Raw genomic sequence first — 134754 nt, 5'->3', positions numbered from 1 at the left:
ACCTTCCCTGATGTTCCCAACCCTACTTTAAACTCTTGTAATGTAGTCTCTATATTATTCACTTAGCCTGATGTTGGTCATTTTCCCCCCCCTGGAAATGTCCTCTCCCCATGGTTCCCCTTGAGAGCAGAAACTATGCAAGATAGTTCTCTGAATGCTACAGAGCTCAGTATTTTGTCTATAAATGCCATGAAATAAATACATGCTATTTTTCTGATCTACCTGGTTATCTGTTACCTGTTGTCCAGCTCTGACTCCTCGTCTAGGATTTAGATGTCAATCCCTGGCCAGCCTCTGAGAAGTTCCAACATCATGTTCGTGTATGCAAACAAAGGGTTGTCTCTCAAAGCCCTCCCTATTCACCTCTCTTCACAAGGCTCCAGGTGTCTTGCCATCTCCTGTCATGGCCATTCGTGGCAGTGTCACACAGATACACCCATCACTGCCATGGGATGGAATCCCTCATCATGTGGAAGAGATGGCCCACTAGGCAGCCCAAAACTCTATCAACAGTGCAGAAGGAACATCTGGAGTAGGGCACCAAGTGTTCCATAGCTCAGTGGTAGAAGCCAGAGAGTTTGGGAGCTAGAAGTCCAGCATGGTATGGGGGTCATGGGAAGAAGAATATAACAGGCTAACTAGTAAAAAGCTAACATTTTTTAGTGTTTACTGTGTGCCACGTGCATGTACTATAACCATCCTCTTAAAATAGGGAAATTAAGTGAAGTGAGTTGGTAAATGTCAGAGCACGCATGTGAATGAAGGCTTCCAGACTCCAAAGCCCATTCCTAAATTACTCTAGGGAGAGGTTAATCCCAGTTATGAACATAACTCTCTAGGTCAGCTAGCCTCTACTCCAAACTATCCCAGATGCACTCATTCAAGCTGCTCTTTCTTCTTGGCTGCCATTTGGCTGTGCGTCAGAGAAGCCCTGAAGGAGAGCTTTGTTGGTCACATTCCTGGAGAGACAAATGTCTGTGATAAGAATGAAGGCATGCTGAGGGCTAAAAGCTTGATTTTAGGTAGGAGACTCTTCATAATTTCAACTATGTCTATTTTTAAAAAGGATTCCAAGTGGCTACCACAGATGTATGTATATAATCTATATATATAAAAGCCTAATGTGCTAATTGTCCCTTTGACTATTTGACCATTTGACCAGTTGCTATCATGCACACTGACCACCAGGGGATAGATGCTCCGACCAATCAGTTAGCTTGCTGCTGGGGTCCGGCCAATCAGGACTGGGTGAGATGGGCTGGACACGCCCTGGAGCCCTTCTGGGGTCCCTCCCCGGCCCTGATCGTGCACAGGGACCTCTTGGGAGATGTTGGAGAGCTGGTTTCAGCCTGATCCTCGCAGCCCAGACCAAGGGACCCCACTGATGCATGAATCGGTGCACCAGGCCTCTAGTATAGATAGTATCCTATATAATAAAAGGCTAATATGCAAATCAACCTAATGGCAGAATGACCAGTTGCTATGATGCACACCAACCACCAGGGGGCAGATGCTCAATGCAGGAGCTGCCCTCTGGTAGTCAGTGTGCTCCCATAGGGGGAATGCTGCTCAGCCAGAAGCTGGGCTCATGGCTGGCGAGCAGTGCTAAGGATGTCTGACTGCTGTGGGGAGCTGGCCTAAGCTGTCAGTTGGACATCACCTGAGGGCTCTGGGACCGTGAGAGGGTGCAGGCCGGACTGAGGAACCCCCCCCCCAACCAAGTGCACGAATTTTGTGCATCAGGCCTCTAGTAATTAACATAAAGATTAAAAAGAAGTTAGAAACCAGGTAAAAGGTGAAGATAATTTTATCAGGAACTTGAAAATTTTATCAGGATACTTCCTGAAACTGAACACTGCATTCACTATCTCAGTCTGGCTTCACTCTAACCACTCCACCAAAATGGCTCTGGATGACATTACTCATGAATGTCATAATTTACAAATCCAAACTTCCTAGCAACACAGACACACACACATACACACTAGATTTTGTATTTTTCCTTTTGTAGTAACAGAAAATATAAGAGATTGTTTGGAGAGAAATTTTTTCTTGTGTGTCCATTCCAAAAGGATCAAGGAGTGGATGAAAACTTAGACAAAAGCATGATTGGAAACAACCAGACAGTTATGAATATGCTTTAAAAGTCATCTAAAGAGCCGAAACCGGTTTGGCTCAGTGGATAGGGCGTCGATCTGCGGACTGAAGGGTCCCAGGTTCGATTCTGGTCAAGGGCATGTACATTGGTTGCGGGCATATCCCCGGTAGGGGGTGTGCAGGAGGCAGCTGGTCGATGTTTCTCTCTCATCGCTGTTTCTGGCTCTCTGTCCCTCTTCCTTCCTCTCTGTGAAAAATCAATAAAATATGTTTTAAAAAAAAAGTCATCTAAAGAATGAATGAATGAATGAACTTTTATTGTACAACAAACCACCCCAAAAAGCAGTGGCTTAAAACCACAAAGATTATTTCTTACAATTCCATGAGTCATCTAGACTGCCTTGGCTGGAGCTGAATGATCCAGGATAGTCTCATCACTCATCGGATGCCTCAGCCGGACTTGGTGGAACGGCGGGGCCCCTCTCTATGTGGTTTCTCAATCTCCAATAGCCAGCCCAGGCTTGTTCACATGGTGGCAGAGGGATTCCCAGTGTTAGGACAGAAGATGCAAGGCCACTTGCAGTTCAGGTTGAGGTTTAGAAATTGCACAATATCGCTTACATCACCTTCAAAGCATGTCATAAGGCCAGTCCAGATGCAGGGATGAGGAAATACCCTCCACCTCTTGATAGAAGAAGCTGCAAAGAATTTCTGTGGTATTTGTTTGTTTGTTTGTTTGTTTGTTTGTTGTTGTAAATGTACTACGATGGGTGTGTGCATGAATTGGTGAGGCGAAAAGTTCAACTTCAGTGTTTGGTTAAGTCCTTTTTATACTTTCTGCTTTTCCCAGAAGCAGCTGCTGATCACACCACACCATTCCCTCCAAACTCCCAGAAGAGGGCAGCATTTATTCACAGAGAAAGCAAAGACCATTGTTCAGCTATCTCTGCTTCAAGATACCTTACCTGAGAACTCGGCAGCATCTGCACCCAGAGCCACCTCCAGGAGAGGAGCAGTCCCTTGCCCACTCCTACCAGACATTTCCTTTATATCTTTTTGCTGATTCCTTTTCATAAGTTTTCATTCAGTATCTCAGTCTGGCTTCCACTCTAACCACTCCACAAAAATGGCTCTGGATGACATGGCACATGAATGTCTTAAATGGCAAATCCAAAAGACACGTAGTGCTCATCTTACTTGACCATTCAGAAGCACCTGACATTCCTTCTTGAAACTTGCATTCCATACCCTCTCCCTTGGATTCCTAAACCACAAACAGCTCTGTTCTCTACTTAATGCCTACTTCCCTCGCAGTCCCCTTCGAGGGCTCCTCTTCCTCCTCATGCTCATTTATTAATCTAAACAAAAACATCTTTTTTTGTCAAATGTCATTGGTCATGAGAACATTTCAAAAATAAAAATTACAACCAGGCCAGTGTGGCTCCGTTGGTTGAGTGTCATCCCATGCACTGAAAGGTCACCGGTTTGACTTCCGGTCAGGGCAGATGCTCAGGTTGCAGATTTAGTCCCTAGTCAAGGTATGTATGGGAGGCAACTGATTGATATTTCTCTTTTGCATCCATGTTTCTCTCTCTCTCTCTCTCCCTCTCCCTTCCTCTCTCTCTAAAAATCAATAAAAATATATAGAAAAATAAAAGGTACAAAGAACAATAATGCAACAAATACCTATGTCCTCACCACCCAGTTTAAGAAAGATGCTTTGTCATTACTTGGAAGTCCCCTTATGTTTTTCTCTAGTCCTGTCCCTTTCTTGGCCCTTCAGGGGTAACCACTATCTTTTATTTTAAAATATGTTTTTATTGATTTCAGAGAGAAGGAGGGAGAAGGAGAAAGGGATAGAAACATCAATGATGAGAGAGAATCATTGGTCAGCTGACTCCTGCATGCCCCCCACTGGGGATCGAGCCTGAAACCCAGGCAATGACTGGGGATTGAACCCCGACCTCCTGGTTCATGGGTAGATGTTCAACCACTGAGCACACCGGCTGGATACAGCCACTATCTTGAATGGGATGTTTAACATTTCCTTGATTTTTTTTTTTTTTGGTAGTTTTACCACAATTGCATTTCTACACAATTTTATACTTTATATAAATAAAGGATTAATTTTATACTTTATGTAAATAAATCATATTGTAAATATTCTTCCACAACTTGCTTTTTTCATAAATATTATGATCCTGAGATTTATTCATTTATTGTGGGTAGCTGCAATAATGTGTAGTAATTAATTTTATGGAAAACTACATAATGTTGGGAAAACTGAATATCCACATGCAAAAGAATGAAATTGGACCCTTGCCTTAAACCATACACAAAAATTAATTTAAAATGAATTAAAGACTTAAAAAACATAAAACTCTTAGAAGAAAACATAGAGACAAAACTCCTTGACATTGATCTTGGTCATGATTTTTTGGATATGATACCAAAAGCAAATGCAATAGAAGCAAACATAAATAAGTGTGACTACATTGAGCCAAAAAGTTTCTGCACAGCAAAGGAAACAATCAAAATGAAGAAGTAATGTTTGAAATGGCAGAAAGTACTTGCAAACTACACTGAGTGCCAGATTATTATGATCTCTGAACGCATAATAATCTGGCCCCTCAGTGTATGTATCTGATAAGCATCTAATATTCAAAATATATAAGGAACTCATACAATTCAATAGCCAAAAATCACCCCCCAAAAAACAATTTAAAAATTGACAAATACCCTAGCCGGTTTGGCTCAGTATATAGAGTGTCATCCTGCAAACTGAATGGTCCCGGGTTCTATTCCAGTCGAGGACACATGCCAGGGTTGTGGACTCAGTCCCCAGTGTGAGGTGTGCAGGAGGCAGCTGATCAATGATTCTGTCTCATCATTGATGTTTCTATCTGTTTCTCCCCCTCCCTCTCTGAAATCAATAAGTATATATATATATATATATATATATATATATATATATATAATATTTTATTGATTTTTTAGAGAGGAAGGGAGAGGGATAGAGAGTTAGAAACATCGATGAGAGAGAAACATTGATCAGCTGCCTCCTGCACACCTCCTACTGGGGATGTGCCCGCAACCAAGGTACATGCCCTTGACCAGAATCAAACCTGAGACCTGTCAGTCTGCAGGCCAATGCTCTATCCACTGAGCCAAACCGGTTAGGGCCATTGGTTGATTTTTGTACATGCCCTGACTGGAGATCGAACCCACAATCTTGGCATATTGGGACAATGCTATAACCAACTGAGCTACCTAGCCAGGGCTGGGCTCTCCATTTTGTTCCATTGACCTATTTGTCTGTTCTTTCACCAATACAACACTGTTTTGAATATTGAAGCTTTATAGTAAGCATTGAAGTAGACTGGGGTCAGTCCTCCAACTTTGTTTTTCTCCTTCAATATTGTGTTGGCTACTCTGCATCTTGCCTATCCATATAAGCTCTAGAATAAGTTTGTCAATGTCCATAAAATAACTTGCTGGAATTTTTAATTAGAATTGCATTGAATCTATAGATAAAGTAGGGGAAAACTGACATCTTGACAATATTAAGTCTTATTATCCACAAATATGAAATATCGCTCCATTTATTTAGTTCTTGATTTTGTTCATCAGAGTTTTATAATTTTTCTCATATAAATCTGTATATAGTTTGTTAGAGTTATACCTAAGTACTTCATTTTTAAAAAAAAATATATTTTATTGATTTTTCACAGAGAGGAAGAGAGAGGGATAGAGAGTTAGAAACATCGATGATAGAGAAACATCAATCAGCTGCCTCCTGCACACCTCCTACTGAGGATGTGCCCGCAACCAATGTACATGCCCTCGACCGGAAACGAACCTAGGACCTTTCAGTCCGCAGGCTGACGCTCTATCCACTGAGCCAAACCGGTTTCGGCCTAAGTACTTCATTTTTGAGGGGGGTGCTAATGTCAATGTATTATGCTTTAAATTTCAAATTCTACTTATTCATTGTTGTTATGTAAGAAATCAATTGACTTTTATATATTAATCTTATAACCTGAAACCTTGCTATAATCATTTAATAGGTCCATGAGGGTCTTTTTAAAAAAAATTAATTTCTTTATTGATTAAGGTATCACATATTTGTCCTCATCCCCTCATTCCCATCCCACACCCCTCCCCACGCATGCCCCCAACCCCCTGTTGTCCTTAACCACTGGTTAGGCTCATATGCATGCACACAAGTCCTTTGGTTGATCTCTCCCCTTTACCCCCTCCCTCCCCTACCCTCCCTCTGAGGCCCGACGGTCTGATTCATGTCTCCTTGTTTCTGGGTCTGTTCTTGTTCATCAGTCTATGTTGTTCATTATTTCCCCTAGATGAGTGAGATCATGTGCTATTAGAAATACACTTATAAGAACCAAAAATGAGACAAGCAATAATGGTTATGCTGACAGGCAAATGAATCAGTCTGTAGTGAGTTTCTTTCTGGGCCAACAGTTCTTTTGAGACCCAATTTCAATGTCAAACAGTTCTTTATGTGTACATGTCAGCAATGACATTTCAGTTCTGGATGGTGGACAAATGGTGGTAATGCAGGTCCGACTCTCTCTGGTTTGGTCCTGGGCAACCTGCAGTGACGCACAGCTCCTAACTGCTAGTATGGCAAGGCGACGTCGGTATCTTCCATCTCTGGACTGCTTCTCTTCTGTCTTCATGGCTGGAGTAGTCCTGTCAATTCCTCTCTGTTGCTGGAATCCACATGGTCTTGGAGTTGTTTTCTGAAAATATACAAACATGTTCTCGACCAAAAGTTAATAAAGGAATATTTTCTATAAATTTGACTTGGGATCCTATTTCTTTTTTTGCCCAAATGATTTTCCTCTGGCTTGTTTTGACACCTTGTGTGTTTTTCATGGGTGTCTTGCTTTTAGCCTTACAATTAATTTTCTAAAGTATTAATTTTCTAGATGTAATTTACTTACAGGATATTTTTCCTTACATGATATTCTTCTACTATCCCCCCTTTTTTGATTTAAATATTAGAGGGCTTTTGAAAATTTTATAATGTAGTCTTGATGGCTTTAAAATTTTATTTTTTTGCACTATAATATTACTGTTTTAGGTTCATTACATGGTGCGCAATTTTATCATGAGATGAACTACCAATAAAAATTTTAGTTAACACTTTAGGAACACCTTTTTGTCCAGTACAATTAATTTTTCTAGAATATTTGCTTGTTTCAACTAGCCAATTTAAATTTGCCTGAAAACTTGACTACTATTTTACTGACAAATTTATTACTCTAACAACAATCTTATTTTACCCTGTAAATATTAGTGGAAAGAATTATTTGCCTTCTTGAGTAGGTCCTGAGCATTCCTGGTGGTAGGCTGGATTTAGATATCATAAACCCACTTCCCCACACCATGGGTACAAGACAACTCCAACAATTCTTGTTGGAGTGAGAGGGCAGCTGCTGTCAGCCAAGTCTCTGTCTGTTACCCGGGTCCCGATTTGAGCTGGGCATGGAACGTTAAGCAGCCCTGGGGGCAGGAGACTTCCTTCAGAAGGGGTGAGTGTTCAGGCCCTTGCAAAGTTGAGGGGTGAGTGTCTGTGCCCCACCTCTGTTGACCCCCAGGTTCTCTCCTGATGGCCCCTCTGCGACTGTGCCTGTCTTAGGTTGTTCCTTCCCTGAGGAATCTTACCCGTCTCTGGCTAATCAGCCATCCCCATGAGGGTCTTTTAGTTTGTTGTTGTTCATAAGGGTCTTTGTGTGTGTGTGTGTGTGTGTGTGTGTGTGTGTGTGTGTGTGTGTGTGAATTCTTTCAACTTTTCTATGTGGGCTATCATGTCATTTGCAACAAAGTCTGAGGAAAAAGAGGCTAGAATGGTGCCAAAGGGCAGGCTCGTGGTGGGCACAGAAGGACCTGGATCCCAGGAGCTACTGCCTCCGGAGGCTGGTAGTGTACCCCCTGACGATGAAACCTCCAGTGAACTGAACCTGTAGCAACTCATGGAAGATGTTGGGAGAAGAGTTGGAACAGAGGGTGAAGCCACAGCATAGAGATGATTCAGAGTTCAGCATGGCCTTCTTTGAGGAGTCCTTTTGTGCTGTTTTGCTCTCTTAATCTCTTTCTCCAGAACAGGGGGAGAACCTCTCAGAAGGAACTTAGCACTGGTAAGTGTTGGGGTTAGTCATTGGCTACAAGGTGAATTGGCTAAATTAAACCAGTTTATATGTTAACTAAACCGGTTACTGGTTTACTTGGCTTGGTCATTTCTAAGTAGATGCTTCCTTTTGGCTTCTCTCCCTCCTCCTCCACGTCACTAACATCATTGTTTCTGTGGGAGGCCTGTACAGTGTAGGAATCTGGGAAGGCAATGACATCTTAGTCCTGGGAGAAGGACATCAAGAAGAGAAGGAATAAGTTCAAATCCTGGCTCGCCATTTGCTAGCTGTGTGGCCTTGGGAAAAGCACTGTAACTGTTCCGGTTCTTCATTTCATGTCTCAGATGAGTACATCCTATGCCATATAGGGTTGCTTATGTTTAAATGAGGTGATGCATGTAAAGGCTTAATTGATGTCAGTTATTATTTTAAGGGAAGTAGAGTGGTTGGGCTGGAGGGCACACCTTGGGTTACAGGCTGCCTAACAGTGTTCAGGGACTTGCAGTCACTGAACAGAAGCACTAGAGGAGGGATCTTGGGCATGAGCTATGTATTGTAGTTTATTTTTGGCAAGAAGGACAGAAGCTGAAATCAATTTTTTTCTTAGATGCATGCAGGCTAATCCTGCAGGTACTTTTATTTTTGTCAGCAAGGGAACGAGGCGAAGAGGGAACTGGAGCAGATGGCTATTTTTCTTAGGTCCTTGGTGGCCTTCGACCCCAGCTGGCTTCTGAGTCATCTGTGTCTGGCTGGGATTATCATGGGAAGTGGTGATCTCTCTGTGCAGCTTACTCTAAGGAGGTCATCATTCAGTCATACTCCTTAGGTCTTTAAGATAGAGTATAGGGTCTCCTCCTGGGGGCTCTCATGGAGAAGGTGGCTAACAGGTGAGGGTGAGGTCAAATTGGAGAAGGTAAGGGAGGCATAGAGGATGCCATCAACCTGTGTGAGAACAGAAAGAGAAGGGGGTTAGAAATGGAGGGGGAGCTGACCTCATCTTACATCAGTGATCTCATACCTGAGTGCCCTGCTGATACCACAGTCCCTCTATTCTTTCCACCCCTTCTTCTCCAAGCTTCTCTTTAATTCGTTCAGGCTCTAGTCTGAACTTCTCACTTTTGGGTCTGGCTTGGGGTTTCTATGTAGTCCTAGAAAAAACACACACACCAAGATGTATCAGGGTCAGATGGCATGGCAGCCAGGGTAGAGAAATGGGCAGAGGGCTCAGTAGTGAGGTCATCTGCTAGGTCAGGATCAGGGTCCGTGGGAGGGATGGGTGAGGCATGGGAAAGAGGAAAACACTGAAGGGCACGTGTGGGGAGAGAGTGTGTAAGGAAGAAGGAAGGGCCAAGGTGGAGAGTGGGGAGTGATGGTGGCAGAATTGACCTTTATGCCCCATGTTCTCGTTCTTCTCCTCAGTGTTATGGAAGGACCCCCTGCATGGGGAGGAAAGGGTGGGAAATGTGTTAGAGGCTGGGCAGAAAGGAGTCAAAACCTGCATCAGGCTGGTTCTCTTGGGGGCTCTGCGACCTGCTTGGACCCACTCAGAAGGTAGGAAATGGTTTGAGGCTCTCAGAAAGAGGCCGCCTGGACGAGCTTTGAGAGGCAGTTTGTGGTGTAGCCCAGGAGGGGCCCCTGAGTGCCACCTGAAGGACTGTTCTAGGGAACCGCTGTTGTAGGAAGGGGCACAGGAGGAGAAATCAGAGGGGTGAATTCCTGTCCTCTCTGCTGGCACTGCCTCGGTTAAAACTGGAGAAGGGCATCGAAACCGGTTTGGCTCAGTGGATAGAGTGTCGGCCTGCGGACTGGAAGGTCCCATGTTGGATTCCGGTCAAGGGCATGTACCTTGGTTGCGGGCACATCCCCAGTAGGGGGTGTGCAGGAGGCAGCTGATGGATGTTTCTCTCTCATCGATGTTTCTAACTCTCTATCCCTCTCTCTTCCTCTCTGTAAAAAATCAGTAAAATATATTTAAAAACAAACAAGCAAACAAACAAACAAAAAACTGGAGAAGGAAAACCAGTGACGCTCATCTCACAGCCTCTGGGTGGGTTCTCAGGCCTTTGTCCCCAGGAGGAGACACCATCCTGGGATGGGACCTGAGTAAGGCAGCTGGCAAAAGTCAGGGAGGGAGAGAAAAGTGGGAGGGGGTTTAGGGAAGGGAAAGTGTAGAAATGTGAGGAAGGATGGAGAAAAGGAAACTGGTGGGAGGGTGCGGAGGACCAGTGCTCAGGGCAGGAAGGAGATCCCAGCACAGAGGAGAGGAGGCCAGGCTGGGAGCTGAGGGGGAAGGTGCTCTGAGAAAAGGCAGACGGTAGAGGTGATGGAGGCAGATGATTCTGTGGCCACTATGCGCGCCTCACCAGGGGAAAAGGCAGATTGGACAATGAGCAAAAAGAGGAAAAATGTGGGAAAGATAGATGTGTTCCAGAAGGATGATGTCCAAGATGGAAAGGAAATAGGATGAACAGAAGGAAAAACTTAGGAAGGGGGACAAAAGAAGGTGAAAGAGGATACCAGAGAAAGAGAAAAGGGTGACATTCTGGGAAAGAATCAGAGAAAGTAATTAGATCCTCTGTTCTTAGTAAGAGAAGTGCGACCTGTTATGGAACGTAAGAAAATGTGGATGGGAAAGCGGAAGATGAGAGCAGCTGTGAAAGGCTTTCTAGCGCTGTTCTCATAAGGATACTTCCTGTTTCCTAAGTCACCCGCGCCCCCCCCCCCCGCCCCGCCCCCAAACCCCTATGTCTCACTTTGAAGACAAACACTCACCTAGCTGGCTCTGGCTTTAGTTCACAGACCTGTAGAAGAACCAACAGTGTGCCATCCACGAACAGCATCTCTCCTGCCTTTTCTGCTCCATCCTACTCTGAGACCGTCCTTGGATAAACCAGGGCAGCAGAGCAGCTCTGCTGAAACCCACGTTGGAAGGGCCTAGGACTCAGAGTGGCACCAGCTGGCATCCTGAGGCTGCCCACACCTCTCCTGCTTTTGTCCTCAACACCAAATCAGGAGAGCAGCTCTTCTCTGCACCCTGTGCCCCCTTCACCCTGCCCTCTCTCCCTAACTTTCCCTCTGCTTCCTTCCACTTTCCTTGGACTCCCTGCAATCCCTCAACCTTCTCCTCCCACTGCTGAGCCTGGCCCACCTTCCCTCCCCTCCCCCATCTTGTCACAGGCACCATCGCTCCTCCTGCTGTGACAAACCAGCCTCTTATGCTTTCCTTGGAGTGGTGGCTGTTTCTCTCTCCACCTCTGAACCTCAGGGCTGGAATCTGTTTACTCTCTTCCACCGAGGACTCTGTTGTTCTCCCCACATCCCTGCACTCCCCCCCTCCACCTCCTTCTCAAGTCTCTACAGCATTTCCCAAGCATTTGGCCCTGGTTCACACACATCCCCTCCACCACTGCCCACTTCCTGTGAGGTCTCATCATCCACAGAGACAATCCTCTCAGGCACTGATTGGACTCACCCATCCCCCAACTCCAGTGACCTCCACTCCATTCCACCATACCCTGAACATTATTTTTTTTGATCACTGGGAATGAAAACTCTGAAATATTAAATGCTAGTATTATTTTTATGCTTTAGATCTCTTTCCTCCCAGCCCTCTTTTGTCATCACCACCCACCAAACACACCTGTGCTTTGACCTCCCTGAATTCTTGTCCCCTGATAATCCACTTTCTTTCAGGTTATCCAGGCTGACTCAGAGTCCTCCACTCTCCACTTGTGCCCTTTCACCAGCTTCTTATCCTCCTGATTCCCCTGTCGGGCCACACTGAGCTGACAAATCGCCAGTCCTGCATGTGTCTATGGCACGGAATGCTGCTTGCTTACCCAATATCCACTCACCTCCTTTTATTCAGTAACAGAACCTTGATTTTATTTGGAGTGGCAGTGTGCTCCTCTACAGATAGGTGTGGGACATATGACTGAATTCTGGCCAATAATGCCCCACCGGCATGGCTCAGTGGTTGAGCGTTGACCTATGAACCAGGAGGTTACGGTTTGATGCCAGGTCAGGGCACGTGCCCAGGGTGTGGCTCGATCCCCTTTGAGGAGCATTCAGGAGGCAGCCAACCAATTATTATCTCTCATCATTGATATTTCTACCTTTCTCTCCCTCTCCCTTTCTCTCTGAAATCAATAAATTAAAAAAAAAAATTCTGGCCCATCAGATATAAGGGAAGTCTGGGTATGACTTTCAAAAAGGCTCTTTAAAAGGAGAACAGACAGAACTTCCTTCTGTTTCCTACTTGAATTCAGAAATGATGGCCAGAGTCTTAGCAGCCACCTTGGACCAGGAGACAACCTTCAGAATAGAAGCCAGTATCCAGGACAGTTAGCCGAAAGGGAGGAGCCTGAGTGCCTAGGGACAGTGGCCTCTGTTTTCTGTCTCCAGGTTCTTTTTTTATGAGAGAAAAACAATAAACTCTGTGTTATTTATTTTATTTTATTTTATTTTAAAATTATGCGGGCATCCTGGTATAGTTAACAACAGAGTTGGTAGGAACCAGGCCCAGGATGCCAGCCAGCTTCCGGCTGCTGTTCTCCCAACAGTGTAACACTTACCTAGGTACAAGGCAACCTAGGCAGCTGCTTACGGCTGGGGGACTCTGTGTTATTTAAGCTATGGTTGCTTCTGATCTCTGATGCTAGCTGCTAACCAGAAGTCCTAATTGACAGGTCCTACAGGTTTCTAAACTGCATGGGTGAATACTGCTGGGGAAAAACACGGTCATGTGCAAGGATGCTTCTACCGATTCACAGCTTCTCATCCGAGTTGAATCCTTAAACACTATCTTCCCTTTCCTCAGTGATTATGTCACATTTTCTCATCATCTTCAACCCTCATCCTCACTCAGGAGACAACCACGGTGTTTTTTGCACTGCAAAGTTTAAACACAATTTGTATGTAGTTGAACTTACAAATATTTTTATTCATGGCTTTTGGGTTTTATGTCTTACTTAAGGGGGTCATTTCCACCCCATGATTATAAAATAGTCTCACATGCTTCCTTCTAGTACTAGGGTTATTTTTCTTCTTTGAATCTTTGATCTTCATGAAATTTATTTTGGTGCAAATGATAAGGTAGGGAGATAATGTTATTTTTCTCAAATGGCTATGCAATTGTTCTACTAATATGTATTGATTAGACATGCTACCTTTTAACCTACTAAATTCCTGCATATATTTGGGTCTACTAGTATTTTTATCCTGCCAATATTTGAATTTTTTTTCTTTTCTTCCATTACTTTATGTTTTGTGCCATACCAGCACAGCCAAGGGTTTGGTGAGCCTGAGGAGGGGCAGTGAAGGATTAAAGAAAGGACAGACAAGAGAATACAGCTGGGGCTCCACCGATCTCCGGTGCCTGGATGAGGCCAAGGCTTTATTTTATAGTGAGATCAAAACAAGGGTAGTGGTCAACATGTTTACAATGTTCTTGTGAATTTCACCTTGTTTTGGCAGCACTTGCTGTACCTCCCACAGCCCATTGGCTACCTAGGAAGGAACTAGGGAGGGCTATAAGGTTAAGCTTAATTATGCTAGGAGAGCTCTGCCCTCAAGCTGGGACTTGTTTGTGGCCCCGCCACAGGTCAATCTGAGGCTTGACCCGATAGCCCCTCCCTACAATCTTTTATCTTTTTTTAATGCTAGTAGTGCATCACTTTAATTATTGTAGCTTAATAATTATAAGTGCTGATGCTCATCTAGTTGAAGAATCATTTTTCTCCCTGAACCATGGTCTTTGACCTTTTATGTTCCCTAATTCACTTGTTGGTTTCATCATAGCCTGTTCACCAAGCTGTAAACATGGGACTTCTGCTCATACCTACTTCAATCCAACCCCCATATCTTACTTGTTCCTTCTTAACCTTTTCCAAAATCTGGCTCTCTCTCCTTCCACTCAAGCTGCCACTGCATTAGACTGACCCTAGTCTGGCCCATGTCTGGTTCCTCCACTGCAATACCAAGTGAGGTTGCTTCACATAGCCTTTGGGATCTAAGGCTCTTGGATGTGATTTACAAGGTCCTCTTTTCCCATCTCCTGCCTCCTCCATAGCGCTGACCTGCTTACAGTTCCACAAATAGTTTCCTTCTCCTGAAAGAACAGTGATCTCTACACCACCCGGCTAATTGCCACTTGCCTGGCTAATTCTTTTTTATTCTTTGAGACTTTTTGCAGGTGTCACTTCCTCTGGGAAGTCCTCCTTGATTACCCCCTCCTTTATCACAACTACTTTAAGCTCTTTCCAAATGAATCGATAAGCCCTTCAGGCAACTGCCCCTCCCCTCCCCTCCCCAATTAGTTCCATGAAGGGGGTCTCTGCTTTATTTACTTTTGTGTTTCGAAATTACAAGTCAGGCCCTAGAAAACAGGTATCCCACCAATGCTTGCTGAGCTCAGTCAACTTCCTGTTTCTTCTTCTCTCTCCTTAATTTTTCATGGCAGACCCTCCCTCTCCATGAACAAAAAGGTGAGGACTGATGAGAAATGATTAAGTCAAGAAAAGTTTTGGAGAGGGGCTGGTTTAGAGCCATGATTTTGACTCCCAGACAGCACTTGAGATCATTAACAATGAAGATTCCCAAGACTAGACCTCATCCCAGCAGGGATCTGCAATCATCCTGGTGCAGGTGATTATGAGAAACACCCAGCTGGGAAGCCTGGGGAGAGAGCAGGGTGCTGGACCACTCACCTTGGCTTCTCTTCCACCTGAGGTAGACCATCAGTCCCAAAATTGCAATTTTGAGCACAGTGCTGGCCACTGCCATGCTGACCACAACTTCCTTACTCAAAGGCCAAAACCCTGATCTCCCTTTGTCCCCCGAGACACTGAGGCCATCTGTGGTGGTGGTGCTGGTGGGGTCCGTGGTGGTTTTCTCGGTGGCTGAGAAGACAGGAGAAACAAGCAAATTCTTCCTTAGAGGATTGGAGGTATCTGGGTGAAACTGTCACATCCTGTTCCCTAGGTTGGGGAATATTGCGGGTGGGGAGCAACCCGCTGAAGCTCTCACACCAGGAGGGGAGTAACAAGGTGAAGTGCTGAAGGCTGAGAATCCACATTACTCAGTGCAAATCCTGAATCTACCACCCATCAGTGGTGTGACCTCAGAACCTCATTTCATCACCTACAAATAGGGATAACTAGATCACAGGATTTAAAAAAACCATTTATTGTGGTCAAAGACACACAACATAAAATTTACCATTTTAACCATATTTAAGTCAATTTAGTGGCAGTAAGTACATTTACATTGTTGTGAAACTCTTACCACCATACACTTCTTTCCCAAATAAAACTCCATCCCATTTAAACAACTCCCCATTCTCTCCTTCCTCAGCCTCTGGCAACCACTATTCCACTTTCTGTTTTTATGAATTTGACTATTCTAGATACCTCACATAAGTGGAATCACCCAGTATTTGCCCTGGAGACAGGAAAACCCATGTTTAAGATTCCATGCCTCACTAACTAATATAGGAAGGACTGTTAATGCAACACACCCCATATTGGGTTAAAAATAGGTCAGGATAACAAGATGATAAAGTCAATAGATGAGGTAAGAGGCTAGTGGTTAAGAGAGTAGGCTCTGGGGTTACACTGGGTTCAAATCCTGTCTGCACCAGTAGTGGGAATTTGGGCCAGTGTTTAGGCTCTGCAAGCCTCAGTTTCCCCATCTGTAACATAAAGATGATAGCAGTACCTACTGTTATTGTGGGGTCATTGTGCAGACTCACTAGGGCAATGCATACCAAGGATTCAGCCGGACACAGTGCACAGTAAGCAGGAACTGCCCTTATTGCTGTTGCAGAGGGGCCTCTCACAACCAGGACAGAGGAGCAGGAGCAGGATGGAGAAGGGGACAGCACAGAAGCTCCAATGTTGGGGGGGCGTGGAGCCCTGAGAGAGGCAAGGAAGGTAGAGGATTAAGACAGGAAGAGGGAGATGGGGAAGGAGAATAAAGAAATGGAACTGGGGAGGGAGCATTGAGGGTCATGTTCTGGGGAGCAGGGAGATTGGGACAACATTTGCTGGGGTGTTACCAGGGGTGGAGGGGAGAGGGGTGGGAATTCCTTGGGCCGCTGTTGGGTCCCTCCTGTGTGTGTCAGGCTGAGCTCAGGGCTGTGGGGAGACACAGACCCGGGGCTAGCTGGGGCTCCACCTACAGACACAGGACAAAGGAAAGGCAGGCCACATCCCGTAAAAGTCAGGTCCAGCCGAAACCGGTTTGGCTCAGTGGATAGAGCGTCGGCCTACGGACTCAAGGGTCCCAGGTTCGATTCCGGTCAAGGGCATGTACCTTGGTTGCGGGCACATCCCCAGTAGGGGGTGTGCAGGAGGTGGCTGATCGATGTTTCTCTCTCATTGATGTTTCTAGCTCTCTATCCCTCTCTCTTCCTCTCTGTGAAAAATCAATAAAATATATTAAACAAAAAAAAAAAAAGTCAGGTCCACCTGGAGGACATGGGGTGAAGGCAGGAGGCAGGGCTGCAGCCCCAACTTGGAGCAAGAAGGGAGGGTAACCGGGGAGCCCGGAAGGTGCTGAAGCCTGGGGATGGGGTTGGGGCTGGATCTGGAGGGGGCCGTGAGGGGGTGGGCAAGGAAGGCAGCCCAAGTTTGGGGGAGATTAAGGTGAAGAAGGTCAAGGTGGCAGAGGCCTGGGAGGCAGGCAGGGGCAGGGAGAGGAGTCTGAGAGAAAGGTCAGGAAGAGAGGCGCCTGGACAGTCCTGGGGGACGGGGGCACCGGGGGCCGGGGCAGCGGACTCACCTCCGGTGATGGTGAGTTTGGTCCCTTTGATGGACTGCCACTCCTTCTCGCCTTTCCGTGTGGTCAACCGGACTCGGCAGAAGTACTTACTTTGGTCCTCTCTCCGCAGGTTAGAGATCCGGAGGGAGCCATTCGTCTGGCCCTTTGCCCAGTTCAGGGAGAGGCGGTTTTTAAAATCCTCATGGGTGAACGGCGGGGTTGTGTTGTAGATGAACTCTCCATGGAAGTCTTTCCATCTCCAGTATATACGCACGTTGGGATCCGTGGCCAACTCCCAGGAGAGACAGAAGGAGAAGGGGATGTCGATGGAGCCACCCTCAGGGGCTGAGAGGCGCTCTGGTTGGTAGAGTCCAAGATCAGGGTTTAAAATGCACTCTGCTGAGCCACCTGGAGGAGGGAGGGAGAGGGAGGGACTTTGAAGCCACTTGGAGGGACCAAGAAGATAACCCTGGACCATCTGGCACCCTCGCCTATGGGCGGAAGTGTGACAGCTACTAGGACTGGCCCTCTGGCTGGGTGTCCCCCTCTCCAGGGGGGTAGAAAGGAGGGTGAGGGACGTGGGGGACCCAGCACTGTGGGACCAGCCCAGCCCACTGCTCGTTGCAGGTGGGAAGCCTGGCTGGCCACAGCCCCTCCCTGGGCTCCCCTGGGGCCCTGGTCAGAGCCAGGGCGTCCTGGCCACTCACCAGCCTGCAGCGATGCTGCCAGCAGCAGGGGCAGCAGCAGGGGCAGACCCATGGCCTTGCTGTCCTCGGGCGGGCGGGCGGCGGGTGAGAAAAGCAGCAGAGCCTCAGTGGAGGGGAGGCTGTGTGGGGGGCTGCCTCAGGCTGGTCTGACCACGGGAGGGGCAGCACCAGGCTCCTCCGAGGACTGCAGGGTGGGAGCCCGCCCCCAACATGCCTGCCCCAGGATGAGCAGCACTTCCTTTTACAACCGGCTTCTTCTTTCCTGATATTGCAGAAGAGCTTCCCCTGTGGTCAGGGACCAAGAGCCATGATATGGGCCCCAGGCCCCATCTCATGCTGACGGGTGTGGTCCTGACCGTGGCCGCCTGGGCCTCGCCCCTCCCACCTCAGCTCCCCGTCTCTGCCAGGGGCTTCCTCACCTCCTTAGGAGTCAGCCCCCGCTCTGTCTCTCCTCGCTCTGCTTTTCTCTGCCTCTCTGGTGCCGCTCAGCCTGTTTCTCTCACTGCAGGGGAAGGGGCGGCAGCAGCACCAGCTCAGGCTCCTTCAGGAGAGGAAAGGCAGCAGGAGTCTGTCCAGCCACAGCCCCTGGGAAAGGAGGAGGGAGGCGCTGGTGGAGATGCCCTCCCCCCACCCCAGCCCCACCCCAGGTGCAACCAGCTGGCTCTTGGGCCCTCGCCCTCCCCTGCAGTTCACGGGCAGAAAGAAGACCCACAGGCCCCAGCCTGTTCCCTCTGCAGCTCACACCCTCGCTGGGATTGAGAGGTGAGTGTGGTCTGACACTTCCCTCTCCCCAGAGAGTGGGCTTCCTGGCGGCCATGCCTTTACCCACAGAACTCGTGTGGATCTGCAGGGCCCTGACTTCACCCCTTCACGTATGAGACCACCAAGGCTCAGAGAGGGTGTGCCCAGTCCGTGACTCTCAAGTGATGGGTCCAGGACTGGAACCCCCCTCTTGCTGAATCCACAGAGCCTTCTGGATGCTTCTACCTGGTTGCACTACAGAGTCTCTAGGCCTCAGCACCAGAGTGCAGAGCTCTGAGGGCTGAGCCGCAGGAGGCTGTGTTTTTATAATGCTCCTCAGATGATCCCACCCACCGCTGTGGGAGCCCTGGCTAATCCAGAGTCTTCCCTGGACAGCGGGGTCAAGGCTCAGAGCAGTAATGGGTCACCCCAGTGACAGTCCCTGGGACCATCCCTCCTGGAGGGCACTGCCAGCCTGAGGCTGGTGGTGAACTGGACCTTTGGTGACTCACAGGGGGCTCTGCCCATTGCCTCCCCAGGATGAGCTTGGCATCACTCACTGAGTAGACTGTGGGAGTGGATGGACATGACTGCATCAGAGGAAGTGACCTTGGACTTTTGGAGATGGAAGCATCAGACCAACTTCCTTTTAAATCAGTTTCTTCCCCAATCCTAACAGGCTTCTTCTACATTTCTCCCACAGCCAGCCAGGCAGCCCTCTCTGTCTGCTTTTCATACCCCTCCTGCTAGGCCTGAGAGAGAGGTTTCAATTTTTTTTTTTTTAAGAGGTTTCAAATTTTTATGGAGGCCTCTTATCTGACTCAGCCACAAAACATCCATTGCCTCATTTCAGCTTTACAACATTCTGTGGGGGGTGTATTGTAATCTCCATTTTATCCACAGGGAAGTTGAGGCACAGAGCTTAATGTCATTCAGTCCTCTGGGCTGTGAAAGATGTTCAGGTGACCTGGCCAGCGTGGCTTAGTGTTTGAGCGTCGACCTATAAACCAGGAGGTTTCGGTTTGATTGCCAGTGAGGGCACATGCCCAGGTTGTGGACTCAATCCCCAGTGTGGGGCATGCAGGAGGCAGCCGATCAATGATTCTCTCTCATCACTGATGTTTCTATCTCTCTCTCCCTCTCCTTTTCTCTCTGAATTCAATAAAAATATATTTTTTAAAATATTAAAAAAATAAAATCTCAATTAAAAAATTGAGCTAAATAATTGAATAGATATTTTGTCAAAACAGATACATGGATAACTAATAAGCATGAGAAGATGTGTAATATCATTAGTCATTGGGGAAATGCAAGTGACCACCACAATGAGGTGTCATTAAACATCTGTTAAATGACTCAAATTAAAAGGCCGACCAGACTACCTGTCAGCAAGGATGTGGAGCAACTGGAACTCTCAGACACCACAGGGGGGATGTGAAATGGCACAATCACGTTGGCCGTTCCGTAAAAGTTAAGCACACACCGAATATGTGCCCTAGTCATGTCACTCACAGGTATCCCAGTGCTGACCAGCCACGCCAGCATCACCTGCGAACTTGTGAGACACGCTAATTCTCAGGTCCCACCTTGACCGCTGAAGTTGAGAACCACTAGGAGTTTGACTGAGGGCCTGCCTTGTGTGTTCCTTTACAGCAATTCTGTGAGATGCAGGAGTTTTATTCTCACCTTACAGAGAAAGAAACGGAGACGCCAGGAGTTTACCGCCCTCCAATTTCCTCTCTTCCTCTGGCGTTTGAACCACCCTCAGGTCTATGTGCCTTGTGAGCCGGAAGCTTAGCCAAGTGATTGCTCCCAGACCCCTCCCAGTTTACCTCCCTCCCCTCCCCTCCCCTCCCCTCCCCTCCCCTCCCCTCCCCTCTCCTCTCCTCCACAGCCTTTCGCAGGGAACGTTGTTCATCTGCGCTTCATTCAGCTGCTGCTCACCAAGGTCTGGGGAAGCAAAGGACGAGGGATGGGGTCCCTGAGGTGGGGCAGGCCAGGGGAGCCATGGCTCAGTGACACGCCTTCTCTGAAGGACAGGAAAGGAGGAGAGGCCAGGGGGACAGTCTTGGTCCCTGGCCTTCCCCACAGACTGTGTGCCTCTGCTGGCGTCACCCTCTTTGCTTCCTCCTGTTTTCCATCCGGGCAGGGGACACGGAGAGGGCTCATCCTGGCCCTGGGTGGGCGCAAGCCTGCGTGAGCCTCCAGGAATTAGTGTCCAGCCGGGAAGGGAGGACTCCCCGTGTGACACAAGTAGAGGGAGGCCCAGACCCCAAGTTAGAGCTGAAACAGGCAAGAATGACCCTCCCACTTTCTGGGTGCTGGGAGCTTTGCAATTGTATTAAAGATGTTTTCTTATTCGCTTTATAATTTTTTAAAAATGTTTCTTTTAATTTTTTTAAAATTTATTTTTGAAAGTATTACAGATGCTTTCTTTGTTTTTGTTTTTTCCCTCCCAAGTCTTTGCCACATTACTGTCTGTGTCTATGGGCCATGCATAAATGCATATAAATTTCCCAGTTAATCTCTCCTCTCCAACCCCCGCCCCCATCTTCCCTCTGAAATTCATCAGTCTGTTCATGGTTCTATGTCTCTAGATCTATTTTTCCCATCAATTTATTTTATTCATTAGATTCCACATATGAGTGAGATCATGTGATACTTATATTTCTCCTACCAGCAATACATTAAAGAGATCATACCCCATGACCAAGTGGGATTTATTCTGGGGATGCAAGGCTGGTACAATATTCACAAATCAACGAATGTGATACATCACATAAACAAATTGGAAGACAAAAATCACATGATCAATTGATGTAGAAAAAACATTCAATAAAATCTGACACCCTTTTTTGATAAAAACGCTCAGCAAAGTTGAGATAGAGAGATCATACCTCAACCTAATAAAGGCCATATATGACAAACCTACAGCCAACATCATACTCAATGGGCAAAAATGAAAACCATTTCCCCTGAGAACAAAAATGTTCGCTGTATTCTTGTGGTTTTCTTGGTTGTTTTTAAAAAAATATGTTTTTATTGATTTCAGAGAGGAAGGGAGAGGGAGAGAGAGAGAGAGATAGAAACATCAATGATGAGAAAGAATCATTGATGGGTTGCCCCCTGCATGCTCCACACTGGAGATCGATCGAGCCTGCAACCTGGGCATGAGCCCTGACTGGGAATTGAACCATGACCTCCTGGTTCACAGGTCAATGCTCAACCACTGAGCCATGTGGGCCAGGCCTGACTTCCTTTTTAATGTTTCTTCCCCAATCCTAACGGGTTTCTTCTACACTAAGGTGACCAGACGTCCCGCTTTTGGTGGGACAGTCCTGATTTTTAATAATTTGTCCCGCATCCTGCGGCGTTTTAAAAAAGTCCTGATTTTTGGAAAGAATGCACGATAAGCTAGGGAACGGCAGGAGAACGGGAAGGGAATATACGGTTTTCGGCGGCCATGTGGCTATTTAGCCAGGATATGAGTTTTATATTATTTGTGTTAATTTTATTTTATTTATTTATTTATTTATTTTACCTTTTTTTTTTTTTCTTTTTAATGAATCTTTATTGTTCAGATTACAATTGTTTCTCCTTTTTCCCCACATATCTCCCCACCACCCAGTTCCCACCCCCCCCTCTGCCCTTACCCGCCCCCCCCCGCTGTCCTTATCCATAGGTGTATGATTTTTGTCCAGACTCTTCCCATACTCCCCACACAGACACCCCTTTCCCCCTGAGAATTATCAATCCACTCCCATTCTATGCCTGATTCTATTAAGTTCACCAGTTTATTCTGTTCCTCAGATTTTTAATTCACTTGACTTTTAGATTCACTTGTTGATAGATATGTATTTGTTGTTCATAATTTTTATCTTTCTTCTTCTTTTTCCTCTTTTTAAAGAATACCTTTCAGCATTTCATATAATGCTGGTTTGGTGGTGATGAACTCCTTTAGCTTTTTCTTATCTGTGAAGCTCTTTATCTGCCCTTCAATTCTGAATGATAACTTTGCTGGGTAGAGTAGTCTTGGTTGTAGGTTCCTGCTATTCATCACTTTGAATATTTCTTGCCACTCCCGTCTGGCCTGCATGGTTTCTGTTGAGAAATTAGCTGATAATCGTATGGGAGCTCCCTTGTAGGTAACTAACTGTTTTTCTCTTGCTGCTTGTAAGATTCTCTCTTTGTCTTTTGCTCTTGGCATTTTAATTATGATGTGTCTTGGTGTGGTCCTCTTTGGATTCCTTTTGTTTGGGGTTCTGTGCGCTTCCTGGACTTGTAAGTCTATTTCTTTCATCAGGTGGGGGAAGTTTTCGTTCATTATTTCTTCAAATAGGTTTTCAGCATCTTGCTCTCTCTCTTCTTCTGGTACCCCCATAATTCTGATGTTGGTTCGCTTGAAGTTGTCCCAGAGGCTTCTTACACTATCTTCAACTTTCTGAATTCTCTTCTCTTCATGCTTCTCTGGAGGAGTGTCCTTGGCCTCTTTGTATTTCAAATCTTTGAGTTGATTCTTGCAATCCTCTAGACTGCTTTTGGGTCTCTGTATAATATTTTTTATCTCAGTCAGTGTATGTTTAATTTCTAGTTGGTCCTCATGGAATTTATCGGCCTTTTCCATGAAATTCTTGAAAAACCTTATAACCGTGGTTTTGAACTCTATGTCCAGTCGCTTGTTCTCCTCCATTTCTTTGGTTTGTGATCTGTTTCCTTGCCTTCTCATATTCTCTGCTTCCCTAAGTTGGTAGGGTAGTTTTGTGTACTAGGTGTCCTATTGGTTCAACGGGTCAGCCTCCCAGTTACCTGAGGTGGACACTCTTGGTGTACCCTTGTGTACTGTGTGTCCCCCAGCAGGAGCTACAGCAAGGTCTAGTTTTCTCCTCCTTTGCTTGGGCGGTTTTGGAGCAGTCTGACTGGAGCTGCAGTTAGTTTGGTTGGGCTGCTCCAGAATAGGCCATTTATATGCCAAAGCCGCTGTGTGGAGCCTGGGCGGGTTTGTAGAATGTGCGGGGCGGGTCTCAGGGCGGGGTCTCAGGGCGTCACTAGGCTGGGGCGTGGCCAACAGCGATGGCTGCCATCAGCCGTCTCTGCCTTTCCACGTTTCCAAGTCCCTGCGCCCCGCGCTCCAGCGCAGTAAACAATGATTGCTGGGCGCACCTCTGCAAAAAAGTCACTCTCACTTTCCGACCCGATGGCCGAGAGTCCAGCTTCTCCCCGTAGGTGCCTGGGTCCCCCGAGTGTCCCCAGAAACTGGCTTTCAGAGTGATCGGGAGCTTGTCTCCCTGTGGGTTGAAGAAAAGCCACGCACCCAGCCGCCCGCCGCCAGCCCGATTCGTGTGCCTCCGTACCTCAGCTTTTCAGCGATTGTGCTCCTTTCTCTTCTTAGTTGTAAATCTTCCACTCAGCCAGCTTTCCCGTGGTTCTGGGTGGTAGACGTTTTTGTCTTTTAGTTGTATTTTTGAAATTGTTGTGTGAGGCAGCAGATTAGTTGTTTAACTATGCCGCCATCTTGGTTCCTCCTCCTCTCTGTGTTAATTTTATAATGTTAAACTTTAATAATAACAAATAATTGTTGAGAACTGATTATTGAGAACTGCTTATCAAAGTTCGCATTGTTGATCAGTTGTTAGAATTCGACCACTATTGTTTGGACTTAATGAACAATGGCATTTTTTGGGATTGGCAACGACCAAAACATTTTGTAACTGTCTCTCAGAGGATACACTTCATACTGCGTGCTAGTAAGCTAATTAAACAAGTGATGTCATTACAAATCAGCTATTCAGATAATTTAGGTCAGTAATTTATTTATTTATTTCATAAATACATAAATTTTCTTGAATTTGGCGGACAGTACTCGTATTATTTATTTATTTTATTTTTTATTTTTCTTTTTTTAAAAATATATTTTATTGATATTTTACAGAGAGGAAGGGAGAGGGATAGAGAGCTAGAAACATCGATGAGAGAGAATCATCGACCAGCTGCCTCCTGCACACCCCCCACCAGGGATTTGCCCGCAGCCAATGTACATGCCCTTGACCGGAATCGAACCTGGGACCTTTCAATCCGTAGACCGACGCTCTATCCATTGAGCCAAACCGGTTTCGGCGTATTATTTATATTTTATAGTGGCGGCTAAAAGTCTAGCGCCGGCCTTGAAAGTGACACTTATGACTTACGTTACGGCAAATTCATAGGAAAAATAATACAAGTTAGTATTGTTATTATTTAGAAAGAAATATAGGATTAAAATAATTTTTAAAATATAGTTACTTTATAACAATCAAATTAATTTAATTTATAAACTAACAATAAAATATGTTCATGTAATTATGTACCTACTTACTGTGTTTTTAAGCAATATGTATATAATAATTTATAATATAATTTTAAATTATTTTTTTTAGATTTTTAACATAATGAGTAAGAAAAGAGGATGCAAATTAAATGATGATCTAAGAATTGAATTTCCTTTTATTAAAAAAACCAAAAGCGATTACAATATAGACCAAATTTTTAATCAAGAACCCTCCCCTCCCCCCCTCCCGGGGCCGAAACCGGTTTGGCTCAGTGGATAGAGCGTAGGCCTGCTGACTCAAGGGTCCCAGGTTCGATTCTGGTCAAGGGCATGTACCTTGGTTGCGGGCACATCCCCAGTAGGGGGTGTGCAAGAGGCAGCTGTTGATGTTTCTCACTCATCGATGTTTCTAACTCTCTATCCCTCTCTCTTCCTCTCTGTAAAGAAAATTAATAAAATATATTAGAAAAAAAAAAGGAACACTCCCTCCCCCCCCCCCCCCCCCCCCCCGTCAATGGTGTCCTGCTTTACCAATGTTAAAATCTGGCCACCTTATTCTACATTTCTCCCACAGCCAGCAAGGCAGTCCCCGCCTATCTCTGTATCTGCTTTCTACTACTTATCCAAGGCCTGAGAAGAAATGCTTCAAGTTTTTGTGGAACCCTCTTATCTGAGTCAGGCACTAAACATCCATTGCCTCATTTCAGCTTTAAAACATTCTGTGGTGGGTGTATTGCTATCTTCACTTGTTGAAGCATCTTCACTCTGTTGACTAACTCCTTGTCTCTTCTTCCTTGTTCCTTCTACCTGATGTAATTTAATTTAGTCCATCTCGAAACTTTTCTCTTGTCACCCATGTGCCTGAAGGGGCAAAGAGAGGGAACAGTTAGCAGGACCTGGAATAAATACCCTTAGGTGCAGGGAGAGGGCCTTTGGTGGAGGCAAATAGCAACTCAGGGTGATTCATAAGGAGCGGATCTCCTCCCCTTGATCAGCAGATGTCTCCCACGGGCAGGTCCCAATGGGAAACGAGAGGGCGAAGGCACCGGGTTCTGTGGTCAATAGGAATCAGCCCTCATGCAGGTTGGAGAAGGTCGGAGAGTGGATTTAGGGGGATGAGGAACAAGTGGATAATCTAGCATCTCATTCATTTCATTCTCTGTCATTAAAAAAAATTAATGAACTTTTAAAGACAAGTTTTAGGTTGAACTGAAAGTATAGTGAGTTTTGAGTAGGAGAGTTAACTTGCTCTGCTAAAAGCTCTTTAATGGTGTCCTATTATGTGAAACCTTTGAAACCATGGCCTTCAATGTCATGCTTGGTCCACTTTCCCTGACCTCTCTCTCCATCCTTCCCCTTGCTCTCTAGGGGCAATCATCCTGCTCTTCTTCCATTTCCTCAAACTTCTCACACAGCTTTCCACCACAAGACACTACTCTGATGTTTGTATTACCTGAAATGCTTCTGCTGCCTAATTCTACTTCCACCTTTTGATGAACTTATATGACTTTGTTAGACCTCAGTACAAACATTGCTTCCTCAGGGAAGTTTTCCTGATCCCCAAACCAGATCAATGCAACTTGTGATGCAGCTTTGGGGTACCCGGTGCTGTTTCTTCCTAGCATTAATCACAATGTAGCCTTTATGTTCATTTAATTGACTGCTCTCTCCCTGCTGGAAGCTCCCCGAGAGCAGAAAGTGCTTGCTTTTGCTTCCTGTGCCATTCCTTGTACATTGCACAGAGCCTGGCACATAACAGGTTCTCAGTAAATTTTTTTTTGGGGGGAAAGGTCTTTGCACTCGCTTGCTTTTTTCTCAATTCCTTTATTCTACTCGGGATTTAATTTTTTAAATACCCCAGATTTTACAAAGCGTGGCAGTAGAATAAAGAACTGGAGTTTCTTTTCATACAAACTTATTTATTTGGATTTTTTTATATTTCAAATTATTGATACATTCAAAGAGTAATTTTAATCTCTATAATTTTTCATGGTGTGATATTTTTTGAAACATTCATCCACATGAAGACCTGGTTTACATTCACATGTTTCGCAAATATAAATCGTCTCTCTTCTTCCTCCTTTGATTTTTCTGTTAGAACAAACAACACAATCTTTGTTTTTTTTGTTAGGATGAGGTGTGATTATATGGGGCTTTCCATCTAAACGTTGCTCTAAGTTAGTGGATAATAATCCACCCCTAGAAGTTAGTGTACCATCTCTGAATTCTCCAACAAGATCATGTACTAGTTTTCTAATAAATTTCACATGTGTTATCGGTTTTTCATTTTTTCTTTTTTGGCATTCTTTGTACAATATATAGGAATTTACAACACTGACCTCAAGCCCCCAGAAAAACAATTTATGCCACCATTTTAGAGTCTTCCTCATAAAACAGTATGTGCCTGTGTAGTGATCAGCTATATCAACACCCCCCATAAACTTTGTATAGTTGGTCGCGACCTTGGGTTTGAGAACTATTTCCTTCCCACAACCACGCACTCTTCTTTCCACAGACTCAGTCTCTGAAGTGTCCCATGTCCTGAGCATTGTGACTATCCTCTTGTCTTTCCACGCAAGAAACATTACATTTTCATCCCTGAAAGCCACTATCTCTCCTTTCATTAGCTTTGGATGTTTGATAACAGGTGGATTGTCTTTCCTATTGGGCATTATTGTCCCTGTCAACTGTGTTTTTTCCTTGAAGAATTCCTTTGTAAGAGTGACACTAGTGTAATACCTGTCAGTGAAGAAATGATAACCTTGAGAACCAGGTACTGAGTTCTTCAATCTTTCATGAAGCTCTAAAACTATTCTGCTAGTAAAAGGGAGATCAGGTCTCACCAATGTTTCAGATATTATTCCTCCATAATAAGGGACAAATGAATGTACGTAACCACATTTTGAATCTGAGAGGAATTATAAACGAATACCCCATTTTGTTGGCTTGTTAGGATTATATGTGATGAAGTGTATCTTTCCCTTGAAACCAACAGCCTCATCAACAGCAATCTCTCTTCCAGGACAGAATGTCTCCCTAAATTTCATTTCAAGGTATGACAAGAAGCAGTTTACCTTCTCGGTTCTTGTTCTCAAATCTTTTTTGGTTGTTTTTCAAGTGTAACATCCAAAATATTTGCAAGAACCTTTCTCTTTTGAAAACAGATAGAAAAAATGGTATATGAGACTCAAAATCCATGGACCAATAACTCTGCAAGTTGGGGTGATTCAATACACCCATATTTAGTATTACACCAAGAAAAGCCTTCATTTCCTCTATTGTCACATCTTTCCAATTATTCCAAGTGGGTCGCTGGGATAGTTCTTTCTGGCTAATTTTATGCCTAGCATACTCATTTGTCTCATCCGCTATATTTTTTATCAATGTCTCAGTAAAAAACAACTGAAAAAAGTCTATTGGTGTGGCACATCCAGAAGGAACTTGAGGTCCAACATGTAACTGACCAGTGGAGAAAGGGATTCTGCTAGGCTCTTTGTCATTCACAGATGTAGATGTCCACTTTTCTTTTTCCTGTTTTCCCCTAGAAACGTAACTTTCACTGGGTCTTATACCCTATTTCTCAATGATATTACCTATATCTCCATCACTCTCACTCGAATAAACAATTGTGCGTCTTCGTTTTGCCTTTATGAATTCAATGTCACTGTCACTGTCAGTACTTTCAGCCAGATCTTTGGGCAAAGCAAGGCACTTTTTCCTTTCTGTAGTTCCACTAGGACCAGCGATTTGTTCATCATCTCCACTCGCATCCTCGGAGAACTCACTTTCGTCACTATTACATTTTTCACTTTCTTCTTCGTTTTCGAAGTACAATTCATCATCGCTGCTTTCTATGTCTTTGGAAAACTTATCCATCCTGAGGAGGGGAAATTCACTCAGAACGTGCGACTGCTAGGGGGCAAACCAATCATCCAACTAAACCCTGTGTCATGACAACATCTGTGATATGCTAATAGAAACCTAAACAAACCTAGGAGACGAAAAGATAAGGAAGGTTCTTTACCAAGGGAATATGATGCAAGCTCAAAAAGGCATGATGCAACGACTCATGCCTTGGACCCTCCTACTCAAGATTGCTGCCTATGCAAAAGATAAGCTTAGGTCAGTGATGGGCAACCTTTTGAGCTTGGTATGTCAAACTTCGCCAAAAAACTGAACATAACTCGGGTAGTGTGTCACTTTGAGGAAAAAACATTATTTCGCAAATGTTTCATCCTCAGGAGCAGCAAATGTTTCATCCTTGGCATGCGGCCGCCTCAGCGGCCATGTGTCATCAGAAATGGCTACGCGTGTCAGTGCTGACACGCATGTCATAGGTTCGCCATCACTGGGTTAGGGCATGCATGCCTGTGGTAGAAGGAAAGAGGGAAGGGAATGGCACTGGGGTGCTCCCTGAAGAGAGAGAGAGAGAGAGAGAGAGAGAGAGAGAGAGAAAGGGAACCCATTGTCGCCTTTTAAATTGAAAGGTAAAAACTGTGATAAATAGCAAAAAGGTTTCTTTTGTTCTTATGAAAGAACTCTGTAAGAACTGAAAGCTGACACAGGTTCAGGTTTTTAAGACCCAAGCTGTGAAGATGTGGCTGTGACTGTGACACATTGTGCTATATTAAGGTAAAATAACTCTGATAAGGAGGGGAGGGAGAGTGGAAAGTTAAGCTGGTATGTATTTATCTCACCTTTATTCTTTAGCATTATTTCACCAGTGAGGCTAAACATTTTCAAATTGCTATAATGCAGTGTTTTGTTTTTTCTTTTGGATTTGAATTTATTTAATTTTTTTTTTTTTTTTTTTTTTAGCAAAAACAGAAATATATCATTGGGAAAATGTATCAAATGACTAACCCAAGAAAGACCTTCTTGCCCTAACCGGTTTGTCTCAGTGGATAGAGCATCCGCCTGCAGACTGAAAGGTCCTAGGTTCAATTCTGGTCAAGGGTATGTACCTTGGTTGCATGCACATCCCCAGTAGGAGGTGTGCAGGAGGCAGCTGATCGATGTTTCTCTCTCATCGATGTTTCTAACTCTCTATCCCTCTCCCTTCCTCTCTGTAAAAAATCAATAAAATATATTTTTAAAAAATGAAAGACCCTCTTTTATTTTTTAAATTGAGATAAAATCCTATATAATAAAGAGGTGCAAATTGACCCTCATGCCCTTGCAAAAGATGGCTGCCGCCCTAATCTGTTTGGCTCAGTGGATAGAGCATCGGGCTGCGGACTGAAGGGTCCCAGGTTCAATTCCGGTCAAGGGTATGTACCTTGGTTTCAGGCACATCTCCAGTAGCGGTTGTGCAGGAGGCAGCTGATCGATGTTTCTCTCTCATTGATGTTTCTAACTCTCTATCCCTTTCCCTTCCTCTCTGTAAAAATCAATAAAATATATTGGGAAAAAAAGATGGCTGCCACAAGATGGCTGGCAGGGGAGGGTAGTTGTGGGTGATCAGGCCAGCAGGGGAGGGCAGTTATGGGCGACAAGGCCAGCAGGGGAGGGAAGTTGGGGGGGGACCAGGCCTGCAGGGGAGGGAGGGCAGTTAGGGGAGACCAGGACGGCAGGGGAGGGAGGGCAGTTAGGAGCAACCTGGCTGGCAGGGGAGGGAAGTTGGGGGTGACCAGGCCTGCAGGGGAGGGAGAGAAGTTAGGGGTGACCAGGCTGGCAGAGGAGGGCAGTTAGGGGTGACAGGGCCAGCAGGGGAGGGCAGCTGGGTGGGACTAGGCCTGCAGGGAGGGCAGTTGGGGGCGACCAAGCCTGCAGGGGAAGGCAGTTGGGAAAGACCAGGCCTGTAGGGGAGGGCAGTTGGGGGGACCAGGCCTATAGGGGAGGGCATTTGCGGAGGGACCAGGCCTGCAGGGAAGGGCAGTTGGGGGCAATTGGGCCAGCCGGGGAGCAGTTAGGTGTTGATCAGGCTGCAGGCAGGCAAGCAGTTGGGAGCCAGCAGTCCCGGATTGTGAGAGGGATCTCAGATTGGAGAGGGTGCAGGCTGGGCTGAGGAACACCCCCCCCCCCCAGTGCATGAATTTTGTGCACCAGGCCTCTAGTTATCAAATAACATTGTTAGTTTCAGGTCTACCACACAATGATCCAATGTAAACATACAGTATATTGTGAAATGATGACTGCAATAACTACCTAACATTCATCATCACACATAGTTACAAATATTTTTTTTGTGATAAGAACTTCTAAGATTTACTCTCTTAGCAACTTTAAAATATGCAATACAAAATTTCTAAGAATTTTTAACTCATATTTAATTACAACATACTTGTAACGATGACACCTCACTCCCTAAACATTTCTGTCACTCAACGTAGGAGAACTATTTGTAGGTACTAACTTTTCAGATTTAACTAAATTCTATAGGTGGAAAAATCAGTATGACTGAAATGATTATTAAAATTCTACTTCTAGATGTTCAAACCACACTCCAGCAAGTGGCATAGCACAGAACAATGATGAATTGTTAATCATAGTCTTTCAGTTGGTTCATTGATTTGAATGTGGTAAAAGTTGAAGGTTAAAGTTGAAGGTTGACCAATTAGCTCTGAATAGAGCAATGCTCCTGAGTCCCAAGATTCTCCAGAGGACCCCATTCAGTTGCCTTCATCTGACTCCTCCAGAGGTGAGGTGCTGGTAAAGTTCTCATGCAATACTGTATTATTTACTACTAGAGGCCCGATGCATGAAATTCATGCAAGAGTAGGTAGGCCTTCCTTCCCCCGGCTGCTGGCACTGGCTTCCCTCTGGCACCCAGGACCCGGACTTCCCTCACAACCTCAGCTTCGTACAGAAGGTTGTCTGGAAGGATGTCCAGAAAGACGTCTGGTCTAATTCGCATATTACGCTTTTATTATTATAGACTACAGGCCCAGTGCACAAAATCTGTACACTGCCGGGGGGAAGGGGGTGAGGCACCCCCTCAGCCTGGCCTGCGCCCTCTCACAGTCTGGGACCCCTTGCTCCTTATTGCCCGCCTGCTCGCTGCTCCTTACCACTTGGCTCGGTGCTCCTTAGTGCTGCTGCTGCTGTGTAGGCAGGACAGGTTCCTGCCATTGCTGCTGCGCTCACCAGAGTGAGCTTGGCTTCTGGCTGAGCAGCGCTCCCCCTGTGGGAGCACACTGACCACCAGGGGGCGGCTCCTGCATTGAACATCTGCCCCCTGGTGGTCAGTGGACATCATAGCGACTGGTCAATTTGCATTTTAGGCTTTTATTATATAGGATAGTCACCATCCAGTCATTATATCCTCAGAACTTACTTATTTTATAACTGGAAGTTTGTACCTTTTGACCCCCTTTATTTATTTTACTCATGCCCCACCCTCACCTCTGATAACCTGTATCAGTGAGCTAATTTTTGTCTTGTTTTTTCAGATTTAAGATATAGGTGAGATCATATGGTAATTGCCTTCTTTTGTCTAACTTATTTCATCTGCATAACATCTTCAAAGTCTATCTACATTGTCGCAAATGGCAATATTTCTCTTTTTTTATGGCTGAATACTATTCCATTGCATATACATGCCATATTTTCTTTATCTATTAACCCATTGATGGACACTTAGCTTGTTTCTATGTCTTGGCTATTGGAAACAGTGCTGCAATGAACAAGTGGCCCAGATATCTTTTTAACTTAGTGTTTTCCTTTCCTTTGGGTAAATACCCAGAAGTGAAATTGCTGGGCCATATCAGTAATATTTTGTTTGACTTTTGTCATTCTTGTAGAACATCAACTATATTTCCTGAATTATTACATACTAGAGGCCCAGTGCATGAAATTCGTGCACGGGGGAGGGGGGGGGGGGAGGGAAGGGCGGTATCCCTCAGCCAGGCCTGCACCCTCTCCAATCCAAGACCCCTTGGGGGATGTCCACAGGGATCGGGCCTAAACTGACAGTTGGACATGCCTCTAGCAATTCAGGACTGCTGGCTCCTAACCACTCACCTGCCTGCCTGTCTGATCATCCCTAACCCCTCTGTCTGCCTGCCTGATTGCCCCTAACTGCCTCTGCCTCGGCCCCACACCCAGGACTCAGGATTCTCTCCCCTGGCCGGCCACAGGCACCCGGGACCTGGGCCGGCTTCACCTGGGCCAGCCACAGGCACCCAGGACCTGGGCCGGCTTCACCTGGGCCAGCCGCAGGCGTCTGGGACCACAGGATGAGCAGCTTTTCTCTGTCTCCTGGGCCGCAGGCGCTGGCGCTCAGGACTGCAGGGCAGGTGGTGTTTCTCCATCTTCTGAGCCACAGCCGCAGGCACTGGTGCCTGGGACGGTGGGCAGGCGGCTTTGCCTGGCCTGGGTTTTTCAGGAAGGATGTCCGGAACGTCATCCAGAACACGTCCGGTCTAATTAGCATTAAACCCCTTTATTAGTATAGATTTGAAATGTTTGTCTGTTGCCTTTGTAGCTGAATAATACTTTAGTTAAGTGTAAAGTTCTTAACTTTTTTAGTTTGTCAGCTTTGCAAGCATTGTTCCACTGGCTTCTAGTGTTGAATGTTTTTTTGTTTGTTTTCTTGGTGTGTTTTGTTTTTATAAATATATTTTTAATGATTTCAGAGAGGAAAGGAGAGAGAGAAACATCAATGATAAGAGAGAATCATTGATTAGCTGCCTCCAGCATACCCTCTACTGAGGATTGAGCCCACAACCCAGGCATATGTTCTTGACCGGAATCAAACACGGGACCCTTTACTTCTTGGGTTGATGCTCTATCCACTGAGCCAAACCAGTTAGGGCTTAATGTTGTTTTTGATTAATTTAAGTCAATCTAAGTTTTTCTCTTGTAAGTGACTTAAGCCCTTTTTGCCTAAATGCTTAAAGGATTATTTCTTTATCTTTAAAAAACCATCATTTTACAAGTGATGCCCTGATGCTGGCTGTTTTGTGTCAGATTCCCTGGTAGTGCATAATAACATGGGCTTCAAACATGTAAAAGAAATGGCCTAAATAACAAGTTGAAAAATCCACAATTGTGTGAATTATGACATGAATTCAGTGCATTAGAAAGGTCAGACAAGGGGAATAATGGGCTGAGAGGCAGGGCTTGAAGGCTTAACCATCACGCTAGCTTCTCTGACCACACAGCCCAAGGCAGCAGCGCTCAGGTGGGGCAGATGAAGGAGAGGAGGAAGTGCACCTCGTTTTGGACAATGAGCCTCACTGGGTGGATGCTGTCAGGCAGGGCCAGGCTGGAGGTCATTTCCCAGGCATCCACAAAGGCCACACGGAGGTCAGCAAAGGCGGCTCGGAGGAGCCGGTTCACCTGGAGGGTGAACCAGTCACTGCCATACACGGACTTGTAGCCAGTGTTGGCCAGTTTGATGACCACAAGAGTGTGGGGCTCCCGGGCCAGCAGCGCAGCCACAGCTGCCCGGATCCCTGCCAGTCGTTGTACAAAGATGGATGGAGGGAAGGTGGTGAAGTGTGCGCCCAGCCCCAGCACCACCACAGTGTGGGGGCCCCCAGCCAGGCCCCCCAGCTCCTGGACCACAGAGTGCAGGGAGGCCACCGGTGTGCGGAGGGAGCGCAGGGGCCAGCCGTGGGCCCGCCAGTGCAGCACTATGTTCCGGGTGGTCTCTACGGCCATCAGGGGCCCTGTCTGATACGTGGCGTGTAGATCCAGCGGCTTCAGGGCTGTGTGAGGACAAGAGAAGAGGCTTAGGGGTTAATACAGGACTGTGTTTCCTGGTTTAAAAATCTAGCACCATTTTCTTCTATCATCCGATGGCCCAACCACCGCTTTTGCTCTCCTTAATCTATCATATTGTCAGTGACCACCTAGTTACCAAGTCTAAAGGCCCAATTCTCAGTCCTTCATTTCCCTAGTTCCTTGAGCATTTTGTGTATTGATTTTCCTTTGGAATCCCTTCCCTTTCTTAGCTGCCACTCTCTACCGTCTCCTTTCAGATCTAGCACTCCAACTCAGATTCATTCATTCACTGGTTCCACCCCTGTATAAAGACTTGACAGGCTGGAGATTCAGGGTTGTCCAGTTTATGTCTTTGCCTAGGGGCCCAGAGACTCCTGAAATACAGGCTGTCTGCTTGGTCGTGTGCCCTGGCAGACAGCTATACACACCTACAGGAAAAGGCCCTTATTTTCTTTGCACGAAGTCTCTACTGGCTCGCCCCACCGTGTGCTCCATGGCTGTGTGGGCACAGAGGGGCACCTTCCTCTAGTCCACAGAAAGGTGCCAGATCAACTAGCACAGTCTCTGCTTTTCCCAACCTCTGCCACGAGCTTCCATTCATCTTTAAAAACAGCTTTGGCTAGAAAACTCACCCGCTCCACCCGGCCATGAGCAGAATTGTCCCAAAATGATCCTGGGAAGTCACTCAATGTTGATGAAACATTGAATTAGTTGGGAGCAGAGCTCCCTTTTTTCCTAAAGGGAGGGACTGCATCCAGACTGACCCTCCTGGACGGTGGGAGCTTCAACCCTTCAAGCAGGAGTCAGCATCCCACTGGCCTCAAGGTCTCCAGGTGGAGGCAGCAGGTGTTTTATAACTTCTGTGAGCAAAAGGCAGCCCACATGTGTCTTGTGCCAAGAAGCTTGTAGGTAAGAAGGAAGAACTATGGTGTGTGTGTGTGTGTGTGTGTGTGTGTGTGTGTGTATGTGGGGGGGTCTCCTCCACTAGAGCACAGACCCACCCTGTGGGCCCCACGCACTCCCTGTAGAATAGTGGGAAAACAGCTGGGGGACAGGGCTGGAAGCTGATGCTCTTTCTCTCCTAGACTCTCATGTTGCCTCTTTCTCCAATAAAGCACATCCCTTAATTCCTGATACGTTATATTCTGGAGTTTGTGCCTGAAAGGCAGAGACCCTGTGTGACACTCTCACCTCCCTGAATGCCTGTCTTCAGAGGGATAAATACCAAAAGTCTGTCTGAAGCTCAGACATCTAAATGCACTTCCAATCCCATGTCTTCAAATGCCTCATCCAAATGCTCCACAGAAACCCCTCCCCCCCACCTTGTTAACTCAATATGAAAAGGTATAACATAAATACGCCATCTTCTCTCACTCGCGTCTCTTGCTCTCATATCCAGTAAGCATGTCAGTGACTTTTATTCTGAGTTCATTTTATGGTTATCCATAGTAATCTGATCACCTCCCTGCATTGCAGAACCAATCAGTTAACAAGACTGTGAATTTCTCCAGCATACTACTTCCTTTATTGCTGTCACTCTATTTCTTGTACCAATTTAGCCTCTCAGCACCTCACATGTTGACCATGCAATTATCTTATAACTTGTCTTTGATCTTTCTTTCTCAATCCAATCTATCCAACAAACCAAAAACTGCTTAAAAACAGTTGGAGTCTCCCAAATGTCACAACACAAAACCCCTGGTTCCTCTATAATTATTTTCTTAAATTCCAACTCTATTCCTCCAGTATTCCCCAAGCAACTAAATAGTTCTGGCCAAGGCTACTCATGGTTCATCAAACATATCTACTCTCCTGTTAGAGCTTCTAATTAATTAATTATTGAGATCATGCATAATCTGGGTATTGTTTCCCATCACTTCCTTAAGGGAACCCAGTGTCCTGTCCTTCTGTATCACTCTCCTGAATCCAGGTAGATGCTTTATGCCTTCTCAAAGCCTTGGTTCTGCTCTTTTTCTCTTAGGAGGTGTGCCCTCTCCCCTCACGGCCACTCACAAGGCACAGTGTCACGCAGATACTCCCACCACTGCCGAAGCGTGGAGTCCCCCAGCATGTGGACGATGTGACCAGCCAGGCAGCCCAGGATGCTGTCAACAGTGGAGAAGGAGCGGCCAGAGCAGGAGAGAGAGTGCCACACTCCTCCATGGAAGAAGCCAGAAGGTTTTGGCCCCGGGATCCCAGGATGGCACAGTTGTTTGGGGGACAACACTGTAAGCAATTGTTTGTAAACAAAACAATCAGAAGAAAACTAAAGCTACAGGCATGGGATAAGCGCTGCCTTTCTGTAGGCCCCAGTGTTACTTACCCAGGCTCCTATTGCTCTCCTTGGCCACCCAGATTGGAGAAATACCCTGAGGGAGGACCTTGTCTGTCACGTTCCTGAAGAGAAACCAATTGACAAGAAAGGAATCCTTAATGGAAATGTGTTATAGGAAGGAATTTGGGGCTAAGGTGAAATGGGGGTTCTTGGAAAAAAGGAAATTCTCAAAGTCAAGGGCATCTGTCCAGAGTCAGGGCTTCTGGGAGACAGTGAGGGCTCTAGGGCAAGAGAGGGGCTAGAAACTAGAGTTCAGGGATCCAGGCTTTTTGAATTTCCTGGCCCCAGGATTTCATCAGTGTGGAAAGCAGATGTGTTTTAAAATGTACCTAGGAGTCCGGTGTGACTCAGTGATTGAGCATCGACCTATGAACCAGGAGATCATGGTTCTATTCCCAGTCAGGGCATATGCCCAAGTCCTGGCTCTATCCCCAGTAGGGAGCATGCAGGAGGCAGCCAATCAATGATTCTCTCTCATCATTGACATTTCTCTCTTTCTCCCTTCCTCTCTGAAATCAATAAAAAATATTTTTTAAAAATGTACCTAGTATTTTGGTTTTATTTAGATATGGTAAGGTCAATAGATCAGGAGATGATTGCCATGGAAAAAATAGTGATAGAGTCCTGAGACGTGGGGACATGATACACCATGCAGGGCCACACGGGGGAAGCACCAGGGTTGGTCAAGAGGCATAAGGAGCAGGAGAAAATGTGGGCAAAAGTCTTTATTGTGTGTGTGTGTGTGTGTGTGTGTGTGTGTGTGTGTGTGTTTCAGGAAGGAATGGGTGAGGAAAGGTTAACAGCTGAGTAGGTTTAGGAATTAATAGTTGGAATAATTTCAGTGGGCTCTGGGCTATAGAGGTAATCTCCAGTTGTCTGGTACTTGGCCCTGAGGGATTTCAGGCAGGGAGATGGTGTCTGGCTGCAAGAGCCTGATAAAAGGAAGAGGAGTGGTGTGGACTCAGGAGGGGTGGGTTGCATATCAAAGGTGTGCTCAAGACAAGTTGTTTGATATCTCTAGGAGTCAGCTAATCCTGGGAGGGGCCCAAGATGTCAAAGCCCCAAGATGTCAAAGCATCACAAAATATAGAACATTTAAAACATGACTTATAGGTGAAGGTGATTGGGGCATTTTACAAGAAGTCTTAACTCTCCTGTTGGTCTCACTGAACTCACTCTAGTTGGACTTTCACTCTCACTCTCAGAAATGGCAAAATCCATTATCAGTTCTCAGCCCTTGTCATTCCCGACCATTGTAGCCCAGCAGTAGCTCCCTTCTCCTTGAGGCTTGTTTTCCTCTTGGTTGTCAGGACACCTTCCTCTCCTGGTAGCCCCTTTTGCTAGCCCCCTTCTCCTCAACCTCTTTATATTGGAGTTCCAGTCCTCACTCCTGTATTTCAATCAGATTCCCTCCCTGGGGGGTCTCACTCTGCTTCCTGACTTTAACTTTCACATTTAGATCTCCAGCCCAGTTTCTCTGTCAAAGCCCAGATTTGTGTATCTGACCATCTGCTCAATATCTGCACTTGATGTCTGATACATGTGACCACCTGCCTCACCCAGAGTTTTCCCCACTTCAGCAGATGGCAACTCTGTCATTCCAGGTGAGCAGGCTCCAAACCCTGTAGCCATCTGAAAGTTCTCACTTTATAGTACATCCCATGTTGTATCTCTCAGGAAATCCTATTGGTGCTGCCTTCACAATATACCTAGAAGTGAATCACTTTAGACACCTCCACCACTGCAACCTGAGGTCAAGGCCTCCTACCTTGTGTTTTCCTTGCTTCTCCCTTAACCTTCTGCAATCCATTCTCAACACAGTGGGCCAAGAAACTCTTTAAAAATGTAAATCACATCAAGTCCATCTTCTGCTCAAAATCCTGCAGTGATCCCTTTAATCTTATACAGCAAAAACCAACATATTTAGAGAGCCCTTTCTTAATTATGCACGTCCTTCCCATAATCTCGCTGGTCTTTTCACCCACCACCTCCCTATTATTTTTAATTTTTAATTTTTTAAATTTGATTTCAGAGAGGAAGGGAGAGGAAGAAAGAAACATGTGATGAGAGAGAATCATCGATCGGCCGTTTCCCGAATGCCCACAATAGGGATCAAGCCCGAAACCCTGGCATGTGCAGGGTTGCACATGACTGGGAATCAAATGGTGCCTTCTTGGTTCATAGGTCAACGTTCAACCACTGAGTCACGCTGGCTGGGCCCACCTCCCTATTCTTTTTTTTTAAATACATTTTATTGATTTTTTACAGAGAGGAAGAGAGAGGGATAGAGAGCCAGAAACATCGATGAGAGAGAAATATCGATCAGCTGCCTCTTGCACACCTCCTACTGGGAATGTGCACGCAACCAAGGTACATGCCCCTGACCGGAATCGAACCTGGGACCCTTGAGTCCACAGGCCGACGCTCCATCCACTGAGCCAAACCGGCTTCGGCATCCCTATTCTTTACTCCATCTAGCTGTCTGGCTTCCTTGCTGCTCCTCAGACACTACTAGTCATATCACTGCACACCCTCTGCCTGGAGTCCTCTTCTTCCTGGTAAATCCTTGGCCAACTCTATCATCCCCTTGAGTCTTTGCTTAGATGTCTTCTTCTTCTTCTTTTTTCCCTTTTTCTTTTTGTAATACTCACCGGAGGATATTTTTTCCATGAATTTTTAGAGAGAGTGAAGAGAGGGAGTGAGGGGGAGAGAGAGAGAAATATTGATGTGAGAGAGATATATTGATTCGTTGTTTCCCACATGTGCCCCATCTGGGGCAAGGGATGGAACCTGCAACCCAGGTACATTCTAGGTACATGCCCTTGACCTGGAATCAAACCCGAGACCCTCTAGTTGCTCGAGCTGACACTCTATCCTCTGAGCAACACCGGCCAGGGCAGATGTCATCTTCTTAATGAGATCTACCCTGACCACCCCCTATTTAACATTGCAACCTGCCCTGGACATACTCCTAATCCTCACCTCCTCCATATTTTAAACTTCCCATAGTATGGATCTTCTTCTAACATCTTATGTAATTTACTTATTGTTATGTTTATTGTTTATCATCTCTTTCTCCAGTCATATGTAAGCTTTACCAGGGCAGGGTCCTTGTCTGTTTGTTCACTGCTGCTTTCCCAGTGTCGACAGCAGAGACATACTTATAACGGGTGTGCAGTAAGCATTTGCTAAAAGAAGGGATGGATTGATTGAAGAGGTTGTGTCTTAGAGGAGAGGGAATTTACTTTCAGAAAGGAGGAAGAGTGCAAGAAAATATTCCTGAAATTTTGAAAGATGCCTAAGCATGGCCTATCCTAAGAGTGTCAGGGCCCTGGTGGCCCATAGAGGTATAAAATTTCAGGAAGCAGGTGTGGGATTATTCCAGGGACTCTGGACCCAGTTGGAGATGCCTGTCCTAGCAGAGCTCAAGAACATACAGGCTTGGACAATGGACATTTTGAAGTGACCAGTGTGGACAGTTGACTAAAGAAGGAAAGATCCTTCATGGTCGTCAGTTCCTTGGCAGGACCCTAGACAAGGAGAACACTCCTCACCAGCCCTGTTGCAGCAGTCCTCAACATTTGACTAAAGTTGATGTAAAGAAAACACTTGGGCTTGGGTTGCAAATTCATGCCCACTACACATTTGTCACACGTGTGATTATCTGTTTAATGCCTGTATTCCATCAGTGCACTGTTAGCTCCTGCAGGATGAGGCCATTCTGCCCTGTCCTCCTCTCCCCAGGACCTCCAGGACTTTGGATGGTATCTAGCACAGAGTTGGGGGTGGGATAAGACTCAAGAGAAGCAAACATCTGAAATCAGATGATAAAAGTTCTTAGCCCTTTCCGCACATTGATTTATTTGTTTCTTCCACAAGTCTATGACAGTGGTTTTATTATTATTATCCCCTTTACAAATGAGAGAACAGAGTTACAGAGAGGATAAGTAACTTGCTAGAGATCACATGAATACAAGCTGAAAAACAGTAACAGTTGGAGAAGGGATTCAAACATCGCAGTCTCACTCCAGAGACTCTTGGGTTTTCCTCCAAGCGACATCCCGAGACTAGGATGTCAGTATTGAATCTTAGATTTATTTTCAGTTGACTACTGCAAATGAGATAGGTGGTTCTCCTTTTCTGACCAAATGGAGCATGAAAATTGGTCCTGGTGCTAAATTGTTGTCAGGAGGTAAATGTTAGTGGGAATTCGCCAGACAAGAAGAGTGCTCAGAGCCTCCAGAGATGGGTGTCTGGTGGAGCCGGCACCTTGGGTGTCTCCAGCTCAGCTTGCCTTGGTGCTTTATCCTCATAGCAGCCAGTGATAACGTCCATGCTCTTTGGGGTCATGGAGCACCAGACAGCTCACCTGTCAGTCCTCCCACCTAAACATCTCTGCCTCTAGCTCTAGCCTCTTCTCTTTCTTCCCCCTCAGAGGGGGTGACCCTCCACTTCCTCTCTTCCCCATCTTCTGGGACCCTGTTTTTGCCTCCTTCTCCTACTGTCTCTTTACTGGAGACAAGATGCCTGGACCTCCCATTTTAAAAAATGCTTCCCTCATCCCTGGGGTCTCTCTAGCACCAGGCCTGCCTCTGATCTCAAGGCCAGTAGGACTCACAGTGAGCAAGTCTGTTTTCATGGTCTCCTCTCCCTCATTCCCATTCTCTGTCCACCCAGGCGGCTTGCTCCCTGAGACAGAGGTCGATTCTCAGCCTCTTTTTGCTTGGCTTATAGGCTGCAGCCTCTGTTTCTGTCTCACTCAGTGAAGTCACATCCATCCTCTCTACTCTCTGACCATACATGCTGGTGACTTCTAAATCTACATCTCTCCCTGCAGGGACCATCAGTGGGGGTGGGGGAGGGGGAAAGGGGGGAAAATTAGGACACTTCTTTTTTTGCCAGGGGTCTGTGGTTCCTCTTTAAGTTTCAGCTAAATTGTCACCTGCCCTTACCATCATAGACCAGATGGGGTGCTCTTTCTCCATGTCTTCAAACTACACAGTGCATACAGTTAAGCACTTATTACACTTCATGTTTTAAAAAGTCATGTACTTCATTGAAAATGTGTAGAAGGCAGGGAAGCTGAGGCTTATGCATAAGTAGTCAGCACTTGGCATGAGCATATAATAGGTGCTCAGGAGGTGTACATAATAGAAGTGAATAGATGAATGATACGGGCAGTGGCTCAGGCAGAAGACTCATAGGGACCAGGATTCAGGAGTTGGGGCAGTTTCCAAGAATGCTGGGTTTCTTACCACAGCAGCAGGGCCTCCTCTTGTGGTGTGGTCACATTCCAGTAACGTCCACTTGAATGTCCCACCAGTGAGTCGCAGGGCAGGGTGGGTGGTCGAGCGCAGAACCAGAGCTCCCCCGAATCTTCATCCCTATAGTGACAGGTAGACTCTTCCTCTCCAGTTAACAGGGGGTTAATATTGCAAGTCACAATTTCTTCATATCCTGTGGGTCCCCGAAAATAGCCCATGAAATCGACTGTGGCCCATTGGTCCCTCCAGATTCTTCGAAGAACCCCAACGGCCTCGCTGGAGTGGATTAGCCGCACTTGCACCTGGGCCTGCCCAGCCCAAAGAAGGGGGAAGGACAGCAGGTATGTGCCATTTTCCAGATCCTGGACATTCCCAGGGACCCCTGCCTTCAAGTCAGGACCCAGCAGCTGTGCCCGAAACAGATCCCCGCCATGAGTCTTGGGCCTGCCTCGATGGTCTCTGGCAACAAGGATGGCCTCCAGGTAGCCTCCCAGGACATAGCTGGCCTGCGCAGGACCCTTCAGGTGGTAGGTGGAGGTCTCAGAGCTGGTGGAGGCCAAAAGGTCCTCACCATCTTCTGGGGTCAGAGGCCAGTGCAGAAGGTGGGTCAGGTCTGAGAACTCCTGGGGGAGAGAGCCAGAGGATTTGCGGGCAGGGCGAGGCCTTGGGGACAGAGGGGCAGCACTGTCAGGCCAGGAAACCCTGGTATACAAGATCTGTGGGGAGAAAAAGAGGAGCCAGTCAGTGATTTTTGCCTCTTCATATTTTTTTCTGTAAAGAAGTTTTCAGTTCACCAAACTTAGTCCTCCTCTGCTTGGTGGGTCTCAGGCAGGAATCCTATCTGCCTTCCTTTTTGCTGCCTCTGACCCAAAGCTGTTGTCTGAGCCACCACCACACAATCTGCAAATACCATCTCATGTTTAAAAACATATTTCTGTGAGTTTGGCTAAATCCCAGAGAATAAATAACATCTGTCTTCTGGTCCCTACTGGCTTCTGCCGATCACCTGCTTACCTCTGACACACGCATTCCACTGCCTCCAGAGGGGTACAGGCTTGGACCCACTCCCATCCCTCATCTCTAGCCCTCCCCACTCCTGACAAGTCCATCTTTTCTCTCTGGACTCCAAAAATCAGAGTAAATCCACCTTCCCCTTCTATTTCTCTTTCCACAACCTCTGTCTCTACTAGACATGTCCATCCTGGACTTAGAGGGAGGGACAGTTGATGGAGTGGACATGAGGGGTCCAGGGGCACAAAGGTGAGTCATGTACAGATAGAATGGGATTTGGGGAGGGAGTAGGCTGGGGCTCCAGTTCTCTTCAGTCCCCAACAGAAATCCAAGTCCCATGTAAGCACAAACCTAAGTTGGCCTTGCCTCATAGGAAACACCCATATGGCTCAAAATCATAATACAAGTGCTTAGCAATTTCTCCCAGGGAAAGGAAGTTAATCCAGTTAGATGGCCCATCAGCATTTGATGGTCTCTAGCATTTATCTACCCTGCGTCTGATTTACTTTCTGACTACACCTTAGCATCAAGGATCTTGACCCTCATTCTCAGCATTTCCTCACAGCATAGATATTGAGTTATATAAACACACTCCTGGCCATTTTATATTACCAGGTCTCATAAGGGCCAGGGCACTAGAGATGCCCAAATACCTCTCCTTACATTTTTCCTTCATAAAATCAACATAAGCAGGAAAAAAATATTTTGGAAGTACATCAGGAAGAAAGAACTGGTACAGAGGGGAAGGGGCAGAAGGAGATATTTCCTTCATGCAAAGTATTGAGACCTATCCAAGGGGCCCTTAATTAAGTCCCTGGAATTTGAATTTTCCTGTGTCATGTCATAGGAGTTGCTGGTGCAGTTTGTGACCGAGAACTGGGGTGGCCACTGTCTGACCAGAGACCAATGTACCATGTGGTTAAGAGACACATGCAATTGGGGAATGAGACATGATATGATGGAGAACCACAAGAGACCACCAATGACTCTGGGAGTGGCTTGGGATTAAGCCCTTTATCCACAGGACCTATAGGAGCCACCACCCCTTCTTCAAGCCAATAGCCAATGAGCTGGTCAGCAACTGTGATCGAGAAGCGATGTCCACTTCACTCAGGTTAGTGACAGGAAGGATCCTGTTTACTTTTCAATCTCTTGATTTTTCTTCCCAACAGCGAAGGGAAAACAGAGGGAAGAAGAATGGGAAAGGTATGTGTGAGCAGAGCATGCCTCTCTCCTCAACTCACATCAGCTGGAACCTCTGACACCCACATTCCACTGCCACCAGACGGGGTCCCGCTGGACTTGGCAAGAGGGGATGGAGGGAGAAGGGAAGGAGCTTTAAATAGGACATAAGGTTGAAGTTGCAAGTAAATAGCACTGAGTCTTAGACAAACAAACTCGGCTGATATAAGAACTGAAATTGACTTACAATTTATGGAATTAGACTGAGATGTGGTTAAGAAAGCTCAAGGGAAGGATAGCATTCAACAGACAGTTGATGGCAACAATGGGAAGAATTAATTTTTCAAGTTTATACTCCAACTAGGTCCTCCCTAAACTGCTTGCATGTTTTTTAGTAAGCACAGGCTTCTGGTCCCTGCAGGCACATCGTGGTTTATAGCTGCAGTTTTGAAGCTATATTTTAGCTGCCTGGGCTTCAGCAAGCAAAAACTGGGCATCTGCTATTGACTTTGACCTAAAGATCTGTTCCTAAAGCTAGAGTTAGATTACCAAGACAAGAGAGCATAGGGGTTTGTTTGTGTTGTATTTCAAAGTATATCACCTCCACCTTAGGTCAGGTTGAGGGGGCTCATCTTTCTAGGGATAGATAAGGGTTGGTAAAAAAAAAAAGGAATGCAAAGAAAAAGGTGACATATAAAGGCCATAATGAAGGAGAGGAAAATACACTAATTTAAAAAGCATGTGAAAATATTACAAGCATAGTTGAAACCTTCTGAAGTGACTAGGGAACAATGGAGAGAAATATCATGCCAGAAACAAACCCTCTTCTACAAAGAATGATGTGACACTGAAATATTTTTGCCGATATTGAGTAACACAGGTTACTCAAATACCGAAAAATGCAAAAAATAGGAGAAAGGCAAATGTGTTAGCTAGGAATTGCTTTTGGCTGGTAGTAACAGACAGTACCTTCAGTGGCATAAACAGAGAAAGGTTTATTTTTCTCACAATAACTGTCTGGAAATAGACAATTGGTGGCCTTAGTTCAGTGTCTTAAGGATGTAAGGGCAAGGTCTGTGTGATTTCTTCACGGTTCTCTCATGGTCCCAAGAAGGCTGCTGGAGCGCCAGCCATCATATTTACTTTGGGATCAGCAGGAAGGAGGAATGATATAGCACCAAAATAGCTTTAAAAGTCCCACACTGCAACTTTTGTTTATGTTTCATTGACCGCTCTTGCCTGTAGTGGAGTCTGGACATAGAGTCTTCCCCCCTTTCCTTACTGGGTACAGGTTTGGGTTAGTAGGGAAGAATAGGAGAATATTTCTAGAATGAGGCAAAAGCTTCAGAGCCACCAAATGTAGTTCAGGAATCTGCTGAAGATGAAACCAACACGGGCTGAGAGAGAACCTACCCCCCAGGAGGCATGTTTCATGGGACAAAGCAATTTCCATGCAAGAAGCAGTGGCCACAGCCTTTACACAGAGCACAGAAGACAAAGATATGGTGATGGATTTTGTTCCATTGTGCCACTTGCAGAACCCACAGTTTATGCAGCAATTGAATATCAGGACCATGGAACTGAGCAGGGAACAGGAAATTAAGATGTTTTAAACATACATGATAGGGGGAAGATGGGCCCTTTAAGTAAGAGCTGATGATGAGGATCTGTTACTGCACATTTTCACATGCTTTTAAAATTCGTTATTGCAGATTTTCACATTTTTCAAAAGGAAAGAGATAGCCCACAAGAGGGGGAGGAAGCAACATGCAGAGGTGGATTTCCCCTGCTGCTATTATACGCACAGGACACAATCACTCACAGCGGGAGAAGTTTCCCAACAAAATTTGAGTTCATAAGCTGTGGACTTTGGACAACCTATGCAGAGCAACCAGTAGTCTGGTGAGGCTGAAACCAAGACACTTTCCTCTTCTTTGCCTATTGACTTATCTTCAGATACCTCTGAAGCTCAGCTCTGGTCTTTGGCAAAACCAGAGGTTGGATTATATTACGTACATGGCTCTAGGAACTTTGTTTTCTGGTTTGCTGCTCAGAAGAATGAGAATTTACCATCATTTTCTAAATCAAGTGGGTGTGAGTCTTGTGTGGTGATGATATAAGAGTCCTATTGACCATGGAGGCCCTTCTTGCTTCTTTTCTCTCTTCCCCCATCTCTGAACTCTCACGACCTGCATACGTGAGACAGTGATTCTGCATATGTGTGTCTCTTGTGCAGATCCAGCTCTCCCAAAGGCAGGTTTCCAAATGTCTAGATTTGGGGAGCGTGTTTCTGTCTGACACTGTTGGTTGCCTATCCAATATCCCATTCTTATTTGGGGTAGAATAAAGCCAAATGTGATATATTATCATCATGCAATACATTATTATTGGTCCAAGCCAATAATGACATTCACATTCCACATTTTTTTCAATTTTTTTGAAAGTTTCCCAGTTCTGGTTAATAAGATATGAGGAGAGATCTGGAGAGAGGTATTGGGGACAGCTTCCACTCACCTAATAAAACGGACCAGCTTGCTGCCCTATTTTATTTCCACCTTGGATGTGGTTACAGTGCCTGAAGATGCATCAAGCATCTTGCAATAAGAAAAGCCAGCCCTAACCAGTTTGGCTCAGTGGATAGAGCGTCGGCCTGCGGACTGAAAGGTCCCAGGTTCGATTCCATTCAAGGGCATGTACCTTAGTTGCGGGCACATCCCCAGTAGGAGGTGTGCAGGAGGCAGCTGATTGATGTTTCTAACTCTATATTCCTCTCCCTCCCTCTGTGTAAAATATCAATAAAATATATTAAAAAAAAAAAAAGAAAGGAAAGGCCATTTCAAACCCCGTTTCTCTTCCATTCCCCACATAATTCTGGTGCTGAGTGTTACAGGAAACACTCATATCATGATAGGATCTCTGGCTCTTTCTTTGTGTCATGATGCTGAGTTGGCACAAAGTGGGATAGGAGTGTTTCTGAAAGACATTCCTATTCCAAGACTTTTAGCTATAACTTAACTATATGCAGGAATGACTGAAAATCACATTAAATAAAAACTAAATGTTCCTCAATTCAAACTTACCTTAATGGACAAAAAAAAAAAAAAAAAGGCTCTGACTACTCCAACATCACCTGACATGAAGGAAGCTGTATTAGAAAGATACATGACCTTACCAGGTTGAGATTAAAATATTTTACTATGTAAGTTTCACAAAAACACATGACAGTGTTAGCATCCTTCCCAAGGTCTTGGAAGAGATCTATGTAAATGAAGGACTCTGAAACTTGGCTTCCTGGCAAATATACCTCAGGTTATGACTATCACAAAGCCAACTCTGCCCCGAGCTGACTGCAATATGAGATACCATAATTTATAAGACACATCTCAATTTCAGAACTGTTCAAGTATGAAAAAATAAACATCTTAGAATTAACAAAATATTGTATTTGCAACATATATAATAGACAAAGAATTAAACCCAGAAAACAGGAGGAATGAATACAAATCAACATGAAAAAGACAAATAATTCAATACAAAAATGGGCAAAGTATATAAACAAGCAATTTATAATATATATATTTGTTAATTTCAGAGAGGAAGGGAGAGGAAAGAGAGAGAGAAACATCAATGATGAGAGAGAATCATTGACCAGCTGCCTCCTGCACACCCCTGACTGGGGATCAAGCCAGAAACCTAGGCATGTTCCCTGACCAAGAATTGAACTGTGACCTCCTGGTTCATAGGTCAATGCTTAATCACTGAGCTACTCCAGATGGCCTAAAAAAGGCAATTTATAGAAGGGAAACTTAAAAAAAAATGCTCAACTAATTTAGTTATATAAGCTAGGAATGATTTAGCTGCCAATTATAGGAAACCCAAAACATAATGGCTTAAGAATGATGGTCTTATTTTTTCTCACACAACTCCATGTCCAGAAGTAGGACATCAAGGGACAGTGAATGGCTCAACAATGTCATTCAGAATCCAGACTATCTACTATCTTTATCATGTTACTGGTTGCCCATAGTGCAAGATGGTTGTACCTCCAATGCTCATGTGCATGTACCAGCAAGAGCATAGGGAATGGCAAATTGTGCTTGGTGAATTTCCCCCTTTTAATTAGGGAAAGAAAACACACATTTCTCCAAAATCTCCATCCAGGAGTCTTCCGCTTAAATTTTGCTCATGGGAGAGGGCAAATTCAGTGTCCTCCTACACTATAGCCATCTTAGACCTCCTCCTGCTTATATTACACTAGAGGCCCAGTGCATAAAATTCATGCAGGGTAGGTCCCTAGGCCTGGCTGGCGATCAGGGCCGATCTGTGGGGTGACTGACAAGGCAATCAGGGGGTCCCCATTGGCACCTGCCTTGGCTGGCCTGGAGCTGCCCACTTGCTGGCCCCACCCCTCACTGCCGCTGCTGGTCGCCTCCCTTTGCTGGGCAACGGTAACCGGTGGGGTGATCAGGGGGTCCCCCACTCACACCTGCCTTGGCTGGCCTGGGGCCTGCGGGCTGGGGGCAGCTCCTGCGTTGAACATCTGCTCCCTGGTGGTCATTGTGTGTCATAGCGACTGGTCATTCTGCCATTTGGTGGATTTGCATATTAGCCTTTTATTATATAGGATATCTGTAGAATATGTATTGATAACATCTTTTGCATACCTACTATTGATCATTTGTGTCTATTATTTTTTCCTGATTAGTTTGAGTAGAAGCTAATCAATTTTATTGATCTCATAGAACCAACTTTCAATGAATTAATTTTTTATATTGATTTTTTGTTTTCTATTTTATTTATTTATGCTAGGATATTTTTTCTTTCTTCTGATTTCATAGGTTTTAAGTTGCTCTTCTTTTTTCTAGTTTCCTGAGATAGAAACAGAATTCATTGATTTGAGATCGTACTTCTTTTCTGACAAAGACATTTAATACTATAAATTTCCCTCTGAGTATCCCACAAAATTTTATAGGCCTATTTTAATTTTCCTTCCATTCAAAATACTTTATAATTTCCTTTCAGAGTTCTCCTTTGACTCATTGGGTTATTAAGAAGTATGTTATTTAGTTTCTAAATATTTGGGGATTTTCTAGAAATCTTTCTGTTATTGATTTCTAATGTAGTTCAGTAGTGATCAGAGGACACAACTTTTTATTATTTAAAAACATTTGAAGAGAGAATGAGAGAGAGAGAGAGAGAGAGAGAGAAAGAGAGAGAGAGAGAGAGGAATTAATTTGTTAAGGAGCAAAATATTAGTGACCATAACCAGGTTAAGCCTGGATTTCAATATATATAAGACAGTAGATGAAGGAACTGAATTTCCTTAGTATGGAACTGCCTGATTGATGGGAGAAAGTGAAGAGGTTCTGGGATACAAGAGGACAGGTTGGCCCAAAAACTTATTGGTCTATAGTCATATCAGGAAAAGTCATTCATATCTTGGGGTAATCTTTTCCTCTTTCCCTTAAGATATAAACTCTATTCTGATATAGCTCTTCTCTACGAATTCCTATTTCCTGTTCTCTGATACAGACCTGAGTTGGACTAAAAATAAAAAAAGGATGTATTGTCCTTTGTTCAAATGGTTTTCCTTTGTAAACACATAGATTTATGTATTTGAGTTTTCTTTTGCTTGTTTCCCCTAGTTATTCCTGGTAAAGCTTCCACTTCCTCCTCCTCCTCCTCCTCCTCCTCCTCTTCTTCTTCTTCCTTTTAAATAATTCAACTATTTTTAAAGCAGAACCAAGAGGAAAAGGAAACTTTTACATGTGCACCAGGTAGGAAGAGGGAACAGGGTATCCTTAGACCAGGTATGGAGGTAATAGTGGCCTTCTTAGTTTTAAGAACTGGAAAGAAGCTAGGAGAATTGGAACAGAAATATAACAATTTAGGGATATAGAAAGCATAGATAGCTTAGGTTTCCACTTTCCCCTCTAATAACTCTTTTGGGCTAGTGTTTTGGATACTCTTACAGCTGCTTCTACCTGATACTATGTGCTCATTCTCTCTCTATGAAATAGTCCCTCCATGACACTTCTTGTATTAGAAACAGGAAAATGGAATGTCGAAATGGAGAGCTTCCCTTGGCCTCTTTTGCCTAGAAAGTAACTGGTTCATGCTCTATGGATGGACAGAGACAAGTGGAAAGAGGCATACTTACCCAAATTGCAATGACTGATCCCACAATCACAATCTTGTGCAACTTGAACTGCTTGATAAAAAGGTCTGTGGAAGCCTGGAGTTGTTTGCTAGACATCTGGTATGTGACCAAGACACTAGGTAGATAAAAGTGTAAAACCGGGAGGAGTGACATCATAAACATGATGAAATAAGAGTTTCCCACCATTTACCTACTCAAAGAACACCAACTCTGCTAATCACCCATAGATGAGAAGGCTTTTGTAGAAGTTCAGGTAGCCAGTGGAGAAGTTGCAGCACACCCTTGGAGCAATTATGATCCAGCAATTCTAATCATGTCCACAAAAATCTTATGTGAGAATGTTGATAGCTGCCATATTCATAATATTCCCCAAATGAAAAAAGTAAATATCCACCAATGGATAAATAGATAAGCAAGTTTTGATATATTCATAAAAATAAATAGCACTCAGCAATAAAATAAAACAAGTGCTTGGCCTATGTGACTCAGTTGATTAAATATTAACCCAGACTCTGAGAGGTCGTTGGTTTGATTCCCGGTCAGGTCACATGCCCAGGGCACATACAGGCTGGATCCCTGGTGAGGGGCATGAAGAAGGAAGCCTTGTTTCTCTCTCATTGATGTTTCTGTCTCTCTCTCCCTCTCCTTCCTCTGTCTCTAAAATCAATAAAAAATATTTAAAGTAAAACAACTGACAAATGCAGCAACAGCAACAAACACAAAAGGTACATATTACACTGATCCTATCTAATAAAGAAGGAATATGCTAATTGACCATCACACCATCACAAAGATGGCGGCAACCACAGCCAATAAGGAGGGAATAGGCTAATTGACTGCCAAAGATAGTGGTGCCCACAGCCACAAGATAGTGGCGCCCAGTCCCCTCTACCCCACAGGTGTGTGGTACAGCCGGGCCTGCCCCCAGGCGGGTCTGGCAGCTCCACACACCTGCCTCTGGAGTCCCCCAGTCCCCACAGCCCCCCAGCCATCCAGAACTGGCCCAAGGTGCAGGCAAGCCTCAGATGGTGGCTGCCCAGCCGACGCCTGAGGTGCAGGCAAGCCTCGGGTGTCAGCTGCCGAGCCACCTAGGGCTGGCCCGAGGTGCAGGCAAGCCTTGGGCATTGGCTGCCAAGCTGCCTAGGGCCGGCCCAAGGCCCAGGCAAGCCTCGGGTGTAGGCTGCCCAGCTGCCCAGGGCTCAGGAGGCTTGTGCTGCTGGCAGTGGCAGTAGCAGAGGTGTGATGGGGCATCACCTTCCCCTGATTGCCAGGTCGCCTCCCATCCCTGAGGGCTCCCAGACTGTGAGAAGGGGCAGGCTGGACTGAGGGACCCCCCGCTGCAGTGCATGAATTTTCATGCACCGGGCCTCTAGTTCTTTTAATAAGAATTCTAGAAGCAACAAACTAATCTATAATGATAGAAATCAGAATAGCAGTTGGCTGTAGTGAAAGGAGTTGACTGGAAGGGTGCATAAAGAAAATTTATAGTGTTCTGTAATGTTCTTTATTTTGAATTGGGTGATGATTATATGGATATTTACATTTGTCCAAATGAATTACACAATTAAGATCTGTGAATTTTACTATATGTAAATTATATCTCAATAAAAATGAGGAAAAACAAAAATTAGAGAAGGAAAATATGTGTATTCATATAACTTATAACTAACTTCTGGACAGTATCAACATAATGGAGGTGGTGCATGGGGTAAGATTAAGGGATGTGATAGTATTTGTATTGATCAGGAGTGAATATACAGATATTGATAGACTTAAGGAAACAGGGGAGGTAAACATAAGACTAAAAATAGAGCCTCCTCAAACTATCCCAAAAAATCAAGAGGAAGGAAGACTTCCAAGCTCTTTTTACAAGGCCAACATTATCCTCACTCCAAAAACAGATACTCTACAAAGAGAGAAAATTACAGGCCAATATCCCTGATGAACATAGATGCTAAAATCTTCAACAAAATATTAGCAAATCAGATCCAGCAAAAATAAAAAGATCATACACCATGACCAAGTGGGATTTATTCCAGGGATGCAAGGTTGGTACAATATTTGCAAATCAATAAATGTGATATATACCATAAACAAAAAGGATAAAAATTATATGATCATATCAATAGACACAGGGAAAGCAGTGGACAAAATCTAGCTTCTGTTTTTAAAAAAATTCTCAGCAAAGTTGGAATAGAGGGATCATCCCTCAACATAATAAAGACCATATATGACAAACCTGCAGACAACATCATACTCAATGGACAAAAACTAAAAGCATTTCCCTTAAGATTAGGAACAAGACAGAGATGTCCACTTTTACCACTCTTATTCAGCATAGTACTCTAAGTCCTAGCCACAGCAATCAGACAAGAAGAAAAAATAAAAGGCATCCAAATTGGAAAGGAGGAAGTAAAACTGTCATTATTCACAGATTATATGTACATATAAAAGCTTACAGACTCCACCCAAAACTATTAGATTTAATAAATGAATTGGGCAAGGTAGTAGGATACAAAATTTATATCTAGAAATCGATGTTTTTATACAGTAATAACGAACTCTCAGAAAGAGAAACTAAAAAATTATCTCATTTACTATTGCAATAAAAAAATAAGATATCTCCCTGGGTCCAAGTGAGACCATGCGTCCCTGGATCTGGGTGAGGCCTCGTGCACCTAGGCCCGGGTGAGCCCAAGTGGCCCTGGGTCGGGGAGAGGCCAAGCGTCCCTGGGTCCGGGTGAGACCATGTGTCCCTGGATACGGGTGAGGCCTCGTGCACCTAGGCCTGGGTGAGCCCAAGTGGCCCTGGATCGGGGAGAGGCCAAGCGTCCCTGGGTCCGGGTGAGACCATGCGTCCCTGGATCCGGATGAGGCCTCGTGCACCTAGGCCCGGGTGAGCCCAAGTGGCCCTGGGTCTGGGAGAGGCCAAGCGTCCCTGGGTCCGGGAGAGACCATGTGTCCCTGGATCCGGATGAGGCCTCGTGCACCTAGGTCCGGGTGAAGCCGTGCCCCTGGGTCTGGGAGAGGCCAAGCGTTCCTGGGTCCGGGCGAGACCATGCGTCCCTGGATCCGGATGAGGCCTCGTGCACCTAGGCCCGGGTGAGCCCAAGTGGCCCTGGGTCTGGGAGAGGCCAAGCGTCCCTGGGTCCGGGTGAGACCATGTGTCCCTGGATCCGGGTGAGGCCTCGTGCACCTAGGTCCGGGTGAGCCCAGGTGGCCCTGGGTCTGGGAGAGGCCAAGCGTCCCTGGGTCCGGGTGAGACCATGTGTCCCTGGATCCGGATGAGGCCTCGTACACCTAGGCCCGGGTGAGCCCAAGTGGCCCTGGGTCTGGGAGAGGCCAAGCGTCCCTAGGTCCAGGTGAGACCATGTGTCCCAGGATCTGGGTGAGGCCTCGTGCACCTAGGCCCGGGTGAGCCCAAGTGGCCCTGGGTCGGGGAGAGGCCAAGCGTCCCTGGGTCCGGGTGAGACCATGTGTCCCTGGATCCGGGTGAGGCCTCGTGCACCTAGGCCCGGGTGAGCCCAAGTGGCCCTGGGTCTGGGAGAGGCCAAGCATCCCTGGGTCCGGGTGAGACCATGTGTCCCTGGATCCGGGTGAGGCCTCGTGCACCTAGGCCCGGGTGAGCCCAAGTGGCCCTGGGTCGGGGAGAGGCCAAGCATCCCTGGGTCCGGGTGAGACCATGTGTCCCTGGATCCGGGTGAGGCCTCGTGCACCTAGGCCCGGATGAGCCCAAGTGGCCCTGGGTCTGGGAGAGGCCAAGCATCCCTGGGTCCGGGTGAGACCATGTGTCCCAGGATCCGGGTGAGGCCTCGTGCACCTAGGCCCGGGTGAGCCCAAGTGGCCCTGGGTCTGGGAGAGGCCAAGCGTCCCTGGGTCCGGGTGAGACCATGCGTCCCTGGATCTGGGTGAGGCCTCGTGCACCTAGGCCCGGGTGAGCCCAAGTGGCCCTGGGTCGGGGAGAGGCCAAGCGTCCCTGGGTCCGGGTGAGACCATGTGTCCCTGGATACGGGTGAGGCCTCGTGCACCTAGGCCTGGGTGAGCCCAAGTGGCCCTGGGTCGGGAAGAGGCCAAGCGTCCCTGGGTCCGGGTGAGACCATGCGTCCCTGGATCCGGATGAGGCCTCGTGCACCTAGGCCCGGGTGAGCCCAAGTGGCCCTGGGTCTGGGAGAGGCCAAGCGTCCCTGGGTCCGGGTGAGACCATGTGTCCCTGGATCCGGATGAGGCCTCGTGCACCTAGGTCCGGGTGAGCCCAAGTGGCCCTGGGTCTGGGAGAGGCCAAGCGTTCCTGGGTCCGGGTGAGACCGTGTGTCCCTGGATCCGGATGAGGCCTCGTGCACCTAGGCCCGGGTGAGCCCAAGTGGCCCTGGATCGGGGAGAGGCCAAGCGTCCCTGGGTCCGGGTGAGACCATGTGTCCCTGGATCCGGGTGAGGCCTCGTGCACCTAGGCCCGGGTGAGCCCAAGTGGCCCTGGGTCTGGGAGAGGCCAAGCATTCCTGGGTCCGGGTGAGACCATGTGTCCCAGGATCCGGGTGAGGCCTCGTGCACCTAGGCCCGGGTGAGCCCAAGTGGCCCTGGGTCTGGGAGAGGCCAAGCGTCCCTGGGTCCGGGTGAGACCATGCGTCCCTGGATCTGGGTGAGGCCTCGTGCACCTAGGCCCGGGTGAGCCCAAGTGGCCCTGGGTCTGGGAGAGGCTAAGCGTCCCTGGGTCCGGGTGATACCATGTGTCCCTGGATCCGGATGAGGCCTCGTGCACCTAGGCCCGGGTGAGCCCAAGTGGCCCTGGATCGGGGAGAGGCCAAGCGTCCCTGGGTCCGGGTGAGACCATGTGTCCCTGGATCCGGGTGAGGCCTCGTGCACCTAGGCCCGGGTGAGCCCAAGTGGCCCTGGGTCTGGGAGAGGCCAAGCATTCCTGGGTCCGGGTGAGACCATGTGTCCCAGGATCCGGGTGAGGCCTCGTGCACCTAGGCCCGGGTGAGCCCAAGTGGCCCTGGGTCTGGGAGAGGCCAAGCGTCCCTGGGTCCAGGTGAGACCATGCGTCCCTGGATCTGGGTGAGGCCTCGTGCACCTAGGCCCGGGTGAGCCCAAGTGGCCCTGGGTCTGGGAGAGGCCAAGCGTCCCTGGGTCCGGGTGAGACCATGTGTCCCTGGATCCGGATGAGGCCTCGTGCACCTAGGCCCGGGTGAGCCCAAGTGGCCCTGGGTCTGGGAGTGGCCAAACGTGCCTGGGTCTGGGTGAGACCATGTGTCCCTGGATCCGGGTGAGGCCTCGTCAACCTAGGCCCGGGTGAGGCCACGTGCCCCTGGGTCTGGGAGAGGCCAAGCGTCCCTGGGTCCGGGTGAGACCATGCATCCCTGGATCCGGATGAGGCCTCGTGCACTTAGGCCCGGGTGAGCCCTAGTGGCCCTGGGTCTGGGAGAGGCCAAGCGTCCCTGGGTCCGGGAGAGACCATGTGTCCCTGGATCCAGGTGAGGCCTTGTGCAACTAAGCCCGGGTGAGGCCACGTGCCCCTGGGTCTGGGAGAGGCCAAGCGTCCCTGGGTACGGGTGAAGCCAGATCCTGGGTCCGGGTGAGGCCGTGCGCCCCTGGATCCATCCGGGTGAGGCTGGGTCCCAGGCCCGGGTGAGACCACGCGCCCCTTGGGTATGGGTGAGGCCACGTGCCCCTTAGTCCGGGTGACGCCGTGCCCCTGGGTTTGGCCGAGACCAAACCAGAGGGAGTCGGACCTCCATTACCACCATTTGTCCACCATCCAGAGCTGAGGGGTCAGTGTTGACATGTACACATAAGGAACTACTGGACATCGAAATTGGGTCTCAAAAGAACTGTTGGTCCAGGGGGAAGCTCGCTACAGATTGATTCATTTGCCTGTCAGCATAAATATTATTGCTCATCTCACATTCAGTTCTTATTAGTATATATCTAGTGACATTTGATCTCGTTCATCTAGAGGAAATGATGAACAACATAGACTGATGAACAAGAACAGAACCAGAAGCAAGGAGGCATCGATCGGACTATCGGGCCTCAGAGGGAGGATAGGGGAGGGTAGGGGGAGGGTGGGGGGAGGGGGAGAGTTCAACCAAAGGACCTGTATGCATGCATATAAGCCTATCCAACGGTTAAGTTCAACAGGGGATTGGGGCATGCGTGGGGAGAGGGGTGGGATGGGAATGGGGGGATGAGGACAAATATGTGACACCTTAATCAATAAAGAAATTTAAAAAAAAATAAAAATAAATAAATAAATAAATAAATGATACTGGTACATAAAAAAAAAAAAATAAGATATCTAGTAATAAACTTAACCAAGGAGGTAAAAGACCTGTACTAAAAAAAATATATAGGATATTGAAAAAAGAAATAGAGGGAGATACAAACAAGTGGAATCATATGCTGTGTTCATGGATTAGAAGAATTAACATCATTAAAATGTCCATACTACTCAAAGCAATCCATAGACTCTATTAAAATACCAATGCCATATTTCACAGAACAAATATTTCAAATATTTGCATGGAACCAAAAAAAGGCCCTGAATAGCCTCAGCAATCTTGAAAAAGAAGAAAAAAGTTGGAAGGATTGCATTATCAGATACCAAAATATACTACAAAGCCATTGTAATCAAAACAGCTTGGCCCTAGCCAGTTTGGTTTAGTGGTTAGAGTGTTGGCCCATGGACTGAAGGGTCTCAGGTTTGATTCTGGTCAGGGGTGCGTACCTTGGTTGCAGGCTTGATTCCTGGTCGGGTTGGGACTGTGTGAAGGCAACCAATAGATGTGCCTTCCTCACATCAATGTTTCTCTCTATCTTTACCCCTCTCTCTTAAAAAAAAAAAAATCAATGGAAAAAATATCCTTGGGTGAAGATTAACAACAAAAAGAAACCCACACCAAAAACCAAAAACCCCCAGCCCAGTACTGGCACAAGAACAGGCACATAGATCAATTATAGCGAATAGAGACCCCAGAAATCAACCTATGCCATTATGGTCAATTAATATTTGACAAAGGAGGCAAGAGCATACAATTGAGTAAAGACAGTCTCTTCAATAAATGGTGTTCAGAAAATTGGACAGGTACATGAAAAAAAAAAAAGAGAGAGAGAGAGAGAGAGAAAGAAAGAAAGAAAGAAAGAAAGAAAGAAAGAAAGAAAGAGAGAAAGAAAGAAAAAAAGAAAGAAGAAAGAAAGAAAGAAAAAATAAAGAAAGAAACTAGACCACCAACTTACACCATACACAAGAATAAACTTAAAAGGGATAAAAGACTTAAATGTTTGTTGCAAAAATCATAAAAATCCTAGAAGAAAACATAGTCAGTAAAATCTCAGACATCTCACACATCAGCATTTTCACCAATACATCATAGGGCAAGAGAAACAAAGGAAAAAATAAACAAATGGGTTTCTGCACAGCAAAAGAAATCATCAACAAAATGAAAAGTGACTCACTGTATGCGAGGACATATTTGCCAATGATACATCTGATAAGAGGTTAATTTCCAAAATATATAAAGAATGTATACAACTCAACACCATGAAGACAAACAAATCCAATAAAAAATGGGCAAAGAACCTGAATAGACACTTCTGCAAAGAGGATATACAGATGGCTAATAGACATATGAAAGAATGCTCAAAGTCACTAATCATCAGAGCAATGCAAATTAAAATGACAATGTAGTATGGCTACCATCAATAAATCAACAAAGAGCAAGTGCTGGCGAAGACGTAGAGAAAAGGGAACCCTACTACACTGCTGGTAGGAATGCAGACTGGTGCAGCCACTGTGGAAACAGTATCGAGTTTTCTCAAAAAATTAAAAATGGAATGCCTTTTGACCCAGTGACCCCACTTCTGGGAATATATCTAGGAACCCCGAAACACCAATCAGAAGTAATGTATGCATCCCTATGTTCAGAGAGAGCAGCGTTATTTACAATAGCTAAGATCTGGAAACAGCCCAAGTGCCTATAAGTAGATTAGTGGATAAAAAAGCTGTAGTACATTTACATAATGGAATACTATGCTGTGATAAAAAGAAGGATCTCTTACATAGATGGACCTGGATACTATTATGCTAAGCAAAATAAGCCAGTCAGAGAAAGACCAATATCACATGACCTCACTTATATGTGGAACACTGTAACAAAATAAACTGACAAACAAAATAGGTCCAAAGGCAAGAATGCAAGGAACAGTCTGACAGATCTCAGAGGGGAGCAGATTGGAGGAATGGGAAGAGATTAACCAAAAAACATATTCACATACTATATGTATAGCCCATGGACACAGACAATAGTGTGGCAAAGGCCTGGGGTGGGGTGGAGGCTGGATGGAGGGGGCAAAGTGGGGTAAGTGGGGGAAATCTGTAATGCTGTCAACAATAAAAAAAATAAATTAAAAAAAAGACTAAAATATAATGTAAAATGTTCAATCATCAGAAAAAAATTGATTCATTCATTGGAAAGCAGGAAAAGAGAAATAAAGTATAATAAATGTGAAATAAGTTGGAAGAAACGAGCCCTAATTTGTACGCGATCATTGCAAAAAATGTGAATAGACAAAGGAGTACAATCAAGAGTATCTGGTCTTGATGGACATCTCACTGAGAAGAAGGGACTGTGTTTACCACACCCAACCTCTCCCAAACTAAAAGTGTACTTTCATGGAGAAATTATCTTCCTCCTCCTTTGAGGCTGGACCTCAGAGAAGGGCAGGAGTACATGGGGGCAAAGACAGGCATACTCCTAGGAATGCTTTGGTGGCTGGTGACATGTTTAAGTAGAACAAGACTGAAGAAGGACCAGGTGGCCCAGGAGCAAATCCCAGGAAGGGCCCAGAGGACTCCTAATATGGGGCACAGAGGCTTGGGGGCTTTTTCAGGTTGTCTAAAGTCAGAGAGAGATGTATGTGTTCCCTGGAAACCTGGCTTGCAGCTTGAGAAGCAGGCTTTCCACTGTCCAGCATGAATCCTGGGAGTGGCAAAGAGCTAATGCCACTTGACTCAGTAGCAGCCTGGCCGGTGAGTTTGGGGGACGATCAAGCTGAGGATAAACCGAAATTGCTTTTGACCCTCTGCATTAACTTCTGCCTGTTCTCTACTCTAGAGCAGCAGAGAGCCCTGGGCCAGGGGAGAGTATAGCAAATGAGTGTGTCACCAGTATCATTGTACTTTTCCTTATTATTGTCTCCAATAGCATCCGTGCAGGGATTGAGTAAGATATGATATGCAAGTGTAATTAAAATTATGAGGCCCCCCACACTGGCCAGTGTGACTCAGTTGGTTGAATCTTGTCCCATGCACCAAGAGGTTGCCGGTTCAATTCCCAGTCAGGGCACATGCCCAGGTTGCAGGCTCAATCCTTGGTAGGGGGTGTGTAGGAGGCAGCCAACCAATGTTTTTATCTTTCTCCCTCTCCTTTCCTCACTCTCTAAAAATCAATACAACGTTGTTGTTGTTTTTAAATTATGAGGCACCATAAAAGTGTGAAGCAGTAACAACAGCAGGAATATAGTATAGTAGCAACACAGGCCACCTGGGCAAATTTGGTGGCTGGTGACCATGTTTAAGTTCCACCCAAATGAGGATGGAAGACAGGAATAAATGTACGAAAGAGATTCCATCCCCCAACTGCTATTAGCAAACTCCAGATACACTCCCATTTTATTTCTTCTTTTTAAAAAATACATTTTTTTTTATTTTTTTTATTTCAGAAAGGAAGGGAGAGGTAGAGAGAGAAACATCAATGATGGGAGAGAATCATTGATCAGCTGCCTCCTGCACGCCCCCTACTGGGGATTGCAGGCAGGGCTATTTCTTTTCTTGAAACACTGTTGGTGGGATCTTAACCTCCAATTCCACCTACCATCTCACCCCTCTCACCTCTATTTAAGCACCTAGAAATTTCACCCTTACTTCCTTGTATCTATAATGTTGTACAGACATCCTTAAAATCTAAAAGCCACCAACAGCCCGGCTGGCATGGCTCAGTGGTTGAGTGTGGACCTATGAACCAGGAGGTCAAGGTTTGATTCCCAGTCAGGTCACTTGCCCGGGTAGTGAGCTTGATCCCCAGTGGGGGGCATACAGGAGGCAACTGATCAAGGATTCTCTCTCATCATTGATGCTTCTATCTCTCTCTCCCCCTCTCCCTTCCTCTCTAAAATCAATAAAAAAATATATTTTAACAATAAAATAAAAGCCACCAACACTGCTCTAATAAATCCAGTCACCCTACACTCTTAGGCATCTGCTTCCAGCATGAATACCACATCATGTTTATGCAACATCTTAAACCAAAGGCAAATAATAATAAGAGAACTTAACTTAGGGCAGAGACAGTGATTTCTTCTCTGACTTCATAAAGCAGCTGCTGCCTACGCTTTTATTCCTCCCCATCATTTAGTAGGGTACTTATGTCCTCTTCAGCATTTATTTCTTGGGGTTGATGGAAAACCCAGGAATCCAGACCATTCTTCCTTAGAAATCCAGTCATCCTACCACTCAGTTGATCCTTTTCACTCCTGGGACTAGGTTACAGGATTCATATATTCTCCAACACAGCCTTAGGCCCTAAGCAGACACATTCAGCTAGAGAAGACCAAGAAGAGGAATCAACCTAATTATAAAAGATGCACCAGGCAGAGTTACATCATAACTCAAAATCCCAAAGGGATGCCAGCAAAGCCTCCTTGGGGAAGTTTGTTCAGCTGATGGATGAATAAGTTACTACTGTATATACACTTGAACTTACTTTTGGAATTTGGGTGGCAATCAATGTACATGATTCCCCAACCAACAATGTATTCAGGGCCATCTAGATGATTACCTTGCATCAGGCAGTGGTCCATATAGGCAAAAAGGGAAGTGGGCACCATAGTGGCTGGGGTCCCTGCCACTGCCCAGTGTCATCTCCCTCTTTCCTGTGGCCCAGTTCACGAATGAAAATGAACATTCAGGGAAAGCGTGAATTGGGCTACAGAACCACAGGGTCAGTGTTGGGCCTATTGGTATAGCACTGCGATCCAAGATACCTTAGCCCTCATCCCTGGATCTGCCCATCCGGACCTTGGTTATTGGCTTTTGGAAGGTGGACATCCAATATCCTATCCTACAGATACTCCAAATATTCTCAAAAGAAAAGATTCATTTCATCCCCTCCCAACCACAAATCTACTCCCAGTTCTCCTCCAAGATTTCCTGTGCTAATTGTCATCTCTGAGGTCTCTTTCTTCATTATATTGCTCAAGTTCTCAGCAGTATTTAAACTGTTGGCCACTTTTTCCTCCTTGAAGTCCTATCCAATATTGTTTTTTTTTTTTTTATAACTGCCTGAGTCTCCTACCTTCCTGACCACTCAGATGCTGTCTCATACTCAACATTCTATTTGTTAAGCCCTGCACACATCTCTTTCTCAAAGCCCCATGTCTTGTGCCCTTATTTGTATTCCACACAACATTAAGAACAGTAGTTTGTCCAGATTGTGACCTTATTTTTATTTTTAAAGTTTTGTTGTTTTTTTCTTAGGAGTAGGATATTCTTTCTTTTTTAAAAGGTATTTTATTGAGTTCAGAGAGGAAGGGAGAGGAAGAGAGATAGAAACATCAATGATGAGAGAGAATCATTGATGGGCTGCCTCCTGCACGCCCCCTACTGGGGTTCGAGCCCGCAACCCAGGCATATGCCCTTGACCAGAATCAAACCTGTGACCCTTCAGTCCATAGGTCGACACTTTATCCACTGAGCCAAGCCGGCAAGGGCCAGACTGTGACTTTAATCAATACTGGTTACCTGATATTTACACTAAATGCCCTATTTCCTAAACCTGCATCCACCCTTTTGTCCTCTTCTCTTGCTCTCATTTTCTTTCTGAAAACTAAGCCCTCTTACCTCATCACAGGATACTTCTCAACACTTCCTTTTCTTTCTCTCATTCCTCTATAAAGTCTTGATTCTTCTCTTCATAGCAGCAGTTCACAAGGTAACATCCTGCTGATGGCACCTGCAAACACATGAATGATGTGGCCACTCAAGTGCCCAAAATGAGGTCAAATGTGGGAAAAGGACAGCTGCAGCAAGAAAGAGAGAACCACACTTCTTAGCAGAATAAACTAAGTGAACACAGCAGCAAAGACGAAATGTGGGAATAAGGCTGTAGGCAAGAGGAGCTTAATCATTGTAGAACAGTTTGGTCCAAACCCCCAGACAAAGAATAATAACTTCCTCTTCCCACTTACCATGTGAGCAGTAAATTTAGCCTTAAGTTTTCTTGCAGCAAGGTCAAAGCTAACGGATACAAAATGTTTTCTTTCCCAGTATTGTAAGACAAGACTTTGACAACTCCCTGTTAACTACACCATAGAAGACACAGGGAAGGGAGTTGAGTTGTTTTGGGGAGAACTTGAGATAACAAGGTCCCTGAGGGGAATGGGAGTTTGGCTGAGTAGGATCGGAGTTACAAGGGATAAGGGAAGGGAGTCAGGCTCAGGAGATTGCAAGGTAAGGATCCAGCATGCTGGCTTCTTTTCAGGTCAGCAGGTTCCATGACAGGCGATGGTCACTTTCAGCTAACTCTTCCCTGAGTGTTCAGGCAAGGCTGAGTGCCAAATACAAAATAAGTACTCACCTAAAACCATATCCAGGTGGTTTCAGGCATCTACCTTATCCTCAGAGTATACATTGAAAGGCCTGGGCTCTAGCCCTGCTACCAGTCCAGGAAACAATTTTGAGCATGGTCTATAAAGGCCTCACGGAGCTTCTTGGTCAACTCTGCTGTCTGACCTCTTGCCTCAGCCCATTCCCAACTTGAAAATATTGTGTAGTTTTGAGCATAACTGTTTCTCCGCCTGGAGTGCCCTTCTGAGACTCTGTGCCTAGATAATCCACAATCTTCTTCTCAAACTCAACTCAGGTATCTTTGTGGAATTCTTTTCTAGACCACAAAGGCTGAGTTACATGTCTGTCTTGTACATTCTCATAGCTCACTTCTATTATAGCATCTAACATATGAACCTGTGATTACCAGGCACATAATCACATACTCTGATTAATCCAAGTTCTTTCAAGAAATGGAAGCCAATTCTGGCTGATTAAAGGGTAAGGGGCATTAATAAAAGGATCCTGAGAAGCCCACATATTGCTGGGAGACTGGAGAAGCAGGCCCGAATGCTAAGCTTCCAGGAACTGTACTTTATGCCATCAGCACCACTGATGTCCAGCTGAGCAGCAGGAGAAATCCCTCTATGGTTTACACTGTACCAAGGATGCCATTTTTATGCCAGGAGCCTGCTCTTGCAACCATCATTGAAAACTAGGTACCGTCCTAGCCGGTTTGGCTCAGTGGATAGAAGTGTCCCGGGTTGATTCCAGTCAAGGGCATATGCCCAGGTTTCAGGATTGATCCCCATATGGGCCATGCAGGAGGCAGCCTTTCAATGATTCTCTCTTATCATTGATGTTTCCATCTTTCTTTCCCTCTCCCTTCCTCTCTGAAATTAATTAAAAAATATATATTTTTAAAGAGAAAAAATAAAACTAGGTGCCTCTGTGACCACCCTCACCAGCAAAATGGATTCGGGTGGACCTCATTTTTCAAGTTACTCACATCTGAATTGAAGGATCTGATATTATGAAGCCAAGAGAAGAGATGGTTTCAGCAAGGAAGGAGTGGCCCATGATGCAGGGAAAAAAAATCAAAAGGTAAGGATTGAAAATTGTTCATGGGATTTACCTCTCAAAGAGGCTCTTATTTACCTTGGTGAGAATAGTTTACCTTTGGTTGATTAAAGGAAAAGTGGATTGAGAAGTTTTGAAAGGGTGTGAGGTCCTATTTTTGCATTCTCTTTAGCATGAGGGTAGAGTCCATTGAGACTCTATAGTTTATCCAGGGCTCTCCTATTAGATTTGCCACTTTGTATAAACCCTTGACCTTGTCTTACCTCCTTTGCAAGGCTACAAAACAGAAGCTAAGGAATTAGACACAAACCCACACAAATGACAAACTTTCATAAAACTAAATACATACAAATGAGTACCATAAAACTAGGGACACGTTTGCAAGATTGGTGGATTGTATCAATGTTAATATCCTGGGCAGGATACCGTGCGGCACTATACACTGAGTGGCCAGATTATTATGATCTCTGAATGCATAATAATCTGGCCACTCAGTGTATATCCTATATAATAAAAGGCTAATATGCAAATTGTCCCCTCAACCAGGAGTTTGACCAGCAGGCAGGCTGGCCAACCGCCCATGTCCCCTCCCCCTGGCCAGGCTGGCCGGACCCCACCCATGCACGAATTCATGCACCGGGCCTACCACCATTGAAATGTATATATACTGATTTCTGCACTAATCTCACCATATATATATACTGAGTGGCCAGATTATTATGCGTTCAGAGATCATAATAATCTGGCCACTCAGTGTATAGTTTTGTAAGATGTTACCATTGGGAGAAACTGAGTAAGTGCATGAGAGATTTCTGTATTATTACTTACAATTGCGTAATCTGCAATTACACCAGTAAAAATTTCCCCCAAAGTGAACTTAAAAGAAGGTATGTAAAATATTTCATTTATGTAAAATCTTTCATTAATGTACACAAGGATTGTCTTCTAGGGCTAACAGTAAATGAACATTGGGTAGCCACTCTTCTCCGGATCACTGTTAGTTCAGACTCCAATTGTCGCTCTGGTCCTGTTCACAATTCCCATGGCTTTCATTCACAAAGCCCCAGAATCACCGAAGCGCTCAGGTGGGGCAGATGAAGGAGAGGAGGAAGTGCACCTCGTTTTGGACAATGAGCCTCACTGGGTGGATGCTGTCAGGCAGGGCCAGGCTGGAGGTCATTTCCCAGGCATCCACAAAGGCCACACGGAGGTCAGCAAAGGCGGCTCGGAGGAGCCGGTTCACCTGGAGGGTGAACCAGTCACTGCCATACACGGACTTGTAGCCAGTGTTGGCCAGTTTGATGACCACAAGCGTGTGGGGCTCCCGGGCCAGCAGCGCAGCCACAGCTGCCCGGATCCCTGCCAGTCGTTGCACAAAGATGGATGGAGGGAAGGTGGTGAAGTGTGCGCCCAGCCCCAGCACCACCACAGTGTGGGGGCCCCCAGCCAGGCCCCCCAGCTCCTGGACCACAGAGTGCAGGGAGGCCACGGGTGTGCGGAGGGAGCGCAGGGGCCAGCCGTGGGCCCGCCAGTGCAGCACTATGTTCCGGGTGGTCTCTACGGCCATCAGGGGCCCTGTCTGGTACGTGGCGTGTAGATCCAGCGGCTTCAGGGCTGTGTGAGGACAAGAGAGGACGTTTAAGGGTTAATAGAGGATTGCGTACCATCCTCTTGTACAAGTGAAAATATTAATCCCATTTCCCAGGACAGAAGCATTCTGTCTCTAAAACCTAATGCACCCCTGCCCCCAAGTTTCAAGTTGCCAAGGGTCTCATTACTGTCCATCCAAACACCTATGCAGTGTGTTTTTATTTCTCTAAGGTATTGACTTCTCTCAACCTTTGCTTGCCTTCCCTAACACTACATTACCCCATTTCCCCCAGCCTTCTGGTCATTCTTTGCTCAACTATTTGCTTCATATTTTCCTTGCACTGTGTAAATGAGGCATTCCCTAAAATTCTGTCATTATCATCCACTTTTCTTTACTATCTACATCTTAGGGAATTCATTCATTTCTGCCTCTTCAGTTTTTGACTAAGAGCCAATGGCTTGCTGAGCTTCGATTCCATACTTTCAATTTCCCAATCAATATTTTTTCTCTAATGGTCTGCCATGGTCCTGAACTTTGTACATTGCCTTGGCAAATGAATCTGCCATTTCTGCACAAATCTCTCTCTCCACATCCTGAACTTCCCACTACTGCCTCACACCTGTTGGTGACTTCCTAATGTTTTATTGTTTTTTTCTTAGCTTTCCATGGGGAGGCCTTTAGTCACATCTGATACCTCTCTGTGTCTTAATCTGAAGTCAAATAACTCATCCAATCCTATTCATTATTCATTTTTAAGGTTTCCTATGTCTAACTCTTGCATCCAACTTTTAGCTCAGGCTCTTTAATAACTCTTGGCTACATGAATCTTTACAAGTACAAATTGGCACTGTTCTGGGTACTTTTGTATACAATGTGAAAAACAGACAGATGTCCTTGCCCTCATGGAGCTTACTGTCTCTTGGGGGACACACAGAGAGATATGGAGAGAGATATTGATTGATTTCCTGTGTAGAAGGGAGGATGGAGATTTTGAGGAACTTAAAGGAGGATGGTGCTCTTGGAGCAGAATGTATGGCGGGAGGTGAGGTTAGAGATATAGGTGTAGTCCCTTACCATCATGCCAATGATTTTTATTTTGGTGTCAAGGAAATTTAGAGTCCATTGAAGGTGAGTAACAGGGTGCAACTTGCATTTTAAAAAGCTCATGCTTGCTCTTTTGTGAAAACCTGGGATGGAGGCACGGGTTCTAAGAGGTGAAATGGGAGGCTCACTTTAAAGGACTTTATAACAGGCCTGATGGATAGAGGCAAGAGGGTGTTGTACATTAGCTCTCCAGAACTTATTCATCCTGAATAATGGAAACATACATATTTTTATGAAAATTAATTGGATACTAATTTCTGGTTTTAGCAATTGGGAGATAATGATACTTACTATGCTTTAGGAAGTCTGAATTATATTTTAGTGATTGGGGAAGGAGGACAGTGATCCAAAAGTTAGTGCTATATTGAATTTTGGGATGCTTGAGAGCATCAACATGGAGATATCAAATTGGTATTTGGAGTTCAGAAGAGAGGTATAGACCAGAAAGGTAAATTTGGAATTCATTATAATTACATATGGCATTGGAGCCATAGGAATGGGCAAAATCATTTAAGAAGATTATGACAAGGGAGAAAAGAAGAGGGTCCAAGAATAACTTCAAAAATTTTTATTATTTAGATAATGGGTAGAGGAGGAGGAGATTGAGAAGGAAAGACCAGAAAAATAAGAGGAAACCAATTGTTATAAGAGGAAACCAATTACAAGTAGTGATAGGAAAACCAATATAATAAAATGCTTCTACTTGAATGGGTTATATTTCTCATCTATTCAATTAAGACAAAAGTCCAAACCAAACAACATAGGCTGTTGAAGCTATGAGGCAATAGGTTAATTTGTTCATTCTTTTTTTTTAAGTATATATTTTATTAATTTTTTACAGAGAGGAAGGGAGAGGGAGAGAGAGTTAGAAACATTGATGAGAGAGAAACATCAATCAGCTGCCTCCTGCACACCTCCTACTGGGGATGTGCCCGCAACCAAGGTACATGCCCTTGACCAGAATCGAACCCGGGACCTTTGAGTCCGCAGGCTGATGCTCTATCCACTGAGCCAAACCGGTTAGGGCTAATTTGTTCATTCTTGTTGGGTATATAAGATGGGGACTTTTGGCAATATCAAATAATTTACTTTGTATTTACTATTTGACATATACAACTACTTGGAGTCTAACCTATAGAACTACTTGAACAAATAACAAACACCATATGATGAGTTTATTCATAGTGGCATTGTTTATAATAGCAAAAATTTGAAAAGGACCAGGTGTCTAGAAATAATGAACTTTCATACAGTGAGTCTTATTCAGCAATAAAACAGAATGTACTGATAAAGAGATATATCCCAAACATACTAAGTGGGGGAAAGGTGCAGAATATGCTATGCTATGTGTTACCTTTTGCTAATGCTGCATTATGATACCCAGTATACCCTGATGAAAACAACTGAAAAAATAATGAAAAAAGTTTTAAAAATTATCATGAGAGAAGAAGGAAAGCATAGGAGATTAAAGAGATAGATTAGGACTGATTCTGGACTGTGGTTATTTGTGAGTAAAGATAGCAGAGATGTGAAGCTCTGCTTTTGCCATTCTCAAGAGTTGGTAGTGTGCTGTCTTTGGAGATTGTCATGTCATGAATTTATTATGTCTATGTGAATTCCCCTTGCACAATTATTAAACTTTTATTTTCTCCTTCTTAGAAAGAAAGACTTGGTGTGAACATGGGTCAAAGTCCTTTGGCACTCAAGGAGGAAAACTTTAGTGAAATACTTTGTGCTTTTGGCTGAGGCTCTAAAAACTGACTTGGAGCCCTAGCTGGTTTGGCTCAGTGGATAGAGCATTAGCCTGCAGACTGAAGGGTCCCAGGTTCGATTCTGGTCAAGGGCACATCGAGCCGGGTGGGTTCAGGAGGCAGCCGATCGATGACTTACTCTCATCATTGATGTTTCTATCACTCTTTCCCTCTCCCTTCCTCTCTGAAATCAATAAAAAAATTTTTTTAAAACTGACTTGGATCATTTACCGATCCATAGAAGTTCATTGAAAGGCAGATATGTATTTTTGGTGGCTTCATAGGCTGGAGCAATGGGGGTTGGAACTTAATATTCACCAAAGGAGAGAACCTAGTGTAACATTCCCTGTACCGGGCTAGAAACTGAACAATTTTACTCTGGATGTCGATGTGTATTGTATTCCAAGGATTATTTAGATGGCCCACAAAACTTCAGACCTTATTCCTGAACTGTAAGCACTCTTAGATATCTGCCAGAAAACTCTTTTTCAGAACAAGATAACATTGCCTTAGGTCTTATGTTATAAATAAAAGTATTTTGTCAAACAAAACCTCCAGAAAAAACATCAAATATCACAAAACATATGATGAGGCAAAACAAAACATACCAGGGAAAAGAGAAAACGGGGGGAGGGGGGAGCCTATGGGGCCTCCAGATACTGTAATTATCAGTTACAGATTGTAAAAAGCAATTATCCTTACTATGTTCAAGGAAATAAAAGTCTAATTTTAAAATCTCAGCAATAAACCAGAAACTAAAAAAGAGATATTGGAGATTTTAAAAAGTCATCTAAAAATTATGGAAGTAAAAAATACAGTAACTAAAATTTAGAATTAATGATTGGATTTAATAGCAGATTTGAGACAACTGAAGAGAAAAGTAGTGAACTGATACACTGATTGGAAAGAAAAGCCCAGAATAAGTGAACAGGGGAAATATGAAAAGCACAGGAGAGGTGATATTGAGAATAGAATGACAAAAATAAAACATAATTTAATTGGAATCCCAGAGAGAAGGGGGGAAAATAGGAAGAGGTAATATTTAGGAATGGCTGATAATTTCCCAGAAATATTTAAAGATGAAATGAAGGGCATCAACCTATTGTTTCAAAGATCCCAACAAAGCCAAAGTAGAATTTGCTAAAAAAAATAAAATAAAATAAAAATCCTTATTTAATCACACTTGATTGAAGATATAAGAAATTAAATGAAAAGTAAGAGAAGAGCCCTAGCCGGTTTGGCTCAGTGGATAGAGCATTAGCCTGCAGACTGAAGGGTCCCAGGTTCGATTCCGGCCCAGGGCACATGCCAGGATTTCAGGCTCGATCACCAGTAGGGGGCGTGCAGGAGGCAGCCTATCAATGTTTCTTATCATTGATGTTTCTCTCTCTCTCTCCCTCTCCCTTCTTCTCTGAAATCAATAAAGAAATTTAAAAAAAAGTAAGAGAAGACAAAATTACCCATGCCAGGAATGAAATAGAGGCTATCACTACAAATATCAAAAGTATAATAAGGAAATACAACAACTTTACACACATAAATTTGACATCTTAGATGAAACTAACCAATTTATTGAAAATTACAAACTATTACAACTCACCTAATATGTACTAGATATTTTGGATAGCTCTATAACCATTAAGAGAAATATAAGCAACTTAACCAAATACAGTGTGTGCACCTTGTTTGAATCCTGATTCAAACCAAATCTAGTACAAAATGATAAACAATGCAAATAGTAACCAAAGAAAGTTGATATAGACCTTAATGAAACATCATTTTAGAAATAAGAAAGGTTTCTTCATAATGATAAAAAGTTCAATTTGCCAGGAATTTGTAATTATTCTAAATAGCTATGCATCTAATAATATGGCATTAAATTAATATAGCAAATTTCAAAATAAACTACATGGGAAAACAAATTCACAATCATCCCGGACAAATATCTCTCAGTAATTGCTAAAATAAGTAGACAAAAGATTAATAATGATGTAAAGATTTGAATGACATGATTTTAAAACCAGTCCTATTCAAACAATAAAGCTATCAATTGCAGATTACATATGTGTAATATTTACAAAACTGATTGTATACTGAGCCACAAAGTGAGTCACATCAAATCTCAAAATATTTAAAATTTAAAAAATATGTTCTCTGGTCACAATGCAATTATATTAGAATTAATAACTAAAATAGTATTAGTAGAAAGGATATATCATTTTTAAATATCTCAGCAGAAACCAAATTGAACTATAGACTCAATATAATCACAATGAAAACCCCAACAGAATTTTGTTTAATTCGACAAGTTATTAAAAGATCCATATGGGAGCACAAAAAGGGGAAAAAAAGCCAAGACTCATTAAAAAACAACAACAAAAATGTAGGTTTTGTCCACCAGAAGTTCAAAATTATTACCACACTATAGTAAAGAAGACTGGGTGGTATTGGTACTGGTACAGACAAATTGATTCCTTAAACAGAATTGAGAGGCCCCACAGGGACATATGCAACCCAATTTATGATGAAGATGCACTGCACAGCTATGGGGAAAGGATGAACTTCTCCATCAGTGGTGCCAAGTCAATCATGTATCCAAATACCCAAAACTTTAAAAAATAGAAAAGGTGTTCTCTCATCCCTAATCAGAGAAATTCAAATGAAAACTACATGAGCCACTGCTACACATCCATAATTTTTTCCAAATGCTAAAAATTGATCGTATCAAATGCTGTCAAGTATGTGGAACAACAAGAACAGCCTGTGAAAGAGTAAACCAGTAAAACCACTTTTTAAAAATTGGCAGAATCCAAAAGGTCTCAAACACACCTACTCTCTCATTAGCAAAACCACTGCCAGGTGACATCCCACAGAAACACATGCTCATGTAGACTGTAGTTACTTGCACAAAAAATATTTATAGCAGCATTTTTCATGATAGTCCCATCAACAATAGAATGTAAAAGTGTAGTGTATATGATGTAATCATACAATGAAATACCATATAACAGTGAAAATGAGTGAACTATAATTACATGGAAGTATATGGATGAATCTTAAATATATAACATTAAGCAAATGAAGCCAGTCATAACAGGATTTACAGCATACGTTTTCTTTTATATGAAGTTGAAAATCAGGCAAAATTCATATATATTGTTTAGAAGTGCCTAATAAGTTGACTAAACTATAAAAACCAAAGGCATAGCCTGGCCAGTGTGGGTCAGTGGTTGAGTGTCGACCTATGAACCAGGAGGTCACGGTTTGATTCTAGTCAGGGCACATGCCCAGGTTGCAGGCTCACTTCCTAGTAGGGAACATGTAGGGGGCAGCCAATCAATTATTTCTCTCATCACTGATGTTTCTAACTCTCTCTCCCTCTTCTTTCCTTTCTAAAATCAATAAAAATATATTTTTAAAAAATAATAAATTTGAAATATCAATATGAATTCATGATTTTTAGTGTAGCTATTGATCATCTATCAACCATATATCTACATCTTCTTCTGAATGTTAAATGGCCTAGAAACAATGTTACCCCAATAATAATGAATACTTACAGTGCCCAGGTATTAATTTTTAATTTACCATGAATCCTTAAAGAACCAACAAATTCCAAGTCTGGGCAGAATAAGTACATAGAGAACTTGGAATACCTCATGCCAGAAATCAAGGAAACTTTCTAATGTTGGAGGTATATCAAAAAGGACATAGGAGCCTCCTTGGTAGAGATTGTGAAAATTTGAATATTAGAGAAAATGATGAAAGAAAGTATTTAGAGAAAAGAATGATTTTATAGTAAAATATTAGCCAATTACAAACCAAATATATAAAAATCTATGTATCTATAATGATACTTGAAAAATAGTCATTTGTCACCATTTTAAACCAGCTCTTTTCTTTGTAAATTGGTAATTAAAGATAGTTTAATGTTTTCTTGCCCTTTCGGGAGAAGCTATCTTTCAAACTAACCTATTAGCTCCAGTTAATGAGAGAAAGCATTTTTAAAAAAATAAAAGACCAGCCAATATGATTAGAAAGAACAATAAGAATTAGAAAACCACCCTTTGGTAACACTTACACAATGATTGATAAAGGCAATAATTGTTTGTTGTGTTAAAATCATAATGAGAATGATTAATGGGAACTTCTGGAATTCATACACTGCCAAAATAACACCACTAGATTCCTTTCTGGTCCCAAGGGGAAAATATACTGCACTGTGGAGGGATCAGCCTGAATCCCCTTATCCAGTAGTCATTCTTATCATCATTAATGATAAGCAATCAGATACTATGCATCCCTAATATGCTGCAAACAGAATTTACATCATTTATGTACCTGCTTACATTCAATCTATCCAGCCTTGAACTTTCAATTCTAGTTTATAGGAAATGCAAGAAATAGAGGACAAACTAAATGTCACCATAATGAAGCAATCAGAAATATTCAGAAGGTGGAACATTTGACAGGACAGCTGGCCCTGACTTTTCCGTAAAGGAAGATGAAGAAAAGAAGGACTGGCCTAGATGTAAAGAAATTAAGGGACAAAACAACCACATCCTGGAATGGATCTTGGCTTTGAAAAAACAATTGTATAGAAATTGAAGGACAACGGAGGAAATTTGATTATGAACTGGATATTAGATTTCAGAAAGTGTTATTCATTTTTTAATTGTGATCATCTTATTTGGGTAATGTTTAAAAATACTCTGTTTTTTAAAAATACTGAAATATTTGACGGTAGAATGTCATGATGTCCGTAATTGACTCAAACACTTAAGAATATTAAAGTAAACAGTAGCATGTATATGCTGATGGGAATGTGATGGAAATAATGCTGGTGGGGAAGATGATGTAGGAGGGAGGGGGGAAATTGGTAGAGAGATGTCCTTGAATAGGCAAGATGTCCTTGAATAGATCTAGAACTGAAGTAGAAGGATAGGAGCATGGAGAATTCATTTTCAAAAACATGTAGGGAAACAGAGGACACTAGTACAGATGCTGGTAGGAGAGGAAATGTGGTGGGAGTCTGGATTTTCACTTCTGATTGCTTTGTTTTGTTCAAGAAAATATACAAGGTCAGCAGCTGAGTGTGAGGATGAAGACACTGAAACCGTCACCGAGGAGAGAGGTTCAGTGGTCCTCGGGCAGAGGCTCTCAGACGTCAGAGCCCAGCAGAATCACCTGGAGGCTTGTTGAAACAGACTGAGCTCCGCCCCAGAATTTCTGATCCAGGTCTGGGATGGGGCCAGAGACTGCATTTCTCACAAGCTCCCAGGTGCTGCCAATGCAGCCAGTCTGGGCCCACATTTTGATTACTGTGCAGCATGAGACCCTCCTAGACGTTTGTGGTCGTGCATTTATCAATGAGAACAGCATGAGGGGACAGTTTTTCTCCAGGTGTGTTCAGGGACGCAGGTATAGTTGCAAAAGAGGCAGAGGGTTGTATCATCAAGACCATCACATATCTGGCTCCTTCTTATCATTCTGGACTCAGTTCAAATGAAACTGCCTCAAAAGCATCTTCCCTGACCATTTAATCTTTACCATCTTAAACTCCTCCTCTTCACCATCATTAACCTTCACATTACTTATTCTCACAGAGCCTTTTAATATCTGGAAATGTATGTATATTTACTGTGTCACAGTGTCTGAGTCTTTCCACCAGTTTATGCACAACGAAACAGGAATCTTGATATTTTTGTTCTTGTTTACTGTTATGTTCCTAGAACCTAGAACAATGCCTGGATATCATAGGTGCTCAATAAATATTTATTGATGAAAAACAAGGAAGGCAAGAAAGGAGAGAAAGAGACAAAAAACAAACTAACAAAGTACCACACAAGAAACGAAATCATAATATTAGTTTGACTATGAAGAGAAAAATATTTACATAATTATAAAAACATAAACACAGCTCACTGATATGGCTAAAATAAATACATTGGAAAGATGGGAAGGGGAGGCTAACTAGAGCAGTAAATACCACTTCCATGCCTGGACACAAAACACCCTATACAATCCTCCATTCTCACTTTCCCTTTCCCTTTCCCTCTTCCTCTCTTTTCTCTCTCTCTCACCGCTGGCTTGGGTGGAGAAGATCCAGCAGTGCCTTCTGGGAGGCCCTAGGGACAGTGGAGACATAGGATGAAAAGAACCTGGGTTCCAGAGTCCCAGCTTTGCGGATAGCAGTGTGGAAGTCTGCCCTCAAACAATGGACTTTAGGTGAGTTCAAAATAAACTTGTATTGTGTCAAGCCACTGAAATTCTAGGGCTTTTTTTATTATGGCAAAATAAGAGGAATATAAAAAATGGATTCATTAGGAATTCCTGGTGTATCATTAGGGTCCAACCAGGAGAAAAAAGTCATACATTCGTTTGAACAGGGAAAGTGAATATAAAGAATTATTTACAATAACAAGTGAAAGAAAATGCTAAAGAATACTATAGTGATGAGGGAGAAGACGTGAAGTCTGGAATAATTTTTTAGCTTACTAATTTGTTCTAATGTGGTATCTGTTCCGCTGTTTATTCCGTCTACTGAGGGTTTTTAAAGAACATTTCCATTTATAAAATATCTAATTGGGTCTTTGATATAAAGACTTTAAAGTAACGTATACATTGATTAAAATAAAATTGACTCCAAGAGGGATCTGAGTTTCCATTGCCACCTGGCAGCAACATGGCAGAGAAGGTGGAGTGAAGAAATGCTCGTTGGCACTGTACCCGCCTGTCCCCGGTGTGGAGCTGAAGTGACGCCTTCACCCAGTGGCAACAAGGCCATGGAGTTGGTTCTCCATTTTCACTGGGGTGGCAGCAACAGAGCCCCAAAGAGAGCTGAACATACACCCCACCTGGGCCTGCCTGCTACACCCAAATAGTGTGAATGCTTGTTAAAAAGAACATAGGCAAACTAAGACCCACAGTCTCACACCAGAATACCCAAACTGTCGAGAAACAATAGAAAATCACATATCATCCCAAGAACCACGGCAATCACAAGTTGAATGAGAAAAGACAATCATGCCAACACCAAGATTACTCAGATGTTGGAATTATCTGATAAGGATTTTAAAAGCAACCATTGTACAAAGTGCTTAAATGGGCCCTTATGAATACTAATACCTATTGGTAAAGCTAAAATGTAAAAGATTGACATTCCCAAGTGTGGGTGAGAATAGATAGGAACTAGAAGTCCTATCCAGTGATGGTGGGAATATAAAATGATGTAGTTAGCTTGGAGAACAGTTTGGCAGCTTCTTAAAAAGTTAATCATATGTATTCACCTACCATCTGATCTAGCCATTTCACATTAAGGTATTATTTACTCAAGAGAAATGAAAGCATATCCCCCATATGAAGACTTGTGCACAGCCTTAGCTGGTTTGGCTCAGTGGAAAGAGCGAAGGCCTGCGGACTGAAGGGTCCGGGGTTTGATTCCAATCAAGGGCACATGCTCGGCTTGCGGGTTGCAGTCTCAATCCCCTGTAGGGGGCATGCAGGAGGCATCCAATCAATGATTCTCTCTCACCATTGGTATTTCTATCTCTCTCCCTCTCCTTCTCTGAAATAATAATAAAAAAAGACTTGTGCTCAAATATTCATAGCCACTTTTACTTGTAATAGCTAAACATTGGAAACAACCCAAACGTCCATTAACAGATGAGTGGATAAACAAATAATGGTATATCCACATAATGGAATACTTCTCAGCAATAAATAAGGAACAAATTATTGCCACACTCAGAAATGTGGGTGAATCTCAAAATTAACTATGTTGTATGAAGGGAGCCACACACACAAAAAAGGGTATACATTGTATGGCTCTACTTATATAAAGTTCTAGCAAATGCAAACTAAGCTGAAAAGTCAGAAAGCAGATGTGTGGTTGCCTGGGGAGGAGGAAGGGTAAAAGGGAAGGATTAGCAAGGGCCCCCAGGAAAGTTTTCTGCCAAGTGAATATGCTAATTACCTTTTTTGTGGAGGTTGTTTTCCAGGTGTACATATCTGTTATAACTTACTAAATTGTACACTTTAAATATATTCTACTTATGATTTGTCAATTACAGCTCAATGTTTAAAATAAAGAACCTCAAATTAGTTCTAGTGACTGAGGACGACAATATGGCAAATTTCTAAACTTTCTAAAAATTTCTAAACTTCTAGGAAGACAAGAATGTATCTGAACTACCTGAGATCAGAGATAATATGCTTAGGTGGGACTTTCCTCAAAAACATGGTAAGCAGGAGCCGCAACTCATCTGTTGCTAACGTTACAATTGAGTTCCCAGAGAACATGACCGCTGAATAGTGGGCCCAGTCCAGCTGTCATTCAGGCTAGCTTTTCGCTTCTACCTTCCCACTCCTCAGATATCTTCGAGACTTGTAATAACTTCGTATGAGGTACTGGCTACTTGGATATAATTTTATTTAAAATAACTGGTATAGATGCTGTGTTTGTTTTTCTTTTCTAAATGGGAGGTTATTCACAAATCCTGTGACAATTTTCTGCTCTCCATTCATCTGGACTATTCAGAGAAATGGTGCACGTGGGAGATTTGGGACTGTGTTAATTTAACTTTGGAGAGGCTGAGGAAACAGCATACATTCCACAGAAGTCACTTGGGTTTTAGGTACTAGGAGAACCACAGCTTTACCAGGAGTCCTACCCTCTCCCCACAGGGCCACTCACAGGGCACGGTGTCACGCAGATACTCCCACCACTGCCGAAGCGTGGAGTCCCCTATCATGTGGACGACGTGACCAGTCAGGCAGCCCAGGATGCTGTTAACAGTGGGAAAGGAGCGGCTGGAGCAGGACAGCGAGTGCCACACGTGCCCGTGGTAGAAGCCAGAGGGCTTTGCGGTAGGGAGCCCAGGACTGCATGGGGGTCGGGAGGACAGGGCTATAGAAAAGGAAAAACCAGAACACAACTGACATTTATATTTTATAAAGTTCTGGGCTGTCTTCTATGTGCTTTACATATATTATTTCATTTACTCTTTTGCAAAAGTCCATGAAGTACTATTCTTACCTCCATTCACAGGTGGGGACTCGAAGGCCCTGAATTGTTAAGCAATTTACCCATGGTCAAGAATAGTGACTGGCAGAGATAGCATTTTACCCAAGAAGTCTGACTTTACGGCACAGATTACTAACCATTATGCATAATGCCCTGGCAGGAGGACTGGGACTCGACTCCCAGTCAAGGAAAAAAACAACAACAACAACCCTAAGTCTATTCCCCACCCCACACCCACCCGGTCCCCAGCAAATGCCAGCCCCACTCACCCAGGCTGCTGTTTCCCGGGTCTGCCCTCCTGATTTGGATTGGAGAAATGCCCTGAGGGAGCACCTGGTCTGTCACTCGCCTGGAGAAACAGCGAGAGTGAGCATTGAGGGGGCTGAGCAGGCGAAAGCTGTAATCCAGTACAGGAATATGATGGTTGACTTACAATTTCTACTCTGCCTAAGTCCTAAAAGAGTTTGAGGTAGTTACAATACAATTAGCACTTTTATAGGGAAGCAATTACAATCAAGAATCAGAAAAAAAGTGATGGAGGAAATAGAAAATCTTATCAGGAACCTGGACTTTCTGCAATCAACCTCCCCAGGAGCTCTCTGGTTACTAACAGGCCAGGTAATAAAAGAACATCCACGCTGGATCATGTAGTTCTTCTCTGATAAATAAGGGTGCACAAGCATGCCAGGAGAAAGAAACGCTCTCTTCCTAGCACTACATTCTGGAAGGAACATGATCAGAATAATTTTTGTTACAGAAAACTCAGACAGTGGAGATCATAACCCCTCACTACTTAAGTGTGGGCTGTACCCAGAGTTGCCCAAAGGGCACAGTGTGGAAGGAGGGGGTGTGGGAGAGGAGTTTTGTAGTGAGAAACACTGCCCCAGGCAGGTTAAAATCAACACTCCTAAATCACGTTGGTAGCATGTGCACTTGATATAATGTGATGAAAATGTAATCTGATCTCTGTGACCTTCTTCCTCAAACCCATAATCCACCTCCACCTCTCATCATAAGAAAAACATCAGACAAATTTCAATAGAGAGGAATACTACAATTAACCAATACTCCTCAAAACTGTCAAAGTCATCAAAAATAAAGAAAGTATAAGATTCTGTCACAACCAAGAGCCTTGATGACTAAATGTAATGCCGTATTCTGGATGGGATTCTGGAACAGAAAAAGGATATTCGATTAAAATAGCAATGTTTGCCCTGGCCAGTTTGGCTCAGTAGATAGAGGGTCAGCCAGGTTCAATTCCAGTCAAGGGCGCACATGCCTGGGTCGCAGGCTCGATCCCCACTAGGGGGTGTGCAGGAGGTGGTCGGTTCCATGATTCTCTCTCATTGATGATGTTTCTATCTCTCCTCCTCTCTGAAGTCAATAAAAATATATTTTAAAAAATAATAACAATGTTTAACCTTTCATCTCATGACACAAATTAATTACTAAAATTCTGTGACACACCAAAAAAAAAAAAAGCTATATTTTTTTGCTGATCTGACAAAAAAATAGGTATAATTTTGATTCATTCACACCGGACAGCTATTGTTATGTTGGTTGTTATTTTTTATTTGTTTGTTTGACAGTCTAAGGGAAAAAAGGTCAGTGCCCCTGACTAAATAGTCAGGTATTGTATGTTTTAAAAATTCTTGCAGCTCACCATTGAAAATCACTGGGTTAAAACTAAAGACAAAACGGACATCATCCAGAACCACAGGAAGGCTGGCTGAGTGGAAATTCTACAACTAGAAGGGAAGAGAAAAGCACACTGAGGCTCAGAGGAACTGTGGAAGTAAATTGCAGAGGTACAGAGGCGCACGCAATGAGAGGGCTGGCAACTGAGTATGTGGCTAGCGTTTTCAATCTGCAGGGAGACACAAGCTCCTGACTGCTCTGAACTCCAGTTCTGGGCGAGACTCTGGGGACCCAGACTCATACGGGGAGAAACTGGACTGTCTGGAAGTGGGCGGAACTCGAGGGTGGCTTTCTCTCAGAGGTGCTTGCAGCAATTACCAAGGGACACTGAGACCCGGGGGCCTATTAGGGCAGGGCTGATGGGAAGCCATTGCTGTTTGCTCCGCCCTGAGACTCTGCCCCATCCAAGCTGTGTGCAGAGGCTTTTGCATATGAATGGCCTGGTCCTTTGAAATCTAAACTTACCTAACAAACTGCAGCTGAGTCAAAGAGACCCAGAACATTCAAAAGAAGGCCCAAGGCACCACAGCAGCTTTCATTGCTTCACAGCTGGGCCTCATCTGGGCACCTCCAAAACCCAAACAAAGAAGAGGAATCTGCAGATCTCTCCTTAGCTCCTGCTGAGTGGCCTCAGGCAGAGGCTAAATTAGCACCTCCTTGGAGATCCAAGAGCCAGTGTACCCAGGGGTCAGAGTGGGACCATCCAGATTACAACTCCTCAGACCCATAAGGGACACACTCATGGGACAGACTCAGTGAACACCAAAGCCCCACTGAAGCAAGTCTTGCCTCATAAGGGTGTCTCCAGCACAGAAGTTCTCCCATCGTAGACACAGCTGATCCTCACAGCCAATTGGTCTGGACGTCAATTGCTCCCAGTGATACCAACAACAAGCAAGGCTTAACTACAATAAGACTGTGCACACAGCCCACAAAGGGGTGCACCAAGAGTGTCCACCTCAGGTAACTGGGGAGGCTGAGCCACTGGGCCCTATAGGACACCTAACACACAAAGCCACTCTTATCAACTCAGGGAAGCAGCCAAAATGCGGAGACAAAGAAACAGGTCACAAACAAAAGAAATGGAGGAAAGCAAATAACTGGATATAGAGTTCAAAACCACGGTTATAAGGTTACTCAAGAATTTTCTAGAAAAGGCCAATAAATTTAGCGAGACCCTCGAGGATATGAAAAAGGACCAACTAGAAATTAAGCATACACTGACTGAAATAAAAAATAATATACAGAGATCCAACAGCAGACTAGAGGATCCCAAGAATCAAGTCAAAGATTTGAAATACAAAGAAGCAAAACACACCCAACTGGAAAAGCAAAAAAATAATCCAAAAATATGAAGATAGTGTAAGGAGCCTCTGAGACAACTTCAAACGTACCAACATCAGAATTATTGGGGTGCCAGAAGAAGAGAGAGAGAAAGATACTGAAAACCTATTTGAAGAAATAATGATCACAAACTGCCCCTACCTGGTGAAAGAAATAGGCTTACAAGTCCAGGAAGCGCACAGAACCCCAAACAAAAGGAATCCAAAGAGGACCACACCAAGACACATCATAATTAAAATGCCAAGAGCAAAAGACAAAGAGAGAATATTAAAAGCAGCAAGAGAAAAACAGTTAGTTACCTACAAGGGAGCACCCATATGACTGTCAGCTGATTTCTCAACAGAAACTATGCAGGCCAGATGCGAGTGGCAAGAAATATTCAAAGTGATGAATAGCAAGAAACTACAACCAAGATTACCCAGCAAAGCTATCATTCAGAATTGAAGGTCAGATAAAGAGCTTCACAGATAAGAAAAAGCTAAAGGAGTTCATCACCACCAAACCAGTATTATATGAAATGCTGAAAGGTATTCTTTAAGAAGAGGAAGAAGAAGAAAAAGGTAAAGATAAAAATTATGAACAACAAATACATATCTATCAACAAGTGAATCTAAAAATCAAGTGAATAAAAAACCAGATGAACAGAATAAACTGGTGAACATAATAGAATCAGGGGCATAGAAAGGGAGTGCACTGACAATTCTTGGGGGGAAGGGGGCACGAGGGGTGCGGGAAGAGACTGGACAAAAATCGTACACCTATGGATGAGGACAGTGAGGGGGGATAAGGGCAGAGGGAGGGGTGGGAACCGGGTGGAGGGCAGCTATGGGCGGGGGGGGGGGGGGAAAGAGGAACAATTGTAATAATCTGAACAATAAATATTTATTTTTAAAAAATAAAATAAAATAAAAAAGAAACCATATTTCTAGTCATAATGCAAATAAATTAAGAAAAAAATATGAAGACAGCCACCTCCCTACCTTATATTCAGAAACTAAACGTAATTCCTAAATAATTCATGAATTAAAGAAAAAATTACTGTGTCAATTACAAAACATGTGAAAATAAGTAAAAATGAAGTTTCCATATACAAAAATTTGAAGAATATAGGCTAAAGCTGTACTCTGAAAGAAATTTATAGCCTTATCTATTTTTATCTCATATAAGGAAGATTGATAAATTGCTGAATTGTTCTGAATCATGAAATTAGAAAAAAAGAAATAAGGGGCTATAATGAGGCATTCCACATATGCTTACAGAAGAGGCTGTTCCCATTAGGCGCTCTCACAATTACTCCTTCACCAGATTCCATCCCACTCTGCTAGAGGCTGCTGCATGCTCCGGCAGGCCTGCCCCAGTTTTCTGCTTAGCACAGGCCTGCTTGCCTAAAAATCTACCATTTCAATAGGCATACTGTCTCTGTTGGTTATTACCACTGACAGGAATATCTTTTCATATTAATAAATATAATTGTATAAAATAAAAAAGAAATAAATCCTGAAATAAATAAAGAGAACAAATATCAAAGATACTAGCAGGAACAAATAAAATAGAATGGAGATTCATTTTTCTGATAATATGGCAGAACTAAGTATTCACACCAACCCTTACACTGAGAACCACTAAAAATTCTGAACAAAAAAACATCTTTAATGTTTTTGAAAAATAGATTTTTAAATAATTGAAGATCTAACTAAACAAGGAATTTTTATGTATTTATTTATTTTTAGATGAAAATCTAAGTGCAGGCAGGAATTTAAATAAATAAATGAAGCACTCAAGACACTTTTGCCCTGAGGTCATTTGCTCTTCCTTGAACATCTTATCTCTTATCTTTCTGGAGAATTCCTATTTTTTTCTTGAAACCCCGGATCAATTGTAACCGTCCTTAAGTGGATAGCCTGACCAGTTTCTTGAGGTACATATCTGTTTAGAAATGTCTGTCATATAATTGGTGCTGAACAAGCACCTGTTGGATGAGAGAATAAATAAATGAGTGGTAAACTGGAGAGGGTCATTGTGTCACAGGGACAATATTTAGAAAGAAGGATGTGGCTTAGTGTTGGTACAAGCTTCCCTGCTCTTATGTTTTCTTACCCTGCCAGCAGGGCCTCATCATGCAGAGTAGTCACATTCAGGTAACTTCCACTTGAGTGCCCAACTAAAGAGTTGCAAGGCAGGGTAGAGGGCTGAGCACAGAACCAGAGTTCACCCGAATCCACATTTCTGTACTGGCAGGTAGGCCCTCTTGTTCCAATTGACAAAGGGTCAACATTGCAAATCACAGTCTCTTCAATTCCCGTGGGTCCCCGGAAATACCCTCTAAAATCAACAGTGGCTCTTTTCTCTCTCCAGATTCTTCGCAGAACCCCAATGGCCTCGCTGGAGTGGATCAGCCGCACTTGCACCTGGGCCTGCCCAGCCCAAAGAAGGGGGAAGGACAGCAGGTAAGTGCCATTCTCCAGATCCTGGACATCCCCAGGGACCCCTGCCTTCAAGTCAGGACCCAGCAGCTGTGCCCGAAACAGATCCCCGCCATGGGTCTTGGGCCTGCCTCGATGGTCTCTGGCAACAAGGATGGCCTCCAGGTAGCCTCCCAGGACATAGCTGGCCTGCGCAGGACCCCTCAGGTGGTAGGTGGAGTTCTGGGGGCTGGTGGAGGCCAGTAGGTCCTTTTCTTCTCCTGGGCTTGAAGGCCAGTACAAAAGGTGGGTCAGGTTGCCAAACTCCTGGGAGACAGACTCCAAGAGGGAGGGCGATTCTGTGGGCTTGGGGGCAGATTTAGAGGCACAGCAAGGTGCTGGGGGACGAGGGCTGGTGCTGTCAGGCCAGGGCAACTTGAAGTAGAAGATCTGTGGGTAGAGAAAGGAGAATCTATCAATGGTTTATGTTCTATTCACTTTCTTTTAAGAAGGAGATTTCCACTCACCAAAACCAGTCCCCTCTGCCAGGAGTCCTATCCTGCCTGCACCAAGCTGTGTGTCACTCACTAGCCTAGTGTCTGAGTCATTATCAAGTCACTTAAAAGGAGCACCTCCGGTGAAGATGAAGTTATATCTGTGGCTCTCAACTGTATCCTTATCTCAGCCTTATTCCCTCCACTACCACCCTCATCCCCATGCAACATGCACAGAGATATATGCAGGCCTACATCTAATTGTCATATCTCTTACTTACCTCCCTGAACCTGGCATTCTGGTTAAGTGTCCTCTTTTTTCTTTCTATTCCCTCTCTCTAACATCTCACCCCCACCATCTCCAAACTAGATTTCCAAGAGAGAATTGGAGGTGGGCAAGTCCATTTACTTGGTGCTGTTGAGGGTTCAACAAGCAGGAGGTTAAACCGTCTCTTAGGGAGCTCCCTCTCTAATTGGGCTCAGTGGACAAAAGAAGCAATTCGACCACAGAAACTATTGGAAAAGTAAGAAGCTGTAGAAAGGCAGAGACAGAGGTGATGGCTGGAACAAGAACTGATCTATGGCAGATTCTTTTCTAGGAAGACATGGTGTTTGCTATGACAGAGACTCTCCTCCAGGGGCCCAGAGCTCTCTGGTATCATATTCCAAGAAACACAAAGTCACAAATAAGACCAGGAAGAGCAGTTGAAGGAGGCCTTATTTTGTGTCGTAGATATGAGAGTGGGTCTATGTGCCTGACCTATCAGATACTTACCTATACCCACCAATTGTCCCTTCTATTCAAGCAATGTGATTCAGAAAAGAAGCAACCCAGTGACACATCTCAAAGTCCATGGCAGCACATGGAGGGTGTGTTTGAGGCTGAAATCTCTGTTTTGATTGCTGGAGGAGAAAACACTCACAGGATTGGCTCCTCTCTGGGCTGGAGAGAAGCAGGGTTCAACATCATAGAATCTGGGCTCAGCTCCAGTATTATGTGGTTTCTTGGGATGCTTAGCCCACACAGGCCAGTGGTGTCTTGGAGGAAAGTATACCTGGTAAGGTGTCTGGTCCTGATGGGGCCTGTTTATAGACCCTCATCCTGGGCTGGGAGAATATCAGGGCAGCGCTAAACTGGCAGATCACAAGTCAGAATGGCTTCTTGTCCATCTTAACAAAGGACAGAAACGTGCCAGGGAACACGTCTCACATTCCCAGCAGCAGAGACTGTTTTGCCTCCTGTTGCTTGCAGCTTTGCCAGCACACAAAGTGTCCTGAAAATTTGAACTGACCAGCAAGAGTGGCCAAGGGTTCTGTTATAGCAAATTTGAACAGATTTGAGAAAGACCAAAAGTATCAGTTCAACATGAAAAGAATTATTAGTTGGGGGTGGTTACATGAAAATAATTATTAGCTGTCTTGTTATTCCTATGTCATATGCACATTACATATATTCTTTGACATGTGAAAAATATCCTATATAATAAAGAGGTAGTATGCAAATTGATCCTCACACCCTCAAATCACAAGATGGCCACTCCTACGTAGTCACAAGATGGCCGGCCCCATGTCATCACCAGATGGCCACCCCCATGACATCACAAGATGGCTGCCACAATATGGCTGCCCCCATGTCATCACAAGATGCCACCACAAGATGGCCACCCCCACATCATCACAAGATGGCTGGCAGGGGAGGGCAGTTGGGGGCAACCAGGCCTGCAGGGGAGGGCAGTTTGGGGGGGGGGGGACCAGGACTGCACGGGAGGGCAGTTGGAGGTGATCGGGCTGGCAGGGGAGCAGTTAGGTGTCAATCAGGCCAGCAGGGGAGTGGTTAGGGGCAATCAGGCAACCAGGCAGGCGAGTGGTTAGGAGCCAGCAGTCCTGGATTGTGAGAGGGATGTACAACTGCCGAGGGGTCCCAGATTGGAGAGGGTGCAGGCTGGGCTGAGGGACAAACAACCCCCCCCCCGCCCAGTGCACGATTTCATGCACCAGGTTTCTAGTTTCATAATAAAAACAAAAATTGTAAAAAATTCTCTGCTTAATTTCTCTTTAACCAAAAAGGAACTATAAAAATACAAATACAATCTGTCTAGATAGAAATAAAAAGAGAAAACTTCAGGAGTAACACCTTTAAGGTGGCGAATAGGAAGCCCTGACTCCTCTTTCCCCCATGAATTCACAGATTCAGCAACAATTCAGTAACTGGAAGGCTTTTATACCAGGTGAACATGAAAATAGACGTACCAAAAGTGGTAAGGAGATTCAGGACACCTCTGCTATAATGCAATATGATCAGGAAGAGAACCCCAGCTCCCAGCTTCTATCAGCTCAGTGTCCCAACTTTTCTGTAAAGATCTTCAGTGAACTGGTTTCTGGCCTGCCAGTTTGCAATGCTGATGAGACCAGCTCAATCTAGCTGCCTGGGAGAGAACAAGGACTACTAGCTTAAGCTGGTAGTCACCATAGCTCCTCCCCCTGGCTCAGCATGGCTCTCTATGCTGGTGAAAGAAGCCAGTCACAGAAAGACAAATATTGCATGATTCCTTTTATATGAAGAATCTAAAATTGTAAAATTTATGGAACTGAAGAAAGGTGTTTGCCAGATGGCAGGGAGAGGAATAAATGGGGAGTTACTAGTTAACAAGCATAAAATTTTAGTTAAGCAAGATAAATGAACTCTACAGGTCTGTTGTACAACATTGTATCTAAAATACTGTGTTGTATACTTTAAAAAATTGTTAAGCAGGCAGATCTCATGTTAAGAGATAATAAATCTTATAATAATAATATAAAATTTAAAAATATTTATTTTACTCAAAAGACACTATTAGAATGAAAAGCAGGCATGACACAGAGCTGGAGAAGATATTTGTACCATGCACAACAAATGAAGGAGCTTGTTTCCAGAATCTCTAAAGAATTCCTAAAGATTAATAAGAAAAGACAAACAACCTAATTAAAATGGATAGAACATACTTTAACAGCATTTCACAATAGAGGAAATTCAATGACCAATAAATATATGAATAGGTGCTTAGCTGAATTAGTAAGAAAAGGATTGCAAACTAAAACCACAATGAAATACCTTTAGATATTCAAAGAAAAGTTACAACTAAAAGACAAAACCAATGTTAGTGAGGATGTGAAGCAACTGAATCTCTCATATGTGCTGATGAGAACAAAAATTGGGAAAATCACTTTGCAACACTGTCAGTATGTTCGAAAGGTTAATGTTTGCATATCTTAGGACCAAGCAATTTAGCTGGTTGGTATATACTCAACAGAAAGGCATGCATATGTGCACCAGGCAATATTTAAAATAGTTCAAAATTGAACACAATCCAAGTGGCCATCAATAGTAGAATGGGTAAGTAAATTGTCATATATTCATACACTAGAGTACTAACATAAAATTAACAAATAATGGTTTTACACTATAACATGGATGACTCTCACAAAAACAATGGTGGCATTTGACCTCAGTTCTTGAGTTTGGCAAAGAAAGAATTCAGAGCCAAGAACTCTAGTGCAAGAAGTTTATTTAGAAAGTCACAGAGGTAGAAGAAGTGGGCTGCATGGACTCAGGAGACAAGTTACAGAAGCCAAAGGGCTATTGGGGCTTAGGAGCTAGAAAGTGAAGATACTGGTACATGCCTTGAGGAAGTAAGGGGACAGGAGGAAGGTACCATCAGAGAGAGACAGGGTGCAAGTGCACTGGGACCCTTGCCTTAAGGATTTTTATCTGTGTTCTAAAGACAGGGATTTTAGGGGAGGACTCAGGGAAGGATCACAATGCCCTGACCAAGATTATTCATCAGTTTTTAGTGGTGTCCTTTCAGGATTGGCTTCTACTGATGGGTCTGCACTATGATAGGAGGCCATTAGTCATTGCATCTGGTCCTGATGTCAGCCATGGCATCGCTTCTTCCGGTTTTGCTGTTTTTCTGCGTTTGGAGCTGAAGCACAACTGAGGCCTGGGTGTTATCTCTGGTTTGACCAAAACTCTGCCTTGATGGTCAACAGACCAGAGGCTTTGTTCCTAAGGTTATTTGATGCTGATCAGAACCTCATGGTCCTGAGGGCTTAATGCTTAAGGAGGTGGTCATGCAAGAGGGAAGGCAGCAGGTGAGGCCGGGTGCTGGATGAGGCCAGTGTGAAATAGCAATCTGTTTCACTTTCCCCATTCTACTTGCCAAGGAAGTTGCCTAGCTTCTTCCTCTCCTGCCTTTAAAATGAAAGAAGGCACACATAAAAGAATGCGTAGTACATGACTGCATTTCTATAAAATGCAAAATCAGGTAAAAATAAACTATAATGTTTATAGTTGGAAAGAAGAGAGGATGATAGTGATAGAGAAGAAGGCAAAAATGGAAGCTTCTGGGGTACTGGTAATTTTTATTTCTTGACTTGTGATGATTACACAGCTGTGTTATCTTTTATTTAATTGAGCACTTACGACTTATATATTTTCATGTATGTTATAATTCAACTTTTTTAAAAAGTGGAAGGTTTTGGCTGCTGCACCAAGATGTCTCACTCTCTCACAATGAACATTTACTCTGGAAATGAAATCAACACTTCATTTGGATCTGATTTTTAATGTGGACGAAAAGGGGCCACTTACTAAACCTGACCAGATCGGGGAGGCCTGCATGGTGAGCCTTACAAACTGAAAGTAACCAGAGAGTGAGACGGTATAAGGACTTGGACCCAAGAGTAGAAAAATACTCAGTGACCAGAAGCCAGTAAGATGCGGTAGCCAGAAGGAATATCAGATCTGAAGGTTACTACCCCACCACACTCTGCTCAAAGCAATTGCAGAATTTTGTCTCCCTTCTAAGAGCTTGCTTTTCCTGTCCTGACATGGAAAATTCCACAAACCTGCCTTTTCCCAAAAGCCTGTTGTTACTTTTTTCATGTAAGCCCACTTTGTCCCAGCTTATAAAAACAGCCAAGCAGACTCAGTCCCCAAGCTAATTCAGAAGACCTTCCTTCCTTTTGTGCTGTCTCTTTTGTGCTCAAACATAAGCCTAATAAATAAATCTGTCTGGAAATTTCTCTGGGGTTTCCTCTTGATTTCTATTTTGGGGAACTCAAGAACTCCAACACCGGTAACAATAGGATGATCTGAACATAAAAAATCCTAACTAAAAGCGAGTCGTGGCAGGTGGTGATATCCTAGGCTTACAGTTTCCTTGACAAAGGTCAATCTTTACTTTAAGTAAGCCTGTCTATTGTCTTTTTTGTTTGTTTGTTTAAAGTATTACATATGTCTCCTTTTTCTCCGATTGAACACCCGCTCCCACCCCTCAGGACAAGTCCCCAACGCCCCGTGTCTGTGTCCGTTGGTTATGCTAATATGCATGCAAGTCTATTGTCTTTTTGCATCTAAAATAACATACCCTTTGAGCCCTAGCCGGTTTGGCTCAGTGGATAGAGCATCGACCTGCAGACCCAAGGGTCCCAGGTTTGATTCCAGTCAAGGGCATGTACCTCAGTTGCAGGCTCCTCCCTGGCCCGGGGCCTGGTCAGGACATGTGAAGGAGGCAACCAGTTGATGTGTTTCTCTCACATCGATGTTTCTCTGTCTTTCCCTCTCTCTTCCACTCTCTCTAAAACCAATGGGAAGTGCTCGCTTCTGCAGCACATATACTAAAATTGGAACGATACAGAGAAGATTAGCATGGCCCCTGTGCAAGGATGACACGCAAATTCGTGAAGCGTTCCATATTTTTACGTACTCTGTTCACACCAATTGGTGCCTATGTTTTCTTATGAAGAAAAACCATAGCATTCCTTTTTTTAAAAAATTTCTTTATTGATTAAGGCATTACATATTTGTCCTCATCCCCCCCATAGCATTCCTTATACACACTGCTATGCCAGCAGTTTGGCCTTCAACAAGAACATACTGAAATGAAGCACTGTGCCCCTGTTCTGGCAAAGCTGCGCCCACCACCTGACAATCAGGATGCCTATCGGGCAGAATTTGGGTCCCTTGGACCCCTCCTCTGCTCCCATGTGGTCAAGGCCCGGGCTCAAGCTGCTCTGCAGGCTCAACAGGTCAACAGGACCACTCTGACCATCACTCAGCCCCGACCACGCTGACCCTTTCTCAGGCCCCTCAACCTGGCCCTCGGACCCCTGGCTTGCTGAAGGTCCCTGGCTCCATCGCACTGCCCGTCCAGACACTGGTGTCTGCACGAGCTGCTGCTCCACCTCAGCCTTCCCCTCCTCCAACCAAGTTTATTGTAATGTCATCGTCCTCTAGTGCCTCATCCACCCAACAGGTCCTGTCCCTCAGCACCTCAGCCCCTGGCTCAGGCTCCACCACCACCTCTCCTGTCACTACCACGGTCCCCAGTGTGCAGCCCATTGTCAAGCTGGTCTCCACTGCCACAGCTGCACCCCCCAGCACTGCCCCCTCTGGCCCCGGCAGTGTCCAGAAGTACATAGTGGTCTCTCTTCCCCCAACAGGGGATGGCAAAGGGGGCCCCACCTCCCACCCTTCCCCGGTCCCTCCCCAATCCTCAGCCCCTTCCCCACTTGGGGGCAGTGCCCTCTGTGGGGGAAAACAGGAAGCTGGAGATAGCCCCCCTCCAGCTCCAGGGACTCCAAAGGCTAATGGCTCCCAGCCCCCTGGATCTGGCTCCCCTCAGCCTGCCCCTTGATGCTGTCACACAACTGCCAGTCTTCTCTTCCCAAGATTCTCTGTCTCTCTCTCTACACACACACACACACACACACACACACACACACACACGGTGGAAGGAAGTAGTCATCTGCTTTCCTCACCTTAACTTTCTTTTTAGATATTGTACAGCCAGCTCCTCATAATAAAAGTTTGATTTGTAAAATAAATAAATAAATAAATAAATAAATAAATAAATAAATAAAATAAAACCAATGGGAATATATCCTCGGGTGAGGATTAACTGGGGGGAAAAAATTAAAATAACATACCCTTTGAATGTTTAAGCAACCCCCTTTTTCCAGACTCTCAGAGTACAATCTCATACCACTATGGCCACAGAACCTCTCATTGTCGTTTTTATTTAAAAAAATATTTATATATGTTTTTATTAATTTCAGAGAGAGGAAGAGAGAGATAGAAATGTTAGGTCTGAGGAATTCCAGAAGCCGATGCATGCAACCGATGGTGACGCAGATAACAGACTAGTGCACACACAAACGCTGGTCCCTTCCTGGAACCCGTGACGGACCAGTGCTCCAGGCAAACGATGGCGCAGATACTGGCTCCATTCCTGGAACCCCTGCCCGCGGAGGAAATTCCACCCCCTCAGCTCATGGTCCTGCGCCCTCACTGAACACCGGGATAAAAAGAGTGCCTCAGCTCCCGCCCAATGCCACTTCTCTGGCCCTACCCTCAGGACCGGTGAACCTCGCCCGGGAGAGCAAGATTAAAAGTTCTTCCTTTTGACCGGCCTGGACTCTCTGCTTTGTTCCCTGCCCCGCGAACCTCACAAGAAACATCAACGATGAGAGAGAATCAGCGATTGGTTGCCTCCTGCTCACCGCCCTCCTACAACTTAGGTATGTGACCTCCTGGTTCATGGATCAATGCTCAACCACTGAGCAACACCCCTCATTGTTACCTTGTTCCTCGAATGCCATGTCTACATGCTGTGTTAATTGTTAACTGTGGGGCACGGCTACAGTGTTTGGACACGTTCAAGACTTGGACTGATGAGAGGGCACAGTCCTCTCGTGGCCGCATGCAAGTCCCAGCTTGGAGGGCAGAGCCAACAGCTGTAATTGTGAGCTTGACCCTATGGTCCGAACACGTGGCCCCACGTGCCTAAGTGATAGAGGCTGCAAGTAAACAAAGCTCGATCAGGTGCATGTAATTGAGTAGGATCGAAACCCACGAGAATGTTGTCAACATCTTGACCACGCCCTTCCTTTGCCTCGTGGCATCGGCTATAAAATAAAGACACGGCTCGTAGTCCGTGGTGCTCTCTCTCCATCAGAGGAGCAGAGTCCCACCCAGACCCAGCTTTCATTCTCTTGTCTGTCTTTTCTCAATCCTTCACCGCCCCCTCTCAGGGCCACTGAACCTGGCTGAGCTGGCGTGGCACATAAGGCACGCTGGGGCTGAGTATGCCATGGCCGTGCCAGCCCGCCACAGTTAACCATCCTGTACCCACCAATTTAAAAGAAGTATGTGTCTCTCCATTTTATTCTTTTTTTTAAAAAAAATAGGTTTTTATTTTATTTTATTGATTTCACAGAGGGAGGAGGAGGGAGAGAGAGATAAAAACATCAATGAGAGAGAATCATTAATTGGTTGTGTCCTGCACAACCCCTACTGGGGATCGAGCCAGCAACCTGGGCATATGCCCTGACCAAGAATCGAACTGTGACCTTCTGGTTCATAGGTTGATGCTCAACCACTGAGCTATGCCAGCTGAGCTCTGTTTTATTCTTTATTCAATCTCAGAGATTTCCCTGCTTTGATTTCCTCCACCTCCCTAATTTACCACCAATGAATTTCATGTAAATCCTACCCCCCTTTCATGTAACATCTCCTCCTTTGATTCTAATGTATAAAGTAAGCTATAAAATGGCCATTCTCTGGAGCATTTTCTCAATCCATTGAGATTTTGCTTCCTGGCAATTGTCAGTTTGGCTCAAATAAATTCAGAAAAATTCTCTACAGGGTTGGACGTTTCTTTTGTCAACAGTAAGAAATTAGGGTTTCCATGCCAAACCCCTCCATATTTTTAGAATGAAGACCAATTTGTGAACTTGCTGTCCTGAGGTTGAACCACTTTTAAGAGAAACCAGAAATTCATATTTTCATGTGAAATCTCATACTGTTTAAATATCAATAACCCATTCAATAACCAATTGTTTTAAGCATGAGTTGAAACAGGCCAAACAAAATGCATTTATAGCTACATTAAGCCCCCAAACTCCAGTTATGATCTATGGACAAACAGGGAAATGCCTTCTCTTACAGGTATTCATAGCTTCTTGTCACAGCCAAGATTCTCCAAAACACCGCAGAGGTCACTCCAGCCAATTGCCCACTCTCCTTTTGGACAGGGATTTTTTTTTTTTCTCGAATCCCTGACTTCTTCTGTGCTTAAAAAGCAGGACTGGACACCACAGACTTCTATCTCTTTCTCATACACGGTGACAGAAAGGGTTAGAGAGCTAAGAACAATGTGAATTGCTCCCCTTCCCCTCCCTGGGGATTTCCCTGGAACAATCTCTTCTGGGTTTGTGTTTCTAACTCCTTAATAGACCCCACCACCCAACCGCTCACCCTTCTCCTAAGGGTGAGGTTTCACCTTGCAATTGCTGCCGCTGGAGTCACACTGGGGCAGAGGGAAGGAAACTGAGAGCTCCCTCAGTCCCCTCTCCCGGATTTCAGGCAGTAATCAATTCAAACTTGAGGTTGCACAAGGAGAGAACAAATGAGCCAGGGACAAGAGGTGGTGGAGCAAGGGGAGTACTCACCCAAGCCAGAAAGACCAACACCACAGTCAGAATCTTGCGTTGCCCCATGAATGAACCCATGGCAGTGTAGATTTTTCTCTGAAATAACCAGTAAGAACCATGGATCTAGGTGGAATATAAAATAAAAATTTAATAGGTCTTGTTAAGTTACTGAGTTACTTCTTGTAACTTTCCAAGAGAGGTACATGTTCTGCCTGATACTATAAACTATTCCAGACCCTGTGTCTTTCAAAATCCACCTTTCTAAGTCCTAGGTTTCCCCCAGAATTTTGAGTCTCTTTTTCTGGACTTTGAAACAATTGCAGCCTCCAGTGAGCAGCTTCCGGTAAGATTCCATTCTGGGATGCCACAGGTGCCTCTGAGTCTTTGCACTAATGACCTCTTTCACAATTGGTTTAGATAATATTTCACCACACCCCCCAAAACAACAGTGAGAGAACATATGCTGTCATTCACTTGTAAATTTTCATAAAATATATTTGGTGTTAATTGTAGTTCTTCTATTGATATATCATATCTCCAGAAGCAGGGATGGGGAAACTTTTCTTTTTTTTTTTAAATTTCTTTATTGATTAAGGTGTCACATATTTGTCCTCATCCCCCCATTCCCATCCCACACCCCTCCCCACGGATGCCCCAACCCCCTGTTGAACTTAACCATTGGGTAGGCTCATATGCATGCACACATGTCCTTTGGTTGATCTCTCCCCCCTTCCCCAACCTCCCCTATCCTCCCTCTGAGGCCCGATAGTCCGATCGATGCCTCCTTGTTTCTGGTTCTGTTCTTGTTCATCAGTCTATGTTGTTCATCATTTCCCCTAGATGAGCGAGATCATGTGTCACTAGAGATATACTTATAAGAACTGAATGTGAGACGAGCAATAATAGTTATGCTGACAGGCAAATGAATCAGTCTGTAGTGAGTTTCTTTCTGGACCAACAGTTCTTTTGAGACCCAATTTCAATGTTCACCAGTTCCTTATGTGTACATGTCAGCACTGACCCCTCAGCTCTGGATGGTGGACAAATGGTGGTAACGGAGGTCCGACTCTCTCTGGTTTGGTCTCGGCCGGACCCAGGGGCACGGCTTCACCCGGACTCAGGGGCACGTGGCCTCACCCAGACCCAGGGGGTGCGTGGCCTCACCCAGACCCGGGACCCAGCCTCACCCGGATCCAGGGGCACACAGCCTCACCCGGACCCGGGATCCAGCTTCACCCGGACCCAGGGGCGCGTGGCCTCACCCGGGCCTGGGCCCCAGCCTCACCCGGATCCAGGGGCACATGGCCTCACCCGGACCCAGGGGCACGTGGCCTCACACGGGCCCAGGACCCAGCCTCACCCGGATCCAGGGGCACACGGCCTCACCCGGACCCGGGATCCAGCTTCACCCGGACCCAGGGGTGCGTGGCCTCCCCAGGACCCAGGGGTGCGTGGCCTCTTTCAGACCCAGGGGCGTGTGGCCTAACCTGGACCTAGGTGCGCGCAGCCTCATTCGGACCCGGGACCTAGCCTCACCCGGATCCAGGGGCACATGGCCTCACCCGGACCCGGGATCCAGCTTCACCCAGACCCAGGGGCGCGTGGCCTCACCCGGGCCCGGGACCCAGCCTCACCTGGATCCAGGGGCACACGGCCTCACCTGGACCCGGGATCCGGCTTCTCCCGGACCCAGAGGCGCGTGGCCTCACCCGGACCCAGGGGCATGTGGCCTCACCTGGATCCAGGGGCACACGGCCTCACCTGGACCCAGGGGCGCGTGGCCTCACCCGGGCCCGGGACCCAGCCTCACCCGGATCCAGGGGCACACAGCCTCACCCGGACCCAGGATCCAGTCGAACCCTGAACTTGAACCCTGAGCCACGCGGGACGTAGAAAGGGGTTCACTACAAACTGGAACCCAAACATGGGACACTACAGGCCCTGGCCAGTGTGGCCCAGTGGGTTGGAGTGTTGTCCCATACACCAAAAGGTGCAAGAGGCAACAGAATGATGTTTCTCACATCGATGGTTCTCTTTCTCTCTCTCTCTCTCTTCCTCTCTCTAAAATCAATTTTTTAAAAAGTGAAGGTGTGTGTATCTATGCTATTTATGAAAATTTCAAATCACAGGGGAGTATAAGGAAATAACAACAAAACTCCCACCACTCAGCCCTATCACATTGTAGCACTTTGATTTTGGGTAATGTTGAGGCAATATGACCCCAACTTGTTCTTAGTTTGCAAGTTTCTTTTTTCTTCTCAACCTCTTTATTTTACAAATGAAGATATGAGGCCCAGAAAGGTTATGACCTCTTCAAAAACACACAGCTAGCTGAAATGTTGCAGAGCTTACATACAGATCAAAAGTTTCCTGATACCCCATTTTCTTTCAACTTTCCCTCTCATGTTTTAATTATTTTTCTGTTCTTTGTGTCCTATTAATTCCTTTTTATTGTAAGTTTCTTTTTTTTTTTAAATTTGTGTCAGTTTCAGATGTACAGTGTGGTGTTTAGACAATCTTATATTTTATAATGTTCCTCCCAATATTTCCAGTACCCACCTGGCACTGTACATATTTATTACAATATTATTGACTATATTTCCTATACAGGTGACCGTTTTATAACTACCAATTTGTACTTCTAAAACCCTTCATCTTTTCATCCCCAGACCTCTCCCATTTGGCAACCATCAGTCTGTTCTATGTATCTATGAGTCTGTTTCTATTTTGTTTGTTCATTTATTTTGTTCTCTAGATTCTAGATATATGATAAGTGGAATTATATGGTATTTGTCTTTCTCTAATTGATTTATTTCACTTACCATAATACTTTCTAGGTCTATCTTTGTTGTTGCAAATAGTAAGATTTCATTCTTTTTATGATATTTTAATAAAATATTGTCTCCTGCTACTTTCCTAAATTCATTTATTAATTCTAATAGTGTGTGTGTGTGTGTGTGTGTGTGTGTGTGTGTGTGTGTGAAATCTTTAGGGTTCTCTATATACTGTATCATGTCATCTGCAAATAATGTAGCCTCCATGTCTTTGTTATTTAGCCTCCATGTCTTTGTGTTTTCAGTTTACTTATTCCTTTTCAATTTGGATGCCTTTTATTTCTTTGTGTGTTTTCAGTTTACTTCTTCCTTTTCAATTTGGATGCCTTTTATTTCTTCTTCTTGCCTGATTGCTGTGGCTAGGATTTCTGTACTATGTTGAATAAAAGTGATGAAAGTGGACATCCCAGTCTTATTCCTGATTTTAAGGGAAACACCTTTAGTTTTTCTCTCCATTGACTATGATGTTAACTCAGGGTTTGTCATATATGGCCTTTATTATGTTGAGGTATGTTCCCTCTATTCCCATTTTGCTGAGAGTTTTATCATAAATGGGTGCTGGATTTTTTGTACCTATTGATATGATCATGTGATTGTTATCCTAAACTTTGTTTATGTGGTGTATCATGTTAATTGATTTGCAGATATTGTACCAACCTTACATCCCAGGAATAAATCCCACTTAATCACAGTGTATGATCTTTTTAATGTACTGCTGAATTCAGCTTGCTAATATTTTATTGAGGATGTTTGTATCTATATTAATCAGAATGTACTTTCTTTTTTATTTTTTATTATTTATTTATTTATTTTAATATATTTTATTGATTTTTTACAGAGAGGAAGAGAGAAGAATAGAGAGTTAGAAACATCGATAATAGAGAAACATCAACCAGCTGCCTCCTGCACAACCCCCACTGGGGATGTGCCCGCAACCAAGGTACATGCCCTTGACCAGAATCGAACCTGGGACCTTTCAGTCCGCAGGCCGACGCTCTATCCACTGAGCCAAACCGGTTTCAGCTATACTTGCTTTTTTTAAAAAAAATATTTTTAAATTTATTTCAGAGAGGAAGAGAAAGGGAGTGAGAGATAGAAGCATCAATGTTGAGAGAGAATCACTGATCGGCTGCCTCCTGCACACCCCACACTGGGGATGGAGTCCGCAACCTGGGCATGTGCCCTGACCAGGAATTGAACCGTGACCTTCTGATTCATAGGTCAACACTAAACCACTGAGCACACTGGCAGGGCAGAATTTACTCTTTGTAGTGATTTATCTGGTTTTGGAATTAGGATAATGCTGGCCTCGTAAAATGAGCTTGGGAGTCTTCCCTCCTCTTGAATTTTTTGGAATAGTTTGAGAAGGATAGGTATTAATTCTTCTTTGAGTGTTTGGTAAAATTCACCTGTGAAGCCATCTGGTCCAGACTTTTGCTTGTTGGGAGCTTTTTATTATTATTATTTCAATTTTGTTGGTTATAATTGTTCTGTTCAGATTTTCTGTTTCTTCTTGGTTCAGTTTGGAAAGATTGTGTATTTCTAGGAATTTATTCATTTCTTTCAGATTGTCCAACTTACTGACATATAGTTGTTTATAATATTTTTTCATAATCTTTTGTATTTCTATAGTGTCAGTTATTCTCTTTCATTTCTGATTTTATTTATTTGGGTCCCCCTCCCCCCTCTCTCTTTGGATGAGTCTGGTTTAGGTTTATCAATCCTTTTCACCTTTTGAAAGAACCAGCTCTTGGATTCATTGATCTTTTGTATATTTTAGACTCTATTTTATTTATTTCCACTCTTATCTTCATTATTGTCTTACTTCTACTCACTTTGGGTTTTGTTTGTTGTTCTTTTTCTAGTGCCTTTATGTGTAAGGTAAGATTGTTTACATTATAATTTTCTTGTTTCCTCTGTAAGCCTGTATTGTTATGAGTTTTCCTCTTGGGACTGCTTTCACTGTGTCCCATAGATTTGGTGTTGTTGTGTTTTCATTTTCATTTGTCTCAAGGTATCTTTGATTTTTTTTCTTGATTTTATTGTTAACTCATTCATTGTTTTGTAGCCTCCATGTCTTTGTTATTTAGCCTCCATGTCTTTGTGTGTTTTCAGTTTTTTCTTATAATTGATTTCTAGTTTCATACCATTGTGGTCACAAAAGATGCTTGATATGATTTCAACCTTATTAAATTTATTGAGACTTGTTTTGTGCCCTAACATGTGGTCTATCCTAGAAAATATTCCATGTCCACTTGAAAAGAATGTATATCCTACTGCTTTGGGGTAAAATGCTCTGAAAAAATATCCATTAAATCCATCTGGTCTAATATGTCATTTAAGGCCACTGTTTCCTTGTTGATTTTCTGTCTGGAAGATATATCCAGTAATGTCAAGGATAATTAAAATCTCCTACTATGTCTGAATTATTGCTGATCTCTCCCTTTATGTCCATCAAGATTTGCTTTATGTATTTAGGTGCTCCTATGTAGGGTGCATAAATGTTTACAAGGATTATATCCTCTTGTTAGATGGATCCCTTTATAATTATGTAATGTCCTTCATTGTCTCTTATTATAGCTTTTGTTCTAGTCTATTTTATGTGATAGAAATATTGCTACTCCAGATTTTTTTCATTTCTGTTTGCATAAAATATATTTTTCCATCTCTTTGCTTTCAGTCTGTATATGTCTTTCGTTCTAAGGTGGATCAATTGTAGACAACATATATATGAGTTTCCCTCTTAGGACTGCTTTCACTGTATCCCATAGATTTGGGGTTGTTGTGTTTTCTTATTCATTCAGATACCCTATGTCTTTTTTTAGAATTAAAAGTATAATTTTATTTAGATGTTGCTTGTACATAATCTATAGTAAGATATACAAACAGATAAAAATTGCATAATAAGAGGTTTTTAAATACCACTTTAAATTCTGTTTACAACAGCATTGGTAATACTGCAGGATGACAGATATAGTACTATGGTTTAGAGAGAAAAAAAGTACTCGCTACTCTGGCTGATACATTTCCACTAGTCTTTAGTGGATTAAAAGTGGCTAGGATTCACAAGCTAGCCATTTGGTGCTCAGAAAAGATTTTGATATTCTAAAAACTGAAATGAAAATGTTAATTCCTTAACAATATACTTTTACTAAAAAAATATAAGTATACCAATATTATGATTTAGTTTGGGGCTATCAATAGAAAATCAACCATATCATGTTTGTGTTGCTAATGTGTGATACTGAGTGGTCTGGTCCTCTCACCTCCTCTGTGTAATTTATATGAGAAAAAAGTTTATAAAAAAATTAAACTAAGATCTTAACAGTGGTCTTAAAATATTCAGTAAATCATGTTTTAAACAGATGTGCTGTCATCAGCCTTTATTGTTCCATTTATGGAGTACAGGTAGAATAGATTTAGCATAATTCTTAAAGGCCCTAGGAATTTTGGAATGATAAATGAGCACTGGCTTCAACTTAAAGTCACCAGCTGCATTAGCCCATAACAAGAAAGCCATTCTGTCCTTGGAAGTTCTAAAGCCAGGCATTGACTTCTCTCTAGCTATGAAAATCAGCATCTTCTTCTAATACAGTGGTTCTCAACCTTTCTAATGCCGCGACCCTTTACTACAGTTCTTCATGTTGTGGTGACCCAGGTTGAGAACCGCTATCAGGGTCACCTAAGACCATCGGAAAACACAGATATTTACATTACGATTCATAACAGTAGCAAAATTACAGTTATGAAGCAGCAACGAAAATAATTTTATGGTTGGGGGTCACCACAACATGAGGAACTGTATTAAAGGGTCGCGACATTAGAAAGGTTGAGAACCACTGTTCTAATACAAGACCTTCATCTACATTAAAAATCTGTATTTTGGTGTAGTCAACTTCATTAATTATCTTAGCAAGATTTGAATAACTTGCTGCAGCTTCTACCTCAACACTTGCTGCTTCACCTTGTACTTTTATATTATGGAAACACCTTCTTTCCTTAAACCTCATGAACCAACTTCTGCTAGTGTTGAGAAATGTTCCTTCTACAGCTTCCTCAACTTTCTCAGCCTTCATAGAATTGAAGAGAGTTAGGGACTTGCTCTGGATATGCTTTGGCTTAAGACCGTGGTCGGCAAACTGTGGCTTGCGAGCCACATGCAGCTCTTTGGCCCCTTGAGTGTGGCTCTTCCACAAAATATCATAGCCTGGACGAGTCTATTTTGAAGAAGTGGCGTTAGAAGAAGTTTAAATTAAAAAAATTTGGCTCTCGCCGAACCGGTTTGGCTCAGTGGAGCGTTGACCTGCGAACTGGGGGGTCCCGGGTTCAATTCCGGTAAGGGGCATGTACATTGGTTGCAGGAGGCAGCTGATCAATGTTTCTCTCTCATCGATGTTTCTAGCTCTCTATCCCTCTCCCCTCCTCTCTGTAAAAAATCAATAAAATATATATTTTTTAAAAATTTGGCTCTCAAAAGAAATTTCAATCATTGTACTGTTGATATTTGGCTCTGTTGACTAATGAGTTTGCCGACCACTGGCTTAAGGGAATGCTGTAGCTGGTTGAATCTTCTATTCAGGCCACTAAAACTTTCTCCATATCAGCAATAAGGCTGTTTTAGTTTCTTATCATTCATGTGCTCACTGGAGTAGCACTTTTAATTTTCTTCAAAAACTTTTCCTTCCCCTTCACAAATTGGCTGTTTGGTGGATGAAGCTTAGCTTTTGGCCTGTCTTAACTTTTGAGAAGCTTAATCATTTCTAGCTTTTCATTTATAAGTCTTCCTTTCACTTAAATACTTAGAGACCATTGTAGAGCTATTAACTGGCCTAATTTCAATATTATTGTGTCTCAGGGAATAGGGAGTCCTGAGGATAAAGAGATGGGGAAATGGCTAGTTAATGGAGCAGGTATATATACATTTATTGATTAAGTTCACCATCTTATATGGTTACGGTTTATGAATTCATGCACCAGTGGGGTCCCTCGGCCTGGCTTGTGGGATTGGGCCAAAACTGGCTCTCCAACATCCTCTGAGGGGTCCCAGATTGCAAGAGGGTGCAGGCCAGACCGAGGGACCCCACCGGTGCATGATCAGGGCCAGGGAGCAATGCGGGAGGTTGGCCAGCTAGGGAGGACCTGCAGGAGGGCTCCAGGGCATGTCTGGCCCCTCTCGCTCAGTCCCCATCGGCCAACCCCAGCAGCAAACTAACCTACCAGTTGGAATGTCTGCCCCCTAGTGGTCAGTGAATGTCATAGCGAGCAGTTGAGCTGCCTTAGCATGTCATTAGCATATTACACTTTGATTGGTTGAATGGATGACGGGATGACTGGATACTTAGCATATTAGGTTTTTATTATATAGGACAATAGAGATCACTGATCACAGATCACCATATCATCTATCTATATAAAAGCTTAAGCAACTGTCGCAACCAAACGGACAACCGAACAGGCTGCATGGGGCGACCAGGCTGGCAGGGGGGTTAGGGAGGGGCGACCAAATGACCAAGCAGCAGGCTGCGTGGGGCAACCCGGCCGGTGAGGGACAACCAAACAACCGAACAGCAGGCTGCATGAGGTGACCAGGCCGGCAGGGGAGGGCAGTGAGGGGCGATCAGGCAGGCAGGCAGGTGAGCAGTTAGGAGCCAGTGGTCCAGGATTGTGAGAAGGATGTCCGACTGCCGGTTTAGGCCTAAACCGGCAGTCGGACATCCCCCAAGGGGTTGCGGATTGGAGAGTGTGCAGGCTGGGCTGAGGGGACCCTCCCCTTCCCATGCACAAATTTCGTGCACCGGGCCTCTAGTCTTTAATAATAAAAGCATATTATGCTAATTAGACCGGATGTCCTTCCAGGCGACCTTCTGGATGAAGCTGGGGCTCTGAGAGAAGCCTGGGTCCCGGGTGCCTGCCGGCGGCTGGAGGGAAGCCCGGGTCCTGGGTGTCAGAGAGGGAAGCTGGTGCCGGCAGCCAGGGGAAGGAAGGCCTACTCTCGCATGAATTTCATGCATCAGGCCTCCAGTATATAATAATAATGAAAATATTTGAAATATTACAAGAATTACAAAATATGAAAGAGAAAAAACGAAGTGAGCAAATGGTGTTGGAAAAATGGTACTGATAGACTTGATCAATGCAGGGCTGCCACTAAACTTGAATTTGTAAAAAAATGCAATATCTGCAAAGTACATTAAAGTGAAGCACAATGAAACTAACAAAAATTATACTAAAATACATATAGGGGAAACACTGGGGACAATTTATAATAACCTTACAATATACTACTTTAAAATGTAGAATTCATAAATATAAAATTATATTAATTATTTTCTTCATTTATTCTGGTAAATACTTTTTGAAAATAAAAACTGAAAATCCAAAATATTAACTTTTTCTTTTTTATATAATACCTAATTAGAAAAAGCCTAGATTTAAAATTTAGAATTAAATTTTGAGAAAAATACTGCAAAAATATTCTAAATAGAATTTTAGTTCTTTACCATTCTTTTAAAGGTTACATAACACATTAGAGCAAACGTTTTTCTCAATAGTCATAAAACCAAGTTGAAAACAACTTTTTGATTAAACTATAGGAAGACAACTAATAACTGAGGAAGGAGAGTAAGAATCTAGGAAAATTCCTAGGTGAGTGAAATCAGAAAATGGAGATAAAATAATTAAATAAGGCCAAACAATCAGCTAGTTAATCATAAGACCTCATCTTCCTTAGCAAAAAAAACACTTGAGAGCAAATAGTTTATACCTCTCCTCCTTAAGTACGGAATAAATAGCTAAATTGCCCTAGTCAAGGAGATAGATAACAGAGACCCAATTAATGCCATTTGTGCCAGCAAAACCCAAGGACAGATGAGGTCAGGGGAACAAATAACAATAAAAAACAAAAACAATTAGAGCCAGACGTACCCCAGATGGCAAAGCAGTAAAGCTGACCAAAGAATAATCCCAAACTCCCCAGTACACTCATTTTGATGCATCAGCATATTAAAGAGCTCACCTGGAAAGCTGATGAATATTCTGCTGAAGCTCTCCCCTGCGACCTCCCCGAAGATCCTCCCACCTTCCACACCCTCCCCACCACCCGCTGCCCTGCATAAGAGAGAGAAAAACCCTCCAGGCAAAAGATGCCAGTGCTGGATCTCTCTCTGGAGCATGCCCATGCCTTTCTTCCCTCTCAGGCATGCATCTTTACTCTTCTCTCCTAAATTCTAAGGGTCCCCATAAGACTTCCAACCAGGGGAACAATGGGCAGCAGCAGCTTGTCCTGGACTAATCCCCTGAACCTGTCTCCAAGGTCCCTTTTCTCTAACTTTTCAGTGAGCTGACAGCAGCTCAGTGTGGCCCACTTCTTCCTTATAACATTTCTAGAGAGCCAAGGTAGAGCACTGCCTAGGCTCTCTCCTGTTGCTTCTTCTATCCTAAGCCTTTCAGTTAGTTAAAAGCAGCCCTGCCTTGGCTCATACGTCTGTCACTGTGTCTCTTACTTCTCAGTGAGTCCATGCAGCCCAGTGTGGCCCACTTCTTCCCTATAGTGTTCCTTGATAGATCCTCCCTTCCCTCAACTGATGGATGGAGTATGACGTAACCTGCACCTGTGGCCTGGACATTCTTGAGCACTTAACCAGGCACCTTATATGGACTATACATTGAACCACCAGTCAGCACCTGCCAAATACCCTAAGCCCTTGATTCCTAAGTACCTAAGTGCCTAATCATGTGCCTTATATGAAACCACCAATCAGCGAGTGCGAAGTACCCTAAGCCCCATCCATCCCTTCCCATTTCTCCCCTCAAAAGGCGTGTTCCCCTCTGCACATGTTACTACTCTCCCCTATCGAGACAGCCCGGCAGGGGTCCTTCTCCTCTAATAAAGCCTGTAGTCCTGGTTTTCGGTCCTCTTTATCAGCTTTCACTTGGTGCCAAAGTCTGGGAGAGGTGCATGGGAGCGTGGATGATCTTCGAACCTAGCCCCGAGCTTCTGACTCCTGCTCTGGCTCTGCTCAGTGGCATGGTTCTGAGTTGATTGGCCTGCTCCAGACACCTCTCGAACCCTGCCGTACCAGGACACGTGGGGATCCCGTCGCTTTCTCACCAGTAAGCTTCAGGGACTTTCCCTCCCCCCCCCCCCTCCCCACATCGTTCCCTTGACCTGGAAGGGCCTCAGAGTTTTCCCGTCTACTCGGCCACACGTTCTACGTTCTACGAAAGCCCAGGCACCTGGCCAGGAAACTTTGCTCTACTCCACGGGAAAGGTATCGGGGTGATGACCTTGGAACCTTCTCTCGTCTCTCTCTCTCTCTCTCTCTCTACAGGTTGGCTGAGGAAAAAGAAGGACACTCCTTCTTTCCTCCCCAACTTCCCAGTGGCCCTTCCCTCCAATTATGGGGACCTCTCAGTCCAACCCCCCTATACACACCCAAAGACTGCCTTCCGCAACAGCTTCTTCTATTCCCACGCCCATTCTACCCGAGGGAGGCAGCAGGAACTGAGGGCATAGTCTGAGTCCACGTCCCATTCTCTATGTCCAGCCTCACAGATTGAGAGGCATCTCAGGTTTCTTTTTCCACTGACCTAACCACCTTTACTCCCCGACATACGCCACAAACTTCAAAAAAAAAAAATAGATACAGGTCCACAAACCCCTCAAAAAGACCTCGTTAACCTGACATTTAAGGTCTTTAATAATAGAGACAAGGAGACCCAAATCCAAAATCAAAGGTGAGATCAGGCCAAGACTGAGGCCCAGTAGGAGGCCTTCCAGCTCCTAGCCACCGCTTTCTAACCCTAAAGAAGTGCCAGTCCTCCAACCATGGGTAAGTCAGGGGCTAAGCCTCCTCCAGGCCCATGCTTCAAATGCAGCAAAGAAGGACACTGAGCCAAATCCTGCTCAAACCCGAGACCCCCGGCTGGGCCCTGCCCAAGGTGTGGAAGGGAAGGCCACTGGAAATCAGACTGTAGTCTGGCCTCAGCCAGTCCAGCATGGCCGCCCTCTGGATCCAGTTTGGAGCTCCCACACCTCCTGGGACTGGCCACCGAAGAAGCTGCCCAGGCCCTGACAGGGCCCCACAGACTTACATCACCAGGACAGAGCCTTGGGGAACGACTGTGGTGGCAGGTAAGCCGATCTCCTTTTTAATTGACGATGGGGCCACTTATTCCGCCCTCTCTGAATTCGCTGGGACCCTTGTCCCCTCCTCAGTCTCTATTATGGGGGTTAACAGATCAGTCTCAGCCATTAGCCACCTCACGTCTACACTGCATCTTACTAAATTCCCCCATTCACTCTTTTCTCATTCTACCTCGGTGCCCAGCCAGGACTACCATGCATCCCCTCATAAAACCCAGTTGTCCCAAACCACAGTCACCTACCTCAGTCTCACTCTCTCGACCCACACGGCCGAGCCATTCCTGGGACTGTAAACACCTTATCTCCTCTATGATCTTTATCTCTAGGAAAAATGTAATGGTTTAGAATTCAAGCAGCTAGATGCCTGGAAACAGACTTCAGGGCCTACTCCCTCCTCCCCCTGCCTTTTCTCCAGCCTCATCTTCCACTGCTCCTTTCCTTCCCTTTCTCTTTCCCCTTGGATAACAGCCCATTCTAATATTCATTCCCACTTTCACTGCAACACAATCTCAATCACTCATCTCTCACCCCTTATTGGTAGCACCATGGTGACTACCCTCTCAGCTTGGAGTGCGGAACTAGAAAAAGGAATCTCATACCCTTTAGTCCACCTCTTCTCCCTACACCTTTCAGCTTGTCTCCATGATCAGGGATTTTTCTTCCTCTGTGGGGAAAACACATACATCCGTCTCCCCATCAGCTGGACAGGAACCTGTACTCTCATCTATCTCTCACCCAATGTAGATGTAGCCCCCAATGATCAGTCTTTACCTGTCCTCATAACCCATCATATCTGACACAAAAGAGGAGTCCAGATAATCCCTCTTCTCCTAACCCTCGGCATCACAGCAGAGGTTGGAACTGCCATAGGGAGCTTAACCACTGCTCTATCATACTTTGAAACCCTGTCTCAGTTGGGTCAAGTTTCTAAACTTTCTAAATCTCCATTTTCCAGCTAAAGAAAATAAAATAGGATTCCACTGAGTCTCTTATCTACCTACTCCAGGACTTCTGTGAGGATCAAATGAATGAGGCACAGGAAAACACTTCACAGACATTTGGTTAAAGTATAAAATGTTTGCACCTGGTATAAAGTATGTCATGTTCCTGGGCTGCAGAAACTGCAAGGAGGCTAGTCACTAGGGAGAGGAAGCCGGGTGTTGCTACATGATGTCATTAGCTGGGCCCATGAAGACCATTTCTGGGCTGGGCAAGGCTGTGGGCCACATTTTGCGCAAAATTAAGTTATTCCAATGTGCCCCTGGAATACCTCAAGAGTTTGTTCTTTCTCCTTACAAAAGAGAAATTTTAGACTAATCAGGCCTATCTAATAAGTTTGATGTACATGGGAAGCTTTGTCAGATAAAGAAATAATAACTATGTTCTATTTGTATACATATATTTTTACTATTAAAGTAGATGTTCTAGAGATTATATAAGAAGTCTGCAGTTTTTTGTCAGTTGTATTATAATCAGATCTACACAGTCATTGCCTTATTCTGATGCTTCTAAATTATAGATCTGAAAATTTATAACTGAATTGACACTTCATCCCCTGGTAAGGGAAGCCTCATAATCAGTCATAAGCTGTATTGACCAGGTAAAAAAGAGACAAAATGGGCTGTGCCAACAGCATTCCCCAAGATTACCCACTAGGGTGGCTCCTTAACAATTGATCCACTTTTACGGGCAATGATCAAAAGAAAAAAAAAAAGCATCCTGAATTATAACACTATTCTCCAATTAGATTTGTTTTTGAAAAAATGAAGACAAATGGAGTGAAAAACCTTATATTCAGATATTTATTGCCCTTTACAAAGATAGGGATTTAAGGAAGTCTTCTAGGATAGTCCTTAATTGTCACAATGTCTGATGAATTAAAGGATGCCTTCCTCACAGCCCCTGCAAGAAGCTGGCTTCTGTCCCTAGTAAATAAAACAGAATCCATCCAGAGGGTGGAACAGCCTGTTTCCTAGCTCACTTCACTGCTGTCACTCAAAGTGCAGCTGCTCCATATAACCCCTCCTCCACTGCAGAACTGCTAGCACTCACCAGTCAGGAGCCAAGAGTTGGTCAAAGGATTAACTCTGACCTTCAGTAAGTTACTGAAACAGAAACTCATGGAAACTAGGCCCACTTCCTCTTGCCTGAGAACAAAGCATTCCTTCTGTAGCTGCCCTTCAACCGCCACACCCTTTATCTATAGTCAGCACCCTTTACGACTTTAGCCGATTATCTAAGTCCACATGACCCGTTCAGCCCCCACCCCTCCTAGGCATCTCCCCTTCTAGAAACCACATATAAGGAACGCTGTAAAAAATAAAATTTCGAGGCTTGATCAGAAACCCTTTTGTCTTGCCTCCATTCTTTGCGTCCCTTGTCTGTCTCTCATTCTCTTAGGTGTGCCGCCTCGGTACCCCTGTTAGAAGACCCCGCTGGCCGGGGCATTTCTGGTGCCCAACGTGGGGCCCGAGGGTCGGCTCTCCGGGGAACATCTGCACATGGGTCCGGCCAGACACCCTCTTGAGTCGCCGCAGAACTCACCGTGAATGAAGACTCGTCCCTTGATCGCCGCGGAGCTGCCTGTCCGTGAGTATGATCGCAGTTGAGTTTTGTAGATGTTCTTTTCAGACAAAGATTTAAGAGTGAATTCCTTGTGAGAACGAAATTTTATGCCCTTTGACGGATTTCCTACACTTTGAGCTTCTCGATTCAACCCCTAGTCCGCTAATAAGCACTCGTCTCACCGATCCGGGAAGAGTTAAGGGTACCTCGATCTGGCTGAGCGAGAACGCTGAATCACCCTGAGGAGTATTTTGTCTCTGGTCGGTTCCTCATCACGTCTCTCGAAAACCCTGAGCTCGCTTTGTCTTAGTGGTCGTTAACCTGGCATGGGGCTTATACATCCCGACCTATGATACTCGAGCCGGGGCCTTTGGGCAAACGGAGATCGTTGACGAGACAACTGTCCTAGGCAACGGAAACTCAGGGCTGACCTGGTACAGGGTTTATACGTCCCAGAGGCTTACGCGGAGGAGGCAAAAAATTGAGAAGCTCCCGCATCAACATGGGCACCTCTCTCAGTTCTCACGAGGTATTCCTCGATGGGCTCAAGGAGTCCCTCAGGACGCGAGGAGTAAGGGTAAAAAGAAAGGATCTTAGACATTTCTTCTCTTTTATTCATGAAACATGTCCCTGGTTTCCACTAGAGGGCACCATCGATTCAAAGCGATGGAAAAGAGTGGGCAACGCCCTTCAGGATTATTATGAGACTTTTGGCCCAGAGAAAATCCCTATATAACCTTATACATGACAGTCTTAAAAGATAGTTCCCGCCCGCCCTCGGCTTGTCCGTCGGTCATGGTAAATATGCCAGAAGACCCAACCTCATCCTACCCCTAGCACTAAGGTCCCCGGTATCTATCCCTCACTTAAAGGTTTAAATAAGACCCCCTTAGATGATAAACTCTCCCCGGAAGATCAAGAAACCCTTGATGAACAGGCTGCTCATTGCCACGACGGTGAAGATCCCTGGGGTCTCACTGCTCCTGCTCTTCAAGAGCCTCCTAATAAAGCTTACAAACTCCCACCCTATAACCCCCTCACCCTTTACTATCCTCCTCCTTTCCGTGCTACAGCTCCAAATCTACCCTTTAATTCTGACCCCATCAGACAAGCTAAAGTCTCTCTTATCCGAGACATATCCTCTTTAAAAGAAATCCTCCAACAAAAATGAGAACACCTCCAGCTTATTAAAGAAGTCCAAGCCCTCGAGGCAGAACTTATCACCCTCTCTACTAACCCAAAAAACCTGAAATCAAAAACCACCCTCCACGCTTTTCCCGTCACCTGCAGTCAGGGTTCCCGCCCTACAGTCATTGAGGAAGAAGAAGAAGGCTCTGACTCTCAAACTCAAAATCCAGACTCAGACAATGAAGCTTCAGACACTGAAGACCCCAACCCTAGCCAGAGTAACACATCTGAACAAAAATACCGCCGCCTTAATCTTAAACATCTTAAAGATCTTAAAGCCGCGGTCAGTAACTATGGCCCTACGGCCCCATTTACCATCGCCCTTCTCGAAAGCTCAAGTGACAAATGGCTCACACCTAATGACTGGCTATCCTTAGCTCGAGCCACGCTCTCAGGAGGTGATTATGTCCTTTGGCGTACAGACTTTGTTGAAAACTGCCGAGAAACAGCCCAAAGTAATAATGAAAGTAAAAGCTCCCGCTCGTGGACCAGAGATAAACTTCTTGGTTGACCCCCCTATGAAACCAATGAACTCCAGGCCAAATTTCCCCCTGGTTTACTAGCGCAAATCCAAATCGCCGGTCTTAAGGCTTGGCGCTGTCTCCCCCCTAAGGATTCTGCCACTACCTCGCTAGCCAAAATTCGCCAAGGAGCAGAAGAGCCTTACAGTGATTTTATCAGCCGCCTCACGGACGCCGCTGAAAGATTAGTGGGGGGAAGTGAAACGGAAAGTGCCTTTGTGAAGCATCTCGCTTATGAGAATGCTAACCCTATCTGTCAAGAGACGATAAGACCTCATCGATGTGGCAATCTCTCTGATTATATTAAACTCTGCTCCGGTATAGGTACCTCCCACGCCATTGGATTGGCTATAGGAGCGGCTCTAGAAAATTTTACCCCAAAACAGCCAAATACACAACAAAAAACCTGCTTTAATTGCAAACAGCCAGGACACTTCATAAAGTATTGCCCCAGTGGCAAACAACCACGGGCTACCCCAAAGACCGCTTGCCCTCGGTGCCGATGCGGTCTCCACTGGGCTAAGGAATGTCACTCAAAAACAGATATCGAGGGTAAAGCCCTTCCACCCCGGCAGGGAAACTCCTCGAGGGGCCAGCCCCGGGCCCCGAATACGGTACCGAACCAAGGGGCCATCCATCAGGTTCGTCCCGCAACAGATTCTTCCCGCCCAGGCATCAGCTCCCTCTGCCACGACACCCCAGGAAGCACAGGACTGGACCTCTGTTCCGCCTCGATACAATATTAATACCAGATCAAGGCATTCAACTTATTTCCACTGAGGCTTTTGGACCCTTGCCTCCAGAAACATTTGGTTTGATCTTAGGGCGTGGTAGTTCATCCTTGGCCGGCCTTCAGGTTACCCCAGGGGTCATTGACAATGATTACACAGGACAGATTACCATTCTAGCTTCAGCCCCCTCAGGGCCCATATACATTTCCAAAGGACAAAGAATAGCTCAGCTTATCTTACTTCCCCTAAACTCCACCAATAAAAGTAATATTCAACAACCTAGGTTGGATTCTGCCTTCGGTTCCTCTGATATCTATTAGGTTCAACAGATTACCACTGAGAGGCCACTACTCACTCTTGAATTAGACGGAAAATTTTTTAAAGGTTTAGTAGATACAGGGGCAGACGCCACGGTAATATCGGCCCGATACTGGCCCCCCAGTTGGCCCTGTGAAGCCTCTGTAACACATCTTAAAGGCATTGGCCAACCTACCAACCCAAAACAGAGCGCAAAAATCCTAACCTGGAAAGATACTGAGGGTAACTCAGGGCAAGTCCAACCTTATATTGTCCCAGGACTACCTGTTAACCTATGGGGACGAGACATTCTATCTCAATTAAAGCTCATTATGTGTAGCCCCAATGAAATTATTACCCAACAAATGCTTAACCAAGGCTTTTTACCAGGACAAGGACTAGGAAAAAATAATCAAGGCATCAAACAACCACTTTCTATAACACCCAAAAATGACCGATTAGGACTAGGAAATCAAAATTTTCCATGACGGTCATTGACTTTCCTGTACCCCACGCAGATAAGATCAAATGGAAATCTGATTCCCCTGTGTGGGTAGATCAATGGCCATTAACTAACGAGAAACTTACAGCTGCCTCAAAGTTAGTAAAGGAGCAATTGGCCGCTGGACATCTAGAACCTACAACCTCTCCATGGAACACTCAGCCTGTCCCCTTGCCTAGCCTTGATTACATTGCTGGGCGTAGTAAACGGGCTGTCCAATTATCTCTGGAGCCGTAGCTTCCAGCACAGCAGGTCTAGGAGTAGCAATACACTCCTACACAAAACTCTCTAATCAATTAATTGATGATGTCCAAGCTCTTTCAGGGACCATTAGTGATCTTCAGGACCAAATTGATTCTTTAGCAGAAGTCGTATTACAAAATAGTAGAGGGTTAGATTTACTCACGGTAGAACAGGGAGGGATATGTTTGGCTCTACAGGAACGATGCTGCTTCTACACCAACAAGTCTGGCATTGTCCGAGACAAGATCAAGAAGCTACAAGAAGACCTCGTCAAGAGACGAAAAGAGCTATTTGAGAACCCGCTCTGGAGTGGACTTAATGGACTCCTCCCCTACCTCCTCCCCATCCTTGGTCCCCTTGTTGGTTTTCTCCTTATTCTTACATTTGGCCCTTGGGCATTTAGAAAAATAACCGACCTCGTAAAACAGCAAATAGATTCAGCTTTAGCAAAACCCATTTAGATTCATTATCAACGCCTGGAAATGGCCGATAGGTGGGACTTGGTTTACCAAGAGTTCGAGCACCTCCGGACCCAGACTCGCTCCTTCCCTACGGGGACAGCATCTTAACCAGAGGGATGCTTACCTACGCTCTAGCCAGAGCCAGAGGTATGGGTATCGAACCGGGTGCAGAGCAAAGCATTGCAAGGGAAGGTTGGGATATTTTTCCAACCTCCTCTGGATTTCCCTGAGAGTATACCTGGTTTGCATAGAGGTTGACATCGATAAATATAATGGCTCTGCCACTCCTCCCCAAAGGATGTCAAGAGCCACGCACGGTGGGTATGCAAAGCCCATGGGAGGAACCAGGTCAATGTCTCCTCGGTCAATTAATGCCCACTCCCGTTTCTTAAACAGAGAGGGAGGAGATGTCAGGAGCCAAGAGTTGGTCAAAGGATTAACTCTGACCTTCAGTAAGTTACTGAAACAGAAACTCATGGAAACTAGGCCCACTTCCTCTTGCCTGAGAACAAAGCATTCCTTCTGTAGCTGCCCTTCAACCGCCACACCCTTTATCTATAGTCAGCACCCTTTACGACTTTAGCCAATTATCTAAGTCCACATGACCCGTTCAGCCCCCACCCCTCCTAGGCATCTCCCCTTCTAGAAACCACATATAAGGAACGCTGTAAAAAATAAAATTTTGAGGCTTGGTCAGAAACCCTTTTGTCTTGCTTCCATTCTTTGCGTCCCTTGTCTGTCTCTCATTCTCTTAGGTGTGCCGCCTCGGTACCCCTGTTAGAAGACCCCGCTGGCCGGGGCACTCACCCTAACTTGTAGCCCTGTCACTACCAGGAAGGGAACTCAAAATCATCCAAACCCTAGCATGTTGTCTCTGAGGGAAGTATCTAACAGGAAGCCTGGTAAAGAAATTATTTGGATACACGTTTCCTTTTCTATGTCTGATCTGGCCCTTTGCAAATAAAAACTGGGTTGGTTTTCCAAAGATCCTAGCAAATTCACACAGGGGTTTAACCACACTGCTTTACTGAAACAGGTAGAATAAAATGTTCCCCAAAATTACACCATCGAGTCAAGCCCTACCAGAACAAATTGCTCTATCAAGTTAAACCCCGCCAGAATTATGGCAGTTATCAACAGGTAATTCTAAAACAATGGTCTAAGAACTACCCTGACTTCTTTTAAATATTTTTTATAAGTGTTCTTTTAAAAAATTTTTTTGGTTAATCTTCACCTGAGTATATTTTTCCATTGATTTGTAGAGAGAGTGGGAAGAAGAGGGAGAGACAGAGAGAAACATTGATGTGAGAGATACCTCGATTGGTTGCCTCCTGTACACACCAGGCCCAGGGCCAGGGAACCTGCAACTGAAGTACGTGCCCTTGACTGGAATCCACTGAGCCAAACCGACTAGGGCTAATTTTTTTTTTTTAAATCCAAAGCCAAGCCATCAATAACAGCTCATTCATGAACTTTAAAGCTTTGACAGTCTCAATAACTAGCTGGGAAAGTCCCTTCCTGCATCTCATAATAAGTGTTGCATAATCCCAGAACGATTCGAGTTGCTAACATATACCCGGACATCAGTATTCCAAAAAAGTTTAAAGCCAGCCAACCGACACCCTGATTTAAACCCCACCTTTGGGGCATAGAACCTGAGGCCCTATCTCAGTGCTCTCACCCTCTGTAGAACCTCAATAAATATGCCTTTGCTTTTATCAGTGTCCCTGGTCTAAATTCTTTTATCTCAGGAGACAAGCACACAAACTCATCAATAACATTATGACCTAATGAAGTGATTTACAGACTGTTCTCTTCCACTGCTGCACTGTAAATGAAAAGCAGTGCATATAGAAGAGGCTAGGGCTTATCCTGATAAATTAGCCAGTCATCATGCTAAATCAACACTGCATATATAGACTGGGGGAGATGCAATCCCAGATCAGGACCCTAATTAAGTCTATCAAACTGGGACAGATGAAGAACAAGAGGGAAAGGACCGCTGGACCTTTATACTAGGTGCAGTGGTTAATAATGCGGATTTTTTTTTTTAATAGATGGGTTTACACATATGTTGATATACAGTATATGCGATTTGATATGTATGCTATTTTTTTGTATTGACAACAAGCTTCAAAACTTCATATGTCAAATTTGCTGAAGGTGTTAACATCATAGATATTTTTACGCTTAAAAATGTCGAATTTCATGCCAAAAAAAAAAAGAGCATTTGTGGGAAGTTTTAATTCATTACTTTATTTTGAAGAAAAGTGCTGCTGGATACTTCGGGAAGCTTATAGTGAACATGCTCCATCTCAAGATACTTGTGAACCCTGGTTTAAATGCTTTAAAAGTGATGATTTCAATGTGAAAGACAAAGAACGTCCAGGTCAACCAAAAAAGTTTGAAGACCAACAATTACAAGTATTAGTGGATGAAGATGCATGTCAAACTAAAAAACAATTTGCAGAAAGATTAAACGTTGCTCAGCAAACAATTTTGATCCTTTACAAGCAACGGAAAAGATTTTAAAGGAAGGAAAATGGGTGTCACATCAACTGAATGAAAGACAAATGGAAAACCGAAAAGTCATCAGTAAAATGTTGCTTCAATGGCATGAAAGAAAGTCTTTTTCGCATCGAATTGTGACTGGCGATGAAAAGTGAATTTATTTTGAGAATCCCAAATGCACAAAATCATGGGTTGATCCAGGTCAACCATCAACATCGACTGCAAGGCCAAAAAGCTTTTGAAAGAAGACAATGCTCTGCGGTTTGGTGGGATCAAGAAGGTATGGTGTATTATGAGCTTCTAAAACCAAGTGAAACTGTTAATACTGATCGATACCGACAACAAATAATCAATTTGAACCATGCTTTGATCGTGAACTGACCAGAATGTGCCAGAATACACGGCAAAGTAATTTTGCTTCATGATGACGCACCATCACACACTTCAAAACCAGTTAAAGAAGGACACATATGTACTTATTATTTGTAATACTTTAAACAATAAAAATAATAATAATAATAATAATAATAATAATAATAAAAACACTAGTTAAAGACATGTTAACAGATCTTGCCTGGGAACTATTAATACACCTGCTATATTCACCAGACCTTGCCCCTTCAGATTACCACTTGTTCCGATCGATGGCACATGCACTTTCTGAGCAGCACTTCAAAACATACGACACAGTGGAAAATTGGGTCTCTGAATGGTTTGCCTCAAAACGAGAAAAGTTCTGTTGGGACGGTATCCACAAATTACCTGAAAGGTGGAGGAAATGTGTAGCTAGCGATGGACATTACTTTGAATAAAGCACTTTAGATGTTTCTCTTGAAATTATTGTGTTTTCTTTTATTACAAAATCCGCATTATTAACCGGTACACTAGTAGTTACTTATCTCATAGAAGGCATGACAAAATATACTATTAAGCCTGTTAATTATAACAAAATAAAAAAGGTTACTTTAAAAAAAAAAAAAGATTTAACTCCTCCCTTTTCCTGGAGTGATTAACAAAAGCATTAGGAAAGTACACAAAACCCCCTTGAGTCTGTTAAGGGCCCTACACGCCCAGCACTTCAGGAAATGCCTTTTCAGGAAATGTCTTTTATCCAGGAGGCAACCCCTGTCAGCACGAGAAAGTTACAAAAACTAGCCTTGGGACCCCAGACCCTCACTGAGCAACTGAGAGAGATAGCTTTCAGTGTTTTTAACAACCAAGGCAGGGAAGAGGAAGAGCAAAAAGCCACCAGATGGAAACAAAAGGCATAATCACTTGATAGCTGCAGCTTTAAATCCTATGCTATTCCTGTAGACAAGAAGGACACCTAAAGGAGTGCCTACCACTAACGCAGGACCGACTCCCTCCAGGACCATGCCCCATCGGCACGAGGAAAGGCCTTTGGAAAAGTGAGTGTCCCAGGCTTCCAAGGGAACTTAGTGCCTCCAAACCAAAGATGTTTAAAACACCTGAGAACTGATGGTGCCTGAGGCCTCCTACTGCCCCCACCGACCGGCTGAAACCATCACACCAGAGGAGTCTCCTGGTGGCCCTTGATGAGACAGGTAAGCCCATTCATTTTCATTAGACATAGGGACTGCTTGCTCTGCTCTGACTCACTCACCAGGGCCTCTTTCTTCCAAAACCTATTGGATCACTGGGGTGAATGGGCATCCTCAATGCTACCATTTCATTCAACCCCTCGGCTGCTGCCTCAGGAATATCACTTTTAGTCCTAATTTTCTTGTAGTTCCAGGGTGCTCCATTCCCTTATTAGGGAGGGTCAGCTTGTCTAGTCTAGAAGTGACCATAGAAGATAATAAACTCTCATTGTTACTCCTGATGGCCAACCTAACTTCTCACCCCGAACCAAAACTTAATAATATTCTACAACAAGCTTGTCAAACTCGAAAGGCTAACACGGGCCAAATAAACAAGTTTTTAAGTTTATGTGGTCCGCAAAAAAAAAAACCAAACGCTTCCATTTTCATAGAAAGTAGGTTTATTTCCATAGAGACATGCTTGAATACAAAGGGCTGCAATAAACAAGTGATCATTAACATAAAATAATAGAACATTTTAATAAAAATTAATATTTTTTTTCTTGAACATTAACTTACCAGACACTGAGTAACTGCACAAATTAATAAGTGTAATACAAATAAACCTATTTTTCTTGTTCTCCAAAAGCGAAATACTTCCTGTTGCTCACACCAAACAAGTCAGTACAAGGCTGGCGTGGCAATGGGCTACTGAAATATTCGCCGCTAGTATTAGTGGAGAGAAACGGTGCAGCCCGCGCCTAAGGCCCGTAAGGGAAATGACTGCAACACCTTTATAGTAATCAGTCATTAGCGAACATGATAGTTCGTTATTAATAATTATGTATAACAGGATATTGTAAAAATGAAGTTACGAAATTTTTATTAAAACGCTTCTTACATACCGTTATATTGACTGGGCCACAAAAACATTCATTGTGGGCTGCATGCGGCCCGTGGGCCACGAGTTTGAGATGCTTGTTCTAGAATCTGTCCTCTGCTCAGTCAATGCTGAGGAATACCAGGCAGGGCAATAGGAGCAAAACCACAGCCACCCTCCCCTAAACACAGACAGCACCTGTTAACACCTAAGGCTATAAAAGGGATTGGCCCTCTCATTAAATATATACATATCTAAAGCCTGGGCTTCTCAGGCCCTGCCAGTCCCCAGGCATTACCCCTCTTCTCCTAGTACAAAAGCCAAATGGCAAATGCCAGTTTGTGAGAGACCGCAGGGCTGTAAATAAGGCTGTAATTCCGGTACATCCTATAGTTCCAAACCCATACACTGCCTTAAATCCCAGGAGAAGCCAAATATTTTGCTGTATTCAATTTAAAGGATGCCTATTTCTGAACCCTGATTCCCAGTACTTGTTCACATTTGAATGGACGAACCCCCAAACTCGGGAGACTTGCCCATATTCATGGACTGTACTCCCTCAGGGCTTTAGGAACAGTCCCCATTTGTTTGGAAATCCTTGAGCCACAATATGGTGATAATAATTAATTTCTAGTACTAAGAGAGAACTCAGATAAAAATTCCATCCTGGAATTTTAAACTTCCTCGTAAATAGAGGATATAAAGTATCTCCCCAAAAGGCCCAAATAACCTTCCAGGGGTCCAATATCTAGGGTACCTACTTACCTCAGAAGCCCAGACCCTGTCACCCCAAAAGAAGCAAGCCATACTGGCTCTCAGAATCCCAAAAAGTAAACAACAGCTTGGAGAATTTTTAGGAATCGCTGGCTTCTGCCACCTGCGGATACCAGGTTTGGGGCTAATTGCTAACCCTCTACATAAGGCTTTTAAAAGAAGACAGCAAAGGGCCAATAGACTGGACCCCTGAATGCCAACGTGCCTTTAAGGAATTAATAGTGAAACTGAGCAGTGCATCTGCTTAGGGCTGCCAAATTTAGAAAAACAGGTTCCTGTGCTCACTTCGGCAGCACATACACTAAAATTTGAACGATACAGAGAAGATTAGCATACCACCCAAATTTGTGAAGCGTTCCATATTTTTTTAAAAAAAGAAAGAAAAACGGGTTACTTTGTATACAGCAGAAAGATAGGAAATAACGCTTGGAGTCCCCACCCGAAATTTAAATTGGACTCCTAGCTTACTTTTCAAAATGCTGGATGCTGCTATCGTAGCCGGCTGGCCACATTGTTAACCAGTTGTAGCTGCCACTGCTCTCCTCGTAGGAGAGGTGGATAAACTTACCTAGGACAGCCACTAAAAGCACAAGCCCCCCATCAAGTAAATAAAGGGTTTATCAGTGGCTCCCGGGAGGAAGGCTTAAATAGCAGGCTCTCTTCCTTGACTCTCCTGAATTAACCCTCAAGCCTTGCCAAACTCTCAATCCTACTCCCCTCCTGGTAATAGGAGGGTAGCCCACCAGGTCACACGCCAATGCATAGAAACTATTGAACAAGTCCAGCAGGCCTGACCTAAAAGATGAACCTTTGCCTAAACCTGATGCAGAATAGTTTACGTATGGCAATCATTTTACACAAAATGGGGTCAAAAAGGCAGGTGTGCCATTGTCAGCCTTCAAGAAACAACAAAGGCAAAAGCCTGCCCCCTACGACTTCGGCCCAAAAAGCTGAACTCATAGCACCCACTAAGGCCTTACAACTAGGGGAAAACATCTGAGTTCATATCTACACTGACTCAAAGTATGGGTTTCTAATATTACATGCCCATGCTACTATTTGGGAAGAAAGAGGACCCTGAACAGCTAAAAACTCCCCCCTAAAACACCATATAGGAATTTAGAACTCCTGGCAACTGTAACACTGACGCAAGAAATAACAGTGATACACTGCCAGGGCCACCAAAAGGGAACACAGATATAACCAAAGGCATTACATTGGTAGGTCGGGAAGCTAATATAGCAGCATGGTCTTCCTCACTCACCCTAAAGGCAGCTCTGCTCCCTGACTTCCCTCAGCAACCAGAAGGCCCCTTCTGCATCACCGAGGAAATCTTTGGGGCCTTAAAAAATGGATTCTCTAGAGACCGGCAGGCTGGATATCAAGGGATAATAAACATTTGTTACCTCAAATGCTCCATAATGGCACCCACATAAGGAGAGGTGTTCTTGTCATCCTTGTCTCCCAGCTGGTTATGATATGAGCGCGTTATAAAACAGTACAGGAAGTGGCCCGAGTATACACTCCGCTCTGAAAATAATCTCGAGTTGCCTTCCTCCTCCTCCCTTCCTGGCACCAATACAAACCAGGGTACATACCCTGGGAAAGGTTGGCAAATGGATTTCACTCCGGTGCCTCCTAAAGCTAGATTTAAATATTTGCTAGTATTTGTAAACACTTTTACTGGATGGATTGAAGCCTTTCCTACCAGAACACAAAAAGCTACTAAAATAGCCAAGTACTTACTTAGAAAAATCTTATCTAGGTTTGGACTACCAAGAAGTTTCCAGAGTGACAATGGACCCTCTTTTGTAGCCCAGATTACATAACAGCTAGCTCATGCTTAGGAATCACCTATCGCTTATACTCATGGAGACCTCAATCCTCAAATAAGGTAGAAAAAGCTAATCAAACCCTAAAAAGGACTCTAGCCAAGCTATGCCAAGGAACCTCAAAGTCCTAAAGAAAAGTGAAAAGTTAGCCCCTTTTAACTCACCTACGGCAGAGGCCTTTCTCAGATCTTCCAGCTGATGTCTCACACCGTTAATCTAGGACAAAGAAGTTAAACCAGGTCTATTTAAAAACCTGGCGGGACGACTGTCCTAAGTCCCAGCTACAGCCCAGATGGAAGGGCCCACATCAAGTCCGACTGAGCACCCCAACTGCAGCAAAGCGCCCAGGAATGTAGCCAGTCCCGTTCACAGATGTCAAATTAAACATATTTCCTGTGAGTCCCCACAGAAACCACAACCTGAGACCTACTCTCATGAACCCAACGAGGGCCTCTAACTCCTTTTCAAGAACCTGTTACAAGTAAGTCATGTAATGGCTGGGCCTTGGTGTGATTCTCTCTCATATTTCTGACACTCTTTCTCCTAACCTGTCGGTGTGCCCAGCCTCCATCCACCGGGAAGAGAATTTTTCTGTCCTTGTTGGATTTAATCCTTATCAAATAAAGTCCCAGGTCCTCCACTCCACTCAAATTATTTAAATTTTAACCAACAGCCAAAACCGGTTTGGCTCAGTGGATAGAGCGTCGGCCTGCGGACTGAAAGGTCCCAAGTTCGATTCCGGTCAAGGGCATGTACCTCTCCCTTCCTCTCTGTAAAAAATCAATAAAATATATATATAGCCAAAACCGGTTTGGCTCAGTGGATAGAGCGTCGGTCTGTGGATTGGAGGGTCCCAGGTTCGATTCCGGTCAAGGGCATGTACATTAGTTGCGGGCACATCCCCCGGGGGGTGTGCAGGAGGCAGCTGGTCGATGTCTCTCTCTCATCGATGTTTCTGGCTCTCTATCCCTCTCCCTTCCTCTCTGTAAAAAATCAATAAAATATATATATAATATATATATATATATATATATATATTTATATATATATAAAATTTTAACCAACAATATTTGTCCTTCTTGTTTTCATATTCCTACCATTCTCAAGACCCCTATGAAAAGAATGGAAGACTAATATACTACTAAACGTTTCCAATATCATTGCTGCTGGAAATTAACTTTCTGATTGCTGGATCTGCCTACACAGCTGACCACAAGAGCCCTCCCTCCTCAGTTTCAATCTATAGCCCTCAACTTAAATCTAACTCTACTAGTAGGGTCCCAAAATAATTTTGAAAAGACTAGTGCTTTTTTAGTAAACCTCCTTTCAATTTCTAGCGACTTTCCTCACACCAACCTCACCCTATTTGTTAATCAGACTAATAACTGGTCAGTTTTGAGGCTCTTATACAAGATCCTTACAGAACTTTGCTGTCATATTACATCCAACCAATCCTATATAATAAAGAGGTAATATGCAAATTGATCATCACTCCAACACACAAGATGGCCGCCCCCATGTGGTCAAAGATGGCTGCCCCCAGGTGGACACAAGATGGCCACCACAAGATGGTTGGCAGGGGAGGGCAGTTGTGGACAATCAGGCCAGCAGGGGAGGGCAGTTGGGAGAGACCAGGCCTGCAAGGGAGGGCATTTGGGGGCGATCAGGCCTGCAGGGGAGGGCAGTTAGGGGTGACTGGGCCGGCAGAGGAGGGCAGTTGTGGGGGACCAGGCCAGTAGGGGAGCAGTTAGGCATCAGTCAGGCTGGCAGGGGCGTGGTTAGGGGGTGATCAGGCTGGCAGGCAGAGCGGTTAGGGGCAATCAGGCAGGCAGGCAGGCGAGCAGTTGGGAACCAGCAGTCCTGGGTTCCAGATTGCAGAGGGTGCAGGCTGGGCTGAAGGACACCCCCCACCCCACCCCCGTGCACAAATTTCATACACCGGGCCTCTAGTATATCAATAAACTAAATAATTCTGTCCTATCTCTGATATATCCAAAGACTTCTAACAATATTTTCTGTACCCCCAATCTGACACACTGATGTCCACTAAGCTACAGGGTCCAATCAGATGTCTGGGAAATGAATTCTCAAAACAACCCCCAGAACATTTGCAATTATTGACAAGGATAAACTAATGTTAACTGGAAACTTGTTTATCAAGTCCCCACAGCACATAAAGCCCCCACAGGGCCAAGGGACCTCCTTCTAAAAGGAGAATCCCCTTACCCTCGACTGCAAGGAGGATACCTATTGAGGTCCAACCCTATGGGTCTAGTTTTCTTTCTTTAAAAAAAATTTTTTTTGAAGGAGGAACGCACGAGGCCAAAGTGGTAAGGGATTATAGGATTATAAATTTACTAGAGGCCCAGTGAATGAAATTTATGAATGGGGGGAGGGGGAGGGGGGAGCATGGAGAGGTCTCTCAGCCCAGTCTGCATCCTCTCCCAATCCAGGACCCTTTGGGGGATGTCAGGCCTAAACCGGCAGTCGGACATCCCTCTCACAATCCGTGACACTGAATGCACCAATGACCATACTTTTCATACAGGTGAAAGGCATCTTGCTGTTGTATGGGCAGCTACATATTTTGCCCTGATTATAAAAAGTAGTACATAACATGATCCTTCTGAGGCAGTAGTACCATTTCCCCCATCTTATGGGTGGAAAAACTGAAGCAGAGAGAAGTTAAGTAATTGGCTTTGTCACACAATTATAAGTGTCAGAATCAGGGCTGACCACAAAATGTGCAAGCCAGAGTCCATGCATGTCATTGCTGCATCATCCTGTTTTTTTCAGTGTTAAGGTAGCCTTGCCAGGTTTTAATTTTTAAATCTAAGAGATTGTTCCCAATATACAGGGTAGGGTCCCTAGGCCTGGCCATTTATGGGGTGACTGGCAGGTGGGGCAATCAGGGGTCCTCTGCTGGCACCTGCCTTGGCTGGTGGCCTGGCGTGGCCTGCTGGCTGGCCCTGCCTCCCTGATTGCTGCCACCAGTCACCTCCCCCTGGTGGTCAGTGCATGTCATAGCGACCAGTAGTTCTGCCATTCAGTCGATTTGCATATTAGGGTTTTATTATATTTACTAGCTTTCCCGTTGCAGGAAAATTCCTGCAATGGGATTTCCTGCTGCACTCTACCCCGCCTCCGTTCCTCCCTTGCCGCCCGCCTCGCCTTCTCCTCCGGCCCTCCCGCATTTCCCTTCGCCCCCGGCCCGCCTCCGCTCCGCCTTTATCACCCGCCTCACCTTCTCCTCCAGCCCGCCCGCATTTCCCTTTGCTCCGCCATTGTCGCCCGCCTCCGCCCCGCCCCGCCCTTGCCGCCCGCCTCACCTTCTCCTCCGGCCCGCCTGCTTTTCCCTTCGCCCCCCGGCCCCGCCTCCGCCCCCGGCCCCGCCTCCGCCCCGCCCTTGCCGCCCACCTCGCCTTCTCCAGCCCACCCGTGTTTCCCTTTGCCCCCGGCCCCACCTCCGCCCCGCCCTTGTCACCGGCCCCGCCTTCTCCTCCAGCCCGCCCGCGTTTCCCTTCGCCCCCGGCCCCACCTCCGCCCCGCCCTTGTCACCGGCCCCGCCTTCTCCTCCAGACCGGCCCGTGTTTCCCTTCGGCCCCGGCCCCGCCTTCGCTCCGCCCTTGCCGCCGGCCCCGCCTTCTCCTCCAGCCCGCCTTCGTTTCCCTTCGCCCACGGCCCTGACTTCGCTCCTCCCTTCTCCTCCCCCCGCCCCCCTGGCTTGCTTGCTTCTTCGAAGCTTTACTCCCCTTTGCAGCTCTTGGCTTCTTTCGACACTGTCTTGATATGCAAATCAGCCGCCATCTTTGTTGGGGCAATTTGCATACTCGTCCTGATTGGTTGGTGGGCGTGGCTTGGCTGGTGGGCGTGGCTTAGGTGTAGCGAAGGTGCGGCCAATTTGCATATTTGTCTATTATTAGATTAGATTATATAGAATTAGATCATCTGGATACCAGATGGGCTGAGCCCCAAAACAGTACCAGCCTCCAAAGACGGGGAGTCAGAGATTTTTAAAGGACTCTAGGCAGGTTTTCTCTGGGAGGAGAATTCTCTGTTCAGGTCTGGATTCTGGGAAACTCTGGAGGGGAGAGATAATGGTCTTAGCAAGTGGAATGTGGTGTAAGCAAGTGGAATATCCATTCTGAAGTGGCCTAAAGGTCAGTTCCCAGGGAAGGGGGTATTGGTTCAATTATTTGATCAAACCTAACAATATTTTTATTGATTTCAAAGAGGAAGGGAGAGATAGAAACATCAACGATGAGAGAGATCATTGATCAGCTGCCTCCTGCATGCCCCACACTGGGGATTGAGCCCACAACCAAGGCGTGTGCCCTGACTGGGAGCTGAACCATGTCCTCCTAATTCATAGATTGACACTCAGCCACTGAGTCATGCTGGCCAGGCTGCAGGTAGATACTCTTGTTCTGCCAGTACCGTAAGTTTCTTAGGCAACATGTCTTCCCCCTCCCGCCAAGTTGTGAAACACCCTGGATGTTGCACAGTAATTATGGTTATTCCTGTTTTGTCAGCCTGAGGAGCAACCATCCTCTATGAATTAAGCAAGATACATCATTAAGAAGGAAGACTTGGGGCTACAGGGCCTCAGCAACTTTGGGATGTGATAGAGATTTCAACATGGCTTATTTACAGCAACTTTGGGATGTGATAGAGATTTCAACATGGCTTATTTTGGCTTCTACTAGGTCAAAAACATTGTTCCTATCTATAAGGATCCAACATTGGAGTTTTTAAGAAAATGTGGGATTGGTCTTCTTTTGGGCACAATAGCCTCAATCATTAACATCCCATTTGATGTTGCCAAAAGTAGAATTTAAGGGCTTCAGCCAGTTCCTAGAGAGATCAGTACAGATCCTGTTTTAAACCAATGGCAGCAGTCTACCAGGAAAAAAGGATTTTAGCTTTGTACAAAGGCCTGCTTCCCAGGACTATGAGACTGTGACCAGGTGGTGTGGTGATGCTGCTGGTTTATGAATGAAACTATTCATGGCTTCAGGAGAACTTGTGATTGTCTATGAAGTATATTTACCCCTTGAGATAATGCACATTTGCTCTATAGCACCTTGAGACTGTTAATCAGCTAAGCTGATGCAATTATAAATTATACAATTGTATATAATTATAAAAGGAAAAGATTTAAGAACAAAACTTATTTTGATACTTCAAAAATTATCTCTAGCCCGGCCGGTGTTGCTCAGTGGTTGAGCATCAATCCATGAACCAGGAGCTCACGGTTAGGTTCCCAGTCAGGGCACATGCCTGGGTTGTGGATTTGATTCCCAGTAGGGGGCATATAGGAGGCAGCTGATCGATAATGCTCTCTCATCATTTATGATTCTCTCCCTCTCCCTTCCTCTCTCTGAAAGCAATAAAAAAATATATTTTTAAAAATTAGCTGTAGACAATTTGAGGCTGTAGTTATGGCTATATGTGCCATAAAACTGTAAGAAGAAGAATATGAAGCAATGAGGTATGTAAAATGAATAAAGAAAAATAGCATAGAAATCAGATATATTTCATACAAGCAATATAAATTTTATGACTTATGTTTAATTATATTGCTTCACAATAAAAATTCATTGTATTAATAATCATTTTTCCCAAGAGGCCAAGAAATACTTAAAGGAAAAAAATCCAAAATTTAAACAGATTTTATAAAAATAAACTTGTCCATAAATAATATTTAAAAGTCACAAAGAAGATATTTTTATTTTTTTTAAATATTTTTTATTGATTTCAGAAAGGGAAGGAGAGGGAGAGAGAGACAGAAACATCAATGATGAGTGAGACTCACTCACTTGGGATCTAACCGTGACCTCGTGATTCAGAGGTCGATGCTCAATCACTGAACCATGCCGGCCGGGCAAGAAGATATTTTTAAATTGCACTAAAATGGCCTTTTATTTTTTTTTATTTATTTTTTATATATATATTTTATTGATTTTTTACAGAGAGGAAGAGAGAGGGATAGAGAGTTAGAAACATCGATGAGAGAGAAACATCAATCAGCTGCCTCTTGCACACCCCCCACTGGGGATGTGCCCGCAACCAAGGTACATGCCCTTGACCGGAATCGAACCTGGGACCCTTGAGTCCGCAGGCCGACGCTCTATCCACTGAGCCAAACCGGTCTCGGCTGGCCTTTTAAAAATGTTGCCTTTTATGTTAAAATGTAAATTTGTTTGGTTTTCTAGCAATAATACACATCTCAGCTATATTTTCCTAAATCTACTTTATATTTTGCACTATTGTTTAAAGCAGGCCATACTTTGAAATCCTGATATTTGAAGTCTATTATGACAAACAGAAAACGTGAAGTTATATTAAACCACTTTCCTTCACCTAGTTCCCTTTGAAAACAAGTTTTGTTGCTAAAATATGTTCATGTTAAATCACAAATTGGAACCACTCCTTGTACTGTCTATATTCGCATCTATATATCTTTGTTCAAACCTCTTATCTATGCCATTCTTAAAATCAATGTTTAAAGTAAAAGTACAGCCCTAGCCAGTTTGACCCAATGGATAGAGTCTCAGCCTGTGGACTGAAGGGTACTGGGTTCAATTCTGGTCAAAGGCACATGCCCAGGTTGTAGAATTCGATCCCCAGTTGGGGCATGCAGGAGGCAGCCGGTCAATGATTCTCTCTCATCATTGATGTTTCTATCTCTCCTTCTCCCTTCCTCTCTGAAATCAATAAAAATATATTTAAAAAATAAAGTGAAAGTACATTTACAGACTATAAGTGACACACTGGGGTTAGAGGGTGGGTACTCATGCTCTAGGGCCTGGTTACCTGACCCATGTGGTGGTGCTTCAATCACTGCATATGAACAGGTGATGAGCTGTGAGTGTAGAGAATGGTTGGGAGTGGCCAAATAAGAGTGATCTAAGAAAAAAAAAGAGTGATCTGTGACATCCAATGTGTGAGACCTAGTATTTGGGATAGGAATCTCTCAGAAGACATTCCATGGTACACACTCTGAGACCACCTATTGTAGGTCTGAGCTCTTTGTCATATGCCATCATTTCCACTCTTAGCTACTACCATTTCTGGCTTTTCTAACCTTTTCATCTTGTGGGTTGTGACAGCTATATGCTTTTGCTTCTTTTGACGCCTTTACTTTTTCCTTTGGTCTTCCTTCCTGATTTAGATGAATTTTATTTGTTTCTCTTGCCTTACTGCTCTGGCTAGAACTTCCAGAACTATGTTGAATAAGAGTGGTAAGAGTAGGCATCCTTGTTACAGATTTTAGAGGAAAAGCTTTCAGTTTTTCACTGTTGAGTATGATATTGGTTGAGGGTTTGTCATATATGGCCTTTATTTTGTTGAAGTACTTTCCTTATATTCCTATTGTCTTGAATGTTTTAATCATAACTGGATTTTGTAGCTTATCAAATGCCTTTTCTACAGCTATTGATAATTTTATTTTTATCCTTTCTTTTGATAATATGGTGTATTACATTGATTGATTTGCGTATGTTGAGCCATCCTAGTGCCCCTGGAATGAACCCCATTTGGAGAGGGCCTCTTTGGATTAAAGTAACTGTGTTCTGTTTCCTTCTTGGATTTGAGGATCTAGTTCTTTCTGTAGGTTTGGAGAGTTACCATCCACTATTTGTTTGACTAGGCTCTCCATTTCTTTCTCCCTCTGTCTTCTGGTATGCCTATTATTCTTATACTAGAGGCACAGTGCACATATTTGTGCACAGGTGGGGTCTGGCTGGCCCACCTCAATCAGGGCTGGCTGGAGGGAGGGACCACAGGAGGTTAGCTGGCGGGCCCCGCCCCTGATTGGGATTTTGGGGGCTGGCTGGGGGAGGGGTCACGGGAAGTTGGCAGGCCGCAGTGCACGTCTTAGTCACCGGTTGTTCTGGTCATTCTGGTCATTCTGGTGGCTTTAGGCCCGATGCACAAATTTCGTGCAAGGGGCTTGGTCCTCGAAGCCATGGTGGCTTGCCTTGGCCCTCACAGCTGTGGCTTCGTCTGGAAAGTCATCCAAAAGGACATCTGGAAGGTGTTTGGCTGTCCGATCTAATTAGCATATTACCCTTTTATTATTTTAGGTTGCTTTTTCTGATGGAGTCAGGTAGTTCTCATAGAGCTCTTTCTTTTTAATTTAATGCTCAGGTCTCTCTCTTCTTCCTTCTATGTCATGTCTAGATTCATTTCTTTGATATTACTTCACCTGATTGGCTCTGTTTCCTATGTTCATCTCTTGATCTCCTTAATTGAATACTTCATCTTTAGGATTTCTGTCTGATTCTTTTTTAAAGCTTGAATCTCCTTGGTAAAGTAATCATTTTGTTCATTAATTTGTTTTTTTAGTGCATTAAATTGTCTATATTTTTTCACATCTTATTGAGTATTTTCAGAACTGAAATCTTGAATTCTGTCATTCATATCACATATTTCCATGTGTCCCAGTTTGCTTTCTGGAGATTTTTCATTTCCTTTTTGAAGTGCCTCACTTCAGTGGTTAGTCATGGTATTTGCTGGACTCCTTCTCTGCCTAGGCATCTATATATTACTAGAGGCCCAGTGGTAGGGTCCCTCTCTTCCCCTAGCCGGCCCTGCCCTCTGGTTGAACTACCAGATGAACTCCCAGTTGAGGGGACAATTTGCATACTATGCTTTCATTATATAGGATTGGTGTTTCTCTAGCAGCTTTCTATAAAGAGGTCTTTCTACTGTTTTCCAGTAGATGGCACTAATCACAAGTGTTTTGTTTTTGTTTGGCTCCATGAAATCCCAGAGCTGACCTCTGTAGCTGCCGTCAGTGTGGCTGGGCTGCTTGAGGATGGATTTTATTTTGCCTTCTCAATAATGGTGACCTGAGATCTCCACTGAGTCTTCCCCCACACACCCCATGGGATCAGTTACCAAGGGAAATAGTGATTCTATTGTAATAGTTCTCAATTTGCTCCTCAACCTGATGCTAAGAGTGATGGGAGGAGAGTTTTGGGAATCTGTGGCTCCATTTTTTTTTGTTTGGAACACTGACTACCTGCTAGCAGACAGTCGTGGTAGAGCCTCTGTATTGTGTCCTTGCCCAGGCATCTGGCTGGCTCAGCCAAATCTCCCACCACTCACTCCTAAAGGAGTACTGACCAAGACTCTTTTCCTCCTGGCTGAAGGGCGCCTCTGCTACAGCCAGCTTTCTCTCCTCTTCTGGCTGAAGTTCCTTTAACATTTTGTATAATACTAGTTTGGTAGTAATGAGTTCCTTTAGCTTTTTCTTGTCTGGAAAGCTCTTTATCTTTCCTTCCATTTTATTTTTTTAACTAGGGGCCCAGTGCATGAATTTGTGCACCTAGAAAGGAACTGTGGGCCATGAGGCTGTGGTAGGCACAGGGGCAGGTCTCAGCCCATCCTCTGCGCCCCTGCCTGGCCCCTCCCGCCGCGGTCCCTGGTCCACTGTCTGCTGGCAGCCCTGCTCCCGCCACTGCCACTCCTACACACTGAAGGCGCCGGCCCTGCTCGCACCCACTGACGGCGCAGAGTGATTGGGGCTGGCACCATCAGCGGGTGTGAGCAGTGGCTGCTGTCCTGATTGCCCCTCAGGAGCAGGGGGAGGTGGAGAGGCCCTCAGGGACAATTAGGGCCGGCACCAGCAGTGGGTGCAAGCAGTGCTGGTGTGGGCGGCGGGTGTGAATGGTGGCTCTGGTGCCAACAGCAGGTGCAAGTGGGGCCAGCAGCAGGTGTGAGTGCCAGGTGGGACCACGGCGCACGGGAGCAAAGAATTTTCAGTAACCACCAGAGACTTGCCCCGATGACAGCAACTGGCGCCTGCCTTGGTCTGGCACCCCACTCACCTTCTCCACCATCCCACTGCGGCCAACGCCTGCCATGTTCCACACTCTGCTGCCTGCTGCTGATGCCCACCATGTTCCACCTGTGCCCCCTGGTGGTCAGCACACATCATAGCAACTGGTTGTTCAGTTCCGCTGTTTGGTCTATTTGCATATTAGCCTTTTATTACATAGGATGAGGTCACTCATTGTATTTTATTTATTTATTTATTTATTTATTTATTTATTTATTTATTTTTAATCCTCACTCGAGAATATTTTTTTATTGATTTTTAGAGAGAGTGAAAGACAGAGAAATATTGATGTGAGAGAAACACATCTATTGGTTGCCTCCTGAACATACCCCAACCAAGGCCCGGGCCAGGGAGGAGCCTGCAACCTAGGTACATGCCCTTGAATGGAATGGAACCTGGGACCTTCCAGTCCGTAGGCTGACATTCTATCCACTGAGTCAAACTGGATAGGGCTCCTTCCATTTTAAATGATAGCCTTGCTAGGTAGAGTAGTCTTAGTTGTAGGTTCTAGCTTTTCATCACTTTGAATATTTCATGTCAGTCTCTTCTGGCCTGAAATGTTTCTGTTGAAAAATCAGATGACAATCTTATGGGAGATCCCTTGTAAGTAATTAACTGCTTTTGTCTTGCTGCTTTTAAGATTCTCTCTTTGTCTTTAACCTTTGTCATTTTAATTATGATGTGTCTTGGTGTAAGTCTCCTTGGGTTCATCTTGTTTGGGACTCTCTGTGTTTCATGGACCTATATGTATTTTTCCTACAGAAGTTTTCAGTCATTATTTCTTCAAATAGTCTCAATCTCTTGCTTTCTCTATTATCCATCTGTTATATCCTACAATGCAGATGTTCTTATGCTAGGTGGTGTCATAGAGATCCCTTAAACTATCCTCATTTTAAGAAATTTTCCTTTTTGTTGCTTTGATTGGGTGTTTTCTACTACCTTGTCTTCCAAATCGCTGATTTGATCCTCTGCTTCATCTAATCTGCTATTGATTCCTTCTAGTGTATTCTTCATTTAAGATGTTGCATTCTTTATTTCTGACTGGTTCATTTTTTTGTTTTGTTGTTTTTGTTAATCCTTACCCAAAGATATTTTCTCCATTGATTTTCAGAGAGAGTGGAAGGATAGAGAGAGAAACATAGATGTGAAAGAGACACATTGATTGGTTGCCTTCCACACATGCCCTAACTTGGGCCAGGGATTGAGCCTGCAACTGACGAACATACCCTTGACTGGAATCGAACCCTTTAGTCTTTGGACCAATGCTCTATCCACTAAGCCAAACTGGCTAGGGAATGACTGGTTCTTTTTTATGCTTGCTATGGTTTCTATATCCTTTTTTTATATTAAAGCTTAGTTTTTATTTAAAATTTTTAATTTAAATTCTTTATTATTTATAGTATTACATAAGCCCCTTTTTATCCCATTGACCTCTCCATGGCTGCTCCCACCCCCAGCACATGCCCTCACCCCCCTACTGTCTTTGTCCATTGATTATGCATGCATACAAGTCCTTTGGTTGATCTCTTACCCGCCCCTGCCCCCCCTTCCCTTTTAGGTTGGATGTTCTGTTCGATGCTTCTAGCTCTATTTTTAAAAATATATATTTTATTGATTTTTTACAGAGAGGAAGGGAGAGGGATAGAGAGCTAGAAACATCGATCAGAGAGAAACATCAACCAGCTGCCTCCTGCACATCCCCCACCGGGGATGTGCCCACAACCAAGGTACATGCCCTTGACCAGAATCGAACCTGGGACCTTCAGTCCGCAGGCCGACCCTCTATCCACTGAGCCAAATCGGTTTCGGCTCTAGCTCTTTTTTTGTTCATCAGTGTATGTTGTTCATTATATTCCACAAATTAGTGAGATCATGTGATATTTATCTTTCTCTGACTGGCTTATTTCACTTAGCATAATGCTCTATAGGTCCATCCATGCTTGCAAATGGTAAAAGTTCCTCCTTTTTTACAGCAGCATAGTATTCCATTGTGTAGAAGTACCACATCTATGCCCTTTTTTATGCTTACTATCTCTTTGTTGAAGTTCTCACTGAGTTCATTCATTCTTCCCCTAAGTTCCTTGAGCATCCTTAAACCATTGTTTTGAACTCTGTATCTGATAGATTGCTACCCTCCATTTCTTTTTCTGGGGATTTTTCCTATTATTTCATTTGAGATATGTTTCTTTGTCTCCTTATTTTGACTGTCTCTCTTTATTTGTTTCTGTGTGTTAGGTAGATCTGCTATGTCTCCCAGTCTAGGTATGGTGGACTTATGTAGTAGGTGTCCTGTGGGACTCAATGGCACAGTCATCCTGATCACCTGAGTTAGGTACACCAGGATGTCCCTTGTGTGGGTTATGTAAGTCCTCCTGTTGTAGTTGATTCTTGATTGCTGTTGGTCTGTCCATGGGTAGGGTTAACCCTCAGGCTGGCTGACTGTGAGGATTGACCCCAACCACAGTGCACAAGCTGCTATGTCAGAGCTGATCTTAGGAAGTGGAATTTGGCTTGGCAGGGTCTGGTGCCCTTTGGGTGTACTGCTTGTGGAGCTAATTGGATCATGTTCAGTTGTGGTCTGAAGCCTGCCACGGGGTGTGTAGGTACTGGGACTTGGAGGGAGGGACTTTGGTGCAGATTAATGTCAGACACTGCTTATGACTAGTCCTGGGCTACCTATTATGAACTACAAAGTGATCCACAGCTTGTGGCTGCCTCTTCAGGGCTGGATGCATGTGGGAGGGGCCAAGCTGTGTACCAAGGCCAGCTTCCATAAATACTGAGCCGGGAGGCAGGTCAGGGCACCTTGAGATTCACCTCCGCCTGTCAGCTGCTTGTTAGGCTCAGTCACTGAAAGAGCCTCTGGCAGTACGTGAGTTGCTTGAAGGAGGCTTTCAGTGAGTCACTAGGTTGATACAGATTCAAACCCAGTGCCAGGGCCGGGTCTGCAGCCACTGAGCAAAAGTCTCAAGGTACACCAAGGAAGGCCAGCCACCAAGTGCCTGGGGCCTGCAGACCTTTGTGATAGAGCGGGAACTCAAGGAGTCATCAGGAGCCCTTCTTCACCCGCAGGCTCTCAGTCTGCCTGGTCACTTAGCTGTCACGGACTGGCTGGCTCTGGGCATTGGCCCTCCTGCCCACAATGCTATTCTTCCTCTGAAGTCACATTTTCCCACCCTCACCTATTTCACTCCAAGATTCACTTTTTTGACCAGAAATAGGAACCAAGTCAATATTTTTTCAGGGCCTTTCAGATCCCACTGCAAATTGCTCCTGCTACCTGCCAGCCGCCATGTCCTTCCTTTCACTTCTAAACAATGTTAGCTCCTGGCTCAGTATCAATCTCTTAAATTCACTACCTGTCCTAACACTCGGTGGTTTCAAAATACATGTAGGTGAACCTTTCAACACTGTGGCTTTTAAGTTCTGTGAGCTGCTCTTCACCAATGATCTTGTCATCCACTCTTTATCAGCCACTCACTCTAGGCTCACACTTGAGTCTCCCCAATGCATAATCTATCCACCTTTCAGCATCCACATTCATATAATCAGTCTGCCTCTCTGTTACCATGGATGAACTGTCTATACTTATATCCAGCCCTTCACTAAACCTCATCCTCTCTCACCTTCACAAGGCGATTGCCCCAGAAGTTCTCCTTACTCTCTCTCTCTCTCTCTCTCTCTCCCCCCTCTCTCTCTCATATTACAATGGGATGTGGCCTTTCAAAAGGCCAAGGTACATAAACAAATATGTTATACCTATAGTATTAAAATTTTATGGAAGGTTAACAATCTATATATATAAAAAGCCAGCGACCATAACACCGTAACGACTGAATTGACCAGTCACTATGATGCCCACTGTGGCCAGTGAACCAGCAGATCAGGGGGTGGCACTGGCTGGCCAACACCCCCCCCCCCCCCTGCGGCCCTTCCCTCCAGCTGGCCCCACTCCAATCGGCCCGCAGCCCCTCCCCTGTCCAACCCCGCCCCTGATTGCCCCCCCACTCCAATAGGAGGTGGGCTGGCTGGCCAACCGCCTGCAGCCCCTCCCCCTGGCTGGCCCCGCCCCTGATGGGCACCCACCACCCCATTGGGCCACAGCCCTTCCCCCCAGCCAGCTACGCTCCCAATTGGCCCCCGCCACACCAATCAAGGGTGGGGCTGGCCGGCCAACCTCCCACAACCCCTCCCAGCCTGGCCCCCAATCAGCGTCCCCACTCCATTAGTGGGTGGGACCCGCTGGCCAATTGCCTGTGGCCCCTCCTCCCAGCAGGCCCAGCCCTGATCGGGCCCTGATCAGAGCAGGCTGGCCAGCCAGCCTCCCGCCGTCTCCTCCTCCCGAACAGCCCAGCCCCGATCCGCCCCGATTGGGGCCAGGCCAGCCGGATCCCACCTGTGCATGAATTCATGCACTGGGCCTCTAGTTAGGTAAATAAAATCTTAAAAGCCTCCCAAGGGGCATAGTAATTTTAAAAAGGTTAACAACCATTAATTCAGAGGCAAAATCAAATTCCTATAGGGCACTACATAATCTGGCCCCCATTACTTACCTGAGCTTGTCTCCTACTACTTCCCCCCCTTGATCATTCAGCTCCTACCACATTGAGCTCTTTGCTGATTCTTAAGTACATCATGCATACACACACACACACACACACACACACACACACACACTCATCCTCCACCACACCCCTCCCACACACCCCCCCTAAGCTTTTGCATTCTCTGTTATCTTTGCCGTGGATACTCTCTCTCTCTCAGGTTTCCTCCAGGATGATTCCCTCACCTCCTTCCAGTCTTTGCTTGACTCAATGTCTCCTCAGAGAGACCTACCATGACCACCCTATTTAATACTATGGCATGGCCCTCCTTACTTCTACACTCTGGATTTCATTTACCCTGATCTACTTCTGCTTTTACCCTATAGCACTTATTATCTTCTAACATACCATTTCATTTTCCTTTTATGTGTATTGCTTGTTTTCTGTCTTTATCCACTAGAATATAAACTCCATGAGGGTAAAGATCTTTGTTCTATGAACCACAACTTCTAGAACAGTGACAGTGCTGGGCATAGAGTAACTCTCAATAATGAAAAAATAGAGAAAAACTTAAAGTCCTAAAAGAAGCCATACATTCAGTTGAGTATAAATTCTATAACTGGGGGTGGGGGTGGCGGGGGGAGAGAAGAGAGAGACTATGGCTGAAGATGTGACACATGACCACATTATGAATTCTGTCTGGGACTCCCCCTCCTAGGGTCATAAGAATAACTAGAAAGTAAGGCATGTTAAAGCTGTATCTGGAGTTTAGCCTAGGATGAGAAGGACTTCTTGTCTGGGCCTCACATTCACAAAGAGCCTCAAGTGTAGGTTTTGAACGTTCTCTCTAAAGGGGGTTAGTTATATATTCAGCCAGAGACACACACACAAGAAAGGGAGGAGACTTTCAGTTTACAACTTAACTAATGTCTCATTATAGCATTCTGTTGTACGGATTAACTTGGAAAACTCATAATTATTGCATGACTGTCAAAATCATAAACCTTTGTGTTAAAAGCATTCATTTGTTAAATATAACTATTTTAATTATGCTACAATTTTGGAATTCTGTGTTTGCTTCTCTTTGGTTTTTCACATGCTGCTAAATTTGAGAAATGGAAGTGGCCTGGGATTTAATAGACTTTGTCTCCTCTAGACCACAGAGAATCAAGGGAGTAGCCAGCACATTATTACATGAGCTCCTGGTGCTCAGAGGTTACCAGGCCCAGACACTCAAATGCCTCCTTCCCTTCTGGCTCACCAACGCTTCCCCAAAATACGTACTTACAAAGCATTCCTTCCCCTTTGCTTCATTATCCCATAATACTCCTGGGTTGGGGTGGAAGTAAAAGAGGGAAAACCAGGGGGAAGAATTACTCAGGAGTATTGGCCCAG

The 134754-nt window shown here is 44.5% G+C and overlaps 3 protein-coding genes, 1 non-coding gene and 2 pseudogenes across 9 annotated transcripts; 3 read left to right on the top strand and 3 right to left on the bottom strand.

Annotated features, from left to right (window-relative positions):
* Positions 1-8795: 8795 nt before the first annotated feature.
* Positions 8796-18125, bottom strand: LOC103285974 (paired immunoglobulin-like type 2 receptor beta). 4 transcript variants are annotated; one of them, XM_054714907.1, is made up of 5 exons: positions 17720-18118; positions 17124-17420; positions 14960-15151; positions 11025-11053; positions 8796-9194 (listed from the first exon to the last, which is right to left on the bottom strand). In XM_054714907.1, the coding sequence occupies exons 1-4, from the start codon at positions 17769-17771 to the stop codon at positions 11046-11048; spliced, it is 549 nt and encodes a 182-aa protein (XP_054570882.1). In that variant the 5' UTR covers positions 17772-18118; the 3' UTR covers positions 8796-9194; positions 11025-11045. The 4 variants fall into 4 exon arrangements, 3 of the variants coding, with proteins under 3 accessions (XP_054570882.1, XP_054570880.1, XP_054570881.1); XM_054714905.1 differs by having other exon boundaries at positions 17034-17420; positions 17720-18113; XM_054714906.1 differs by lacking the exon at positions 11025-11053 and having other exon boundaries at positions 17034-17420; positions 17720-18108.
* Positions 18126-33884: 15759 nt separating this feature from the next.
* LOC103285975 (NXPE family member 3-like) lies at positions 33885-50538 on the bottom strand. Its single transcript, XM_028145196.2, has 5 exons — positions 50386-50538; positions 42024-42748; positions 36757-36830; positions 36447-36659; positions 33885-34417 (listed from the first exon to the last, which is right to left on the bottom strand). The coding sequence occupies exons 1-5, from the start codon at positions 50536-50538 to the stop codon at positions 33885-33887; spliced, it is 1698 nt and encodes a 565-aa protein (XP_028000997.2).
* A 14421-nt stretch (positions 50539-64959) lies between these two features.
* LOC103286233 (NXPE family member 3-like) lies at positions 64960-118636 on the bottom strand. 3 transcript variants are annotated; one of them, XM_054714899.1, is made up of 7 exons: positions 118543-118636; positions 107467-107545; positions 92962-93066; positions 82671-83425; positions 77801-77880; positions 77202-77414; positions 64960-65674 (listed from the first exon to the last, which is right to left on the bottom strand). In XM_054714899.1, exons 1-7 carry the CDS (start codon positions 118554-118556, stop codon positions 65142-65144), a joined length of 1779 nt encoding a protein of 592 aa, XP_054570874.1. In that variant the 5' UTR covers positions 118557-118636; the 3' UTR covers positions 64960-65141. The 3 variants fall into 3 exon arrangements, with proteins under 3 accessions (XP_054570874.1, XP_054570875.1, XP_054570876.1); XM_054714900.1 differs by lacking the exon at positions 107467-107545; XM_054714901.1 differs by lacking the exons at positions 107467-107545; positions 118543-118636 and adding an exon at positions 109343-109349.
* Positions 89104-89210, top strand: LOC114231607 (U6 spliceosomal RNA). Its single transcript, XR_003617594.1, has one exon. It is a non-coding gene; the product is annotated as a U6 spliceosomal RNA (small nuclear RNA).
* LOC114231619 (U6 spliceosomal RNA) lies at positions 117414-117503 on the top strand (annotated as a pseudogene).
* Positions 118637-123362: 4726 nt separating the features above from the next.
* LOC129148675 (mitochondrial 2-oxodicarboxylate carrier-like) lies at positions 123363-123997 on the top strand (annotated as a pseudogene).
* The last annotated feature ends 10757 nt before the right edge of the window (positions 123998-134754 follow it).

The sequence above is a fragment of the Eptesicus fuscus genome, chromosome 4 (assembly GCF_027574615.1).
Source record: "Eptesicus fuscus isolate TK198812 chromosome 4, DD_ASM_mEF_20220401, whole genome shotgun sequence".
Taxonomy (NCBI): Eukaryota; Metazoa; Chordata; class Mammalia; order Chiroptera; family Vespertilionidae; genus Eptesicus; species Eptesicus fuscus.
Note: the sequence above shows the minus strand (reverse complement) of the source record. Positions and strands in the feature narration are given on the sequence as shown.

Excerpts from the sequence above, each read along its gene's own strand:
- LOC103285974 (XM_054714905.1), bottom strand. The coding sequence starts at position 17,771 with ATGGGTCTGCCCCTGCTGCTGCCCCTGCTGCTGGCAGCATCGCTGCAG. Across the intron at positions 17,421-17,719 it reads GGCAGCATCGCTGCAGGCTG|GTGGCTCAGCAGAGTGCATT; the intron begins GTGAGTGGCCAG and ends TCCCTCCTCCAG. Across the intron at positions 15,152-17,033 it reads CAAACTCACCATCACCGGAG|CCACCGAGAAAACCACCACG; the intron begins GTGAGTCCGCTG and ends CTGTCTTCTCAG.
- LOC103285975 (XM_028145196.2), bottom strand. The coding sequence starts at position 50,538 with ATGTCACTCCTCCCGGTTTTACACTTTTATCTACCTAGTGTCTTGGTC. Across the intron at positions 42,749-50,385 it reads GATCAGTCATTGCAATTTGG|ATCTTGTATACCAGGGTTTC; the intron begins GTAAGTATGCCT and ends TTCTCCCCACAG. Across the intron at positions 36,831-42,023 it reads GAGGAGGCCCTGCTGCTGTG|GAACGTGACAGACAAGGTCC; the intron begins GTAAGAAACCCA and ends GTTTCTCTTCAG.
- LOC103286233 (XM_054714899.1), bottom strand. Across the intron at positions 83,426-92,961 it reads TGTTGGTCTTTCTGGCTTGG|ATCTTCTACTTCAAGTTGCC; the intron begins GTGAGTACTCCC and ends CTCTACCCACAG. Across the intron at positions 77,881-82,670 it reads GATGAGGCCCTGCTGGCAGG|GCGAGTGACAGACCAGGTGC; the intron begins GTAAGAAAACAT and ends CTGTTTCTCCAG.